Source organism: Mauremys reevesii, linkage group 17, assembly GCF_016161935.1.
Source record: "Mauremys reevesii isolate NIE-2019 linkage group 17, ASM1616193v1, whole genome shotgun sequence".
In the NCBI taxonomy this organism is placed as follows: Eukaryota; Metazoa; Chordata; order Testudines; family Geoemydidae; genus Mauremys; species Mauremys reevesii.
The window spans coordinates 9,959,324-10,098,182 of NC_052639.1; the positions used below are offsets into that span (position 1 = coordinate 9,959,324).

Sequence of the window (138,859 nt, forward strand, 5' to 3'; positions counted from 1 at the left end):
CTTCACCTGGTGCCCACAAGTCTGGCACTTGCCACTGTGCTTGAAGGAAGCAGGGCTGGGCAGGTGGGAGCCCAGCACCTCTCCTCCTCTGCGCACCTAGAGCAGAGGCGGCTGGTGCTGACAGCTCCAAGGGAAGGCTTAAAAGCCACAGAGGCCAGGGCAAGAGGAGGAGAGGACCATGCCTATGTGTGGCCAGCAGACAGCCACAGGGCCAGCCTGCTCCCTGCTGTGCTGAACCCCACTGAAGGCCACCCACAGACCAGCATGCAGGGCGGCTGCTGATGTTTCTCAGGTCATCTACTGAGGGGGCTGAGACACTCTGGGCACAAGAAGTTAAGTTCCCAGCGACAAGTGAGACTTAATTGTATGGAGCCAGGTGCAGGGCTTTGGCAGGGAGGCTCGGGCATTGGGGATTGAGGTGCAGCGGATGGACCAGCTGTCTAGGCACAGAGATTTAGTCTCCCTGAGGAGGAGGAGGAATCCTGCTGACAGGCAGTGGCTGTGCAGAAAAAGAGGAGGGGTTCCTGGGACTTTTTTTGCCTCTCTTTTGCCTGCCTGCTCACTCTTGCCTGCACACTGGGATAATCACTCTTGTGGTGAATGGTGAAGATGTTTCCTAACAAGCCTAGGTAGCTCAGTTGGTAGAGCATCAGGCTCTTAATCTGAGGGTCCAGGGTTCAAGCCCCTGTCTTGATACCCAGCTTTTAAGTTGCCTTGTGTGCCAGGAGCCAAACGCTGTTCACAGCCACACAGGGATTCCCAGAAGCTGGGGCCATTTCCTGGAAAGGTTCCTTTCCTTAGCAAGCAGGAGAGAGGCCACATCCACAGGAGCAGGCCTAGAACACAGTGTCTCTGGCTGCCAGGAAGTGCTGTGGGGCCAGGTGCTGAGAAAGCCCAGAGGGGGAGCAGCAGAGGTGGGGGGAAGTGAGAGAGAGAAGCAATGAAGACAGAGCACAAGTGTACAGGGGGCATCTGGTCTGGCTATTGTGGGGAACTTCCCTGGTTTATACATGACCCTGGTGGAATTGGCTGTAGAAAGGATCTGAGTCCCCACCCCCTTACCCAGAGGCTGCCTGACCTCGAGGACTGTTAGGATACAGAGATTCAGGCCTGTCTGCAGAGGCCTGTACTTTAAGAATTTAGGTGTATTTTTATCACTTAGCTAGTTATAAAGATATAAAAGAGAGAATAAAAAATCACTGTCTGTCTGTGTAATGGCCTTCTCTCACTGTGACAGTCTGAGGCCTGGTTCTTCGGCTAAGCAACAAAGGCAGCCATAAGCTGGGAAGTGTAGGGTCACATCCTCACATTCCCAACTAGTCACATTGAAATAAGGTGCGATTGGGCTGTTAGGAATACAATCCTGCCCTGATATTCCATCACCTCCAGAGAAAGGGAAACTTAGTTTGGTAGCATCCTGTCTGGCAAGAACTCACTTATCAATAGACACAGCTGGAAAACCCTTATGTCTGTATAGATGTAGTTGTGAAATCCTCCCTTCTGTATTGTTTTGTATGTTTATTTGCATGGTCTCTGTCTGGGTCTGTGATTGTTTCTGTCTGCTGTATAATTAATTTTGTTGGGTGTGACCAGTGAAGGAGGTGGAATATAACCATGTTACAGTATATCAGGACTGGTTAGTCTAGAGAAGGAGTGAGGGTACCAGGCAGTGTGGCGGTCGGGGCCGCGTGGTGAGTGTCCGGCTGAAGCGCTGGCCGCCCCCCGTCTCTCTCCCCCCACTCCCTCCCCTTCCCCCCCCACTAGACCGGGTGCACACTGTGCAGCTCAGGGAGTCCACTGGCTCCGGTCGCCCTGTAGGGTTTTTTTTTTGTTTTTTCCCTGCTTTGCCGGCCGCGCCATTGTTCTTCCCCCCTCATCCCCCTGCTTTGCTGCTCCAGCCCCACCATTTTTGTGTTGTCCCCCGCCACTTTGCCACTCCAGCCTCGTCGTGTCCCCCCCCGCTTTGCCACTTCAGCCGCACCGTATCCCCCCCACACACCCCCGCTTTGCCGCTCCACCCGTGCCGTTTTTCCCCCCCTGTTTTGTTGCTCCGGTGGCCCCACCCCATTTTTTTTTGCTTGGGGTGGCAAAAAAGGCAGAGCCGGCCCTGCCCACACCTGACTCCTGCCATCTTTACAGGGCCTGACAAGCTTTACTTGTGTTTGGATTCTGCAAAGCAGAGCAGCAGGTGAGGTTTTCCTTGCAAGTTGTGTGTGAGTGAATCTTTGGCTAGGTCTGCACTACAAAGTTGTTTCAGCAGAATTATATTGCTCAGGTGTGTGAAAAACACACAACGCTCTCTCGGTCGGTAGCTTGTGGCCGGTGCACACACTGCAATGCCACGTCTGGCGACAAAACTGCCCTGTTTTGCTGACAAAATAAAACGACTTTGAGGAGAGGTCTAGAGCTTTTTGCAGCAAACTTAAAGTGACAGAGTAGATGCTGCTGTTCATTATATCACCATAACTGGCCTCCTCCAGTATCCCACAATGCCCGCCGTGAACTCGCCTGCCCTGCATTCCTGCTACAGAGCCATGCCCCCCCCCCCTTTCATCGCTCTGGGAAGTTCTCACAGTTGAGCCTGCTGCTCTGCTCCGGCAGCCAGGAGCAAATCACTGCCATGGATGCTGCTCTCTCCCGCCCTGCGAACACAGAGCAGGGTGGCGGGAACTTCCTTACATTGTGGGGGGGGGCACCGGCATCCGAATTGTGACACCCCCAGGACACCCCTTCCCTCGAGGAGGCTCTTACCTTCTAAACAGGGACGTCTGTTTTCTAGTAAAATCACTAAAAGGGAAGGAGAAAACTCAAAAAAGGCTCCTTCTGGCGCTCACATTCGTGAACCCGAATACTCTCTCAGTCCTCAAAGAGAGACCTGGAGAAGGAGACTTGCTGAAGCAAAGCCACAGGGGTCTCTGAGGTTTCCCTGGCCCCTCACCCCTGTCCTGCCTGGCTGATGTCAGCATCTCTCTGTGAGGTCACCACCTCCCCACCACCTTTGACCAATAGTCTGAGGTCCTGCAAAAGGCCTTTGTGATGTCACTGCCACACCCCTCCCTTGCTGGGCTAATGTCCTGCCCCTGGCCAGGCACTTTGGAGGTTTGAGCTACTCCCTGTGGATCACCCCACTCAAGGAGCGTTCGTTCTAGGAAGCAAGCCAGCTAGACAGGAAAACATCAGATGCTGCTCCCAATGCTACACTCAGTTTTTCAGAAATTAGTTGACTTTATGGCCAGAAGAGACCATTAGAGCATCTAATCTGACCCCCTGCATATCACAGGCTTCCTGTATGACACAATAGCTCCTTTTGGGAGCAAACACATTCCAGAAAGGCAGCTAGTCTTCATTAAATGACATCAAGAGATGGAGAATCCACCACTTTCCTTGGTAGCTTGTTCCTGTGGTGAATCATCCTCGCTGTTGAATATTTGTGCCTTAGTTGTAATATGAATTTGTCTCTTTTCACCTTCCAGCCATTGGGTCTTGTTATGCCTTTCTCTGCGAGATTAAAGAGCCCTTTCATACCCAATCTTTTCTCTTCATTAAGGCACTTCAACACTTCAATGAAGTCACTTTTCATTCATGAAGGACCCCGCCGCCGAATTGCCGCCAAGACCCAGAGTGGAAGAATCTCCGGAGGCCCGGACCCCACGAGAGTTTTCCAGAGCTCCCGGAGTTAGTGAAGGACCCCGCTCCAGGAGCCCCAAAAAACTCTTGTGGGGGCCCCTGCGGGGACCAGGGCAAATTGCCCCACTTACTCCACCATCTGGGCGGCCCTGATGGGACCTGGAGCTACTGTTATTTCAGGACTCCTGTGAGACCCTCAGCTGGTTGGTTTGCACTCTGCTCTTGGGACTCTCTCTCCTCCTCCCTCTCTGCTGCTCTCCTCCCCTAGACATTGAACCCAGCCCTTGCTGCTGCCAACACCAACTGGCAGAAGGGCCTATAAGTCCCCTGCCTGAGGGGAGGCCAATGCATGTGGTCGGCCATAAGCAATATGATATTTTCTGTCTTATTCGCTATCCCTTTCTTAATGATTCCCAAGATTCTCTTTGCTTTTTTGCCCGTCGTTGCACACTGAGTGGATGTTTTCAGAGAACTATCCACAGTGACTCCAAAATCCCTCACTTGAGTGGCAACAACTATTTTTGGCCTCGTCATTTTATATGTAGAGCTGGGATTATGTTTTCCAATGTGCATCACTTTGCATTTATCAACAAATCTGTCATTTTGTTGCCCTTTCACCCAGTTTTGTGAGCTCTTTTGTAACTCTTCGCAGGCTGTTTTGGACTCAACTTTCCTGAGTAGTTTTGGATCATCTGCAAATTTAGCCACCTCGCTGTTTACCCTTTTTCCAGATCGTGTATGAATATGTTGAATAGTACTTGTCCCAGACCTCCTGGGGGACACCGCTATTGACCTCTCTCCATTTTGAAAACTCACAATTTATTCCTACCTTGTAACCAGTTATTTACCCATGAGAGGACCTTCCCTCTCATCCCATGAGAGTGGAATAGAGCAGAATAGGGCTTCCTTGGGAGGGGGGAGTGAACAGAGAATATATCAGGGGTTGTGCACATTTATTGTCCTGGTGAAAAGTGTGTCTGATACTCAGTCTTTGCTGTTCCTGCCAGCTGTGACTGCTGAGGACATTTTCCTTCTCTACTCCAGGGTCTCTCCTCTGCCAGATTCTCAGCAAGTCAGGCCCCCTGCAGACTATGGCAGAGCAGTTTGGTAATAGGCTGCAGGACTCACCACGTAAGAATGTAACTGCTGTAACCACTTGACTGTCCATGGGCCAAATCCTGCAGCCCTGGCAGCCCAGGATAACCTCCCACTGATGGTGATGGGAATTGAGCCTTTGTAACTAGCTGCTGGTACCTGTGGTCTCAGCTATGGATTAAACTGGTGGCAAACACAGCTTCAGCCAAAGAAGTGAAGGCTGTAAGTGAAAGAGCAAAGCTGGCCATCCGGGGAGCTGCTGCAGTCCCGTAACCACAGCTGGAAGGGAGAAGAGGAAAACTCCTAAAGTGCTGGGAGCAGCCCTGAGAAAAGGTAGTTTATCAGTGAGATCAGTAGCAAGATCTGTGTAATGAAGGAGTGCTTTCTCCTCTGTGCTGACATGGTTGAATTGTGTTGCTTTACTGTGAGGATAAGCTTTAAAATATCCTGCTCCAATTTCAGGATGGGTCTGTAACCATAATCAGTCTCTGTGGGAAGTGGCCTCTAGATAGTGATCTTTGGGCAGAGCTGGCTGAAGAGCCGTCCTACTCACCAGGAGATCCTGGCTTGGCCTGCCAGTTCTTCCTTGCGGAACCTGGCTTTTCTGTCAGGCTCCTTTCTTTTATTTCTTCTCATAAAAATAAAAGACCTCACTACACAATCCTTGTAAGTGCTTATTCAAGACACAGAGAACCTTCCTTGCAGCTAAGTCTTGGAAAGTGTTAAATGGTAAGTCTGGAGCTGATGGAAAGGTTACCATGACTCAGAGTTGAGCTGAAGTTGCTGTGAGTGGAACACAGAGCACTAATCAGTATCTGATCACAGCAGCTTGTGGGAGAAGCACATGTTAGAAGCCCTCTGTCAGCTCAGCTGTGGCTTTCTGTGCACTGAGCCAGCCTGCTCAAGGTCTGCAAGTCTTGATGGAAATGAGGAACATTTTTACTTTGGAATTTGAAGGTGTAGTCTTGGACCATCAAGTGTAGTGGTTGCAAATGCTCCCTTGGGGAAGGCACCATGGCTTAGCTGGCTAAAGCACCTGCCTAGTAAACAGGAGATCCTGGGTTCAACTTCCAGTGGTGCCTTGTTCTATAGCTGTTGTCTCCTCTGCTCACATTTTCCTGTGTCCTTCTAGGATACAGAAGAGACCTCCCTTGACGATCCAAGTAATTGCTTGTGAAGGGAAAAGGCTTCTTTCCAGCGGAGCGTTGGAGAGAATCAAATCCTCAGTCTGGAGTTGATCAAAAGGCTATTGGCATTGGCAAGGAGGTTGCTCCGGCTGCAATATGTTGTGACAGGAGAGGCTGTGTTGGGCACCCATGCGATTCGCTGGGGATATCTGTGCACAGAGCCCCTTCTAGAGGGTTCTCTGGAGGGCTTGCAGGAAATGGAGAATTACTGTCTTTTCACCTTTCATGTTATTGTTGATGAAAATGGAACAGTTAGGAGAAGTCCCAGAGCATGGCACCATGGCAGAGCTTGCCAAGAGAGCTGCTGGATAAAGAGCAGATTCAGGATCCAGCATCCAGTGCTGCCTTGCTGAACGTGCCTCCTCTTGTCCCCTTTTGGTCAATCTTTTTTGTTAACGGAGAAGCTCGACTCTGGCTAGCCATACAAATGCTTGCAAAAGAAACGGGTCTTTTTGCTGACAACTGTCAAAACATGGAAACAAAGTCAAGGTCACTGAAACTCATCTTGCATGTGCAGTTGTTGAAGCTACAAAGCAGAGCACTAAGCACAGTATTACCATGACTGGTCACAGCAGGATCTCTGTGTGGTGGGATCTGTGGGGTACAAGCCCAAACTGTGGAACTGCTCTGTCCTCTTCTCTCTCCAGTCTGGGCTGTGTCTTACAATGCTGCACTAGTGACAAGCAGCAAAACCCCCTCCGTGTGCTGTGATCACTCAGCCAACAACATGCAGCAATGCACCCAACTAAGTTGCATGAAAGCTCTGTAAATCACTCCTCAATTATACATAGAGAGACACCAGCATATCTCCCCAGCCCTCAGCCTTGCACCTCAGAAATGTACCGTCTTACACTGCTCAAAACCTCTTGAAAAGTGCAAGCTCATTAATTAATTCACCCCTTCCTCAAAAAGAAAGTGAACATGCACCAGCCTTTTTAATCTGAGCAGCTTTCCCAAGCACTTTAGACAATTTCACAAGTAAGTATAAAACATTAAAATAAGTTTATTAACTACAGAAAGATAGATTGTAAGTGATTATGAGTGTTAGGCAGAGAGGTCAAAGTTGGTTACATAAATGAAAATATCAGAGGGGTAGCCATGTTAGTCTGGATCTGTAAAAGCAGCAAAGAGTCCTGTGGCATCTTATAGACTAACAGACGTTTTGGAGCATGAGCTTTCGTGGGTGAATACTGTGGCAGAGCTCTGACCTTGCTCCCATGGGTCCTGTGCTTCTAGGTGGTTTATGCTGCCTCAGTGGCTCACTGCGACCCTCCATGTAGCCCTTCTCTGTCTAGGGCCAGAGTTACAGTCTACTGAGCCCTTTTCATCATAGGCTGCAAGGAGGTTGGGGAGAGAACTCCCACAGTCTCTGTTCAGCCTCCTGTCCTAACAGGGACCTGACTTCCCCTCCCAGGAGCTGTTCCTGTAGTGGTGGGTTGGGGGGAACCCGGGCCCACCCTCTACTCCGGGTTCTAGCCCAGGGACCCTAATGGTAGCAGTTGTTGGCAGCCAACCTTTCACTGCCAGAGTTGCTGCATTTCCCTGGGCCACTTCCCCACAGCTCTCCTGCTTCTCCCTTCTTCACCCTTACCTTAGGGCTCCTTTAACGATGGTTTGAGGGTGTCTTCAGTAACCAGCCCTTCAGCCACACTTCGTCTCCTCTGGCTCCCTGACTCTTCCCTGCCTGACTGGAGTGAGCCCTTTTTATAGTATCAGCAGGGCCTTAATTAGAGTCAGGTGGTCACATTAACTGAATGGCCTCACCTGACTCTTTACAGCTTAATTAGAGTCAGGTGTTCTCATTAGCCTGGAGCAACCCCTGCTCTGGTCAGTCAGGAAACAGAAAACTGTTAATCCAGTGGCCAGTATATCTGCCTTCTGCTATTCTGCTGTACCCACCTGGCCTGGATCTATCACAATGCCCACTTCGTCGGATGCAAGTCTTGCATCCGACGAAGTGGGTATTCACCCACGAAAGCTCATGCTCCAAAACGTCTGTTAGTCTATAAGGTGCCACAGGATTCTTTGCTGCTTTTATAAATGAAAATAGAATCTCAGTGTCACATTCTATACCTTTGGGGGAGCGGGCTGTAACCCCCATATTCCTCATTTTCATATAATCATGATCTTACATATAGAGCATGACTTGTAAGATATCAGGGGAAAGGATATGATCTGCTGAAAGTCATTTCTCTACCGATCTATGTATACCATTCATGCATATGAAGTTATGAGAATTGTGTAGTGTGGTTGTCACTATGCTGTAAGTTGGGGGAATCAGCCATCACCTGCATGAGGCCACACACGGGGAATTGCTCAGCCTTGCTTGGAGAGACGCAGTGATGCTCACCTGACTCTGAAGAGGGCCACAAAGCCAATGGGGAAGAAAGGACATGATAAAAGGAGAGACATTCGCTATGCTTTATCTCTCTCTTCCACCTACAGCCATCACCACACCAAGCGACTGAAGAGCTGATGAAAGGGGAGAGCCTGGCTGAAAAGCAACCAGCCAGCCTGTAGTGAGAAGCATCTAAGTTTGTAAGGGCATTGAAAGGGTTAAGATCAGCTTAGAATGCGTTTTGCTTTTATTTCACGAAAACAGTGAGGAGTCCGGTGACACCTTAAGGACTAACAGATTTATTTGGGCATAAGCATTCGTGGGTCAAAAACCCACTTCCCCAGATGCTTGGGGTGAAAATTGCAGATACAGACATAAATATATATTGGAACATGACATGAAGGGAGTTACCTTACAAGGGGAGAACCAGTGTTATAGGCCAATTCAGTAAGGGTGGATGTGGTTCACTCCCAATAATTGATGGGGAGGTGTCAATACCAAGAGAGGGAAAATTGCTTTTGTAGTGAGCCAACCACTCCCAGTCCCTATTCAAGCTCAAATTAATGGTGTTAAGTTTGCAAATAAATTGTAACTCTGCAGATTCGCTTTGACGTCTGTTTTTGAAGTTTTTTGAACGGCTACTTTTAAATGTTACTGAATGTGAATATAGAACAGAGAGCTTGTGGCACCTTAAAGACTAACACATTTATTTTAGCATGAGCTTTCGTGAGCTGCAGCTCACGAAAGCTCATGCTAAAATAAATGTGTTAGTCTCTAAGGTGCCACAAGTACTCCTGTTCTTTTTGCAGATACAGACTAACACGGCTGCTACTCTGAAACCTGAATGTGAATATGTGAATGGGTTAGTGAATGTGTAAATGCATTAGTGCCTATGCAAGTCACATATGGTCTAGTGGTCAGGATTCCTGTTTTTTCACCCAGGCGGCCTGGGTTCAATTCCCAGTGTGGGAACAGTCCAGAGCTTTTGCTCAGAAGGGAGGGAGGAAATGAAAGGAATGGGAAGGGATCCTGCCAGCAGGGGAGTTGGACAGTGTTCAGAGGGGATCCCAGAAGTGGGGGTGGGGGCAGTAGCATAGCTGGCGGGATTCAGCAGAAGCAGCCTCTTCCCATCAGGCTGGCAAGCAGAGAAGCAGCGTCTGCTGGCTGCATGGCCAGAGGAGCCGTAGGACGGCAGCGGCAGGCCGGTGTGGAAGCCGCGCCTGCCAGCTGGCGCTGCCCACCACACGGCTGGAGGAGTCGCAGGACAGCAGGCCGGCGTGGAAGCGGCGCCTGCCGGCCGGTGCACACACACCCAAGCCCTGGGACAGGAGCCGGGGACAGGCGGCAGCGCAGGAGGGAAGGTGAGCGGGTGGAGGGTCTGGTCTGGTCTGAGGGGGAGCCAAGGGGGCGTGGCCAGAGGGGGAGCCAAGGGGGGGCGCCTTTTTATGTTTTTTGCTCCCCCTATGCTGAAAACCTGGCTACGCCACTGGGTGGGGGGCAGAGCTCTGAGGGGAGATCAGGGAAGGATCCCGGCTGTGTGGGAAGTGGGCAGCATGGAGAGTCCAGGCCTGGCATGGGGAGTGGGAAGAGGGAATGTGTCCCTCTAAACTCACCACCGGCAGACTCGGCAGGACTGGAAGAATTACGTGTTTGTTGGTAAATGTCAATTTCTGTGTAAACACACGACCCAATGGCAAAATATTTCCATCGATAATAATCAAAATTGACAGATGGGCAAACTAAGAAACGTGCTGCTTGAGAACGTGTCCTGTTCTAATCCATTAGGGGACCCTTCTGCCTTAGGCACCACCATATGGGTGTTTCATTTCCTCCCCATTTTCACACAGAAACACAATTTCCTTTGTACAGATCCAAGAACAGCAAAAACTCCCTGTGTCTCTTGTCTGAGCCAGGGCATTCGATTCCATTGAAACCTTCTCTCCTGCAATGGCAATGGTCAGACAGAGGGGACGTGTCCACCTTCCCCCACCACCCCCGGCAGTGAGATATTCCCTCTCCTCTTCATGCTGCTGTTGTTCCATGAGTTATCAAGGATGGAATAAAAAGCTGAGTTTACTCCAGGGTGAGGAAAGAAAGGAGCCACCAACTCCCTGAAAAATCTCAGTGCCCAGAGAAAACCTGCCCTGCTATTGGACTCACAGAGGTGCTGGCGATATGATGGGAAAAGGGACTGTCTGATTTGCCAAGGCAGGGAATGAACAATCTACAGCAACATCTTTAACCACAAACACACTCTAACCATGCTCCAGCCAGTAGGGAAATGGGCAGGAATTCTTGCTGTTCAGCCATGGCCACACGTACAGAGCTGCACAGCAGTGAGTGTGCTGGGGAAGCTGGTCTGAGCAAACCATTGGAAATGACCCTTCAGTGAGAACAGAACCAGAGTATAGAAAGGCCCCTGTGTTAAGTGGTTGTGGCTGAGGGCTTAGGGAGCTGGGCTAGAAAACCATGGGTGTCTTTCAGTGGAGGCTTGATTCTTTCCAGCAAGGCAAGGCTGGTGTGTGGTATCTTCATGGTTGTACTTTCAGTGTCAGACCACACACAGACACAGTGCACCAATTATTATTATTATCACCCACAGTGCACCAAGTCTAGACGTATTCAGAGGCTAAGGACATGTCAACATTTCAAACATTGAGTCTATGTCACTGCAGCTCATTAATGGAGATGCTCTATGCCAGAGTTTCTCAAACTTCCTTTCACTACAACCCCCTTCTGCCAAAAACTTACTACATGGTCCCTGGGAAGGGAGGTGGAAGGATGTCGTATCTTATACTGACATGTGCCAACTTCTCATAAACTCAAGGCTGGATCTGTGGGAAGAACGTCTCCCTATAGAAGAGACTAACACAATAGGAACAGGGATTCTTTGTTCAATCTGTAGCTCTGAACAAGACACAATTCTTTAGTTCTTAGCTCCAAAACCTGGCAATTTGCTGACCAGGCCTATCTTAGCAAGCAAGGCTTTCTGTTTACCCAGCTTTCTCTTAGCTGATCACGATTTGCTAGGCCTCTGGTCCGTTGACCATACTCTGGACTTTGGGTCTGGAAAAGAGCTGGCACAATCCAAAGACCAGGTTGTTATACAAAATGCACATGGATTTTAACCCTTCACATCCAGTAATGGCAAAGTTCTTGGTTCAGGCTTGTAGCAGTGATGGAATAAACTGCAGGTTCAAATCAAGTCTCTGGAGTCCATCCACAGCTGGGATGGGTCATTCAGTCCTTTGTCTAGAGCTTCAGTTTGTAGCAAAGTCCCTCCAGAGGTATGAAGCAGGATTGAAGACAAGATGGAGATGAAGCATCAGCCTTGTATAGTCTCTTGCCATGTGGTCTTTGCTTTCTTTGTCTCAAGGACACTCTATGCAGCATGTGGCATAGAAAAACTTAAGAGTTCTGTCCACAGGCAGGTCCCTGCACACCTTGCTGAGGCACAAGGCGTATCTGCCTTCTCTCAATGGGTCGATTGTACAGCTGATGTTCCTTAATGACCCATCAAACAGGCTAGACAGAACTGACACCAACTTGTCTGGGGTGTTCCCTGGAAGCACAGCACAAGTTTGAAATATGGGCAGCATAGAGCCAATATTCATAACATCAACTACAAAAATGATACACATCTAGAGATAGCATCATTATAATCAGCCAATCAGAACCTCTCCATAGACCCCTTACACGACAACCTTTCTAACATATTGGCTGCAAATATAGAACAGTGGTCCCATGGTGATCTATGCAGTTACAGATTATGTCAATAACATCACAGGAGGTGACACGGCATCAGTGAGACTGATACTGGAATACTGCCTCCAGTTTTGGTGTCCTCATTTGAAAAAGATGTTGTGAAATTGGAGCTGGGGCAGCAAAGAGCCACCAAGGAAATTGGTGGATTCTCCATCTCCTGATGTCATTTAATGAAGACTAGCTGCCTTTCTGGAATGTGTTTGCCCCAAAAGTAGCTATTGTGTCATACAGGAGGCCTGTGATATGCAGGGGGTCAGATTAGATGCTCTAATGGTCTCTTCTGGCCATAAAGTTGACTAATTTCTGAAAAACTGAGTGTAGCATTGGGAGCAGCATCTGATGTTTTACTGTCTAGCCGGCTTGCTGCCTAGAACGAACGCTCCTTGAGTGGGGTGATCCACAGGGAGTAGCTCAAACCTCCAAAGTGCCTGGCCAGGGGCAGGACATTAGCATAGCAAGGGAGGGGTGTGGCAGTGACATCACAAAGGCCTTTTGCAGGACCTCAGACTATTGGTCAAAGGTGGTGGGGAGGTGGTGACCTCACAGAGAGATGCTGACATCAGCCAGGCAAGACAGGGGCGAGGGGCCAGGGAAACCTCAGAGACCCTGTGGCTTTGCTTCAGCAAGTCTCCGTCTCGAGGTCTCTCTTTGAGGACTGAGAGAGTATTCGGGTTCACGTACGTGAGTGCCAGGAGGAACCTCTTTCGACTTTTCTCCTTCCCTTTTAGTGATTTTACTAGAAAACAGACATCCCTTTTAGAAGGTAAGAGCCTCCTCAAGGGAAGGAGTGTCATGTGGGTGTCACATTCAGATGGCGGTGTCCCCCTCCCCGCTTTGTAAGGAAGTTCCCACCACCCTGCTCTGTGTTCACAGGGCGGGAGAGAGCAGCATCCACGGCAGTGATTTGCTCCTGGCTGCCGGAGCAGAGCAGCAAGCTCAGCTGTCAGAACTTCCCAGAGCGATGAAAGGGGAGGGGCCCATGGCTCTGTAGCAGGAATGCAGGGCAGGCGAGTTCACGGCGGGCATTGTGGGATACTGGGGAAGGCCAGTTATGGTGATATAATGAACAGCAGAGTCTACTCTGTTACTTTAAGTTTGCTGCAAAAAGCTCTAGGCCTCTCATCGAAGTCATTTTATTTTGTCAGCAAAACAGGGCAGTTTTGTCGCCAGATGTGGCATTGCACTGTGTACACCAGCCACAAGCTGCCGACCGAGGTAGCGTTGTGTGTTTTTCACACACCTGAGCAATATAATTCTGCTGAAACAACTTTGTAGTGCAGACATGGCCAAAGATTTACTCACACACAGCTTGCAAGGAAAATGTCACCTGCTCCTCTGCTTTGGAGAATCCAAAGACAAGCAAAGCTTCTCAGGCCCTGGTAGCGATGGCAGGGAGTCAGGTGTGGGCAGACAGTGTGTTTTAGTCACCCACAGGCACCATGGCTTAGCTGGCTAAAGCATCTGTTTTGTAAACAGGAGATCCTGGGTTCAACTCCCAGTGGTGCCTGGTTGTTGGGGCACCTGCTATTGGCTACTGTCAGAAGACAAGATTCAGAGCTAGATGGGCCTTTGGTCTGGCCCAGTGTGGTTTTCCTTATGGTTTAAATAACACTCACAGGCACTGATAATAGAGTTACTGAAGGTTTGGGAGTTAGGAGCGGGTAGGTCAGTGGTCCAGTCCCCACACAGATGACCCCTGTCTCCCTCTGGTACAGGGGCAGGTCTGAGCTGTCACCCAAATGCTCATTGTGGCTGCCAGAATCTGTGAGCAGCTTGTTTAGTTTACGGCAAAGGTTGAGTCCTGCTTTGTGCACCGTGTGTGAGAATGAAAATCCTAAACCGCCCTTTGAAATAACAAAAGCAGCAGGACGTGTTATTGTCCCTGCCCCAAAGCAGACAGACCAATGGAGAAATGCCGTCGAGTCCAAGGTAATACTCCCCTGCCATTTTACCTTTTTTTCTGGCTAAACTCCTTCTTATCTGCCCGGCCCAGGCTGTCCTCTGCCTCAGCTGCTGCTCCCGGCCTGCTCTAGAGTCAAACACGCAGGGCCCCCAGGGGAACAGAGGCTGGGACAGGGCAGCAGCCTAGGCTGGGCTGGGCTGGGAAGATGCTGGAAGTTCTCGTTCCTGAGAACTGGCCTGGCTCCCTTCTCAACAGCAAACAAATCAATTCCACGTCCCCTCCCCAGAAAAACCAGCCTGGAGCCAAGGGCAGCAGGGGACGATTCCCTCCAGTTCCCACCGAGGCAGGAGAGAAGCCAGGGTGTTTCTAGCAGAGCTTATGGAACTGACGTGGGGAAACCAGCCTTTAATAACAGGCAGTTCCTGTTTAAGCTCAGTGTTTTTAACAATTTCTACAACATTAAATAACCCTTCAATCGTAGTGTCACCATCCGTAACATTGGTTCAGCCTTATAGGTTCCTAAATGAAAACTAAACATCTCTTCAAATCCAAGGGAGTGGAGATCAGTCAGTGTTCAGAGTCATCCCACATAAAAGAACCAGGTTGTCATACATACTGGCCCCATCATGTGGCCATGGCCTTTCCCTCCTCTCTGTTAAAAGTTTTAGTATTTTGCACAGAAACTTTCTTCCCTCAGGAGAGACCTGGGAACCAGGGCTGCCAGCCAGACAAACACCTTTAAGAGGCGGCGTCATCTGTCAAAAAATGATCTCCCTCCTTCAGTTCAGTGACACCCTGAAATGTTACTTATCAGGGCAGAGCCAGAGGATTGAAAGCAGCTACATCAAACCCCTGTGTAGCTAACTGGAATGAACACAAACACTCCCTGGTATCTGAAGAGATGTTTAGTTTTATTCTTGGTAAACTACAAAACTAAAGGGAAAGGCAGTCGTGCCAGATATAAAGAGTGAAACACGAGACAATCATCATAGTTATGCCCATAGTGCAAATTATTTCTAAATTCTTCTTATTATCATCGGTGTATTATTTTCTCTGCTGTCTAGACATTGACTATATCTTGACCAAGAAATTTAGATCTTAATAAAATAATCGACTATCCCTGGTTAAGCCAATGGACTTGATACCCACTGGGGTGTCCCTACACAGGTTCAAGTACTAACAACAGTGGCTGCCTTTTAGCCATAGATTTTAATCAGGGCAATAAATTGATACAAACTCCTGTAAAATCATTTTCCAGCCCAACTCCTTCACCCACATTTGTTAGGGCATTGGGCCACCATGTGAACATTTCATTTCCCTCCTCAATTTCACACAGAGACACAATTTCCTTTGCACAGATCTATGAACAGCGAAACCTCCCTGTGTCTCTTGTCTGAGCCAGAGCATTCGATTCCATTGAAACCTTCTCTCCTGCAATGGCGATGGTCAGACAGAGGGGACGTGGCCACCTTCACCTCTGACAGTGAGATATTGGCTCAGCTCTTTCTGCTGCTGCTGTTAGTCCATGAAACATCAGGGATGGAATGCAAGGCTGAGTTCAACCCCCTGAAACATTTCAGTGCCCCAGAGAAATCCTGACCCCGGCTGTTGGAATGATATGGTGGAGATTCGAATAGGAAAGGGACTGTCTGAATTGTCAGTGTGGGGAATGAACAACAACCTATAGCAATGTCATTAACCACAAACACACTCTCATCCTGCTCCAGCTGGAAGGGAGATGGGCAGGAACTCTTGCTGTTCAGCCATGGACACACTTACACTAATGCACAGCCAGGAGTGTGCTGGGGGAGCTGGTCTGAGCAATTTGAAGTGACAATTCTGTGAGAACAGAATCATGGTGTAGTGAAGTAACTGTACATTAAGTACTTGTGGCTGAGTGGTTAAGGTGATAAACTAAAGATCCATTGATGTCTCCCCACACAGGTTTGAATCCTGCCAACTATGGAGGCATTAGTATGTTGCTAGTGCCTGAGTGTCCACAGAGCCAGATCTGGTCTCACTGTGAGGCTGGCTATACTTAAAATGCTGCTGTGACACTGCTCTAGCACTGTAGAGTAGACAGCTGCTACAGTAACTAGAGGGGTTTTCCATCCCTATAATAGCTACATTGACAGAACAATCTTTCCTTTCGTTTAGCACTATCTAACCACGGCTTAGGTCAGCTTAATTATACTGGTTTTGGGGTTTTTCACACCCTGAAAGACCATCATGCTCCACCAACTGAGCTAGCTAGATTTAAAGTCAGTCAGCTGCCCAGTCACAGTGTAGAAGGAGCCTGAGGGTGTTTATTTGTGAGCTGAGGTTCCCTGTCTGACATTTGCCTTTTTTCCTGGTTCGTTATGTCTCCAGCGAGCAAACCGGAGCTGTCATGAGGCTGGTTAGATGCTGCTTTCTAGCCCAGAGAGCTGGGATTGATTTAACATGCTGTCGCCATCAGCTGGTCAGAGTAACCAGGGTGGGAGGGTGGAATTTAGGATTCTCCCACCAAGGGGAGGTGCTGTTGGACTCATCTAGTGGGGGAGAGTCTGAGTCTGAGTTCCCCACACGCCCCACACACACTTTCACAGGGAATCAGGTCTCCTGGGGAAAAACTCAAAAGAAGCCCAGGCCCAGGAGTGTCAGAGAAGGGAATCGCTGTTTGCCTTAAGAGGTGGGTGAGGGAAACCTGCAGGTCCTTAAATCCCTCCAGCGCCTGATAGAACCATTTGTGGGGAAGGTCTGGGGAAGCCGAGGAGGACAAGGAGACGGGAAAAGGGCTTGCAGCTGTTGTGCAATCCCCATGCGCCCAGCAGAAGGGTCCGGGGGGCTCAGCACTCAGAACTCACAAGATGGCAAAGCTCAGAGCCCCGTTACACAGTCAGACTGTGATCAGCTCACAGCGAGAGGGAGCAACACCCCTCCCTTGGTCTCTGTGCCAGAGCTCCTATCAGCTCAGTCCTTCCCGCAAGAGCGGGCTGCTGAGAGGGTTGCGATGGGGAAGGCAGAGGAGGATTGTTCCTCATGGGTTTTTTTTGTGTGTCTCTGTGATCCTGCTGGAGGAAGCATCATTTGAGTTTGTTTCAGTGTCTTGGGTTGGGCTGAGGTTGTGACCCTGAGCACAGGGGTTCCTGCACTCTCTGCTCCTAGCCCCTCAGGGAGTGGAAAATGGAGCAATTTCAGAAAGTGGCTAGAAAGTAGCCTAAGAAAGTGTAGTATAAGTGAGAAGAAAAACAATATCCTCACCACCCTGGTGGTCTAGTGGTTAGGATTTAGCACTTTCACTGCTAAAGCCTGGATTCAATTCCCAATCAGGGAAAAGTGACCTTAAACCAAGAAAGCTTTGCTTTTTCTTCGCTTGCAATGTAAATAAATCCATGTTATTTTCCTGATTCCCCCATCTTCCCAGTGTCTCCATGGCAGGGCTGGCTCCAGGCAGCAGCGCAGCAAGCAGGTGCCTGAGGCAGTCAATGGAAAGGGGAGGCTTCAGCGGCAATTCGGCCCTCTCAATCCCTCTCAGATGGAAGGACTTGCCACCAAAAGCGGCAGAGGTAGAGCTGCCATTGATTGCAGCTTTTTTATTTTTTTTTCCGCTTGGGTTGCCAAAAACGCTGGATCTGGCCCTGCTCCATGAAAGATAATTTGTTAAATCCCAGATGAGTGCAGTTCTTTCAGTTCTCAGCCTGAGTCCTTAGGTCTTAATCCTGAGGATATTGTCCCACCATGGGGCCATTTCCCACCTCTCTTTCCTAGGGAAGCACAATTTTCCTTGCACAGACACAGGAACAGCAAGATCCTTCTCTGTCCCTTGTGCAAAGCAGGGGGCCAAATTCCATGGAAACAATGGACAAGCAGGGGGCCCTGGACACATCCAGCCCTGGCCGTGAGATGTTCCCTCCCCTCTTTCTTTATGCTCCTGTTGTTATTTCATGGATTGTCTGGGATGGGGGAAAAGCTGAGTTCACTCCAGGTGGAGGGGAAAAGAACCCTGAAAATCTCAGGACCCAACTCCTGCTACCAGGATCACTGAGGTGCTGGGAATCTGCATGGGAAAGGGACAGTGTGAATTGTCAAGGTGGGGAATAAATAACAATCTACAACTAGATCCACCTCATTAACCACTGACACAGGCTAATCCTGCTGCCGATAGAAGGGAAACTGGGAGTGATTCTTTGCTGCTCAGCCATGGAAACAGTGACCCAATTGCACCGCAGTGAATGTGCTGGGGAAAGCTGGACTTCAGAGGCAGGTGGCAATAGCAGATCCTAGAAACACCTGGAGCTCCCCACACCACTGCTGCCACCAGGGTCAGGTGTTGAGTGACTCACAGCGCCCCTCCCATTACCTTCCAGCAGGGGGTGGCAGCACCCCCCACCCAATGCTGGGGAGAGGGCTGAGTGTATCTCTGCACCCTGAGTCCAGGGCACCCACTCTCTCTGCCCCACACATCGAATCTGGCCCTGCTGCAAAGTGACCCCAAGAACCAGCAGCCTCCAGGACAGCAGGTTTGGCCCTCAGAGCAGGGAATGTGTCCCCCAGGCTGCTCTTAGGCCACTAGGTGCTCTGGGAATAGGACAGCTCTGAGTGTAACCCAGGGGTCAGAAACCTTTCAGAAGTGCTGTGCCGAGTCTTCATTTATTCACTCTAATTCAAGGTTCCGCATGCCAGTGATACATTTTAATGTTTTTAGAAGGTCTCTTTCTATAAGTCTATAATATATAACCAACTATTGTTGTATGTAAAGTAAATAAGGTTTTTTAAAATGTTTAAGAAGCTTCATTTAAAATTAAATTAAAATGCAGAGGCCCCAAGACTGGTGGCCAGGACCTGGGCAGTGTGAGTGCCACTGAAAATCAGCTCATGTGCCACCTTCCGCACATGTGCCATAGGTTGCCTACCCCTGGTGTAACCCATAGCAAGCAAAGACTATCTGGGGATGTAGCTCGGTGGTAGAGCACATGCTTTGCATGTATGAGGCCCTGGGTTCAATCTCCAGGTTCCTTTTTCACCCTGCTGCTTTGCTCATGCCCAGAGGGGATGTGGCCCAGCAGTCTCCCTGCAGGAGTTTCAACCCTGCTCAGTGAGGGGCAAGTGCCAATTGCATGGAAGGTCTGGGGCGGTTTCTGCTCCTAAGTCACCTCAGTACATGTAAGATTCCCACCCGCTGTGCTGCTTGGGACAAGGGTAGATGAGAAGGGCGAATCCTCCAGCACTGGAGGGAAAGGTCCCATCTGCACAGACTGAGAGGCCAGGAAACAGAGGGGCAGTCAGTGCTCAGGGAGGAGGGAGGTCAGTGATTCACACCCACCAGGGGACACTGTCTTTTTGAGGTGAGTGCAGCTGGCTTGGGATGGTGCTGACGATGGGTAGAAAAAAGGCTGGAGTCAATGACTGATGAGACCACAGAAGGGGAAGGGGAATGGCAGCCCCACAGAAGGTCCTGGGTGCTCAGATGCCCCAGTTATTGCACCCTGGCCTGTCGTAGAGAGAGAAAAGACCCAGCGGGACCCAGCCCCCTACAGTGATCCCATGGACAAGAACCTGGCTGGGAGTGGGGTGAAAGCTCCCTCTGGGCAAAGGGGAGCTGAAATCCCCCAGTGTCCTGGAATTTAAGCAATGGAAGCTTAAAACCCTGCAGGGGTGTGGGCTGAGGTGCATCAGCAGAAGGTTGGGCTGGACAGGGGCGGCAGGTTTGGATAATTTTTGGTGGTGCCCAGAATGGGACCAAGTCCTGCCCCACCCCACCCCACCCCCACACAGGGCCAGCTTTAGGCCAATTCTCCTGATTCCCCTGAATTGGGCCCCACCCCTAAGAGGGCCCCGTGCCCAAGCCCTGGTACTGCGTACTGGCAAGAGCTGGTGCGCTGTACCAGGGTGGCCCGGCTTCCTCAGGGGGCAATTTAAAGGGCCTGGGGCTCCCAGCAGGGGCTGGGATAGGGCTGGGGTAGGGCTGCAGGGCGCTGGGGGCTATTTAAAAAGTCCAGGGTTCCCATTGCTTCTACCGCCCCGGCCCTTTAAATAGCCCCCAGAGCCCCCCCGCTTCCCCAGGGCTCCCACAGCTATTTACAGGGCCGGGGCGGTAGAAGCAGGGGAGCCCCAGGCCATTTAAATAGCCCCCAAGCCCCGGGCTGCTGCTGCTACCCCGGTGCTGACAGAGGGAGGAGGGGGCACTTACCGTACAGGGTGGGCTGTACCCTCTGTACCTGCACCCCCTGCCCTGCCTCCAGCCCCTGCCTCCAGCCAGCCCCACACCCCCTGCCCTGCCTGCACCAGCCCCTGCCTCCAGCCAGCCCCACACACCCTGCCCACAGCCAGCCCGTCTCCAGCCAGCCCCACACCCGCTGTCCACAGTCAGCCCATCTCCAGCCAGCCCCGCACCCCCTGCCCTGCCTGCACCAGCCCGTGCCTCCAGCCAGCCCCACACCCCCTGCCCTGCCCACAGCCAGCCCCTGTCTCCAGCCAGCTCTGCACCTCCTGCTCACAGCCAGCCCCTGCTGCACACCCTGCCTGCACCAGCCCCGCACCCCCTGCAGCCAGCCCTGCACCCCGTGCCCTGTCTCCAGCCAACCCCTGTCATACCCCCTGCGGCTCTGCCTGAAGCCAGCCAGCTCCCCACACCCCCCTGCCTGCACCAGCCCTACACCACCGGCCCCGCACCCCCTGCCCTGTCTCCAGCCAACCCCTGCTGCACCACCCTGCCTGAAGCCAGCCAGTCCCGCACTCCTCTGTCTCCAGCCCTGCCAACCCCTGCCACACGCCCCTGCGGCCCTGCCTGAAGCCTGCCAGCCCCACACACCCCGTCTCCAGCCAGCCCTGCACCCCTTGCCCTGCCTGCAGCCAGACCCTACCTCCAGTCAGCCCCTGCCCTGCCTCCAGCCAGCCCCATGGCCACTGGTGCCTGCAGTTCCCAGGGCAGTAACCCTGCACACCTGCTTCAATGAGGGGGGCAGGGAGCAGCTGGGACCCACACATGTGCACACCCTAGGGTGACCAGACAGCAAGTGTGAAAAATCGGGCTGGGGGTGGGGGGTAATAGGATCCTATATAAGAAAAAGACCCAAAAATTGGGACTGTCCCTATAAAATCGTGACATCTGGTCACCCTAGCACACCCCCAGGGAGTGGCGGGGACCCACACATATGAAACGGAGCTCATTTCTGGTTCAGGCCCATCTTTTTAAAAAAGAACTTTAGGTAGGGTTAACATACACCCGTATTTTCCTGGACATGTCAGGCTTTTTGGTTCTTAAATCACTGTCTGGGAGGAATTTTTAAAATTAAAAAATTTAAAAATTCCTCCTGGGAAAATACAGATGCATGGTAATGCTATTGGTACAAAAAATACATACTGTGGCACATCCCTTAAATCAGAACTTTTTATAGGGAACCGGTTCCTAAGAAATGAAAGTCTTATAAATTTTTAGTTATCCCTGCCGGGGCCCGGCTGAAAATGACTGCCCAGAGTTCGAGAACTGTCCCTGTTCTCATTGGACAGATGGGGAGAAGCCTGAAGTACAAAGAAGGGAAGTGACCTTCCCAAGGGCCTACACAGCAAGGTGGTGACAGAGCCAGAAAGAGAAGCCAACAGTCCTGACTCCTGTTCTAATGGACAAAAAAAAACCCAGAGAAAAGGATAGAGCCCAGGAATCGAGATGGTGGGGAAATTTCATTGAAACCATTTCTGTCAGAAAATCCCCTTCAGACTAAACCAGTTTGTTTCTCGAAATCAAAACAAGTGGGATGAAAGTTCTTTGCAAAAATATTTTGTTGCAAAACAAAAGCATCTCCTGTTTGTCACAGTGTGTTAAATTGTCTCGTCGCACACAAAGAGGAGACACTTAGATCTCAAACATTAGATAAGATGCTTCAGTCTGAGCTAAGTAATTGCTGCTCTTAACAATTTCAAAATAAAAAAAATACAAATCAAATAGACTATTTCAGCTATTCTATTATGTCATAATCTGCTCTGAGTAAATGTGATAGGACACCGCATATTATGCACTACTCCTAGTGACACTCTCCAATGGATCCCCACCCACCGTGAGGTAGGTAGGAGAGGATCATTATTATCCCTACTTGAAAGAGGAAGAAGCTAAGGCTGAGAAAGGAGAATTGACTTGTCTTAGGTCACACAGCCAGTCAGTGGCAGAGTTGGGAATAGGACCCAAGAGCCCTGATTTTCAAACTAACCATCGGATCTTGAATTTCAGACACTGAATGACCTGAATAAAGTGCTCTCAGATGAGCTCCAGACCAACAACAGTGCACAGTAATTATTCAGCAAGTATTTGAGGAGAACTGCAATGTTAGAGAGAATCATGAACTGCTCAGAGACCATTAATGCAGCGAAGCAGCAAAATTCATCAAACATATGACTGGTTATGACGTATTTCCTTGGGCTTAAAAGAGAACAACAAGGACCTGAGTCTCCTCCCTGTCAATAACCCCCTGCTCAGCCAATCAGGGTAGAGACTGAGGACGGGAGGCTGAGGGTTCTCGCCCAAAGGATGGCCCAGGTCACTGGTGGGGATCACTGCCCAAGCACTATTTCAGCCCCACATTTTTGGGTGGACCTCCCAGAGTGGGAGCTGCAGAGCATTCCCCTGAGACACATACGCACACCCCTCCTGGTGCTGGGAGGGGAACAGGAGAAAGGACAAAAGAAGCAAGAGACAAAGAGAAAGGAGGGAGGGATGGATGGATGGAGGAAAAGGTGAAACAGAAAGGACAAACCCTAATGACCCCAGTGATTCTAAGGGACAAAATCCCAGGTGCAGAATAAAATTCTGCCTCCTTAAGTTCGTGTTTTCCATGCCTAGAATTCAACTGTCACCAGATGGATCAGACTGAACAGGTTTCAAACCTCGAGGAGGCTTCAACCTTCTAAACAGGGACATCTGTTTTCTAGTAAAATCAGGAAAAGGGAAGGAGAAAACTCGAAAAAGCTTCCTCCTGGCACTCACGTCCATGAACCCGAATACTCTCTCAGTCCTCAAAGAGAGACCTGGAGGAGGAGACTTGCTGAAGCAAAGCCACAGGGGTCTCTGAGGTTTCCCTGGCCCCTCACCCCTGTCCTGCCTGGCTGATGTCAGCATCTCTCTGTGAGGTCACCACCTCCCCACCACCTTTGACCAATAGCCTGAGGTCCTGCAAAAAGCCTTTGTGATGTCACTGCCACACCCCTCCCTTGCTGTGCTAATGTCCTGCCCCTGGCCAGGCACTTTGGAGGTTTGAGCTACTCCCTGTGGATCACCCCACTCAAGGAGCGTTTGTTCTAGGCAGCAAGCCGGCTAGACAGGAAAACATCGGAAACAGTTCCCAATGCTACACTCAGTTTTTCAGAAATTAGTCGACTATATGGCCAGAAGAGACCATTAGAGCATCTAATCTGACCCCCTGCATATCACAGGCCTCCTGTATGACACCAGAGCTACTTTTGGGGCAAACACATTCCAGAAAGGCATCTAGTCTTCATTAAATGACATCAGGAGATGGAGAATCCACTACTTTCCTTGGTAGCTTGTTCCTGTGGTGAATCATCCTTGCTGTTGAATATTTGTGTCTTATTTCTAATATGAATTTGTTTCTTTTCACCTTCCAGCCACAAGCTCTTGTTATGCCTTTCTCTCCTCAATTAAAAAGCCCTTTAATACCCAATCTTTTGTCTCCATTAAGGCCCTTCAACACTTCAATGAAGTCACCTTTCAATCTTCTTTTGATAAGCTAAACAGGTTGAGCTCGTTCAATAGCTCACTAGACGGCATTTTTCTCCAGCCCTGAGAACACTTTGTGGCTCTTTGGTCATCAGACTCCTGAACTGCAGCTGGATGTGGTTCTTCTTCTTCTGCACAGCACAGCTCCTGGAGAAGAGGGATCTGCAAATGTACATTCGTATGATCCCTTTGTTTAACTGATGAAAACATAAACTAGACACTTAGAGGATTGGATCTGATTTCAGCTGATGGACAGCTTTGCTAGGTTTTTGTGCATTTGGACAGCAAAATATTGAGTGTTTACATTGTTATCAAGCACTCCTGTATAGAGGAGCCCCTGAACAGAATGGAGAATGGAAATGAAAATGTTTAACTTTTTTTAAAAAAAGAAAGGAGGTTATAAGAGAACACGGGGGTTTGAACTGAGGACTATTTGAACTGCAGTTAAGCACTCTAACACTGAGCAATATCCCCAATGACAACAGGAGTATGGAATCGTGATGTCCAGGACTTTGAAGGACAAACCCTGATTCATCGAGCTCCTTTGCCATTCCCAGACCACAGGTGGTTTTCAAAATGGGGTTTGATTAAACTTCTTAAATGTGGTAAACACCACAGCTTGCGCACCCACCGATATAGCTTCTCCCACTGACATAGCTGCCACCTCTTGGGAAGTGGATTAACTACACCCCCAGGAAAACTCTCTCCCATCAGCCTAGAGCAGTGGTTCTCAAACTGTGGGGCAAGACCCCAAAGTGGGTCATAACCCTGTTTTAATGGGGTCGCCAGGGCTGGCATTAGACTTGTTGGTGCCTGGGGCTGAAACCAAAAGTCTGAGCCCCACCACCCAGGGCTGAATCCCTCAAGCTCTGGTTTTGCCCTCCCCCAACTGGGGCAGGGCTCAGGCTTTGTCTCCTCTGCCTGTGCTCAGTGTAGAGGGGCTTGGTGTGTCTTTCTAGGGTCATGTAGTAAGTTTTTTGGGGGGTTTTGGGGCAAAAAGGGGTTGTAGTGAAAGGAAGTTTGAGGAACCCTGGCATAGAGCCTCTGAGTATGTCTAGACTTGGCTCCCTGTTGCAGATCAGACACTGGAAGTACAGCCATGGAGACACCACACCCCAGCCTGGCCTAGCAGGCAAGAATCAAATCTCCACAGACAAGTACCTGTTGTTTTCTAACCCATCTCCCTAAGCCCTCAGCCACCACCACTTAACAAAGGGGCTTTTCTACACTATGGTTCTGGTCTCACTGAAGGGTCATTTCCAATTGTTTGCTCAGACCAGCATTAGGGAAAATGGTTCCCAGCATTAGGGAAAATGGTGCTTGTACTTTGGCACTTCCCCATTGCCCCTGGACGATCCCCACTCCCCCTTTACTGCTAGCTCCTGCACTCCCAACCCTTGCACCTCCTTCACCCCTAACTCCTGCCCCCTCCTGTGCCCCCTTTGCCCTTAATTCCCTGGGCCACCACCCATTGCTCCTCTCCTGCAGCCCCTTCACATGGCTCCAGTGCTGGGGGCCCCGCACTTGTTCTCCCTTTCCCTGGGCTTTGGCATCACTAGCCCTGCTTAGCGAGTAGGGTTCAGTGGTCCCCAAAATGTGGGGCATGACTCCTAGGGGGACACAGAGGAACATTCATGGAGTCAATGAAATCAATTGAGCTTCTTCAGTCTCTCGCTGGAGACATTTCCCTTGTTTTTAAAGGCAAAAATCCTGATCTTTCCAATGGGAGCTGCTGCTTCAATGTTCAGTTTGGGGAGGGATTTGGCTGCGCTCAGAGATCTGCCCGCGGGTTACAATCTGCGATCCGAAGGGCCGAACGCAAACAGCGTTTAGATGGGACCATTAGTGCTGCCCCCGTGTGGCCAAAGACTAGAACTGACCAGCAGAGTTTACAGCTGGAGCCTGGGACGCTCCTGAACAAACTGGGCACGAAGCCTCTCACGTGGGATCCTCGCTGTGCAGCAGGAGGCGGAGGGCAGCTGATTGTCAGGGCTCAGGGCAGCTCCCTGCCAGGCTGAGCCGGTGTCTGTGCTAAGCTCGGCATCAATCAGGTGATTCTGGGCAGTTCGGGGTCCCCGGGCTCCCAAAGGAGGGTGAAGCAGGTCACCCCTGGAGCAGGTTAAAGCTGCAGGTTGACAGTGGGGCTGCTGCCCCTGTGAACAGCTGCTGTAGCACCGCCTGGGCAGGACAGGGAGAGCCAGTTATACCCCCCCCCCAGCCTGTATCGGGGGATGGGAGCACTCACACCCTGGGGACCCACCCACCAGAGATCTACGGGGGGGGGAGAGTGGCACCCACACACCCAGGATGTTGTAGGGGGGGACAAGGGCATCCACACTCCGGGATCCTCTGCAGAGGGACGGACACCCACACAGCCAGGATTCTGTAGGGGGGGGCAGAGGTACCCGGACACCTGGGCGGGGAAAGGGGGCACCGAAACATCCGGGATCTTACCTAGCAGGACAGCGGCGCCTGCAGCTCGACATGAGACGGGGGCGGGGGGAGCAGGAGCATTTCCCAGTTCCAGGCTGTCCCCGTCTGGCCAAGGCACAGAGCTCAAAAGCAGAGTTTAAAGCTCCAGCTGCCAGGCTGAGAAACAAGCTGGGCCCTGTGGCTGGTACCTGTGATACCAGCGCCTGGGGAGGCTGAGGCTGGCGGATCGCTTGAGCTCAGGAGTTCTGGGCTGCAGGGGGCTGTGCTCATCGGGTGTCTGCACTAAGTTCAGCATCAATATGGTGATCCTGGGGGAGTTTGGGGTCTCCGGGTTGCCTAAGGAGAGGTGAACCGGCCCAGGTTGGAAACAAAGCAGGTCAAATCTCCTGTGCTGATCAGTAGTGGGATCACACCTGTGAATAGCCCCTGCAGTGTAGCCTGGGCAAGACAGTGAGACACAGTCTCTTTTTAGACACCCCCCCCCCCCCGCAGAGCCTGGAAGGGGGGATGGGAGCACCGACACGATGGGGAGTCTGACTTGGGGGGAGGGATGCCCCCCTGCAACACGGATCTTGAAAAGGGGAACAGAGACACCCACAGATCCCGGATGGGGGCAGGCAGGGGAAACCACACACGGGAGCTAGTTCATGGGGTGGGGGACCCCACCAGAGATCCTGGATGGGAGCACCCACATGATGGGGATCTTGAACTGGGAGGAGGGAAGCATCATGTACCAGGGGTTCTGAAGGGGGAACAGGGACACCCACACACCAGGTGTCTTGCAGCAAGAGCTGCGGTCTTCATTTACACAGAGCAGTGATGGGGAATTAACCACGTCCCTTGCGGAGCTTGTTCCACTAGATGATTAGCCTCATTGCCAGGGCGGCTTCAGGAAGTGCGGGGCCCAATTTGAACAGTTGCGATGGGGCCCCGGCAGGGATGACTAAAACAAAAAAACACTTAAAAAAAACCCTTTCGTTTCTTCCATGTATTATTTACTTTCCATGACTATATAAATAATAACAAAATTATCTATTACATACATTGCATCATATATTAATTAGCTGATTTGCACTTTCATATCAGGAAAATAATTTGTTTTGATAGTACAACTGATTTTCTTCACTAATGTTTATTTTATTAAAATTTATAAAACATTTCCTTATTAATATAAAATTGCCCCCTTCTTCCCCCCCCCAGCGCCGCCCGGCCCCGTGGAAACAAACCCTCCTTCCCCAGCTCCGCCCCATCGAAACAAGGTTCGGTGGGGGCAGGAAGAAACTGCACATGGGGTGACCAGATCACAGCAGTAAAATAGGACCTGCCCCCTCCCTGCTGGGCCCCACCATCACACCCCTCTTCACCCCCTAGCCCCCCGCTGGCTTGCTGCGTCCCTCCTAGTCAGTCCCCACCCACCACTCGCCTCCTTTCACCTTCTCCCTCGCCTGCCAGAAACCCCCATGCCCGCCCATAGGCGACAGGTTTGTATAATTTTTGGTGGGGCCCAAAATGGTGGTGCCCCCCCGCTCCCGCCCTGTAAGCCGATATAAAATGAAGCTACAACGCGTCAGTGCCACAAGATTACAAGGGTCAATTAAAAGTGGAAAGTCAGAAGCGGCACTTGCCTACTTCAATATATGGTATTATATTTTGTTGCACCTGTTGTGACAAAGTGGGAATGTTCTTAATGTTTTCTCTGAATACTGTGTGGGTGCCTCAGTTTCCCCTGCAAGATGCCAACTGAAGGTGTTGGGGACAAAGAGATCAGGTGGCCTCCTTGTCCAGAAGAGACACAGAGGCCAGAGGAGGGAGTGTCAGTTTGGAGCTGGCTGGGGAAATGGGGAGAGACACAGAACTTGGTTCTGGGCTCCCCACCCCACAAGATGGGCCTGACTGAGGGGTCCTGTTTTCTGTACCAACAAGCTCTGTTTAAACTGTGTTCCCGTCATCTAATAAACCTTCTGTTTTACTGTCTGGCTGAGAGTCACGTCTGACTGTGGAGTTGGGGGTGCAGGGACCTCTGGTTGCCCCAGGACCTGCCTAGGCAGACTGGCTGCGTAAGGCGCACAGTGTGGAAGGGCTGAATGCTTCGAGGTCAGACCCAGGAAGGTGTAAGCTTCCTGCACTGGAGACAGTCTGCTCCGATAGAGAAAGCTCCCCCAGAGTCCTGACTGGCTTTGTATGGAGTTGTTCCAAAGCATCCCAGCATCCCCTTCCACACCGTGCGCTTCCCGGAAGTCTGCACAGGCACTGACACTCCCTCCTCTGGCCTTTGTCTCTTTTCCAGGCATTAGGAGGCCACCCGATCTCTCTGTTCTCCAACACCTTCAGTTGGCACCTTGCAGGAGAGCGGCCCAGGCCATCAGTATCCAGGAGACAGGGTTTCAGCCATTCTCTGTGCAGACGGCATCACACTAGCACTCTAGGGCTCTACAACAATCACACCCCCTTATCCCACCATCTAGATCCTTGAGAAATGCACAGGGGAAACTGAGGCACCCACACTGTATTCAGAGAAAACATTAAGAACAGCCCCACTTTGTAACACCTGTATACAACTAGTTATACACTTTAAAGGGGTGTAAAAGAGTCAAGTATTGTGCTAAACAAAATGATACTCCAAACTGACCACCAAATTTAAGTTGCATGTTTTTCCCCTCAGGTGTGGGCTCTGGGGTTGGGCTGGGGATGAGGGGTTCACAGTGCAGGAGGGTGCTCAGGGCTGGGGGTGCAGGGACTGGGGTGGGGCAGGGCTGGGGATAAGGAACTTGGGATGCAGACAGGCTGCCCCAGGGCTAGGGCCAGAGAGGACCCCCCTCCCTGTTGCCGGCAGCCGCAAGCTCCAGAGGAGGGACCCATCGTCCCCACCTCCCGCAGCACACTCACTCTGCGCCACAGTCACTGCACATGCTCCTAGGGACTCTCTCAGGTCCAGAAAGCCCACTCGCCTCCCCTGTGGTGGGTACCGGGTGTCACGGAGTCCCTGGGCGCTGCTCTGGAACTGCTCCCCACCAAGCCAGGCAGGACTTTGGGGAGCCTCCTCTCCCTCGGAGCAGACTTTTTCTGGGCAAGAAGCTCACGGCTTCACCTTCCTGGGTCTCTCCTTGGAGCATTCAGCATCCTCTGCCCCTCTGTGCGCTTCCCACAGCGAGCCCGCCCAGGTGGGGTCCTGGGGAAGCCAGAGGGTCCCGCCCCCCCACTTTGCAGTCAGACGTGACTCTCAGCCAGCCAGTAACACAGAGATTTATTCGATGACAGGAACAGGGTGTAAAACAGAGCTTGTAGCTACAGTGAACCGGACCCCTAGGCCGGGTCCATTCTGGGGGCAGTGATCCAGACCCCCCTTGTCTGCACTTCACGCCTGGTCCCCAGCCAGCTCCAGACTCCCAAACCCCCTCCAGCCCCCACTCCTCTCTGCTCACCTGATCTCTTTGTCTCCAACACCTTCAGCTGGCACCTTTGCAGGGGAGGGGCTCAGGCCATCAGTTGCCTGGAGACAGGGTTTCGGCCATTCTCTGTGCAGACGGCATCACACTGGCCCTCTAGGGCTTTACAACAATCACACCCCCTTATCCCACCATCTAGAGCCTTAAGAAATGCATTGGGGAAACTGAGGCACACAGACAGTATTCAGAGAAAACATTAAGCACATTCCCACTTCGTAACACCTGTATATGACCAGTTACATACTTTGAAGGGGTGTAAAATAGTCAAGTATCGTGCTAAACAAAATGATACTCCAAACTGACCACCAAATTTAAGTTGCATGTTTTTCCCCTCAGGTGAGGGTTCTGGGGTGGGGCTGGGGATGAGAGGTTCACAGTGCAGGAGTGTGCTCGGTGCTGGGAGTGCAGGCTTTGGGGTGGGGCAGGGCTGAGGATGAGGAACTTGGGGTGCAGACAGGCTGCCCCAGGGCTAGGGCCAGAGAGGACTCCCCATCACCACCACTGGCAGCAGCAAGCTCCAGGGGAGGGACCCCTCCTCTGCCCCTCTGCCCCCACAGCACACTCACTCTGCACCACAGTCACTGCACATGCTCGTAGGGCCCCTCTCAGGTCCAGAAAGCTCACTCACCTCCTCTATGATGGGTACTGGATGGGGGGGTTGCCATCACAGGTGGCCTTCCATGTTGCTGCCCCTCACCATAACTTCACTGTGGATGGGGGATGGGGCTGCCCCTTCCCCAGCATGGGGCAGGGGCAGGGGCAGGGGCAGGGGCGGGGGCGGAATCATAGGGTCAAACACTCACAGAAGCCCCAGCAGCTGCTAAGGTGAGTGAAGTCCGTCTCCTGGCCGGAAGTCCCCTTCGTGTCTCCTCCAGGTAGCGGGAGAGGAGGGCTGCCAAAAATGGCAGGGTCCCCTCCCTCCTGAGGTGCTACAGCAGCTAGCACTGCTCTTATGCTCTAGCCCTTAGGCGGCGGCAGCAGCAGCAGCAAGGGAGAGAGACGCGCGCTGCGCACTCTTTACGTTCAGGCAGGGAAGCTCCGGGGTGGAGGGGGGGAAGATGCCATTTCTGGGGGATTGTTCCCAAGCTGCAATACTTTGTGTTCAAACATCTACCAGCTTCCTTGGTGAAAAATAACACCAGGTTTCTTTGCAATATACAAGAAAGAAGGAGTTCTTCTTCGAGTGATTGCTCATATGCATTCCAGTTAGGTGTGCGCACGCCGTGTGCACGTTCGTCGGAAGATTTTTACCCAAGCAACACTCGGTGGGTCGGATGGGTGCCCCCTGGAGTGGCGCCGCTATAGAGCCAGATATATACCACTGCTGACCCACCCGCCCCTCAGTTCCTTCTTACTGCCCGTGTCGGTCGTTGGAACAGTGGAGCGCGGCTTAGCTGACCTCCACTTCCCTAGCTACTCGTAGTTTCTCTCGTTAATTCTTGTATATATAGTTCAGATTTATATAGTTGTAGTTAACTTTATTCGTTTGTAGTATAGTTAGTGTATATAGTTCATACTATATATATGAATGGGTCACAACCTTAGCCCAACCGAAGGCACTGAAACAAACTCAAATGATGCTTCAGCTTCCTCCCTCAGCATCACAAGACCAACACAAAGAAAACTCCCGAGGAACGGGGCTCTGAGCATTGCCAGGTTGTGAGTTCCGTGCCCTCAGGAAGCAGCCAAAATGCTCGAACCCCCACCTGCTTCTCTTGGACCGCTGGCAACATGGTATTTGCACAGGAGCCGCAAGCCCGTCTTTCCTGTCTTTGTCTATCCCGGCCCCTTCCCCCCAAATGCTTTCATCGGACGCTGGAGGGACCTAAGGACCTGCAGGTTCCCGCACCCACCTCCTAAAGCAAACAGTCCTTCCCTTCTCTGACATTCCTGGAGCCGCACATCCTTGGAAGAGTTTTACCCCAGGGGGTTCTGATTCCCTGCGAAAAGATGTGTCTGGCGGCCGGCGGGGAACTGTCTTCTCTGCCCCCTCTTTGGGCGCTGAGAAGCTTTTTCTGAGAAACAGCACCTCCTCCTGCTGGGAGAATCCTAAATTCCACCCTCCCACCCAGGTTTCTCTGAGCAGCTGCTAGATGATTTTCCCACTTCTCTGGTCTAGACACCAGCATCTAACTAGCCTTGGAACGGGCCCTGTTTGCTAGCTGGAGAGCGAAGGAACCAGGAAAGAAGGCAAATGTCAGGAAACGAATCTCAGCACGCAAAGAAACTTCCTTCGCTCTTCTTTTGCACTGTCTGTGCCTTTGCTACCCCTTGAGGCCTAGGCCAACTAGCTCAGTCGGTAAAGCATGAGACTCTTAATCTCAGAGTCGTGGGTTCAAGCCCCACATTGGGCGTTTCATCTTGCACTCTTCGACATCACTCTCTCCCTTAGAGTCTCAGAGCATAACGGAATCCACTCTTTGTCCTCTCAACCAGCTGAGGCGGTCTCGGACCTTTAGTACATCATGAAGACAAGACACATTGACAATTCCATGGTCCTAAGAGAGTTGAGTCTCTTCTAGCCCAGGCAAGAGAGGGAAAAATAACCTTTCAGAAGCTGATTGCCCCCCTCCCCCTGAGCAGCCATCTAGAGCTTCTCTACTTATTTCTATATCTTCGCCAGCGCTCAGTAGTTGAGATAACTGCTTCTTTCTCAAATCCTCCACCAGCCCTCTTCATTGGGATGGAGATTGCTTAAGGCTGACGATTCCACCACATCTTATTCATCCCTCATACATTTCTGTAAGCCCATGGAGAGTAAAACAAGATAGCAACAAAACTGTTTTTTTTTAAAAAAAAGACATGGCCTCAATGTATAACAATACTGGAAATTGTCTTAATATGTTTTCTGTTTCTTTTTCATATCAGTGCTAAAAATAGGAAGGGAACCGTAAGGAAACGAAGAGCTCAGAGCTTGTGTTAACCTCCTTTGAAGACGAACGAATGGCCTCAGTTGGACAGAAAGTAGGCCTAGAAAGTTATGCCCAACCCTTCCAACTGTCATCTCCTGGGTGGTCTAGTGGTTAGGATTTGGCGCTTTCACCGCCACGGCCCGGGGTTCGATTCCCGGTCAGGGAGTTATCTTCTTCAACAAAAGTCTACCTTGCCTTCCTCGCTTGGAGTTCAACCAGAAGAATGCAACTTCCTGGCCTCCTTCAGAATGCTCGGAAACTCTTTAGAGGCCATGGGGAAAGCAAAGCTTCCAACTACTACAATATGGCTATCTGCCCCTTAAAGCCCAGCCTCTGCACCCTTTTACACAAATACACTTACTTGTGCAAACAATTTAGTTTTTCCTTCTTACCGAGCCTAACCTAAATTAGAACAACATTGCACTTTGACCCAAGATCTTTTTCTTTTCTTTTCACTTTTCTTGGTGAAACCAAACCAAACCAAACAATCATTTTGGGTCCACCAAAATATTTCACTAAATATAATATTCATCCAAAACCTTTCACCCAGCGCTATATACAAGTCTTTGGAAGTAACCACCCCGGAGAAAGATCATTAAGCTTTTCCATTCCTAAGATCTAGCCGCTGAAGGCTTCTGAGCATGGGCTATGGGCCTTTCACCTCTAGGCCAGTGGTTACCCTCTTGCTCAGGTGGCTACTGATGAAAGGCAACGTGGTTTAGTGGCAGATCCATTTCAGCCTCCCCCTTCCAATGTCTACAGGAGGGTGTTTGTTTCGCAGTGCATCTAAGAATCAAATCAATTCTCTTGAAACCTCAACCTGGAATCAAGGTGATTGTAGGTCAAGGAAGGAAGGTTTTGTTCATCCTGTTCTAGTAAATGCTCAAAGTTGCGATGCTTCTTGGAGCTTCCAGACACATTGGCCAGAATTTTCAGAAGGTCTCACACCCACCGCTAGGGCCAGATTTGCAGAAGAACTAGGCTCCCAGTTAGGCACTAAAATCTTTAGCCAGATTGTCAAAAAGGCTCAACCTATTTTTCCAAAAGATGAGTTATTTTGGAAAAAAGGCTTGTAAAGATTGTGGGTGCTGGTTACTTGTCTATGTGGCCCACACTGCTGGAGTTGGAGGTTCACCATTGTTTTCTCAGAATGCGGTGTCCGTAGTCTGCCTCAGTTCTGGTGTCCATCTTTTATTCTCCTAATAAATCAGCAGGGAGACTAAAACAACATCGGACTCACAGGGCTCCCGGAAACCTGCCAATTTGGCTCACGGTGAAGGTGTATACAAATCATCTGTGCTGTAGAAGGGCTCTGGGAGTTGAAAGAGTTGTGAATTTAACCCTCTAGGTTTCGGGCCTAATCTGAAACTGTTTCAAAACCAATTCCTTAAATAGACCATAGTTTGAAGCATCAGCAATAGGCATCTTACTGAATATATCCAGAGCTTTCCCAGCCAATTTGGCAACCAAAGTTGTCATCTTCCCTTTCCCGAATAAGCACTTTGTCTGTCCTCCGGGCAACACGCTTAAAAATCACTACCAGTGTCTCAAAGCAATCAGCTGTGCACATATCCTGCTCGACTACGCCACTGTGATGGGTTCGGTCACAGAGATCCCCTTGGGACTGAAATTACTTCGAGCCCGTTTTCCCTGCCAGCTTGGGACTCCAGAACCCTGCCTTGTTGAGCCAGACACCCTAGCCTGCTGCAACACAGACCCAGGCTCTGGGCCACACTCCCAAAGCTGCAGACTTTAACTCAAAACAGCTCAGCACCTGTCTCCAGCACCCAGCTCCCAGTGGGATCCAAAACCCCAAATAAATCCCTTGTACTCTCTATAAAGCTTATACAGGGTAAATTCCTAAATTCTTCACCCTCTAGATCACTGATAGAGAGAGATGCACAGCTGTTTGCTCCCCCAGGGATTAATCACTTCCTCTGGGTTTATTAATAAACAAAAGTCATTTTTATTAAGGTTAAAAAGTAGGAGTGAAGTGATTTCAAGTAATAACAGACAGAACAAAGGAAGTCACCAAGCAAACTAAAACAAAACACGCAAGCCTAAGCCTAATACATTAAGAAACTGATTCCAGGGAATAGCTCACCCTCAGAGGTGTTCCAATCAGCTTCTTTCACAGACTAGACTCCTGCCTAGTCTGGGCCCAATCCTTTCCCCTGCTTCGGTCTTTGTTACTTCCAGCAGACATCTTAGGTTTTCTCATGACTGGCAGGGTTTTCTCATGACTGGCAGCCCCTTTGTCCTGCTTCACCCCCTTTTATAGCTTTGGCATAAGGCGGGAATCTTTTGTCTCTCTGGGTCCTCACCCTTCCTTCTAAACGGAAAAATACCAGATTTAAGATGGATTCCACTATCGTGGTCTCTGTAAGACCCCCTAGTTTCCATTCTTCCTGGGTTGGCCCACACGTACACAGGAAGGTTTGCAGGTCAATAAACCATTTACAACCAATTGTCAATGGGAGCCGTCAAGGTTTTAAACCGCCATTAGTGGCCCACGCTTTGCACAATTACAATAGGACCTCAGAGTTAGACTTCATATTTCCAGCTTCAGAGACAAGAATGAGACATGCATACAAATGGAGGCATATATTCAGTAGGTTAGAACCTTTGTTATGATACCTTACAAGAGACCTTTTGCATCAAGCATATTCCACTTACATCATACTCACACTTATAAGCATCTTTTCATACAACGTATGGAGTGCAACGTCACCGGGTGCCCTACCTACCCTGCTTTCGCTGCTTCCTGATGGCACAGAATTGACAACAAAAGAGCCAGGCTAGGAGGCTTCTAAAACCGAGAGAGCTGTTCTATCGCGTCCACATCCTCTCAGGAGGTGTCAAACCCCCTCTCTCCGTTTCCATCCCCCAAATCCTATCAGCTCAATGAGTTTTGTCCCTGGAAGAGCCTCGAGGGAGGCAGAAGAAGCGGAGAGGATTGCGTTGGGGGTAACTAAAACAGAGACGAGTTGTTCCTCTTGGGATTTTGGTGTGTTTCCCTGGTGATCCTGACGGAGGAACGGGAAGCATAATTCCATTTTTTTTCAATGCCTCGGATTGGGTTCAGCTGGTGAACTCTCTGCTCTTGTTCTCACAGGGGAATGGAGACTGGACCGGTTTCCCAATTTGGACAGAAAGTGGCTTGCCAAAGCCGAGGAGAGCCTGCTTCCTGCCTGCACCGAGTTGACAAACTGGGAAGCCAAAGCTGAGAGACCCGTGACGAAGTCAGAGTGCTATCCGCTCACATGGAGGGGAGCACAAGCCCTCCTGGGTTTCTCTGCCCAAATTATAATCAGTTGAGTGATTTTCCTGGATGAGCCTCTAGGTAGGCAGAAGAAGAAGTGAAGAGGGTTGCGATGGGGTAAATGAAAACCGAGGACTCTTCCTCTTGAGATGTCTTTGTCTTGCTCTTGTGATTCTGATGGATGAACCTAAAGCGTCATTTGAGCGTGTTTCAGTGCTTTTCCTCGGGCTCAGGTTGTGATGCTGAGCACAGGGGTTCCTTCACTCGCTCTGCTTGGACCCTCTGTAATGGGGAACGGACCAGCTTTGAAAGAGCCTAGTGGAGCTGAACGAAAACAGCAGTAAACATCCAGGTTCACCCTAGATTAATCTTTTGTCCCCAATTTTCTTGGGAAACAAAACAAAAACAAGGTTTTCTTAAGAACTCAACACCCATTCAGGCTCCAAACTCTTTTGCAAGATTTCCAGAAGGGCTCAACACCCTGAGTGCTGAGCTAGTTTGGGAAAAAAACCCAAACAAGGCCGGTACCGATTGTGAGTGCTGGCTGCTTGACTCTGTGGCCCACCGTGCTGGAGTTTGAGGTTCTCATTAAGCTAAGTGTCTCTATTCTGCCTCTGTCCTAGTGTCCATCTAATAAGTGAGGGGGGGAGATTAGAACACCTCAGAAGGCACAGGGTTGTAGGAAACCTGAAACTTTAGATGAGGGTGATGGTGTCTAAAACCAGATGTGATGTAGGTGTTGAACGAGAGATGCTGTCTTGGCCTTCTTGAGCGGCTCATACAATATTGAAGAAAAGGAGGGTTGAGAGAGCTGCTTTTGTTCCAGCGTCAGGATGGCCGAGTGGTCTAAGGCGCCAGACTCAAGGCTCTGTCTTTCCCACAACTGGGGCTTCTGGTCTCCTGCAGGAGGCGTGGGTTCAAATCCCACTCCTGACACAGCCTCTTGATTCCACCTCAAGAGGTGGCCTGGTTTCAATTGCCCTTGTAACATATTGGAAGAGCCCTTGTTTAGGAGCTTTCTTAGAGTAGCGGCAAGAGAAGTTAGAGGGAATCGTAAATACCTTCGGAATCCATGCGCTCAAGGCACCTAGTTGGGTAAATTCCAGTTTATTCCCCACCAGAAAGTTGGCATTGCTTGATCTTGGGCAGGTATGGGTGTCAAACATATACAGGTGGAGGAAGAAGGGAGCAGTACAGTAGACACTGATAAAGGGAAGGTAAGACTCTTAGTCTCAGGGTTTGGGCTTGAGCCCTAAACTGGGTGCTCTACGTACTCTGGTTTGGCTGCTTCATGAGGGCACAGAATTCACAACATAGGGAGCAGAGACAGGAGGCAGCTACAACCAAGAGCCCTGTTAGATTGTGTCAACATCCTATCAGGAGGTCTCAAAGGTCCATTCCCCTCAGGGGTTAAGAGCTGGAACCCCTGTGCTCAGGGTCACAACCTTAGCCCAACCAAAGGCACTGAAACAAACTCAAATGATGCTTCAGCTTCCTCCTCAGCATCACGAGACCAACACAAAGAAAACTCCCGAGGAACGGGGCTCTGAGCATTGCCAGGTTGTGAGTTCCGTGCCCTCAGGAAGCAGCCAAAATGCTCGAACCCCCACCCGCTTCTCTTGGACTGCTGGCAACATGGTGTTTGCACAGGAGCCGCAAGCCCGTCTTTCCTGTCTTTGTCTATCCGGCCCCTTCCCCAAATGCTTTCATCGGACGCTGGAGGGACCTAAGGACCTGCAGGTTCCCGCACCCACCTCCTAAAGCAAACAGTCCTTCCCTTCTCTGACATTCCTGGAGCCGCACATCCTTGGAAGAGTTTTACCCCAGGGGGTTCTGATTCCCTGCGAAAAGATGTGTCTGGTGGCCGGCGGGTTACTGTCTTCTCTGCCCCCTCTTTGGGCGCTGAGAAACAGCACCTCCTCCTGCTGGGAGAATCCTAAATTCCACCCTCCCACCCAGGTTTCTCTGAGCAGCTGCTAGATGATTTTCCCACTTCTCTGGTCTAGACACCAGCATCTAACTAGCCTTGGAACAGGCCCTGTTTGCTAGCTGGTGAGCGAAGGAACCAGGAAAGAAGGCAAATGTCAGGAAACGAATCTCAGCACGCAAAGAAACTTCCTTCGCTCTTCTTTTGCACTGTCTGTGCCTTTGCTACCCCTTGAGGCCTAGCCCGACTAGCTCAGTCGGTAGAGCATGAGACTCTTAATCTCAGGGTCGTGGGTTCAAGCCCCACGTTGGGCGTTTCATCTTGCACTCTTCGACATCACTCTCTCCCTTAGAGTCTCAGAGCATAACGGAATCCACTCTTTGTCCTCTCAACCAGCTGAGGCGGTCTCGGACCTTTAGTACATCATGAAGACAAGACACATTGACAATTCCATGGTCCTAAGAGAGTTGAGTCTCTTCTAGCCCAGGCAAGAGAGGGAAAAAATAACCTTTCAGAAGCTGATTGCCCCCCTCCCCCTGAGCAGCCATCTAGAGCTTCTCTACTTATTTCTATATCTTCGCCAGCGCTCAGTAGTTGAGATAACTGCTTCTTTCTCAAATCCTCCACCAGCCCTCTTCATTGGGATGGAGATTGCTTAAGGCTGACGATTCCACCACATCTTATTCATCCCTCATACATTTCTGTAAGCCCATGGAGAGTAAAACAAGATAGCAACAAAACTGTTTTTTTTTAAAAAAAAGACATGGCCTCAATGTATAACAATACTGGAAATTGTCTTAATATGTTTTCTGTTTCTTTTTCATATCAGTGCTAAAAATAGGAAGGGAACCGTAAGGAAACGAAGAGCTCAGAGCTTGTGTTAACCTCCTTTGAAGACAGACGAATGGCCTCAGTTGGACAGAAAGTAGGCCTAGAAAGTTATGCCCAACCCCCAACTGTCATCTCCTGGTGGTCTAGTGGTTAGGATTTGGCGCTTTCACCGCCACGGCCCGGGTTCGATTCCCGGTCAGGGAGTTATTCTCTTCAACAAAAGTCTACCTTGCCTTCCTCGCTTGGAGTTCAACCAGAAGAATGCAACTTCCTGGCCTCCTTCAGAATGCTCAGAAACTCTTTAGAGGCCATGGGAAAGCAAAGCTTCCAACTACTACAATATGGCTATCTGCCCCTTAAAGCCCAGCCTCTGCACCCTTTTACACAAATACACTTACTTGTGCAAACAATTTAGTTTTCCTTCTTACCGAGCCTAACCTAAATTAGAACAACATTGCACTTTGACCCAAGATCTTTTCTTTTCTTTTCACTTTTCTTGGTGAAACCAAACCAAACCAAACAATCATTTTGGGTCCACCAAAATATTTCACTAAATATAATATTCATCCAAAACCTTTCACCCAGCGCTATATACAAGTCTTTGGAAGTAACACCCGGAGAAAGATCATTAAGCTTTTCCATTCCGAAGATCTAGCCGCTGAAGGCTTCTGAGCATGGGCTATGGGCCTTTCACCTCTAGGCCAGTGCTTACCCTCTTGCTCAGGTGGCTACTGATGAAAGGCAACGTGGTTTAGTGGCAGATCCATTTCAGCCTCCCCTTCCAATGTCTACAGGAGGGTGTTTGTTTCGCAGTGCATCTAAGAATCAAATCAATTCTCTTGAAACCTCAACCTGGAATCAAGGTGATTGTAGGTCAAGGAAGGAAGGTTTTGTTCATCCTGTTCTAGTAAATGCTCAAAGTTGCGATGCTTCTTGGAGCTTCCAGACACATTGGCCAGAATTTTCAGAAGGTCTCACACCCACCGCTAGGGCCAGATTTGCAGAAGAACTAGGCTCCCAGTTAGGCACTAAAATCTTTAGCCAGATTGTCAAAAGGCTCAACCTATTTTTCCAAAAGATGAGTTATTTTGGAAAAAGCTTGTAAAGATTGTGGGTGCTGGTTACTTGTCTATGTGGCCCACACTGCTGGAGTTGGAGGTTCACCATTGTTTTCTCAGAATGCGGTGTCCGTAGTCTGCCTCAGTTCTGGTGTCCATCTTTTATTCGCCTAATAAATCAGCAGGAGACTAAAACAACATCGGACTCACAGGGCTCCCGAAACCTGCCAATTTGGCTCACGGTGAAGGTGTATACAAATCATCTGTGCTGTAGAAGGGCTCTGGGAGTTGAAAGAGTTGTGAATTTAACCCTCTAGGTTTCGGGCCTAATCTGAAACTGTTTCAAAACCAATTCCTTAAATAGACCATAGTTTGAAGCATCAGCAATAGGCATCTTACTGAATATATCCAGAGCTTTCCCAGCCAATTTGGCAACCAAAGTTGTCATCTTCCCTTTCCCGAATAAGCACTTTGTCTGTCCTCCGGGCAACACGCTTAAAAATCACTACCAGTGTCTCAAAGCAATCAGCTGTGCACATATCCTGCTCGACTACGCCACTGTGATGGGTTCGGTCACAGAGATCCCCTTGGGACTGAAATTACTTCGAGCCCGTTTTCCCTGCCAGCTTGGGACTCCAGAACCCTGCCTTGTTGAGCCAGACACCTAGCCTGCTGCAACACAGACCCAAGCTCTGGGCCACACTCCCAAAGCTGCAGACTTTAACTCAAAACAGCTCAGCACCTGTCTCCAGCACCCAGCTCCCAGTGGGATCCAAAACCCCAAATAAATCCCTTGTACTCTCTATAAAGCTTATACAGGGTAAATTCCTAAATTCTTCACCCTCTAGATCACTGATAGAGAGAGATGCACAGCTGTTTGCTCCCCCAGGGATTAATCACTTCCTCTGGGTTTATTAATAAACAAAAGTCATTTTTATTAAGGTTAAAAAGTAGGAGTGAAGTGATTTCAAGTAATAACAGACAGAACAAAGGAAGTCACCAAGCAAACTAAAACAAAACACGCAAGCCTAAGCCTAATACATTAAGAAACTGATTCCAGGGAATAGCTCACCCTCAGAGGTGTTCCAATCAGCTTCTTTCACAGACTAGACTCCTGCCTAGTCTGGGCCCAATCCTTTCCCCTGCTTCGGTCTTTGTTACTTCCAGCAGACATCTTAGGTTTTCTCATGACTGGCAGGGGTTTTCTCATGACTGGCAGCCCCTTTGTCCTGCTTCACCCCCTTTTATAGCTTTGGCATAAGGCAGGAATCTTTTGTCTCTCTGGGTCCTCACCCTTCCTTCTAAACGGAAAAATACCAGATTTAAGATGGATTCCACTATCGTGGTCTCTGTAAGACCCCCTAGTTTCCATTCTTCCTGGGTTGGCCCACACGTACACAGGAAGGTTTGCAGGTCAATAAACCATTTACAACCAATTGTCAATGGGAGCCGTCAAGGTTTTAAACCGCCATTAGTGGCCCACGCTTTGCACAATTACAATAGGACCTCAGAGTTAGACTTCATATTTCCAGCTTCAGAGACAAGAATGAGACATGCATACAAATGGAGGCATATATTCAGTAGGTTAGAACCTTTGTTATGATACCTTACAAGAGACCTTTTGCATCAAGCATATTCCACTTACATCATACTCACACTTATAAGCATCTTTTCATACAACGTATGGAGTGCAACGTCACCGGGTGCCCTACCTACCCTGCTTTCGCTGCTTCCTGATGGCACAGAATTGACAACAAAAGAGCCAGGCTAGGAGGCTTCTAAAACCGAGAGAGCTGTTCTATCGCGTCCACATCCTCTCAGGAGGTGTCAAACCCCCTCTCTCCGTTTCCATCCCCCAAATCCTATCAGCTCAATGAGTTTTGTCCCTGGAAGAGCCTCGAGGGAGGCAGAAGAAGCGGAGAGGATTGCGTTGGGGGTAACTAAAACAGAGACGAGTTGTTCCTCTTGGGATTTTGGTGTGTTTCCCTGGTGATCCTGACGGAGGAACGGGAAGCATAATTCCATTTTTTTTCAATGCCTCGGATTGGGTTCAGCTGGTGAACTCTCTGCTCTTGTTCTCACAGGGGAATGGAGACTGGACCGGTTTCCCAATTTGGACAGAAAGTGGCTTGCCAAAGCCGAGGAGAGCCTGCTTCCTGCCTGCACCGAGTTGACAAACTGGGGAAGCCAAAGCTGATAGACCCGTGAGCGAAGTCAGAGTGCTATCCGCTCACATGGAGGGGGAGCACAAGCCCTCCCTGGGTTTCTCTGCCCAAATTATAATCAGTTGAGTGATTTTCCTGGATGAGCCTCTAGGTAGGCAGAAGAAGAAGTGAAGAGGGTTGCGATGGGGTAAATGAAAACCGAGGACTCTTCCTCTTGAGATGTCTTTGTCTTGCTCTTGTGATTCTGATGGATGAACCTAAAGCGTCATTTGAGCGTGTTTCAGTGCTTTTCCTCGGGCTCAGGTTGTGATGCTGAGCACAGGGGTTCCTTCACTCGCTCTGCTTGGACCCTCTGTAATGGGGAACGGACCAGCTTTCGAAAGAGCCTAGTGGAGCTGAACGAAAACAGCAGTAAACATCCAGGTTCACCCTAGATTAATCTTTTGTCCCCAATTTTCTTGGTGAAACAAAACAAAAACAAGGTTTTCTTAAGAACTCAACACCCATTCAGGCTCCAAACTCTTTTGCAAGATTTCCAGAAGGGCTCAACACCCTGAGTGCTGAGCTAGTTTGGGAAAAAAACCCAAACAAGGCCGGTACCAATTGTGAGTGCTGGCTGCTTGACTCTGTGGCCCACCGTGCTGGAGTTTGAGGTTCTCATTAAGCTAAGTGTCTCTATTCTGCCTCTGTCCTAGTGTCCATCTAATAAGTGAGGGGGGGAGATTAGAACACCTCAGAAGGCACAGGGTTGTAGGAAACCTGAAACTTTAGATGAGGGTGATGGTGTCTAAAAACCAGATGTGATGTAGGTGTTGAACGAGAGATGCTGTCTTGGCCTTCTTGAGCGGCTCATACAATATTGAAGAAAAGGAGGGTTGAGAGAGCTGCTTTTGTTCCAGCGTCAGGATGGCCGAGTGGTCTAAGGCGCCAGACTCAAGGCTCTGTCTTTCCCACAACTGGGGCTTCTGGTCTCCTGCAGGAGGCGTGGGTTCAAATCCCACTCCTGACACAGCCTCTTGATTCCACCTCAAGAGGTGGCCTGGTTTCAATTGCCCTTGTAACATATTGGAAGAGCCCTTGTTTAGGAGCTTTCTTAGAGTAGCGGCAAGAGAAGTTAGAGGGAATCGTAAATACCTTCGGAATCCATGCGCTCAAGGCACCTAGTTGGGTAAATTCCAGTTTATTCCCCACCAGAAAGTTGGCATTGCTTGATCTTGGGCAGGTATGGGTGTCAAACATATACAGGTGGAGGAAGAAGGGAGCAGTACAGTAGACACTGATAAAGGGAAGGTAAGACTCTTAGTCTCAGGGTTTGGGCTTGAGCCCTAAACTGGGTGCTCTACGTACTCTGGTTTGGCTGCTTCATGAGGGCACAGAATTCACAACATAGGGAGCAGAGACAGGAGGCAGCTACAACCAAGAGCCCTGTTAGATTGTGTCAACATCCTATCAGGAGGTCTCAAAGGTCCATTCCCCTCAGGGGTTAAGAGCTGGAACCCCTGTGCTCAGGGTCACAACCTTAGCCCAACCAAAGGCACTGAAACAAACTCAAATGATGCTTCAGCTTCCTCCCTCAGCATCACGAGACCAACACAAAGAAAACTCCCGAGGAACGGGGCTCTGAGCATTGCCAGGTTGTGAGTTCCGTGCCCTCAGGAAGCAGCCAAAATGCTCGAACCCCCACCCGCTTCTCTTGGACTGCTGGCAACATGGTGTTTGCACAGGAGCCGCAAGCCCGTCTTTTCTGTCTTTGTCTATCCCGGCCCCTTCCCCCCAAATGCTTTCATCGGACGCTGGAGGGACCTAAGGACCTGCAGGTTCCCGCACCCACCTCCTAAAGCAAACAGTCCTTCCCTTCTCTGACATTCCTGGAGCCGCACATCCTTGGAAGAGTTTTACCCCAGGGGGTTCTGATTCCCTGCGAAAAGATGTGTCTGGTGGCCGGCGGGTTACTGTCTTCTCTGCCCCCTCTTTGGGCGCTGAGAAACAGCACCTCCTCCTGCTGGGAGAATCCTAAATTCCACCCTCCCACCCAGGTTTCTCTGAGCAGCTGCTAGATGATTTTCCCACTTCTCTGGTCTAGACACCAGCATCTAACTAGCCTTGGAACGGGCCCTGTTTGCTAGCTGGAGAGCGAAGGAACCAGGAAAGAAGGCAAATGTCAGGAAACGAATCTCAGCACGCAAAGAAACTTCCTTCGCTCTTCTTTTGCACTGTCTGTGCCTTTGCTAGCCCTTGAGGCCTAGCCCGACTAGCTCAGTCGGTAGAGCATGAGACTCTTAATCTCAGGGTCGTGGGTTCAAGCCCCACGTTGGGCGTTTCATCTTGCACTCTTCGACATCACTCTCTCCCTTAGAGTCTCAGAGCATAACGGAATCCACTCTTTGTCCTCTCAACCAGCTGAGGCGGTCTCGGACCTTTAGTACATCATGAAGACAAGACACATTGACAATTCCATGGTCCTAAGAGAGTTGAGTCTCTTCTAGCCCAGGCAAGAGAGGGAAAAATAACCTTTCAGAAGCTGATTGCCCCCTCCCTGAGCAGCCATCTAGAGCTTCTCTACTTATTTCTATATCTTCGCCAGCGCTCAGTAGTTGAGATAACTGCTTCTTTCTCAAATCCTCCACCAGCCCTCTTCATTGGGATGGAGATTGCTTAAGGCTGACGATTCCACCACATCTTATTCATCCCTCATACATTTCTGTAAGCCCATGGAGAGTAATACAAGATAGCAACAAAACTGTTTTTTTTAAAAAATAAGTCATGGCCTCTATGTATAACAAGACTGGAACTTGTCTTAATATGTTTTCTGTTTCTTTTTCATATCAGTGCTAAAAATAGGAAGGGAACCGTAAGGAAACGAAGAGCTCAGAGCTTGTGTTAACCTCCTTTGAAGACAGACGAATGGCCTCAGTTGGACAGAAAGTAGGCCTAGAAAGTTATGCCCAACCCCCAACTGTCATCTCCCTGGTGGTCTAGTGGTTAGGATTTGGCGCTTTCACCGCCACGGCCCGGTTCGATTCCCGGTCAGGAGTTATCCTCTTCAACAAAAGTCTACCTTGTCTTCCTCGCTTGGAGTTCAACCAGAAGAATGCAACTTCCTGGCCTCCTTCAGAATGCTCAGAAACTCTTTAGAGGCCATGGGAAAGCAAAGCTTCCAACTACTACAATATGGCTATCTGCCCCTTAAAGCCCAGCCTCTGCACCCTTTTACACAAATACACTTACTTGTGCAAACAATTTAGTTTTTCCTTCTTACCGAGCCTAACCTAAATTAGAACAACATTGCACTTTGACCCACGATCTTTTCTTTTCTTTTCACTTTTCTTGGTGAAACCAAACCAAACCAAACAATCATTTTGGGTCCACCAAAATATTTCACTAAATATAATATTCATCCAAAACCTTTCACCCAGCGCTATATACAAGTCTTTGGAAGTAACACCCCGGAGAAAGATCATTAAGCTTTTCCATTCCTAAGATCTAGCCGCTGAAGGCTTCTGAGCATGGGCTATGGGCCTTTCACCTCTAGGCCAGTGCTTACCCTCTTGCTCAGGTGGCTACTGATGAAAGGCAACGTGGTTTAGTGGCAGATCCATTTCAGCCTCCCCCTTCCAATGTCTACAGGAGGGTGTTTGTTTCGCAGTGCATCTAAGAATCAAATCAATTCTCTTGAAACCTCAACCTGGAATCAAGGTGATTGTAGGTCAAGGAAGGAAGGTTTTGTTCATCCTGTTCTAGTAAATGCTCAAAGTTGCGATGCTTCTTGGAGCTTCCAGACACATTGGCCAGAATTTTCAGAAGGTCTCACACCCACCGCTAGGGCCAGATTTGCAGAAGAACTAGGCTCCCAGTTAGGCACTAAAATCTTTAGCCAGATTGTCAAAAAGGCTCAACCTATTTTTCCAAAAGATGAGTTATTTTGGAAAAAAGCTTGTAAAGATTGTGGGTGCTGGTTACTTGTCTATGTGGCCCACACTGCTGGAGTTGGAGGTTCACCATTGTTTTCTCAGAATGCGGTGTCCGTAGTCTGCCTCAGTTCTGGTGTCCATCTTTTATTCTCCTAATAAATCAGCAGGAGACTAAAACAACATCGGACTCACAGGGCTCCGGAAACCTGCCAATTTGGCTCACGGTGAAGGTGTATACAAATCATCTGTGCTGTAGAAGGGCTCTGGGAGTTGAAAGAGTTGTGAATTTAACCCTCTAGGTTTCGGGCCTAATCTGAAACTGTTTCAAAACCAATTCCTTAAATAGACCATAGTTTGAAGCATCAGCAATAGGCATCTTACTGAATATATCCAGAGCTTTCCCAGCCAATTTGGCAACCAAAGTTGTCATCTTCCCTTTCCCGAATAAGCACTTTGTCTGTCCTCCGGGCAACACGCTTAAAAATCACTACCAGTGTCTCAAAGCAATCAGCTGTGCACATATCCTGCTCGACTACGCCACTGTGATGGGTTCGGTCACAGAGATCCCCTTGGGACTGAAATTACTTCCGAGCCCGTTTTCCCTGCCAGCTTGGGACTCCAGAACCCTGCCTTGTTGAGCCAGACACCCTAGCCTGCTGCAACACAGACCCAAGCTCTGGGCCACACTCCCAAAGCTGCAGACTTTAACTCAAAACAGCTCAGCACCTGGCTCCAGCACCCAACTCCCGGTGGGATCCAAATAAACACCTTGTACTCTCTATAAAGCTTATACAGGGTAAATTCCTAAATTCTTCACCCTCTAGATCACTGATAGAGAGAGATGCACAGCTGTTTGCCCCCCCCCCAGGTATTAATCACTTACTCTGGGTTTATTAATAAACAAAAGTTATTTTTATTAAGTATAAAAAGTAGGAGTTAAGTGATTTCAAGTAATAACAGACAGAACAAAGGAAGTCACCAAGCAAACTAAAACAAAACACGCAAGCCTAAGCCTAATACATTAAGAAACTGATTCCAGGGAATAGCTCACCCTCAGAGGTGTTCCAATCAGCTTCTTTCACAGACTAGACTCCTGCCTAGTCTGGGCCCAATCCTTTCCCCTGCTTCGGTCTTTGTTACTTCCAGCAGACATCTTAGGTTTTCTCATGACTGGCAGGGGTTTTCTCATGACTGGCAGCCCCTTTGTCCTGCTTCACCCCCTTTTATAGCTTTGGCATAAGGCGGGAATCTTTTGTCTCTCTGGGTCCTCACCCTTCCTTCTAAACGGAAAAATACCAGATTTAAGATGGATTCCACTATCGTGGTCTCTGTAAGACCCCCTAGTTTCCATTCTTCCTGGGTTGGCCCACACGTACACAGGAAGGTTTGCAGGTCAATAAACCATTTACAACCAATTGTCAATGGGAGCCGTCAAGGTTTTAAACCGCCATTAGTGGCCCACGCTTTGCACAATTACAATAGGACCTCAGAGTTAGACTTCATATTTCCAGCTTCAGAGACAAGAATGAGACATGCATACAAATGGAGGCATATATTCAGTAGGTTAGAACCTTTGTTATGATACCTTACAAGAGACCTTTTGCATCAAGCATATTCCACTTACATCATACTCACACTTATAAGCATCTTTTCATACAACGTATGGAGTGCAACGTCACCGGGTGCCCTACCTACCCTGCTTTCGCTGCTTCCTGATGGCACAGAATTGACAACAAAGAGCCAGGCTAGGAGGCTTCTAAAACCGAGAGAGCTGTTCTATCGCGTCCACATCCTCTCAGGAGGTGTCAAACCCCCTCTCTCCGTTTCCATCCCCCAAATCCTATCAGCTCAATGAGTTTTGTCCCTGGAAGAGCCTCGAGGGAGGCAGAAGAAGCGGAGAGGATTGCGTTGGGGTAACTAAAACAGAGACGAGTTGTTCCTCTTGGGATTTTGGTGTGTTTCCTGGTGATCCTGACGGAGGAACGGGAAGCATAATTCCATTTTTTCAATGCCTCGGATTGGGTTCAGCTGGTGAACTCTCTGCTCTTGTTCTCACAGGGAATGGAGACTGGACCGGTTTCCCAATTTGGACAGAAAGTGGCTTGCCAAAGCCGAGGAGAGCCTGCTTCCTGCCTGCACCGAGTTGACAAACTGGGGAAGCCAAAGCTGATAGACCCGTGAAGCGAAGTCAGAGTGCTATCCGCTCACATGGAGGAGCACAAGCCCTCCTGGGTTTCTCTGCCCAAATTATAATCAGTTGAGTGATTTTCCTGGATGAGCCTCTAGGTAGGCAGAAGAAGAAGTGAAGAGGGTTGCGATGGGGTAAATGAAAACCGAGGACTCTTCCTCTTGAGATGTCTTTGTCTTGCTCTTGTGATTCTGATGGATGAACCTAAAGCGACATTGGAGCGGGTTTCAGTGCTTTTCCTCAGGCTCAGGTTGTGATGCTGAGCACAGGGTTCCTTCACTCGCTCTGCTTGGACCCTCTGTAATGGGGAACGGACCAGCTTTCGAAAGAGCCTAGTGGAGCTGAACGAAAACAGCAGTAAACATCCAGGTTCACCCTAGATTAATCTTTTGTCCCCAATTTTCTTGGGAAACAAAACAAAAACATGGTTTTCTTAAGAACTCAAGACCCATTCAGGCTCCAAACTCTTTTTCAAGATTTCCAGAAGGGCTCAACACCCTGAGTGCTGAGCTAGTTTGGGAAAAAAACCCAAACAAGGCCGGTACCGATTGTGAGTGCTGGCTGCTTGACTCTGTGGCCCACCGTGCTGGAGTTTGAGGTTCTCATTAAGCTAAGTGTCTCTATTCTGCCTCTGTCCTAGTGTCCATCTAATAAGTGAGGGGAGATTAGAACACCTCAGAAGGCACAGGGTTGTAGGAAACCTGAAACTTTAGATGAGGGTGATGGTGTCTAAAAACCAGATGTGATGTAGGTGTTGAACGAGAGATGCTGTCTTGGCCTTCTTGAGCGGCTCATACAATATTGAAGAAAAGGAGGGTTGAGAGCTGCGTTTGTTCCAGCGTCAGGATGGCCGAGTGGTCTAAGGCGCCAGACTCAAGGCTCTGTCTTTCCCACAACTGGGGCTTCTGGTCTCCTGCAGGAGGCGTGGGTTCAAATCCACTCCTGACACAGCCTCTTGATTCCACCTCAAGAGGTGGCCTGGTTTCAATTGCCCTTGTAACATATTGGAAGAGCCCTTGTTTAGGAGCTTTCTTAGAGTAGCGGCAAGAGAAGTTAGAGGGAATCGTAAATACCTTCGGAATCCATGCGCTCAAGGCACCTAGTTGGGTAAATTCCAGTTTATTCCCCACCAGAAAGTTGGCATTGCTTGATCTTGGGCAGGTATGGGTGTCAAACATATACAGGTGGAGGAAGAAGGGAGCAGTACAGTAGACACTGATAAAGGGAAGGTAAGACTCTTAGTCTCAGGGTTTGGGCTTGAGCCCTAAACTGGGTGCTCTACGTACTCTGGTTTGGCTGCTTCATGAGGGCACAGAATTCACAACATAGGGAGCAGAGACAGGAGGCAGCTACAACCAAGAGCCCTGTTAGATTGTGTCAACATCCTATCAGGAGGTCTCAAAGGTCCATTCCCCTCAGGGGTTAAGAGCTGGAACCCCTGTGCTCAGGGTCACAACCTTAGCCCAACCAAAGGCACTGAAACAAACTCAAATGATGCTTCAGCTTCCTCCCTCAGCATCACGAGACCAACACAAAGAAAACTCCCGAGGAACGGGGCTCTGAGCATTGCCAGGTTGTGAGTTCCGTGCCCTCAGGAAGCAGCCAAAATGCTCGAACCCCCACCCGCTTCTCTTGGACTGCTGGCAACATGGTGTTTGCACAGGAGCCGCAAGCCCGTCTTTCCTGTCTTTGTCTATCCCGGCCCCTTCCCCCCAAATGCTTTCATCGGACGCTGGAGGGACCTAAGGACCTGCAGGTTCCCGCACCCACCTCCTAAAGCAAACAGTCCTTCCCTTCTCTGACATTCCTGGAGCCGCACATCCTTGGAAGAGTTTTACCCCAGGGGGTTCTGATTCCCTGCGAAAAGATGTGTCTGGTGGCCGGCGGGTTACTGTCTTCTCTGCCCCCTCTTTGGGCGCTGAGAAACAGCACCTCCTCCTGCTGGGAGAATCCTAAATTCCACCCTCCCACCCAGGTTTCTCTGAGCAGCTGCTAGATGATTTTCCCACTTCTCTGGTCTAGACACCAGCATCTAACTAGCCTTGGAACGGGCCCTGTTTGCTAGCTGGAGAGCGAAGGAACCAGGAAAGAAGGCAAATGTCAGGAAACGAATCTCAGCACGCAAAGAAACTTCCTTCGCTCTTCTTTTGCACTGTCTGTGCCTTTGCTAGCCCTTGAGGCCTAGCCCGACTAGCTCAGTCGGTAGAGCATGAGACTCTTAATCTCAGGGTCGTGGGTTCAAGCCCCACGTTGGGCGTTTCATCTTGCACTCTTCGACATCACTCTCCCTTAGAGTCTCAGAGCATAACGGAATCCACTCTTTGTCCTCTCAACCAGCTGAGGCGGTCTCGGACCTTTAGTACATCATGAAGACAAGACACATTGACAATTCCATGGTCCTAAGAGAGTTGAGTCTCTTCTAGCCCAGGCAAGAGAGGGAAAAAATAACCTTTCAGAAGCTGATTGCCCCCCTCCCCCTGAGCAGCCATCTAGAGCTTCTCTACTTATTTCTATATCTTCGCCAGCGCTCAGTAGTTGAGATAACTGCTTCTTTCTCAAATCCTCCACCAGCCCTCCTCATTGGGATGGAGATTGCTTAAGGCTGACGATTCCACCACATCTTATTCATCCCTCATACATTTCTGTAAGCCCATGGAGAGTAAAACAAGATAGCAACAAAACTGTTTTTTTTTTAAAAAAAAGACATGGCCTCAATGTATAACAATACTGGAAATTGTCTTAATATGTTTTCTGTTTCTTTTTCATATCAGTGCTAAAAATAGGAAGGGAACCGTAAGGAAACGAAGAGCTCAGAGCTTGTGTTAACCTCCTTTGAAGACAGACAGAATGGCCTCAGTTGGACAGAAAGTAGGCCTAGAAAGTTATGCCCAACCCCCCCAACTGTCATCTCCCTGGTGGTCTAGTGGTTAGGATTTGGCGCTTTCGCCGCCATGGCCGGGGGTTTGATTCCCGGTCAGGGAGTTATCCTCTTCAACAAAAGTCTACCTTGCCTTCCTCGCTTGGAGTTCAACCAGAAGAATGCAACTTCCTGGCCTCCTTCAGAATGCTCAGAAACTCTTTAGAGGCCATGGGGAAAGCAAAGCTTCCAACTACTACAATATGGCTATCTGCCCCTTAAAGCCCAGCCTCTGCACCCTTTTACACAAATACACTTACTTGTGCAAACAATTTAGTTTTTCCTTCTTACCGAGCCTAACCTAAATTAGAACAACATTGCACTTTGACCCAAGATCTTTTTCTTTTCTTTTCACTTTTCTTGGTGAAACCAAACCAAACCAAACAATCATTTTGGGTCCACCAAAATATTTCACTAAATATAATATTCATCCAAAAACCTTTCACCCAGCGCTATATACAAGTCTTTGGAAGTAACACCCCGGAGAAAGATCATTAAGCTTTTCCATTCCTAAGATCTAGCCGCTGAAGGCTTCTGAGCATGGGCTATGGGCCTTTCACCTCTAGGCCAGTGCTTACCCTCTTGCTCAGGTGGCTACTGATGAAAGGCAACGTGGTTTAGTGGCAGATCCATTTCAGCCTCCCCCTTCCAATGTCTACAGGAGGGTGTTTGTTTCGCAGTGCATCTAAGAATCAAATCAATTCTCTTGAAACCTCAACCTGGAATCAAGGTGATTGTAGGTCAAGGAAGGAAGGTTTTGTTCATCCTGTTCTAGTAAATGCTCAAAGTTGCGATGCTTCTTGGAGCTTCCAGACACATTGGCCAGAATTTTCAGAAGGTCTCACACCCACCGCTAGGGCCAGATTTGCAGAAGAACTAGGCTCCCAGTTAGGCACTAAAATCTTTAGCCAGATTGTCAAAAAGGCTCAACCTATTTTTCCAAAAGATGAGTTATTTTGGAAAAAAGCTTGTAAAGATTGTGGGTGCTGGTTACTTGTCTATGTGGCCCACACTGCTGGAGTTGGAGGTTCACCATTGTTTTCTCAGAATGCGGTGTCCGTAGTCTGCCTCAGTTCTGGTGTCCATCTTTTATTCTCCTAATAAATCAGCAGGGAGACTAAAACAACATCGGACTCACAGGGCTCCCGGAAACCTGCCAATTTGGCTCACGGTGAAGGTGTATACAAATCATCTGTGCTGTAGAAGGGCTCTGGGAGTTGAAAGAGTTGTGAATTTAACCCTCTAGGTTTCGGGCCTAATCTGAAACTGTTTCAAAACCAATTCCTTAAATAGACCATAGTTTGAAGCATCAGCAATAGGCATCTTACTGAATATATCCAGAGCTTTCCCAGCCAATTTGGCAACCAAAGTTGTCATCTTCCCTTTCCCGAATAAGCACTTTGTCTGTCCTCCGGGCAACACGCTTAAAAATCACTACCAGTGTCTCAAAGCAATCAGCTGTGCACATATCCTGCTCGACTACGCCACTGTGATGGGTTCGGTCACAGAGATCCCCTTGGGACTGAAATTACTTCGAGCCCGTTTTCCCTGCCAGCTTGGGACTCCAGAACCCTGCCTTGTTGAGCCAGACACCTAGCCTGCTGCAACACAGACCCAAGCTCTGGGCCACACTCCCAAAGCTGCAGACTTTAACTCAAAACAGCTCAGCACCTGTCTCCAGCACCCAGCTCCCAGTGGGATCCAAAACCCCAAATAAATCCCTTGTACTCTCTATAAAGCTTATACAGGGTAAATTCCTAAATTCTTCACCCTCTAGATCACTGATAGAGAGAGATGCACAGCTGTTTGCTCCCCCAGGGATTAATCACTTCCTCTGGGTTTATTAATAAACAAAAGTCATTTTTATTAAGGTTAAAAAGTTGGAGTGAAGTGATTTCAAGTAATAACAGACAGAACAAAGGAAGTCACCAAGCAAACTAAAACAAAACGCAAGCCTAAGCCTAATACATTAAGAAACTGATTCCAGGGAATAGCTCACCCTCAGAGGTGTTCCAATCAGCTTCTTTCACAGACTAGACTCCTGCCTAGTCTGGGCCCAATCCTTTCCCCTGCTTCGGTCTTTGTTACTTCCAGCAGACATCTTAGGTTTTCTCATGACTGGCAGGGTTTTCTCATGACTGGCAGCCCCTTTGTCCTGCTTCACCCCCTTTTATAGCTTTGGCATAAGGCAGGAATCTTTTGTCTCTCTGGGTCCTCACCCTTCCTTCTAAACGGAAAAATACCAGATTTAAGATGGATTCCACTATCGTGGTCTCTGTAAGACCCCCTAGTTTCCATTCTTCCTGGGTTGGCCCACACGTACACAGGAAGGTTTGCAGGTCAATAAACCATTTACAACCAATTGTCAATGGGAGCCGTCAAGGTTTTAAACCGCCATTAGTGGCCCACGCTTTGCACAATTACAATAGGACCTCAGAGTTAGACTTCATATTTCCAGCTTCAGAGACAAGAATGAGACATGCATACAAATGGAGGCATATATTCAGTAGGTTAGAACCTTTGTTATGATACCTTACAAGAGACCTTTGCATCAAGCATATTCCACTTACATCATACTCACACTTATAAGCATCTTTTCATACAACGTATGGAGTGCAACGTCACCGGGTGCCCTACCTACCCTGCTTTCGCTGCTTCCTGATGGCACAGAATTGACAACAAAGAGCCAGGCTAGGAGGCTTCTAAAACCGAGAGAGCTGTTCTATCGCGTCCACATCCTCTCAGGAGGTGTCAAACCCCCTCTCTCCGTTTCCATCCCCCAAATCCTATCAGCTCAATGAGTTTTGTCCCTGGAAGAGCCTCGAGGGAGGCAGAAGAAGCGGAGAGGATTGCGTTGGGGGTAACTAAAACAGAGACGAGTTGTTCCTCTTGGGATTTTGGTGTGTTTCCCTGGTGATCCTGACGGAGGAACGGGAAGCATAATTCCATTTTTTTTCAATGCCTCGGATTGGGTTCAGCTGGTGAACTCTCTGCTCTTGTTCTCACAGGGGAATGGAGACTGGACCGGTTTCCCAATTTGGACAGAAAGTGGCTTGCCAAAGCCGAGGAGAGCCTGCTTCCTGCCTGCACCGAGTTGACAAACTGGGAAGCCAAAGCTGATAGACCCGTGACGAAGTCAGAGTGCTATCCGCTCACATGGAGGGGGAGCACAAGCCCTCCCTGGGTTTCTCTGCCCAAATTATAATCAGTTGAGTGATTTTCCTGGATGAGCCTCTAGGTAGGCAGAAGAAGAAGTGAAGAGGGTTGCGATGGGGTAAATGAAAACCGAGGACTCTTCCTCTTGAGATGTCTTTGTCTTGCTCTTGTGATTCTGATGGATGAACCTAAAGCGTCATTTGAGCGTGTTTCAGTGCTTTTCCTCAGGCTCAGGTTGTGATGCTGAGCACAGGGGTTCCTTCACTCGCTCTGCTTGGACCCTCTGTAATGGGGAACGGACCAGCTTTCGAAAGAGCCTAGTGGAGCTGAACGAAAACAGCAGTAAACATCCAGGTTCACCCTAGATTAATCTTTTGTCCCCAATTTTCTTGGGGAAACAAAACAAAAACAAGGTTTTCTTAAGAACTCAACACCCATTCAGGCTCCAAACTCTTTTGCAAGATTTCCAGAAGGGCTCAACACCCTGAGTGCTGAGCTAGTTTGGGAAAAAAACCCAAACAAGGCCGGTACCGATTGTGAGTGCTGGCTGCTTGACTCTGTGGCCCACCGTGCTGGAGTTTGAGGTTCTCATTAAGCTAAGTGTCTCTATTCTGCCTCTGTCCTAGTGTCCATCTAATAAGTGAGGGGGGGAGATTAGAACACCTCAGAAGGCACAGGGTTGTAGGAAACCTGAAACTTTAGATGAGGGTGATGGTGTCTAAAACCAGATGTGATGTAGGTGTTGAACGAGAGATGCTGTCTTGGCCTTCTTGAGCGGCTCATACAATATTGAAGAAAAGGAGGGTTGAGAGAGCTGCTTTGTTCCAGCGTCAGGATGGCCGAGTGGTCTAAGGCGCCAGACTCAAGGCTCTGTCTTTCCCACAACTGGGGCTTCTGGTCTCCTGCAGGAGGCGTGGGTTCAAATCCCACTCCTGACACAGCCTCTTGATTCCACCTCAAGAGGTGGCCTGGTTTCAATTGCCCTTGTAACATATTGGAAGAGCCCTTGTTTAGGAGCTTTCTTAGAGTAGCGGCAAGAGAAGTTAGAGGGAATCGTAAATACCTTCGGAATCCATGCGCTCAAGGCACCTAGTTGGGTAAATTCCAGTTTATTCCCACCAGAAAGTTGGCATTGCTTGATCTTGGGCAGGTATGGGTGTCAAACATATACAGGTGGAGGAAGAAGGGAGCAGTACAGTAGACACTGATAAAGGGAAGGTAAGACTCTTAGTCTCAGGGTTTGGGCTTGAGCCCTAAACTGGGTGCTCTACGTACTCTGGTTTGGCTGCTTCATGAGGGCACAGAATTCACAACATAGGAGCAGAGACAGGAGGCAGCTACAACCAAGAGCCCTGTTAGATTGTGTCAACATCCTATCAGGAGGTCTCAAAGGTCCATTCCCTCAGGGGTTAAGAGCTGGAACCCCTGTGCTCAGGGTCACAACCTTAGCCCAACCAAAGGCACTGAAACAAACTCAAATGATGCTTCAGCTTCCTCCTCAGCATCACGAGACCAACACAAAGAAAACTCCCGAGGAACGGGGCTCTGAGCATTGCCAGGTTGTGAGTTCCGTGCCCTCAGGAAGCAGCCAAAATGCTCGAACCCCACCCGCTTCTCTTGGACTGCTGGCAACATGGTGTTTGCACAGGAGCCGCAAGCCCGTCTTTCCTGTCTTTGTCTATCCCGGCCCTTCCCCAAATGCTTTCATCGGACGCTGGAGGGACCTAAGGACCTGCAGGTTCCCGCACCCACCTCCTAAAGCAAACAGTCCTTCCCTTCTCTGACATTCCTGGAGCCGCACATCCTTGGAAGAGTTTTACCCCAGGGGGTTCTGATTCCCTGCGAAAGATGTGTCTGGTGGCCGGCGGGTTACTGTCTTCTCTGCCCCTCTTTGGGCGCTGAGAAACAGCACCTCCTCCTGCTGGGAGAATCCTAAATTCCACCCTCCCACCCAGGTTTCTCTGAGCAGCTGCTAGATGATTTTCCCACTTCTCTGGTCTAGACACCATCATCTAACTAGCCTTGGAACGGGCCCTGTTTGCTAGCTGGAGAGCGAAGGAACCAGGAAAGAAGGCAAATGTCAGGAAACGAATCTCAGCACGCAAAGAAACTTCCTTCGCTCTTCTTTGCACTGTCTGTGCCTTTGCTAGCCCTTGAGGCCTAGCCCGTCTAGCTCAGTCGGTAGAGCGTTAGGCTCTTAACTTAATGGTCGTGGGTTCAAGCCCCACGGTGGGCGTTTCATCTTGCACTCTTCGACATCACTCTCCCTTAGAGTCTCAGAGCATAACGGAATCCACTCTTTGTCCTCTCAACCAGCTGAGGCGGTCTCGGACCTTTAGTACATCATGAAGACAAGACACATTGACAATTCCATGGTCCTAAGAGAGTTGAGTCTCTTCTAGCCCAGGCAAGAGAGGGAAAAATAACCTTTCAGAAGCTGATTGCCCCCCTCCCCCTGAGCAGCCATCTAGAGCTTCTCTACTTATTTCTATATCTTCGCCAGCGCTCAGTAGTTGAGATAACTGCTTCTTTCTCAAATCCTCCACCAGCCCTCCTCATTGGGATGGAGATTGCTTAAGGCTGACGATTCCACCACATCTTATTCATCCCTCATACATTTCTGTAAGCCCATGGAGAGTAAAACAAGATAGCAACAAAACTGTTTTTTTTTTAAAAAAAAGACATGGCCTCAATGTATAACAATACTGGAAATTGTCTTAATATGTTTTCTGTTTCTTTTTCATATCAGTGCTAAAAATAGGAAGGGAACCGTAAGGAAACGAAGAGCTCAGAGCTTGTGTTAACCTCCTTTGAAGACGAACGAATGGCCTCAGTTGGACAGAAAGTAGGCCTAGAAAGTTATGCCCAACCCCCCAACTGTCATCTCCCTGGTGGTCTAGTGGTTAGGATTTGGCGCTTTCACCGCCACGGCCCGGGTTCGATTCCCGGTCAGGGAGTTATTCTCTTCAACAAAAGTCTACCTTGCCTTCCTCGCTTGGAGTTCAACCAGAAGAATGCAACTTCCTGGCCTCCTTCAGAATGCTCAGAAACTCTTTAGAGGCCATGGGGAAAGCAAAGCTTCCAACTACTACAATATGGCTATCTGCCCCTTAAAGCCCAGCCTCTGCACCCTTTTACACAAATACACTTACTTGTGCAAACAATTTAGTTTTTCCTTCTTACCGAGCCTAACCTAAATTAGAACAACATTGCACTTTGACCCAAGATCTTTTTCTTTTCTTTTCACTTTTCTTGGTGAAACCAAACCAAACCAAACAATCATTTTGGGTCCACCAAAATATTTCACTAAATATAATATTCATCCAAAAACCTTTCACCCAGCGCTATATACAAGTCTTTGGAAGTAACACCCCGGAGAAAGATCATTAAGCTTTTCCATTCCTAAGATCTAGCCGCTGAAGGCTTCTGAGCATGGGCTATGGGCCTTTCACCTCTAGGCCAGTGCTTACCCTCTTGCTCAGGTGGCTACTGATGAAAGGCAACGTGGTTTAGTGGCAGATCCATTTCACCCTCCCTTCCAATGTCTACAGGAGGGTGTTTGTTTCTGCAGTGCATCTAAGAATCAAATCAATTCTCTTGAAACCTCAACCTGGAATCAAGGTGATTGTAGGTCAAGGAAGGAAGGTTTTGTTCATCCTGTTCTAGTAAATGCTCAAAGTTGCGATGCTTCTGGAGCTTCCAGACACATTGGCCAGAATTTTCAGAAGGTCTCACACCCACCGCTAGGGCCAGATTTGCAGAAGAACTAGGCTCCCAGTTAGGCACTAAAATCTTTAGCCAGATTGTCAAAAGGCTCAACCTATGTTTCCAAAAGATGAGTTATTTTGGAAAAAAGCTTGTAAAGATTGTGGGTGCTGGTTACTTGTCTATGTGGCCCACACTGCTGGAGTTGGAGGTTCACCATTGTTTTCTCAGAATGCGGTGTCCGTAGTCTGCCTCAGTTCTGGTGTCCATCTTTTATTCTCCTAATAAATCAGCAGGGAGACTAAAACAACATCGGACTCACAGGGCTCCGGAAACCTGCCAATTTGGCTCACGGTGAAGGTGTATACAAATCATCTGTGCTGTAGAAGGGCTCTGGGAGTTGAAAGAGTTGTGAATTTAACCCTCTAGGTTTCGGGCCTAATCTGAAACTGTTTCAAAACCAATTCCTTAAATAGACCATAGTTTGAAGCATCAGCAATAGGCATCTTACTGAATATATCCAGAGCTTTCCCAGCCAATTTGGCAACCAAAGTTGTCATCTTCCCTTTCCCGAATAAGCACTTTGTCTGTCCTCCGGGCAACACGCTTAAAAATCACTACCAGTGTCTCAAAGCAATCAGCTGTGCACATATCCTGCTCGACTACGCCACTGTGATGGGTTCGGTCACAGAGATCCCCTTGGGACTGAAATTACTCTGAGCCCGTTTTCCTGCCAGCTTGGGACTCCAGAACCCTGCCTTGTTGAGCCAGACACCCTAGCCTGCTGCAACACAGACCCAAGCTCTGGGCCACACTCCCAAAGCTGCAGACTTTAACTCAAAACAGCTCAGCACCTGTCTCCAGCACCCAGCTCCCAGTGGGATCCAAAACCCCAAATAAATCCCTTGTACTCTATAAAGCTTATAAAGGGTATATTACTAAATTCTTCTCCCTCTAGATCACTGATAGAGAGAGATGCACAGCTGTTTGCTCCCCAGGATTAATCACTTCCTCTGGGTTTATTAATAAACAAAAGTCATTTTTATTAAGGTTAAAAGTTGGAGTGAAGTGATTTCAAGTAATAACAGACAGAACAAAGGAAGTCACCAAGCAAACTAAAACAAAACACGCAAGCCTAAGCCTAATACATTAAGAAACTGATTCCAGGGAATAGCTCACCCTCAGAGGTGTTCCAATCAGCTTCTTTCACAGACTAGACTCCTGCCTAGTCTGGGCCCAACTTTCCCCTGCTTCGGTCTTTGTTACTTCCAGCAGACATCTTAGGTTTTCTCATGACTGGCAGGGGTTTTCTCATGACTGGCAGCCCCTTTGTCCTGCTTCACCCCCTTTATAGCTTTGGCATAAGGCGGGAATCTTTTGTCTCTCTGGGTCCTCACCCTTCCTTCTAAACGGAAAAATACCAGATTTAAGATGGATTCCACTATCGTGGTCTCTGTAAGACCCCCTAGTTTCCATTCTTCCTGGGTTGGCCCACACGTACACAGGAAGGTTTGCAGGTCAATAAACCATTTACAACCAATTGTCAATGGGAGCCGTCAAGGTTTTAAACCGCCATTAGTGGCCCACGCTTGCACAATTACAATAGGACCTCAGAGTTAGACTTCATATTTCCAGCTTCAGAGACAAGAATGAGACATGCATACAAATGGAGGCATATATTCAGTAGGTTAGAACCTTTGTTATGATACCTTACAAGAGACCTTTTGCATCAAGCATATTCCACTTACATCATACTCACACTTATAAGCATCTTTTCATACAACGTATGGAGTGCAACGTCACTGGTGCCCTACCTACCCTGCTTTCGCTGCTTCCTGATGGCACAGAATTGACAACAAAAGAGCCAGGCTAGGAGGCTTCTAAAACCGAGAGAGCTGTTCTATCGCGTCCACATCCTCTCAGGAGGTGTCAAACCCCTCTCTCCGTTTCCATCCCCCACATCCTATCAGCTCAATGAGTTTTGTCCCTGGAAGAGCCTCGAGGGAGGCAGAAGAAGCGGAGAGGATTGCGTTGGGGGTAACTAAAACAGAGACGAGTTGTTCCTCTTGGGATTTTGGTGTGTTTCTGGTGATCCTGACGGAGGAACGGGAAGCATAATTCCATTTTTTTTCAATGCCTCGGATTGGGTTCAGCTGGTGAACTCTCTGCTCTTGTTCTCACAGGGGAATGGAGACTGGACCGGTTTCCCAATTTGGACAGAAAGTGGCTTGCCAAAGCCGAGGAGAGCCTGCTTCCTGCCTGCACCGAGTTGACAAACTGGGGAAGCCAAAGCTGATAGACCCCGTAGACGAAGTCAGAGTGCTATCCGCTCACATGGAGGGGGAGCACAAGCCCTCCCTGGGTTTCTCTGCCCAAATTATAATCAGTTGAGTGATTTTCCTGGATGAGCCTCTAGGTAGGCAGAAGAAGAAGTGAAGAGGGTTGCGATGGGGTAAATGAAAACCGAGGACTCTTCCTCTTGAGATGTCTTTGTCTTGCTCTTGTGATTCTGATGGATGAACCTAAAGCGTCATTTGAGCGTGTTTCAGTGCTTTTCCTCGGGCTCAGGTTGTGATGCTGAGCACAGGGGTTCCTTCACTCGCTCTGCTTGGACCCTCTGTAATGGGGAACGGACCAGCTTTCGAAAGAGCCTAGTGGAGCTGAACGAAAACAGCAGTAAACATCCAGGTTCACCCTAGATTAATCTTTTGTCCCCAATTTTCTTGGGGAAACAAAACAAAAACAAGGTTTTCTTAAGAACTCAACACCCATTCAGGCTCCAAACTCTTTTGCAAGATTTCCAGAAGGGCTCAACACCCTGAGTGCTGAGCTAGTTTGGGAAAAAAACCCAAACAAGGCCGGTACCGATTGTGAGTGCTGGCTGCTTGACTCTGTGGCCCACCGTGCTGGAGTTTGAGGTTCTCATTAAGCTAAGTGTCTCTATTCTGCCTCTGTCCTAGTGTCCATCTAATAAGTGAGGGGGGGAGATTAGAACACCTCAGAAGGCACAGGGTTGTAGGAAACCTGAAACTTTAGATGAGGGTGATGGTGTCTAAAAACCAGATGTGATGTAGGTGTTGAACGAGAGATGCTGTCTTGGCCTTCTTGAGCGGCTCATACAATATTGAAGAAAAGGAGGGTTGAGAGAGCTGCGTTTGTTCCAGCGTCAGGATGGCCGAGTGGTCTAAGGCGCCAGACTCAAGGCTCTGTCTTTCCCACAACTGGGGCTTCTGGTCTCCTGCAGGAGGCGTGGGTTCAAATCCCACTCCTGACACAGCCTTCTGATTCCACCTCAAGAGGTGGCCTGGTTTCAATTGCCCTTGTAACATATTGGAAGAGCCCTTGTTTAGGAGCTTTCTTAGAGTAGCGGCAAGAGAAGTTAGAGGGAATCGTAAATACCTTCGAATCCATGCGCTCAAGGCACCTAGTTGGGTAAATTCCAGTTTATTCCCACCAGAAAGTTGGCATTGCTTGATCTTGGGCAGGTATGGGTGTCAAACATATACAGGTGGAGGAAGAAGGGAGCAGTACAGTAGACACTGATAAAGGGAAGGTAAGACTCTTAGTCTCAGGGTTTGGGCTTGAGCCCTAAACTGGGTGCTCTACGTACTCTGGTTTGGCTGCTTCATGAGGGCACAGAATTCACAACATAGGAGCAGAGACAGGAGGCAGCTACAACCAAGAGCCCTGTTAGATTGTGTCAACATCCTATCAGGAGGTCTCAAAGGTCCATTCCCCTCAGGGGTTAAGAGCTGGAACCCCTGTGCTCAGGGTCACAACCTTAGCCCAACCAAAGGCACTGAAACAAACTCAAATGATGCTTCAGCTTCCTCCCTCAGCATCACGAGACCAACACAAAGAAAACTCCCGAGGAACGGGGCTCTGAGCATTGCCAGGTTGTGAGTTCCGTGCCCTCAGGAAGCAGCCAAAATGCTCGAACCCCCACCCGCTTCTCTTGGACTGCTGGCAACATGGTGTTTGCACAGGAGCCGCAAGCCCGTCTTTCCTGTCTTTGTCTATCCCGGCCCCTTCCCCCCAAATGCTTTCATCGGACGCTGGAGGGACCTAAGGACCTGCAGGTTCCCGCACCCACCTCCTAAAGCAAACAGTCCTTCCCTTCTCTGACATTCCTGGAGCCGCACATCCTTGGAAGAGTTTTACCCCAGGGGGTTCTGATTCCCTGCGAAAAGATGTGTCTGGTGGCCGGCGGGTTACTGTCTTCTCTGCCCCCTCTTTGGGCGCTGAGAAACAGCACCTCCTCCTGCTGGGAGAATCCTAAATTCCACCCTCCCACCCAGGTTTCTCTGAGCAGCTGCTAGATGATTTTCCCACTTCTCTGGTCTAGACACCAGCATCTAACTAGCCTTGGAACGGGCCCTGTTTGCTAGCTGGAGAGCGAAGGAACCAGGAAAGAAGGCAAATGTCAGGAAACGAATCTCAGCACGCAAAGAAACTTCCTTCGCTCTTCTTTTGCACTGTCTGTGCCTTTGCTAGCCCTTGAGGCCTAGCCCGACTAGCTCAGTCGGTAGAGCATGAGACTCTTAATCTCAGGGTCGTGGGTTCAAGCCCCACGTTGGGCGTTTCATCTTGCACTCTTCGACATCACTCTCTCCCTTAGAGTCTCAGAGCATAACGGAATCCACTCTTTGTCCTCTCAACCAGCTGAGGCGGTCTCGGACCTTTAGTACATCATGAAGACAAGACACATTGACAATTCCATGGTCCTAAGAGAGTTGAGTCTCTTCTAGCCCAGGCAAGAGAGGGAAAAAATAACCTTTCAGAAGCTGATTGCCCCCCTCCCCCTGAGCAGCCATCTAGAGCTTCTCTACTTATTTCTATATCTTCGCCAGCGCTCAGTAGTTGAGATAACTGCTTCTTTCTCAAATCCTCCACCAGCCCTCCTCATTGGGATGGAGATTGCTTAAGGCTGACGATTCCACCACATCTTATTCATCCTCATACATTTCTGTAAGCCCATGGAGAGTAAAACAAGATAGCAACAAAACTATTTTTTTAAAAAAAAAGACATGGCCTCAATGTATAACAATACTGGAAATTGTCTTAATATGTTTTCTGTTTCTTTTTCATATCAGTGCTAAAAATAGGAAGGGAACCGTAAGGAAACGAAGAGCTCAGAGCTTGTGTTAACCTCCTTTGAAGACGAACGAATGGCCTCAGTTGGACAGAAAGTAGGCCTAGAAAGTTATGCCCAACCCCCCAACTGTCATCTCCTGGTGGTCTAGTGGTTAGGATTTGGCGCTTTCACCGCCACGGCCCGGGTTCGATTCCCGGTCAGGAGTTATCCTCTTCAACAAAAGTCTACCTTGCCTTCCTCGCTTGGAGTTCAACCAGAAGAATGCAACTTCCTGGCCTCCTTCAGAATGCTCAGAAACTCTTTAGAGGCCATGGGGAAAGCAAAGCTTCCAACTACTACAATATGGCTATCTGCCCCTTAAAGCCCAGCCTCTGCACCCTTTTACACAAATACACTTACTTGTGCAAACAATTTAGTTTTTCCTTCTTACTGAGCCTAACCTAAATTAGAACAACATTGCACTTTGACCCAAGATCTTTTCTTTTCTTTTCACTTTTCTTGGTGAAACCAAACTAAACTAAACAATCATTTTGGGTCCACCAAAATATTTCACTAAATATAATATTCATCCAAAACCTTTCACCCAGCGCTATATACAAGTCTTTGGAAGTAACACCCCGGAGAAAGATCATTAAGCTTTTCCATTCCTAAGATCTAGCCGCTGAAGGCTTCTGAGCATGGGCTATGGGCCTTTCACCTCTAGGCCAGTGCTTACCCTCTTGCTCAGGTGGCTACTGATGAAAGGCAACGTGGTTTAGTGGCAGATCCATTTCAGCCTCCCCCTTCCAATGTCTACAGGAGGGTGTTTGTTTTGCAGTGCATCTAAGAATCAAATCAATTCTCTTGAAACCTCAACCTGGAATCAAGGTGATTGTAGGTCAAGGAAGGAAGGTTTTGTTCATCCTGTTCTAGTAAATGCTCAAAGTTGCGATGCTTCTTGGAGCTTCCAGACACATTGGCCAGAATTTTCAGAAGGTCTCACACCCACCGCTAGGGCCAGATTTGCAGAAGAACTAGGCTCCCAGTTAGGCACTAAAATCTTTAGCCAGATTGTCAAAAAGGCTCAACCTATTTTTCCAAAAGATGAGTTATTTTGGAAAAAGCTTGTAAAGATTGTGGGTGCTGGTTACTTGTCTATGTGGCCCACACTGCTGGAGTTGGAGGTTCACCATTGTTTTCTCAGAATGCGGTGTCCGTAGTCTGCCTCAGTTCTGGTGTCCATCTTTTATTCTCCTAATAAATCAGCAGGGAGACTAAAACAACATCGGACTCACAGGGCTCCTGAAACCTGCCAATTTGGCTCACGGTGAAGGTGTATACAAATCATCTGTGCTGTAGAAGGGCTCTGGGAGTTGAAAGAGTTGTGAATTTAACCTCTAGGTTTCGGGCATAATCTGAAACTGTTTCAAAACCAATTCCTTAAATAGACCATAGTTTGAAGCATCAGCAATAGGCATCTTACTGAATATATCCAGAGCTTTCCCAGCCAATTTGGCAACCAAAGTTGTCATCTTCCCTTTCCCGAATAAGCACTTTGTCTGTCCTCCGCAACACGCTTAAAAATCACTACCAGTGTCTCAAAGCAATCAGCTGTGCACATATCCTGCTCGACTACGCCACTGTGATGGGTTCGGTCACAGAGATCCCCTTGGGACTGAAATTACTTCCGAGCCCGTTTTCCCTGCCAGCTTGGGACTCCAGAACCCTGCCTTGTTGAGCCAGACACCCTAGCCTGCTGCAACACAGACCCAGGCTCTGGGCCACACTCCCAAAGCTGCAGACTTTAACTCAAAACAGCTCAGCACCTGTCTCCAGCACCCAGCTCCCAGTGGGATCCAAAACCCCAAATAAATCCCTTGTACTCTCTATAAAGCTTATACAGGGTAAATTCCTAAATTCTTCACCCTCTAGATCACTGATAGAGAGAGATGCACAGCTGTTTGCTCCCCCAGGGATTAATCACTTACTCTGGGTTTATTAATAAACAAAAGTTATTTTTATTAAGTATAAAAAGTAGGAGTTAAGTGATTTCAAGTAATAACAGACAGAACAAAGGAAGTCACCAAGCAAACTAAAACAAAACACGCAAGCCTAAGCCTAATACATTAAGAAACTGATTCCAGGGAATAGCTCACCCTCAGAGGTGTTCCAATCAGCTTCTTTCACAGACTAGACTCCTTCCTAGTCTGGGCCCAATCCTTTCCCCTGCTTCGGTCTTTGTTACTTCCAGCAGACATCTTAGGTGGTTAGCAGGGGTTTTCTCATGACTGGCAGCCCCTTTGTCCTGCTTTACCCTCTTTTATAGCTTTGGCATAAGGCTGGAATCTTTTGTCTCTCAGGGTCCTCACCTTTCCTTCTAAATGGAAAAATACCAGATTTAAGATGGATTCCAGTAACGTGGTCTCTGTAAGACCCCCTAGTTTCCATTCTTCCTGGGTTGGCCCACACGTACACAGGAAGGTTTGCAGGTCAATAAACCATTTACAACCAATTGTCAATGGGAGCCGTCAAGGTTTTAAACCGCCATTAGTGGCCCACGCTTTGCACAATTACAATAGGACCTCAGAGTTAGACTTCATATTTCCAGCTTCAGAGACAAGAATGAGACATGCATACAAATGGAGGCATATATTCAGTAGGTTAGAACCTTTGTTATGATACCTTACAAGAGACCTTTTGCATCAAGCATATTCCACTTACATCATACTCACACTTATAAGCATCTTTTCATACAACGTATGGAGTGCAACGTCACTGGTGCCCTACCTACCCTGCTTTCGCTGCTTCCTGATGGCACAGAATTGACAACAAAAGAGCCAGGCTAGGAGGCTTCTAAAACCGAGAGAGCTGTTCTATCGCGTCCACATCCTCTCAGGAGGTGTCAAACCCCTCTCTCCGTTTCCATCCCCAAATCCTATCAGCTCAATGAGTTTTGTCCTGGAAGAGCCTCGAGGAGGCAGAAGAAGCGGAGAGGATTGCGTTGGGGGTAACTAAAACAGAGACGAGTTGTTCCTCTTGGGATTTTGGTGTGTTTCCCTGGTGATCCTGACGGAGGAACGGGAAGCATAATTCCATTTTTTTTCAATGCCTCGGATTGGGTTCAGCTGGTGAACTCTCTGCTCTTGTTCTCACAGGGGAATGGAGACTGGACCGGTTTCCCAATTTGGACAGAAAGTGGCTTGCCAAAGCCGAGGAGAGCCTGCTTCCTGCCTGCACCGAGTTGACAAACTGGGGAAGCCAAAGCTGATAGACCCCGTAGACGAAGTCAGAGTGCTATCCGCTCACATGGAGGGGGAGCACAAGCCCTCCCTGGGTTTCTCTGCCCAAATTATAATCAGTTGAGTGATTTTCCTGGATGAGCCTCTAGGTAGGCAGAAGAAGAAGTGAAGAGGGTTGCGATGGGGTAAATGAAAACCGAGGACTCTTCCTCTTGAGATGTCTTTGTCTTGCTCTTGTGATTCTGATGGATGAACCTAAAGCGTCATTTGAGCGTGTTTCAGTGCTTTTCCTCGGCTCAGGTTGTGATGCTGAGCACAGGGGTTCCTTCACTCGCTCTGCTTGGACCCTCTGTAATGGGGAACGGACCAGCTTTCGAAAGAGCCTAGTGGAGCTGAACGAAAACAGCAGTAAACATCCAGGTTCACCCTAGATTAATCTTTTGTCCCCAATTTTCTTGGGGAAACAAAACAAAAACAAGGTTTTCTTAAGAACTCAACACCCATTCAGGCTCCAAACTCTTTTGCAAGATTTCCAGAAGGGCTCAACACCCTGAGTGCTGAGCTAGTTTGGGAAAAACCCAAACAAGGCCGGTACCGATTGTGAGTGCTGGCTGCTTGACTCTGTGGCCCACCGTGCTGGAGTTTGAGGTTCTCATTAAGCTAAGTGTCTCTATTCTGCCTCTGTCCTAGTGTCCATCTAATAAGTGAGGGGGGGAGATTAGAACACCTCAGAAGGCACAGGGTTGTAGGAAACCTGAAACTTTAGATGAGGGTGATGGTGTCTAAAACCAGATGTGATGTAGGTGTTGAACGAGAGATGCTGTCTTGGCCTTCTTGAGCGGCTCATACAATATTGAAGAAAAGGAGGGTTGAGAGAGCTGCGTTTGTTCCAGCGTCAGGATGGCCGAGTGGTCTAAGGCGCCAGACTCAAGGCTCTGTCTTTCCCACAACTGGGGCTTCTGGTCTCCTGCAGGAGGCGTGGGTTCAAATCCCACTCCTGACACAGCCTCTTGATTCCACCTCAAGAGGTGGCCTGGTTTCAATTGCCCTTGTAACATATTGGAAGAGCCCTTGTTTAGGAGCTTTCTTAGAGTAGCGGCAAGAGAAGTTAGAGGGAATCGTAAATACCTTCGGAATCCATGCGCTCAAGGCACCTAGTTGGGTAAATTCAGTTTATTCCCACCAGAAAGTTGGCATTGCTTGATCTTGGGCAGGTATGGGTGTCAAACATATACAGGTGGAGGAAGAAGGGAGCAGTACAGTAGACACTGATAAAGGGAAGGTAAGACTCTTAGTCTCAGGGTTTGGGCTTGAGCCCTAAACTGGGTGCTCTACGTACTCTGGTTTGGCTGCTTCATGAGGGCACAGAATTCACAACATAGGGAGCAGAGACAGGAGGCAGCTACAACCAAGAGCCCTGTTAGATTGTGTCAACATCCTATCAGGAGGTCTCAAAGGTCCATTCCCCTCAGGGGTTAAGAGCTGGAACCCCTGTGCTCAGGGTCACAACCTTAGCCCAACCAAAGGCACTGAAACAAACTCAAATGATGCTCAGCTTCCCCCCTCAGCATCACAAGACAACACAAAAAAAACTCCCGAGGAACGGGCTCTGAGCATTGCCAGGTTGTGAGTTCCGTGCCCTCAGGAAGCAGCCAAAATGCTCGAAACCCCCACCCGCTTTCTCTTGGACTGCTGGCAACATGGTGTTTGGAGCACAAGCCGTCTTTTCTGTCTTTGTCTATCCCCCCCTTCCCCAAATGCTTTCATCGGACGCTGGGAGGACCTAAGGACCTGCAGGTTCCGCACCCACCTCCTAAAGCAAACAGTCCTTCCCTTCTCTGACATTCCTGGAGCCGCACATCCTTGGAAGAGTTTTACCCCAGGGGTTCTGATTCCCTGCGAAAGATGTGTCTGGTGGGCGGGTTACTGTCTTCTCTGCCCCCTCTTTGGGCGCTGAGAAACAGCACCTCCTCCTGCTGGGAGAATCCTAAATTCCACCCTCCCACCCAGGTTTCTCTGAGCAGCTGCTAGATGATTTTCCCACTTCTCTGGTCTAGACACCAGCTGATCGCAGCGGCCCAGGAGCCGGCCAACAGGGCGGCTAACAGGGGAGTTTTGAGTGGGAGTTCCCATTGGAGGAGCCAGGTATTTTGTGTTTGCGTCTGTCTTTGGGGTGCTTGTGTCTCTCTCTGTCGGGGCAGACTGCTGAGCCCTGATTAGGGGGCGGAGCTAGGCGGAGGAGGGGGCCTATAAAGCGGCCGCCCAGCCAGGCAGCGGCACAGCTGATCGCAGCGCCCAGGAGCCGGCCAACAGGGCGGCTAACAGGGAGTTTTGAGTGGGAGTTCCCATTGGAGGAGCCAGGTATTTTGTGTTTGCGTCTGTCTTTGGGGTGCTTGTGTCTCTCTCTGTCGGGGCAGACTGCTGAGCCCTGATTAGGGGGCGGAGCTAGGCGGAGGAGGGGGCCTATAAGGGCGGCCGCCCAGCCCGGCCGCGGCACCGCTGATCGCAGCGGCCCAGGAGCCGGCCAACAGGGCGGCTAACAGGGAGTTTTGAGTGGGAGTTCCCATTGGAGGAGCCAGGTATTTTGTGTTTGCGTCTGTCTTTGGGGTGCTTGTGTCTCTCTCTGTCGGGGCAGACTGCTGAGCCCTGATTAGGGGGCGGAGCTAGGCGGAGGAGGGGGCCTATAAAAGCGGCCGCCCAGCCAGGCAGCGGCACAGCTGATCGCAGCGGCCCAGGAGCCGGCCAACAGGGCGGCTAACAGGGGAGTTTTGAGTGGGAGTTCCCATTGGAGGAGCCAGGTATTTTGTGTTTGCGTCTGTCTTTGGGGTGCTTGTGTCTCTCTCTGTCGGGGCAGACTGCTGAGCCCTGATTAGGGGGCGGAGCTAGGCGGAGGAGGGGGCCTATAAAGCCAGGCAGCGGCACAGCTGATCGCAGCGGCCCAGGAGCCGGCCAACAGGGCGGCTAACGGGAGTTTTGAGTGGGAGTTCCCATTGGAGGAGCCAGGTATTTTGTGTTTGCGTCTGTCTTTGGGGTGCTTGTGTCTCTCTCTGTCGGGGCAGACTGCTGAGCCCTGATTAGGGGGCGGAGCTAGGCGGAGGAGGGGGCCTATAACAGCGGCCGCCCAGCCAGGCAGCGGCACAGCTGATCGCAGCGGCCCAGGAGCCGGCCAACAGGGCGGCTAACAGGGGAGTTTTGAGTGGGAGTTCCCATTGGAGGAGCCAGGTATTTTGTGTTTGCGTCTGTCTTTGGGGTGCTTGTGTCTCTCTCTGTCGGGGCAGACTGCTGAGCCCTGATTAGGGGGCGGAGCTAGGCGGAGGAGGGGGCCTATAAAGCGGCCGCCCAGCCAGGCAGCGGCACAGCTGATCGCAGCGCCCAGGAGCCGGCCAACAGGGCGGCTAACAGGGGAGTTTTGAGTGGGAGTTCCCATTGGAGGAGCCAGGTATTTTGTGTTTGCGTCTGTCTGTGTGGTGCTTGTGTCTCTCTGTCGGGGCAGACTGCTGAGCCCTGATTAGGGGGCGGAGCTAGGCGGAGGAGGGGGCCTATAAAAGCGGCCGCCCAGCCAGGCAGCGGCACAGCTGATCGCAGCGGCCCAGGAGCCGGCCAACAGGGCGGCTAACAGGGAGTTTTGAGTGGGAGTTCCCATTGGAGGAGCCAGGTATTTTGTGTTTGCGTCTGTCTTTGGGGTGCTTGTGTCTCTCTCTGTCGGGGCAGACTGCTGAGCCCTGATTAGGGGGCGGAGCTAGGCGGAGGAGGGGGCCTATAAGCGGCCGCCCAGCCAGGCAGCGGCACAGCTGATCGCAGGCCCAGGAGCCGGCCAACAGGGCGGCTAACAGGAGTTTTGAGTGGGAGTTCCCATTGGAGGAGCCAGGTATTTTGTGTTTGCGTCTGTCTTTGGGGTGCTTGTGTCTCTCTCTGTCGGGGCAGACTGCTGAGCCCTGATTAGGGGGCGGAGCTAGGCGGAGGAGGGGGCCTATAAAGCGGCCGCCCAGCCAGGCAGCGGCACAGCTGATCGCAGCGGCCCAGGAGCCGGCCAACAGGGCGGCTAACAGGGGAGTTTTGAGTGGGAGTTCCCATTGGAGGAGCCAGGTATTTTGTGTTTGCGTCTGTCTTTGGGGTGCTTGTGTCTCTCTCTGTCGGGGCAGACTGCTGAGCCCTGATTAGGGGGCGGAGCTAGGCGGAGGAGGGGGCCTATAAAGCGGCCGCCCAGCCAGGCAGCGGCACAGCTGATCGCAGCGGCCCAGGAGCCGGCCAACAGGGCGGCTAACAGGGAGTTTTGAGTGGGAGTTCCCATTGGAGGAGCCAGGTATTTTGTGTTTGCGTCTGTCTTTGGGGTGCTTGTGTCTCTCTCTGTCGGGGCAGACTGCTGAGCCCTGATTAGGGGGCGGAGCTAGGCGGAGGAGGGGGCCTATAAAGCGGCCGCCCAGCCAGGCAGCGGCACAGCTGATCGCAGCGCCCAGGAGCCGGCCAACAGGGCGGCTAACAGGGAGTTTTGAGTGGGAGTTCCCATTGGAGGAGCCAGGTATTTTGTGTTTGCGTCTGTCTTTGGGGTGCTTGTGTCTCTCTCTGTCGGGGCAGACTGCTGAGCCCTGATTAGGGGGCGGAGCTAGGCGGAGGAGGGGGCCTATAAAGCGGCCGCCCAGCCAGGCAGCGGCACAGCTGATCGCAGCGCCCAGGAGCCGGCCAACAGGGCGGCTAACAGGGAGTATTGAGTGGGAGTTCCCATTGGAGGAGCCAGGTATTTTGTGTTTGCGTCTGTCTTTGGGGTGCTTGTGTCTCTCTCTGTCGGGGCAGACTGCTGAGCCCTGATTAGGGGGCGGAGCTAGGCGGAGGAGGGGGCCTATAAGCGGCCGCCCAGCCAGGCAGCGGCACAGCTGATCGCAGCGGCCCAGGAGCCGGCCAACAGGGCGGCTAACAGGAGTTTTGAGTGGGAGTTCCCATTGGAGGAGCCAGGTATTTTGTGTTTGCGTCTGTCTTTGGGGTGCTTGTGTCTCTCTCTGTCGGGGCAGACTGCTGAGCCCTGATTAGGGGGCGGAGCTAGGCGGAGGAGGGCCTATAAAAGCGGCCGCCCAGCCAGGCAGCGGCACAGCTGATCGCAGCGCCCAGGAGCCGGCCAACAGGGCGGCTAACAGGGGAGTTTTGAGTGGGAGTTCCCATTGGAGGAGCCAGGTATTTTGTGTTTGCGTCTGTCTTTGGGGTGCTTGTGTCTCTCTCTGTCGGGGCAGACTGCTGAGCCCTGATTAGGGGGCGGAGCTAGGCGGAGGAGGGGGCCTATAAAGCGGCCGCCCAGCCAGGCAGCGGCACAGCTGATCGCAGCGGCCCAGGAGCCGGCCAACAGGGCGGCTAACAGGGGAGTTTTGAGTGGGAGTTCCCATTGGAGGAGCCAGGTATTTTGTGTTTGCGTCTGTCTTTGGGGTGCTTGTGTCTCTCTCTGTCGGGGCAGACTGCTGAGCCCTGATTAGGGGGCGGAGCTAGGCGGAGGAGGGCCTATAAAGCGGCCGCCCAGCCAGGCAGCGGCACAGCTGATCGCAGCGGCCCAGGAGCCGGCCAACAGGGCGGCTAACAGGGGAGTTTTGAGTGGGAGTTCCCATTGGAGGAGCCAGGTATTTTGTGTTTGCGTCTGTCTTTGGGGTGCTTGTGTCTCTCTCTGTCGGGGCAGACTGCTGAGCCCTGATTAGGGGGCGGAGCTAGGCGGAGGGGGCCTATAAAAGCGGCCGCCCAGCCAGGCAGCGGCACAGCTGATCGCAGCGGCCCAGGAGCCGGCCAACAGGGCGGCTAACAGGGGAGTTTTGAGTGGGAGTTCCCATTGGAGGAGCCAGGTATTTTGTGTTTGCGTCTGTCTTTGGGGTGCTTGTGTCTCTCTCTGTCGGGGCAGACTGCTGAGCCCTGATTAGGGGGCGGAGCTAGGCGGAGGAGGGGGCCTATAACAGCGGCCGCCCAGCCAGGCAGCGGCACAGCTGATCGCAGCGGCCCAGGAGCCGGCCAACAGGGCGGCTAACAGGGGAGTTTGAGTGGGAGTTCCCATTGGAGGAGCCAGGTATTTTGTGTTTGCGTCTGTCTTTGGGGTGCTTGTGTCTCTCTCTGTCGGGGCAGACTGCTGAGCCCTGATTAGGGGGCGGAGCTAGGCGGAGGAGGGGGCCTATAAAAGCGGCCGCCCAGCCAGGCAGCGGCACAGCTGATCGCAGCGGCCCAGGAGCCGGCCAACAGGGCGGCTAACAGGGAGTTTTGAGTGGGAGTTCCCATTGGAGGAGCCAGGTATTTTGTGTTTGCGTCTGTCTTTGGGGTGCTTGTGTCTCTCTCTGTCGGGGCAGACTGCTGAGCCCTGATTAGGGGGCGGAGCTAGGCGGAGGAGGGGGCCTATACAAGCGGCCGCCCAGCCAGGCAGCGGCACAGCTGATCGCAGCGGCCCAGGAGCCGGCCAACAGGGCGGCTAACAGGGGAGTTTTGAGTGGGAGTTCCCATTGGAGGAGCCAGGTATTTTGTGTTTGCGTCTGTCTTTGGGGTGCTTGTGTCTCTCTCTGTCGGGGCAGACTGCTGAGCCCTGATTAGGGGGCGGAGCTAGGCGGAGGAGGGGGCCTATAAAGCGGCCGCCCAGCCAGGCAGCGGCACAGCTGATCGCAGCGGCCCAGGAGCCGGCCAACAGGGCGGCTAACGGGTGTTTTGAGTGGGAGTTCCCATTGGAGGAGCCAGGTATTTTGTGTTTGCGTCTGTCTTTGGGGTGCTTGTGTCTCTCTCTGTCGGGGCAGACTGCTGAGCCCTGATTAGGGGGCGGAGCTAGGCGGAGGAGGGGGCCTATAAAAGCAGCCGCCCAGCCAGGCAGCGGCACAGCTGATCGCAGCGGCCCAGGAGCCGGCCAACAGGGCGGCTAACAGGGAGTTTTGAGTGGGAGTTCCCATTGGAGGAGCCAGGTATTTTGTGTTTGCGTCTGTCTTTGGGGTGCTTGTGTCTCTCTGTCGGGGCAGACTGCTGAGCCCTGATTAGGGGCGGAGCTAGGCGGAGGAGGGGGCCTATAAAGCGGCCGCCCAGCCAGGCAGCGGCACAGCTGATCGCAGCGGCCCAGGAGCCGGCCAACAGGGCGGCTAACAGGGGAGTTTTGAGTGGGAGTTCCCATTGGAGGAGCCAGGTATTTTGTGTTTGCGTCTGTCTTTGGGGTGCTTGTGTCTCTCTCTGTCGGGGCAGACTGCTGAGCCCTGATTAGGGGGCGGAGCTAGGCGGAGGAGGGGCCTATAAGCGGCCGCCCAGCCAGGCAGCGGCACAGCTGATCGCAGCGGCCCAGGAGCCGGCCAACAGGGCGGCTAACAGGGAGTTTTGAGTGGGAGTTCCCATTGGAGGAGCCAGGTATTTTGTGTTTGCGTCTGTCTTTGGGGTGCTTGTGTCTCTCTGTCGGGGCAGACTGCTGAGCCCTGATTAGGGGCGGAGCTAGGCGGAGGAGGGGGCCTATAAAGCGGCCGCCCAGCCAGGCAGCGGCACAGCTGATCGCAGCGGCCCAGGAGCCGGCCAACAGGGCGTCTAACAGGGTAGTTTTGAGAGGTAGTTCCCATTGGAGGAGCCAGGTATTTTGTGTTTGCGTCTGTCTTTGGGGTGCTTGTGTCTCTCTCTGTCGGGGCAGACTGCTGAGCCCTGATTAGGGGGCGGAGCTAGGCGGAGGAGGGGGACTATCAAAGAGGCCGCCCAGCCACGCCGCGGCACAGCTGATCGCAGAGGCCCAGGAGCCGGCCAACAGGGAGGCTAACAGGAGTTTTGAGTGGGAGTTCCCATTGGAGGAGCCAGGTATTTTGTGTTTGCGTCTGTCTTTGGGGTGCTTGTGTCTCTCTCTGTCGGGGCAGACTGCTGAGCCCTGATTAGGGGGCGGAGCTAGGCGGAGGAGGGGCCTATAAAGCGGCCGCCCAGCCAGGCAGCGGCACAGCTGATCGCAGCGGCCCAGGAGCCGGCCAACAGGGCGGCTAACAGGGGAGTTTTGAGTGGGAGTTCCCATTGGAGGAGCCAGGTATTTTGTGTTTGCGTCTGTCTTTGGGGTGCTTGTGTCTCTCTCTGTCGGGGCAGACTGCTGAGCCCTGATTAGGGGGCGGAGCTAGGCGGAGGAGGGCCTATAAAGCGGCCGCCCAGCCAGGCAGCGGCACAGCTGATCGCAGCGGCCCAGGAGCCGGCCAACAGGGCGGCTAACAGGAGTTTTGAGTGGGAGTTCCCATTGGAGGAGCCAGGTATTTTGTGTTTGCGTCTGTCTTTGGGGTGCTTGTGTCTCTCTCTGTCGGGGCAGACTGCTGAGCCCTGATTAGGGGGCGGAGCTAGGCGGAGGAGGGGGCCTATAAAGCGGCCGCCCAGCCAGGCAGCGGCACAGCTGATCGCAGCGGCCCAGGAGCCGGCCAACAGGGCGGCTAACAGGAGTTTTGAGTGGGAGTTCCCATTGGAGGAGCCAGGTATTTTGTGTTTGCGTCTGTCTTTGGGGTGCTTGTGTCTCTCTGTCGGGGCAGACTGCTGAGCCCTGATTAGGGGCGGAGCTAGGCGGAGGAGGGCCTATAAAAGCGGCCGCCCAGCCAGGCAGCGGCACAGCTGATCGCAGCGGCCCAGGAGCCGGCCAACAGGGCGGCTAACAGGGAGTTTTGAGTGGGAGTTCCCATTGGAGGAGCCAGGTATTTTGTGTTTGCGTCTGTCTTTGGGGTGCTTGTGTCTCTCTCTGTCGGGGCAGACTGCTGAGCCCTGATTAGGGGGCGGAGCTAGGCGGAGGAGGGCCTATAAAGCGGCCGCCCAGCCAGGCAGCGGCACAGCTGATCGCAGCGGCCCAGGAGCCGGCCAACAGGGCGGCTAACAGAGTTTTGAGTGGGAGTTACCATTGGAGGAGCCAGGTATTTTGTGTTTGCGTCTGTCTTTGGGGTGCTTGTGTCTCTATCTGTCGGGCAGACTGCTGAGCCCTGATTAGGGGCGGAGCTAGGCGGAGGAGGGCCTATAAAGCGGCCGCCCAGCCAGGCAGCGGCACAGCTGATCGCAGCGGCCCAGGAGCCGGCCAACAGGGCGGCTAACGGGAGTTTTGAGTGGGAGTTCCCATTGGAGGAGCCAGGTATTTTGTGTTTGCGTCTGTCTTTGGGGTGCTTGTGTCTCTCTCTGTCGGGGCAGACTGCTGAGCCCTGATTAGGGGGCGGAGCTAGGCGGAGGAGGGGGCCTATAAAAGCGGCCGCCCAGCCAGGCAGCGGCACAGCTGATCGCAGCGGCCCAGGAGCCGGCCAACAGGGCGGCTAACAGGGGAGTTTTGAGTGGGAGTTCCCATTGGAGGAGCCAGGTATTTTGTGTTTGCGTCTGTCTTTGGGGTGCTTGTGTCTCTCTCTGTCGGGGCAGACTGCTGAGCCCTGATTAGGGGGCGGAGCTAGGCGGAGGAGGGCCTATAAAAGCGGCCGCCCAGCCAGGCAGCGGCACAGCTGATCGCAGCGGCCCAGGAGCCGGCCAACAGGGCGGCTCACCCGGGGGTTTTGAGTGGGAGTTCCCATTGGAGGAGCCAGGTATTTTGTGTTTGCGTCTGTCTTTGGGGTGCTTGTGTCTCTCTCTGTCGGGGCAGACTGCTGAGCCCTGATTAGGGGGCGGAGCTAGGCGGAGGAGGGGGCCTATAAAAGCGGCCGCCCAGCCAGGCAGCGGCACAGCTGATCGCAGCGGCCCAGGAGCCGGCCAACAGGGCGGCTAACAGGGGAGTTTTGAGTGGGAGTTCCCATTGGAGGAGCCAGGTATTTTGTGTTTGCGTCTGTCTTTGGGGTGCTTGTGTCTCTCTCTGTCGGGGCAGACTGCTGAGCCCTGATTAGGGGGCGGAGCTAGGCGGAGGAGGGGGCCTATAAAAGCGGCCGCCCAGCCAGGCAGCGGCACAGCTGATCGCAGCGGCCCAGGAGCCGGCCAACAGGGCGGCTAACAGGGGAGTTTTGAGTGGGAGTTTGGAGGGGGAGGTGGAAGGGGGCAGCACCGTGTCCCCTGTGCTCCCCAGGTAAGAACACCAAGCGAGGCCGAGACAGCAGCAGCCAGCAGCCATGAGCCAAGCAGCAGAGGACACACCGAGGATGAGAGCATGCAGCAGCTGTGGTATGTACTTGGTCCTAGCGGGGGACACAGAACAGTACTATATATGCATGAAGTGTCGCCTAATAGAGCTGTTGGAGGAAAAGATCCAGGGCCTAGAGCTCCAGGTAGAAACCCTGATAGAGAATAGACGGGGGTTTGAGAGGCTGATGGAGCAATGGCAAGCAGTAACTGAAGGGGAACGCCCAGGGGCACAGGGGGGAGCAGGGGCTGAGGCCAAGGAAGGGGGACCACCAGAGGAGGAAGATGGGCGGTGGAAGCATGTGACCATGAGAAGCAGGCCAAGGAAAAGGAGAGCCAGTGAGGGGGAAATTGAGCTAAGGAACAGGTTTGAAGGTTTGGAGAATGAGGAAGGGGTACAGCAAGTGGTAGCTGACAGTGGGAGGCCTAAGAAAAAGAGGCGAGCGGCCAGTCCCATAGAAAAAGGGGAGGAGTCAATGGAAGTAGCACCAAGTTTGGGCCCAGGGAGGATACAGGATGGCTTAAGGGGAACCACAAGGGATAATAGGAATGGAAGGAGCTTGCAACCAGGGGGAACGGGGGATAGGTTAGAGGACCGTGCTGTCCCCAGGCGAAGGCAGGTCTACGTGATTGGGGATTCCATACTGCGAAGGTTGGACAGGCCTGTGACCAGGGCCGATCCGGAGAACAGAAGGGTGTGCTGTCTACCGGGTGCTAAAATACGGGATGTGGACCTGAGGTTGAAAAGGATCCTAAGAGGAGCGGGTAAGAACCCTTTGATCATCCTTCATGTAGGAACGAATGACACAGCTAGATTCTCGCTAGAGAGGATCAAGGGAGACTATGCCAGGTTGGGTAAGACGCTCAAGGAAATTGAGGCTCAGGTGATCTTCAGTGGGATTCTACCTGTCCCTAGGGAAGGGCGCCAAAGGGGTGAGAGGATCGTGACGATTAATAGTTGGCTGAGGGAGTGGTGTTACAAGGAGGGCTTTGGGATGTATGGGCACTGGGAGGCTTTTGGGGACAGACAACTGTTCTCAAGGGATGGGCTCCACCTAAGTAGGGAAGGAAGTAGACTTCTAGGAGGGAGGCTGGCTCATCTGATTAAAAGAGCTTTAAACTAGACACTGGGGGGAGACGGTCGGGAGAGGTCCTAGTGCTCTCCACGCCAAATTTTCACATTGGGAGTGAGGACAACAAGATAACAACAGATATAGCCAGAGGGGGGCGGTTACGTGTAAGGAAGAGGGGGGGGACAGATACTAGATCTACAAGTCATACTGGAAGTACTGTGTCCCTACCGAGTTGGGTGAAAAGAGTGAGAGGAGCCCAACAGGAAAAATTAGGATGTTTGTTCACCAATGCAAGAAGCTTAGGTAACAAAATGGAGGAACTGGAGCTCCTGGTCCGGGAATTGAAACCGGATATCGTAGGAATAACAGAAACATGGTGGAACGGTAGCCATGACTGGAGTACAGGTATGGAAGGGTATGTGCTGTTTAGGAAAGACCGATGCAAAGGTAAAGGTGGGGGAGTAGCACTGTATATCAATAATGAGGTGAAATGTAATGAGATAACTAGCACTGCAACGGACAATACAGAGTCTGTTTGGGCAATGGTCACATTGGGGAAGAAAACTACCAGAGCCTCACCCGGGATAGTGATTGGGGTGTGCTATAGACCGCCAGGATCTAGCTTAGAGATGGATAGAGAGCTCTTTAATGTTTTTAAGGAGGTAAACACTAATAGGAACTGCTTGATAATGGGGGACTTTAACTTCCCGGATATAGATTGGGAAACAAATGCTAGTAATAATAATAGGGCTCAGCTTTTCCTAGACGTGATAGCTAATGAATTCCTTCATCAAGTGGTTGCTGAACCGACGAGGGGGGATGCCATTTTAGATTTGATTTTGGTGAGTAACGAGGACCTTGTTGAGGACATTGTTGTAGGGGACAACCTTGGCTCGAGTGATCATGAGCTAATTCGTTTCCAAATAAATGGGAGGATAATCAATAGTGCATCTGAGACTAGGGTGTATGATTTCAAAAGGGCTAATTTTACTAAATCAAGGCGACTAGTTAGGGAAGTGGACTGGGATAACATATTTAGGGATCTAAGGGCAGATGACGCCTGGGGTTACTTCAGGTTGAAGTTGCAGGAGTTGTCAGAGGCATGTATCCCGAGAAGGGGGAAACGGCTCGTAGGTAGCAGTTTTAGACCGAGCTGGATGAGCAAGCGTCTTAGAGGGGTCATTAAGAAAAAACAGAAAGCGTACCAGGAGTGGAAAATGGGAGGGATCAGCAAAGAAACCTACCTTATTGAGGTCAGAGGGTGCAGGGAAGCTGTGAGAAAGGCAAAGCGACGAGTGGAGATGGACCTAGCGAAGGGGATTAAAACCAATAGCAAACGGTTTTTTAGCCATATAAATAGGAAGAAAACCAAGAAAGAAGAAGTGGGACCGCTTAAAACTTTAAACGGAGTGGAGATTAGGGATAATCTTGGAATGGCACAATATCTGAACGAATACTTTGCCTCGGTCTTTAATGAGGCTAATGAAGGGCTAAGGAATAGTGATAGAGGGACCGATGGGAATGAAGATGTGGGGGTAGACATTACGGTATCTGAGGTAGAAGCCAAACTTGAACAGCTTAACGGAAGTAAATCGGGGCCCAGATAATCTTCATCCTAGAATATTAAGGAATTGGCGAGGATATTGCTAGCCCGTTAGCGATAATCTTTAATAAATCCCTAAATTCGGGATTGTACCGACTGACTGGAGATTAGCTAATGTAGTTCCTATATTCAAGAAGGGGAAAAAAGTGACCCGGGAATTATAGGCCTGTTAGTCTAACATCTGTAGTATGCAAAGTCATGGAAAAATCTTAAAAGAGAGAGTGGTTCGGAGCATGAGGCCGATGGCAACTGGGATAGATTACAGCATGGATTTACGAAAGGTAGATCGTGCCAAACCAACCTGATCTCCTTCTTTGAGAAAGTAACAGATTTTTAGACAAGGGAAATGCGGTGGATCTAATATATCTGGATTTCAGTAAGGCGTTTGATACGGTACCGCATGAAGAATTACTGGTTAAATTGGAAAAGATGGGGATCGAAATGAAAATCCAGAGGTGGATAAGGAGCTGGTTAAAGGGGAGACTGCAGAGGGTAGTATTGAGGGGGAACTGTCCGGTTGGAGGGGGGTTACCAGTGGAGTTCCTCAAGGCTCGGTTTTGGGTCCGATTTTATTCAATCTATTTATTGCTGACCTGGGAACCAAGAGTAGGAGTGGGCTGATAAAGTTTGCGGATGACACTAAGTTGGGGGGTATTGCCAATTCGGAAGAGGATCGGGATATTCTCCAGGGAGATTTAGATGACCTTGTAAACTGGAGTATTAGTAACAGGATGAAATTCAATAGTGAGAAGTGTAAGGTTATGCATTTAGGGATGTCTAACAAGAACTTTAGTTATAAGCTGGGGACGCACCAGTTGGAAGTAACGGAGGAGGAGAAGGACCTAGGAGTCCTGGTTGATCGCAGGATGACTATGAGTAGGCAATGTGATGTGGCCATTAAAAAAGCTAATGCGGTCTTGGGTTGCATTAGGCGAGGTATTTCTAGTAGGGATAAGGAGGTGCTAGTCCCGTTATATAAGGCGTTGGTGAGACCTCATTTGGAGTATTGTGTGCAGTTTTGGTCTCCCATGTTTAAGAAGGATGAATTCAAACTCGAACGGGTACAAAGAAGGGCCACTAGAATGATCCGAGGAATGGAAGGCCTTTCGTATGAAAAGAGACTTGAGGAGCTCGGTTTGTTTTCATTAACCAAAAGAAGGATAAGAGGAGATATGATTACACTCTTTAAATATATCAGAGGGATAAATACCAGGGAAGGAGAAGAATTATTTCAGCTCAGTGCTAATGTGGACACGAGGACAAACGGATATAAACTGTCAGTCAGGAAATTCAGGCTTGAAATTAGACGAAGGTTTCTAACCATCAGGGGAGTGCAATACTGGAACAGCCTACCGAGGGAAACAGTGGGGGCGAAGGACCTCCATGACTTTAAGATTAAGCTAGATAAGTTTATGGAGGGGATGGTATGATAGGATAACGGGCTTAGTCAATAGGTCAATTAAGGGCCACTAGAATGATCCGAGGAATGGAAGGCCTTTCGTATGAAAGGAGACTTGAGGAGCTCGGTTTGTTTTCATTAACCAAAAGAAGGATAAGAGGAGATATGATTACACTCTTTAAATATATCAGAGGGATAAATACCAGGGAAGGAGAAGAATTATTTCAGCTCAGTGCTAATGTGGACACGAGGACAAACGGATATAAACTGTCAGTCAGGAAATTCAGGCTTGAAATTAGACGAAGGTTTCTAACCATCAGGGGAGTGCAATACTGGAACAGCCTACCGAGGGAAACAGTGGGGGCGAAGGACCTCCATGACTTTAAGATTAAGCTAGATAAGTTTATGGAGGGGATGGTATGATAGGATAACGGGCTTAGTCAATAGGTCAATTAAGTGCCACACTGGTAAATAGTACAATGGGTCAATGGTATGATATAACCTTTTCCAGAGGGTTTGGCTGGAGAGTCTTGCCCGCATGCTCGGGGTTCAGCTGACCGCCATATTTGGGGTCGGGAAGGAATTTTCCTCCAGGGAAGATTGGCAATGGCCCTGGAGGTTTTTCGCCTTCCTCCGAAGCATGGGGCAGGGGTCGCTTGCTAAGGAGTGGGTGGATCGGCTTATGTGGCCTGCATCTTGCAGGAGGTCAGACTAGATGATCATAATGGTCCCTTCTGATCTTGAATTCTATGATTCTATGATTCTATGATCTAACTAGCCTTGGAACGGGCCCTGTTTGCTAGCTGGAGAGCGAAGGAACCAGGAAAGAAGGCAAATGTCAGGAAACGAATCTCAGCACGCAAAGAAACTTCCTTCGCTCTTCTTTTGCACTGTCTGTGCCTTTGCTAGCCCTTGAGGCCTAGCCCGACTAGCTCAGTCGGTAGAGCATAAGACTCTTAATCTCAGGGTCGTGGGTTCAAGCCCCACGTTGGGCGTTTCATCTTGCACTCTTCGACATCACTCTCTCCCTTAGAGTCTCAGAGCATAACGGAATCCACTCTTTGTCCTCTCAACCAGCTGAGGCGGTCTCGGACCTTTAGTACATCATGAAGACAAGACACATTGACAATTCCATGGTCCTAAGAGAGTTGAGTCTCTTCTAGCCCAGGCAAGAGAGGGAAAAAATAACCTTTCAGAAGCTGATTGCCCCCCTCCCCCTGAGCAGCCATCTAGAGCTTCTCTACTTATTTCTATATCTTCGCCAGCGCTCAGTAGTTGAGATAACTGCTTCTTTCTCAAATCCTCCACCAGCCCTCTTCATTGGGATGGAGATTGCTTAAGGCTGACGATTCCACCACATCTTATTCATCCCTCATACATTTCTGTAAGCCCATGGAGAGTAAAACAAGATAGCAACAAAACTGTTTTTTTAAAAAAAAAAGACATGGCCTCAATGTATAACAATACTGGAAATTGTCTTAATATGTTTTCTGTTTCTTTTTCATATCAGTGCTAAAAATAGGAAGGGAACCGTAAGGAAACGAAGAGCTCAGAGCTTGTGTTAACCTCCTTTGAAGACGAACGAATGGCCTCAGTTGGACAGAAAGTAGGCCTAGAAAGTTATGCCCAACCCCCCAACTGTCATCTCCCTGGTGGTCTAGTGGTTAGGATTTGGCGCTTTCACCGCCACGGCCCGGGTTCGATTCCCGGTCAGGGAGTTATCCTCTTCAACAAAAGTCTACCTTGCCTTCCTCGCTTGGAGTTCAACCAGAAGAATGCAACTTCCTGGCCTCCTTCAGAATGCTCAGAAACTCTTTAGAGGCCATGGGGAAAGCAAAGCTTCCAACTACTACAATATGGCTATCTGCCCCTTAAAGCCCAGCCTCTGCACCCTTTTACACAAATACACTTACTTGTGCAAACAATTTAGTTTTTCCTTCTTACCGAGCCTAACCTAAATTAGAACAACATTGCACTTTGACCCAAGATCTTTTTCTTTTCTTTTCACTTTTCTTGGTGAAACCAAACCAAACCAAACAATCATTTTGGGTCCACCAAAATATTTCACTAAATATAATATTCATCCAAAAACCTTTCACCCAGCGCTATATACAAGTCTTTGGAAGTAACACCCCGGAGAAAGATCATTAAGCTTTTCCATTCCTAAGATCTAGCCGCTGAAGGCTTCTGAGCATGGGCTATGGGCCTTTCACCTCTAGGCCAGTGCTTACCCTCTTGCTCAGGTGGCTACTGATGAAAGGCAACGTGGTTTAGTGGCAGATCCATTTCAGCCTCCCCCTTCCAATGTCTACAGGAGGGTGTTTGTTTCGCAGTGCATCTAAGAATCAAATCAATTCTCTTGAAACCTCAACCTGGAATCAAGGTGATTGTAGGTCAAGGAAGGAAGGTTTTGTTCATCCTGTTCTAGTAAATGCTCAAAGTTGCGATGCTTCTTGGAGCTTCCAGACACATTGGCCAGAATTTTCAGAAGGTCTCACACCCACCGCTAGGGCCAGATTTGCAGAAGAACTAGGCTCCCAGTTAGGCACTAAAATCTTTAGCCAGATTGTCAAAAGGCTCAACCTATTTTTCCAAAAGATGAGTTATTTTGGAAAAAGCTTGTAAAGATTGTGGGTGCTGGTTACTTGTCTATGTGGCCCACACTGCTGGAGTTGGAGGTTCACCATTGTTTTCTCAGAATGCGGTGTCCGTAGTCTGCCTCAGTTCTGGTGTCCATCTTTTATTCTCCTAATAAATCAGCAGGAGACTAAAACAACATCGGACTCACAGGGCTCCCGGAAACCTGCCAATTTGGCTCACGGTGAAGGTGTATACAAATCATCTGTGCTGTAGAAGGGCTCTGGGAGTTGAAAGAGTTGTGAATTTAACCCTCTAGGTTTCGGGCCTAATCTGAAACTGTTTCAAAACCAATTCCTTAAATAGACCATAGTTTGAAGCATCAGCAATAGGCATCTTACTGAATATATCCAGAGCTTTCCCAGCCAATTTGGCAACCAAAGTTGTCATCTTCCCTTTCCCGAATAAGCACTTTGTCTGTCCTCCGGGCAACACGCTTAAAAATCACTACCAGTGTCTCAAAGCAATCAGCTGTGCACATATCCTGCTCGACTACGCCACTGTGATGGGTTCGGTCACAGAGATCCCCTTGGGACTGAAATTACTTCCGAGCCCGTTTTCCCTGCCAGCTTGGGACTCCAGAACCCTGCCTTGTTGAGCCAGACACCCTAGCCTGCTGCAACACAGACCCAAGCTCTGGGCCACACTCCCAAAGCTGCAGACTTTAACTCAAAACAGCTCAGCACCTGTCTCCAGCACCCAGCTCCCAGTGGGATCCAAAACCCCAAATAAATCCCTTGTACTCTATAAAGCTTATACAGGGTAAATTCCTAAATTCTTCACCCTCTAGATCACTGATAGAGAGAGATGCACAGCTGTTTGCTCCCCCAGGGATTAATCACTTCCTCTGGGTTTATTAATAAACAAAAGTCATTTTTATTAAGGTTAAAAAGTTGGAGTGAAGTGATTTCAAGTAATAACAGACAGAACAAAGGAAGTCACCAAGCAAACTAAAACAAAACACGCAAGCCTAAGCCTAATACATTAAGAAACTGATTCCAGGGAATAGCTCACCTCAGAGGTGTTCCAATCAGCTTCTTTCACAGACTAGACTCCTGCCTAGTCTGGGCCCAATCCTTTCCCCTGCTTCGGTCTTTGTTACTTCCAGCAGACATCTTAGGTTTTCTCATGACTGGCAGGGGTTTTCTCATGACTGGCAGCCCCTTTGTCCTGCTTCACCCCTTTATAGCTTTGGCATAAGGCGGAATCTTTTGTCTCTCTGGGTCCTCACCCTTCCTTCTAAACGGAAAAATACCAGATTTAAGATGGATTCCACTATCGTGGTCTCTGTAAGACCCCCTAGTTTCCATTCTTCCTGGGTTGGCCCACACGTACACAGGAAGGTTTGCAGGTCAATAAACCATTTACAACCAATTGTCAATGGGAGCCGTCAAGGTTTTAAACCGCCATTAGTGGCCCACGCTTTGCACAATTACAATAGGACCTCAGAGTTAGACTTCATATTTCCAGCTTCAGAGACAAGAATGAGACATGCATACAAATGGAGGCATATATTCAGTAGGTTAGAACCTTTGTTATGATACCTTACAAGAGACCTTTTGCATCAAGCATATTCCACTTACATCATACTCACACTTATAAGCATCTTTTCATACAACGTATGGAGTGCAACGTCACCGGGTGCCCTACCTACCCTGCTTTCGCTGCTTCCTGATGGCACAGAATTGACAACAAAAGAGCCAGGCTAGGAGGCTTCTAAAACCGAGAGAGCTGTTCTATCGCGTCCACATCCTCTCAGGAGGTGTCAAACCCCCTCTCTCCGTTTCCATCCCCCAAATCCTATCAGCTCAATGAGTTTTGTCCCTGGAAGAGCCTCGAGGGAGGCAGAAGAAGCGGAGAGGATTGCGTTGGGGGTAACTAAAACAGAGACGAGTTGTTCCTCTTGGGATTTTGGTGTGTTTCCCTGGTGATCCTGACGGAGGAACGGGAAGCATAATTCCATTTTTTTTCAATGCCTCGGATTGGGTTCAGCTGGTGAACTCTCTGCTCTTGTTCTCACAGGGGAATGGAGACTGGACCGGTTTCCCAATTTGGACAGAAAGTGGCTTGCCAAAGCCGAGGAGAGCCTGCTTCCTGCCTGCACCGAGTTGACAAACTGGGGAAGCCAAAGCTGATAGACCCCCGTAGACGAAGTCAGAGTGCTATCCGCTCACATGGAGGGGAGCACAAGCCCTCCCTGGGTTTCTCTGCCCAAATTATAATCAGTTGAGTGATTTTCCTAGATGAGCCTCTAGGTAGGCAGAAGAAGAAGTGAAGAGGGTTGCGATGGGGTAAATGAAAACCGAGGACTCTTCCTCTTGAGATGTCTTTGTCTTGCTCTTGTGATTCTGATGGATGAACCTAAAGCGTCATTTGAGCGTGTTTCAGTGCTTTTCCTCGGGCTCAGGTTGTGATGCTGAGCACAGGGTTCCTTCACTCGCTCTGCTTGGACCCTCTGTAATGGGGAACGGACCAGCTTTCGAAAGAGCCTAGTGGAGCTGAACGAAAACAGCAGTAAACATCCAGGTTCACCCTAGATTAATCTTTTGTCCCCAATTTTCTTGGGGAAACAAAACAAAAACAAGGTTTTCTTAAGAACTCAACACCCATTCAGGCTCCAAACTCTTTTGCAAGATTTCCAGAAGGGCTCAACACCCTGAGTGCTGAGCTAGTTTGGGAAAAAAACCCAAACAAGGCCGGTACCAATTGTGAGTGCTGGCTGCTTGACTCTGTGGCCCACCGTGCTGGAGTTTGAGGTTCTCATTAAGCTAAGTGTCTCTATTCTGCCTCTGTCCTAGTGTCCATCTAATAAGTGAGGGGGGGAGATTAGAACACCTCAGAAGGCACAGGGTTGTAGGAAACCTGAAACTTTAGATGAGGGTGATGGTGTCTAAAAACCAGATGTGATGTAGGTGTTGAACGAGAGATGCTGTCTTGGCCTTCTTGAGCGGCTCATACAATATTGAAGAAAAGGAGGGTTGAGAGAGCTGCGTTTGTTCCAGCGTCAGGATGGCCGAGTGGTCTAAGGCGCCAGACTCAAGGCTCTGTCTTTCCCACAACTGGGGCTTCTGGTCTCCTGCAGGAGGCGTGGGTTCAAATCCCACTCCTGACACAGCCTCTTGATTCCACCTCAAGAGGTGGCCTGGTTTCAATTGCCCTTGTAACATATTGGAAGAGCCCTTGTTTAGGAGCTTTCTTAGAGTAGCGGCAAGAGAAGTTAGAGGGAATCGTAAATACCTTCGGAATCCATGCGCTCAAGGCACCTAGTTGGGTAAATTCCAGTTTATTCCCCACCAGAAAGTTGGCATTGCTTGATCTTGGGCAGGTATGGGTGTCAAACATATACAGGTGGAGGAAGAAGGGAGCAGTACAGTAGACACTGATAAAGGGAAGGTAAGACTCTTAGTCTCAGGGTTTGGGCTTGAGCCCTAAACTGGGTGCTCTACGTACTCTGGTTTGGCTGCTTCATGAGGGCACAGAATTCACAACATAGGAGCAGAGACAGGAGGCAGCTACAACCAAGAGCCCTGTTAGATTGTGTCAACATCCTATCAGGAGGTCTCAAAGGTCCATTCCCCTCAGGGGTTAAGAGCTGGAACCCCTGTGCTCAGGGTCACAACCTTAGCCCAACCAAAGGCACTGAAACAAACTCAAATGATGCTTCAGCTTCCTCCCTCAGCATCACAAGACCAACACAAAGAAAACTCCCGAGGAACGGGGCTCTGAGCATTGCCAGGTTGTGAGTTCCGTGCCCTCAGGAAGCAGCCAAAATGCTCGAACCCCCACCCGCTTCTCTTGGACTGCTGGCAACATGGTGTTTGCACAGGAGCCGCAAGCCCGTCTTTCCTGTCTTTGTCTATCCCGGCCCCTTCCCCCCAAATGCTTTCATCGGACGCTGGAGGGACCTAAGGACCTGCAGGTTCCCGCACCCACCTCCTAAAGCAAACAGTCCTTCCCTTCTCTGACATTCCTGGAGCCGCACATCCTTGGAAGAGTTTTATCCCAGGGGGTTCTGATTCCCTGCGAAAAGATGTGTCTGGTGGCCGGCGGGTTACTGTCTTCTCTGCCCCCTCTTTGGGCGCTGAGAAACAGCACCTCCTCCTGCTGGGAGAATCCTAAATTCCACCCTCCCACCCAGGTTTCTCTGAGCAGCTGCTAGATGATTTTCCCACTTCTCTGGTCTAGACACCAGCATCTAACTAGCCTTGGAACGGGCCCTGTTTGCTAGCTGGAGAGCGAAGGAACCAGGAAAGAAGGCAAATGTCAGGAAACGAATCTCAGCACGCAAAGAAACTGCCTTCGCTCTTCTTTTGCACTGTCTGTGCCTTTGCTACCCCTTGAGGCCTAGCCCGACTAGCTCAGTTGATAGAGCATGAGACTCTTAATCTCAGGGTCGTGGGTTCAAGCCCCACGTTGGGCGTTTCATCTTGCACTCTTCGACATCACTCTCTCCCTTAGAGTCTCAGAGCATAACGGAATCCACTCTTTGTCCTCTCAACCAGCTGAGGCGGTCTCGGACCTTTAGTACATCATGAAGACAAGACACATTGACAATTCCATGGTCCTAAGAGAGTTGAGTCTCTTCTAGCCCAGGCAAGAGAGGGAAAAAATAACCTTTCAGAAGCTGATTGCCCCCCTCCCCCTGAGCAGCCATCTAGAGCTTCTCTGCTTATTTCTATATCTTCGCCAGCGCTCAGTAGTTGAGATAACTGCTTCTTTCTCAAATCCTCCACCAGCCCTCTTCATTGGGATGGAGATTGCTTAAGGCTGATGATTCCACCACATCTTATTCATCCCTCATACATTTCTGTAAGCCCATGGAGAGTAAAACAAGATAGCAACAAAACTGTTTTTTTTTTAAAAAAAAGACATGGCCTCAATGTATAACAATACTGGAAATTGTCTTAATATGTTTTCTGTTTCTTTTTCATATCAGTGCTAAAAATAGGAAGGGAACCGTAAGGAAACGAAGAGCTCAGAGCTTGTGTTAACCTCCTTTGAAGACGAACGAATGGCCTCAGTTGGACAGAAAGTAGGCCTAGAAAGTTATGCCCAACCACCCCAACTGTCATCTCCCTGGTGGTCTAGTGGTTAGGATTTGGCGCTTTCACCGCCACGGCCCGGGTTCGATTCCCGGTCAGGGAGTTATCCTCTTCAACAAAAGTCTACCTTGCCTTCCTCGCTTGGAGTTCAACCAGAAGAATGCAACTTCCTGGCCTCCTTCAGAATGCTCGGAAACTCTTTAGAGGCCATGGGGAAAGCAAAGCTTCCAACTACTACAATATGGCTATCTGCCCCTTAAAGCCCAGCCTCTGCACCCTTTTACACAAATACACTTACTTGTGCAAACAATTTAGTTTTTCCTTCTTACCGAGCCTAACCTAAATTAGAACAACATTGCACTTTGACCCAAGATCTTTTCTTTTCTTTTCACTTTTCTTGGTGAAACCAAACCAAACTAAACAATCATTTTGGGTCCACCAAAATATTTCACTAAATATAATATTCATCCAAAACCTTTCACCCAGCGCTATATACAAGTCTTTGGAAGTAACACCCCGGAGAAAGATCATTAAGCTTTTCCATTCCTAAGATCTAGCCGCTGAAGGCTTCTGAGCATGGGCTATGGGCCTTTCACCTCTAGGCCAGTGCTTACCCTCTTGCTCAGGTGGCTACTGATGAAAGGCAACGTGGTTTAGTGGCAGATCCATTTCAGCCTCCCCCTTCCAATGTCTACAGGAGGGTGTTTGTTTCGCAGTGCATCTAAGAATCAAATCAATTCTCTTGAAACCTCAACCTGGAATCAAGGTGATTGTAGGTCAAGGAAGGAAGGTTTTGTTCATCCTGTTCTAGTAAATGCTCAAAGTTGCGATGCTTCTTGGAGCTTCCAGACACATTGGCCAGAATTTTCAGAAGGTCTCACACCCACCGCTAGGGCCAGATTTGCAGAAGAACTAGGCTCCCAGTTAGGCACTAAAATCTTTAGCCAGATTGTCAAAAGGCTCAACCTATTTTTCCAAAAGATGAGTTATTTTGGAAAAAGCTTGTAAAGATTGTGGGTGCTGGTTACTTGTCTATGTGGCCCACACTGCTGGAGTTGGAGGTTCACCATTGTTTTCTCAGAATGCGGTGTCCGTAGTCTGCCTCAGTTCTGGTGTCCATCTTTTATTCTCCTAATAAATCAGCAGGAGACTAAAACAACATCGGACTCACAGGGCTCCCGGAAACCTGCCAATTTGGCTCACGGTGAAGGTGTATACAAATCATCTGTGCTGTAGAAGGGCTCTGGGAGTTGAAAGAGTTGTGAATTTAACCCTCTAGGTTTCGGGCCTAATCTGAAACTGTTTCAAAACCAATTCCTTAAATAGACCATAGTTTGAAGCATCAGCAATAGGCATCTTACTGAATATATCCAGAGCTTTCCCAGCCAATTTGGCAACCAAAGTTGTCATCTTCCCTTTCCCGAATAAGCACTTTGTCTGTCCTCCGGGCAACACGCTTAAAAATCACTACCAGTGTCTCAAAGCAATCAGCTGTGCACATATCCTGCTCGACTACGCCACTGTGATGGGTTCGGTCACAGAGATCCCCTTGGGACTGAAATTACTCGAGCCCGTTTTCCCTGCCAGCTTGGGACTCCAGAACCCTGCCTTGTTGAGCCAGACACCCTAGCCTGCTGCAACACAGACCCAAGCTCTGGGCCACACTCCCAAAGCTGCAGACTTTAACTCAAAACAGCTCAGCACCTGTCTCCAGCACCCAGCTCCCAGTGGGATCCAAAACCCCAAATAAATCCCTTGTACTCTCTATAAAGCTTATACAGGGTAAATTCCTAAATTCTTCACCCTCTAGATCACTGATAGAGAGAGATGCACAGCTGTTTGCTCCCCCAGGGATTAATCACTTCCTCTGGGTTTATTAATAAACAAAAGTCATTTTTATTAAGGTTAAAAAGTAGGAGTGAAGTGATTTCAAGTAATAACAGACAGAACAAAGGAAGTCACCAAGCAAACTAAAACAAAACACGCAAGCCTAAGCCTAATACATTAAGAAACTGATTCCAGGGAATAGCTCACCCTCAGAGGTGTTCCAATCAGCTTCTTTCACAGACTAGACTCCTGCCTAGTCTGGGCCCAATCCTTTCCCCTGCTTCGGTCTTTGTTACTTCCAGCAGACATCTTAGGTTTTCTCATGACTGGCAGGGGTTTTCTCATGACTGGCAGCCCCTTTGTCCTGCTTCACCCCTTTTATAGCTTTGGCATAAGGCGGAATCGTGTGTCTCTCTGGGTCCTCACCCTTCCTTCTAAACGGAAAAATACCAGATTTAAGATGGATTCCACTATCGTGGTCTCTGTAAGACCCCCTAGTTTCCATTCTTCCTGGGTTGGCCCACACGTACACAGGAAGGTTTGCAGGTCAATAAACCATTTACAACCAATTGTCAATGGGAGCCGTCAAGGTTTTAAACCGCCATTAGTGGCCCACGCTTTGCACAATTACAATAGGACCTCAGAGTTAGACTTCATATTTCCAGCTTCAGAGACAAGAATGAGACATGCATACAAATGGAGGCATATATTCAGTAGGTTAGAACCTTTGTTATGATATCTTACAAGAGACCTTTTGCATCAAGCATATTCCACTTACATCATACTCACACTTATAAGCATCTTTTCATACAACGTATGGAGTGCAACGTCACCGGGTGCCCTACCTACCCTGCTTTCGCTGCTTCCTGATGGCACAGAATTGACAACAAAAGAGCCAGGCTAGGAGGCTTCTAAAACCGAGAGAGCTGTTCTATCGCGTCCACATCCTCTCAGGAGATGTCAAACCCCCTCTCTCCGTTTCCATCCCCCAAATCCTATCAGCTCAATGAGTTTTGTCCCTGGAAGAGCCTCGAGGGAGGCAGAAGAAGCGGAGAGGATTGCATTGGGGGTAACTAAAACAGAGACGAGTTGTTCCTCTTGGGATTTTGGTGTGTTTCCCTGGTGATCCTGACGGAGGAACGGGAAGCATAATTCCATTTTTTTTCAATGCCTCGGATTGGGTTCAGCTGGTGAACTCTCTGCTCTTGTTCTCACAGGGGAATGGAGACTGGACCGGTTTCCCAATTTGGACAGAAAGTGGCTTGCCAAAGCCGAGGAGAGCCTGCTTCCTGCCTGCACTGAGTTGACAAACTGGGGAAGCCAAAGCTGATAGACCCCGTAGACGAAGTCAGAGTGCTATCCGCTCACATGGAGGGGGAGCACAAGCCCTCCCTGGGTTTCTCTGCCCAAATTATAATCAGTTGAGTGATTTTCCTGGATGAGCCTCTAGGTAGGCAGAAGAAGAAGTGAAGAGGGTTGCGATGGGGTAAATGAAAACCGAGGACTCTTCCTCTTGAGATGTCTTTGTCTTGCTCTTGTGATTCTGATGGATGAACCTAAAGCGTCATTTGAGCGTGTTTCAGTGCTTTTCCTCGGGCTCAGGTTGTGATGCTGAGCACAGGGGTTCCTTCACTCGCTCTGCTTGGACCCTCTGTAATGGGGAACGGACCAGCTTTCGAAAGAGCCTAGTGGAGCTGAACGAAAACAGCAGTAAACATCCAGGTTCACCCTAGATTAATCTTTTGTCCCCAATTTTCTGGGGAAACAAAACAAAAACAAGGTTTTCTTAAGAACTCAACACCCATTCAGGCTCCAAACTCTTTTGCAAGATTTCCAGAAGGGCTCAACACCCTGAGTGCTGAGCTAGTTTGGGAAAAAAACCCAAACAAGGCCGGTACCAATTGTGAGTGCTGGCTGCTTGACTCTGTGGCCCACCGTGCTGGAGTTTGAGGTTCTCATTAAGCTAAGTGTCTCTATTCTGCCTCTGTCCTAGTGTCCATCTAATAAGTGAGGGGGGGAGATTAGAACACCTCAGAAGGCACAGGGTTGTAGGAAACCTGAAACTTTAGATGAGGGTGATGGTGTCTAAAAACCAGATGTGATGTAGGTGTTGAACGAGAGATGCTGTCTTGGCCTTCTTGAGCGGCTCATACAATATTGAAGAAAAGGAGGGTTGAGAGAGCTGCGCTTGTTCCAGCGTCAGGATGGCCGAGTGGTCTAAGGCGCCAGACTCAAGGCTCTGTCTTTCCCACAACTGGGGCTTCTGGTCTCCTGCAGGAGGCGTGGGTTCAAATCCCACTCCTGACACAGCCTCTTGATTCCACCTCAAGAGGTGGCCTGGTTTCAATTGCCCTTGTAACATATTGGAAGAGCCCTTGTTTAGGAGCTTTCTTAGAGTAGCGGCAAGAGAAGTTAGAGGGAATCGTAAATACCTTCGGAATCCATGCGCTCAAGGCACCTAGTTGGGTAAATTCCAGTTTATTCCCCACCAGAAAGTTGGCATTGCTTGATCTTGGGCAGGTATGGGTGTCAAACATATACAGGTGGAGGAAGAAGGGAGCAGTACAGTAGACACTGATAAAGGGAAGGTAAGACTCTTAGTCTCAGGGTTTGGGCTTGAGCCCTAAACTGGGTGCTCTACGTACTCTGGTTTGGCTGCTTCATGAGGGCACAGAATTCACAACATAGGGAGCAGAGACAGGAGGCAGCTACAACCAAGAGCCCTGTTAGATTGTGTCAACATCCTATCAGGAGGTCTCAAAGGTCCATTCCCCTCAGGGGTTAAGAGCTGGAACCCCTGTGCTCAGGGTCACAACCTTAGCCCAACCAAAGGCACTGAAACAAACTCAAATGATGCTTCAGCTTCCTCCCTCAGCATCACAAGACCAACACAAAGAAAACTCCCGAGGAACAGGGCTCTGAGCATTGCCAGGTTGTGAGTTCCGTGCCCTCAGGAAGCAGCCAAAATGCTCGAACCCCCACCCGCTTCTCTTGGACTGCTGGCAACATGGTGTTTGCACAGGAGCCGCAAGCCCGTCTTTCCTGTCTTTGTCTATCCCGGCCCTTCCCCACATGCTTTCATCGGACGCTGGAGGGACCTAAGGACCTGCAGGTTCCCGCACCCACCTCCTAAAGCAAACAGTCCTTCCCTTCTCTGACATTCCTGGAGCCGCACATCCTTGGAAGAGTTTTACCCCAGGGGGTTCTGATTCCCTGCGAAAAGATGTGTCTGGTGGCCGGCGGGTTACTGTCTTCTCTGCCCCCTCTTTGGGCGCTGAGAAACAGCACCTCCTCCTGCTGGGAGAATCCTAAATTCCACCCTCCCACCCAGGTTTCTCTGAGCAGCTGCTAGATGATTTTCCCACTTCTCTGGTCTAGACACCAGCATCTAACTAGCCTTGGAACGGGCCCTGTTTGCTAGCTGGAGAGCGAAGGAACCAGGAAAGAAGGCAAATGTCAGGAAACGAATCTCAGCACGCAAAGAAACTGCCTTCGCTCTTCTTTTGCACTGTCTGTGCCTTTGCTACCCCTTGAGGCCTAGCCCGACTAGCTCAGTTGATAGAGCATGAGACTCTTAATCTCAGGGTCGTGGGTTCAAGCCCCACGTTGGGCGTTTCATCTTGCACTCTTCGACATCACTCTCTCCCTTAGAGTCTCAGAGCATAACGGAATCCACTCTTTGTCCTCTCAACCAGCTGAGGCGGTCTCGGACCTTTAGTACATCATGAAGACAAGACACATTGACAATTCCATGGTCCTAAGAGAGTTGAGTCTCTTCTAGCCCAGGCAAGAGAGGGAAAAAATAACCTTTCAGAAGCTGATTGCCCCCCTTCCCCCTGAGCAGCCATCTAGAGCTTCTCTGCTTATTTCTATATCTTCGCCAGCGCTCAGTAGTTGAGATAACTGCTTCTTTCTCAAATCCTCCACCAGCCCTCTTCATTGGGATGGAGATTGCTTAAGGCTGATGATTCCACCACATCTTATTCATCCCTCATACATTTCTGTAAGCCCATGGAGAGTAAAACAAGATAGCAACAAAACTGTTTTTTTTTTAAAAAAAAGACATGGCCTCAATGTATAACAATACTGGAAATTGTCTTAATATGTTTTCTGTTTCTTTTTCATATCAGTGCTAAAAATAGGAAGGGAACCGTAAGGAAACGAAGAGCTCAGAGCTTGTGTTAACCTCCTTTGAAGACGAACGAATGGCCTCAGTTGGACAGAAAGTAGGCCTAGAAAGTTATGCCCAACCCCCCCAACTGTCATCTCCCTGGTGGTCTAGTGGTTAGGATTTGGCGCTTTCACCGCCACGGCCCGGGTTCGATTCCCGGTCAGGGAGTTATCCTCTTCAACAAAAGTCTACCTTGCCTTCCTCGCTTGGAGTTCAACCAGAAGAATGCAACTTCCTGGCCTCCTTCAGAATGCTCGGAAACTCTTTAGAGGCCATGGGGAAAGCAAAGCTTCCAACTACTACAATATGGCTATCTGCCCCTTAAAGCCCAGCCTCTGCACCCTTTTACACAAATACACTTACTTGTGCAAACAATTTAGTTTTTCCTTCTTACCGAGCCTAACCTAAATTAGAACAACATTGCACTTTGACCCAAGATCTTTTTCTTTTCTTTTCACTTTTCTTGGTGAAACCAAACCAAACCAAACAATCATTTTGGGTCCACCAAAATATTTCACTAAATATAATATTCATCCAAAAACCTTTCACCCAGCGCTATATACAAGTCTTTGGAAGTAACACCCCGGAGAAAGATCATTAAGCTTTTCCATTCCTAAGATCTAGCCGCTGAAGGCTTCTGAGCATGGGCTATGGGCCTTTCACCTCTAGGCCAGTGCTTACCCTCTTGCTCAGGTGGCTACTGATGAAAGGCAACGTGGTTTAGTGGCAGATCCATTTCAGCCTCCCCCTTCCAATGTCTACAGGAGGGTGTTTGTTTCGCAGTGCATCTAAGAATCAAATCAATTCTCTTGAAACCTCAACCTGGAATCAAGGTGATTGTAGGTCAAGGAAGGAAGGTTTTGTTCATCCTGTTCTAGTAAATGCTCAAAGTTGCGATGCTTCTTGGAGCTTCCAGACACATTGGCCAGAATTTTCAGAAGGTCTCACACCCACCGCTAGGGCCAGATTTGCAGAAGAACTAGGCTCCCAGTTAGGCACTAAAATCTTTAGCCAGATTGTCAAAAAGGCTCAACCTATTTTTCCAAAAGATGAGTTATTTTGGAAAAAAGCTTGTAAAGATTGTGGGTGCTGGTTACTTGTCTATGTGGCCCACACTGCTGGAGTTGGAGGTTCACCATTGTTTTCTCAGAATGCGGTGTCCGTAGTCTGCCTCAGTTCTGGTGTCCATCTTTTATTCTCCTAATAAATCAGCAGGGAGACTAAAACAACATCGGACTCACAGGGCTCCCGGAAACCTGCCAATTTGGCTCACGGTGAAGGTGTATACAAATCATCTGTGCTGTAGAAGGGCTCTGGGAGTTGAAAGAGTTGTGAATTTAACCCTCTAGGTTTCGGGCCTAATCTGAAACTGTTTCAAAACCAATTCCTTAAATAGACCATAGTTTGAAGCATCAGCAATAGGCATCTTACTGAATATATCCAGAGCTTTCCCAGCCAATTTGGCAACCAAAGTTGTCATCTTCCCTTTCCCGAATAAGCACTTTGTCTGTCCTCCGGGCAACACGCTTAAAAATCACTACCAGTGTCTCAAAGCAATCAGCTGTGCACATATCCTGCTCGACTACGCCACTGTGATGGGTTCGGTCACAGAGATCCCCTTGGGACTGAAATTACTTCCGAGCCCGTTTTCCCTGCCAGCTTGGGACTCCAGAACCCTGCCTTGTTGAGCCAGACACCCTAGCCTGCTGCAACACAGACCCAAGCTCTGGGCCACACTCCCAAAGCTGCAGACTTTAACTCAAAACAGCTCAGCACCTGTCTCCAGCACCCAGCTCCCAGTGGGATCCAAAACCCCAAATAAATCCCTTGTACTCTCTATAAAGCTTATACAGGGTAAATTCCTAAATTCTTCACCCTCTAGATCACTGATAGAGAGATGCACAGCTGTTTGCTCCCAGGGATTAATCACTTCCTCTGGGTTTATTAATAAACAAAAGTCATTTTTATTAAGGTTAAAAAGTAGGAGTGAAGTGATTTCAAGTAATAACAGACAGAACAAAGGAAGTCACCAAGCAAACTAAAACAAAACACGCAAGCCTAAGCCTAATACATTAAGAAACTGATTCCAGGAATAGCTCACCCTCAGAGGTGTTCCAATCAGCTTCTTTCACAGACTAGACTCCTGCCTAGTCTGGGCCCAATCCTTTCCCCTGCTTCGGTCTTTGTTACTTCCAGCAGACATCTTAGGTTTTCTCATGACTGGCAGGGGTTTTCTCATGACTGGCAGCCCCTTTGTCCTGCTTCACCCTTTTATAGCTTTGGCATAAGGCGGGAATCTTTTGTCTCTCTGGGTCCTCACCCTTCCTTCTAAACGGAAAAATACCAGATTTAAGATGGATTCCACTATCGTGGTCTCTGTAAGACCCCCTAGTTTCCATTCTTCCTGGGTTGGCCCACACGTACACAGGAAGGTTTGCAGGTCAATAAACCATTTACAACCAATTGTCAATGGGAGCCGTCAAGGTTTTAAACCGCCATTAGTGGCCCACGCTTTGCACAATTACAATAGGACCTCAGAGTTAGACTTCATATTTCCAGCTTCAGAGACAAGAATGAGACATGCATACAAATGGAGGCATATATTCAGTAGGTTAGAACCTTTGTTATGATACCTTACAAGAGACCTTTTGCATCAAGCATATTCCACTTACATCATACTCACACTTATAAGCATCTTTTCATACAACGTATGGAGTGCAACGTCACGGGTGCCCTACCTACCCTGCTTTCGCTGCTTCCTGATGGCACAGAATTGACAACAAAAGAGCCAGGCTAGGAGGCTTCTAAAACCGAGAGAGCTGTTCTATCGCGTCCACATCCTCTCAGGAGGTGTCAAACCCCCTCTCTCCGTTTCCATCCCCCAAATCCTATCAGCTCAATGAGTTTTGTCCCTGGAAGAGCCTCGAGGGAGGCAGAAGAAGCGGAGAGGATTGCGTTGGGGGTAACTAAAACAGAGACGAGTTGTTCCTCTTGGGATTTTGGTGTGTTTCCCTGGTGATCCTGATGGAGGAACGGGAAGCATAATTCCATTTTTTTCAATGCCTCGGATTGGGTTCAGCTGGTGAACTCTCTGCTCTTGTTCTCACAGGGGAATGGAGACTGGACCGGTTTCCCAATTTGGACAGAAAGTGGCTTGCCAAAGCCGAGGAGAGCCTGCTTCCTGCCTGCACTGAGTTGACAAACTGGGAAGCCAAAGCTGATAGACCCGTGACGAAGTCAGAGTGCTATCCGCTCACATGGAGGGGAGCACAAGCCCTCCCTGGGTTTCTCTGCCCAAATTATAATCAGTTGAGTGATTTTCCTGGATGAGCCTCTAGGTAGGCAGAAGAAGAAGTGAAGAGGGTTGCGATGGGGTAAATGAAAACCGAGGACTCTTCCTCTTGAGATGTCTTTGTCTTGCTCTTGTGATTCTGATGGATGAACCTAAAGCGTCATTTGAGCGTGTTTCAGTGCTTTTCCTCGGGCTCAGGTTGTGATGCTGAGCACAGGGTTCCTTCACTCGCTCTGCTTGGACCCTCTGTAATGGGGAACGGACCAGCTTTCGAAAGAGCCTAGTGGAGCTGAACGAAAACAGCAGTAAACATCCAGGTTCACCCTAGATTAATCTTTTGTCCCCAATTTTCTTGGGGAAACAAAACAAAAACAAGGTTTTCTTAAGAACTCAACACCCATTCAGGCTCCAAACTCTTTTGCAAGATTTCCAGAAGGGCTCAACACCCTGAGTGCTGAGCTAGTTTGGGAAAAAAACCCAAACAAGGCCGGTACCAATTGTGAGTGCTGGCTGCTTGACTCTGTGGCCCACCGTGCTGGAGTTTGAGGTTCTCATTAAGCTAAGTGTCTCTATTCTGCCTCTGTCCTAGTGTCCATCTAATAAGTGAGGGGGGGAGATTAGAACACCTCAGAAGGCACAGGGTTGTAGGAAACCTGAAACTTTAGATGAGGGTGATGGTGTCTAAAACCAGATGTGATGTAGGTGTTGAACGAGAGATGCTGTCTTGGCCTTCTTGAGCGGCTCATACAATATTGAAGAAAAGGAGGGTTGAGAGAGCTGCGCTTGTTCCAGCGTCAGGATGGCCGAGTGGTCTAAGGCGCCAGACTCAAGGCTCTGTCTTTCCCACAACTGGGGCTTCTGGTCTCCTGCAGGAGGCGTGGGTTCAAATCCACTCCTGACACAGCCTCTTGATTCCACCTCAAGAGGTGGCCTGGTTTCAATTGCCCTTGTAACATATTGGAAGAGCCCTTGTTTAGGAGCTTTCTTAGAGTAGCGGCAAGAGAAGTTAGAGGGAATCGTAAATACCTTCGGAATCCATGCGCTCAAGGCACCTAGTTGGGTAAATTCCAGTTTATTCCCCACCAGAAAGTTGGCATTGCTTGATCTTGGGCAGGTATGGGTGTCAAACATATACAGGTGGAGGAAGAAGGGAGCAGTACAGTAGACACTGATAAAGGGAAGGTAAGACTCTTAGTCTCAGGGTTTGGGCTTGAGCCCTAAACTGGGTGCTCTACGTACTCTGGTTTGGCTGCTTCATGAGGGCACAGAATTCACAACATAGGGAGCAGAGACAGGAGGCAGCTACAACCAAGAGCCCTGTTAGATTGTGTCAACATCCTATCAGGAGGTCTCAAAGGTCCATTCCCCTCAGGGGTTAAGAGCTGGAACCCTGTGCTCAGGGTCACAACCTTAGCCCAACCAAAGGCACTGAAACAAACTCAAATGATGCTTCAGCTTCCTCCTCAGCATCACAAGACCAACACAAAGAAAACTCCCGAGGAACGGGGCTCTGAGCATTGCCAGGTTGTGAGTTCCGTGCCCTCAGGAAGCAGCCAAAATGCTCGAACCCCCACCCGCTTCTCTTGGACTGCTGGCAACATGGTGTTTGCACAGGAGCCGCAAGCCCGTCTTTCCTGTCTTTGTCTATCCCGGCCCCTTCCCCAAATGCTTTCATCGGACGCTGGAGGGACCTAAGGACCTGCAGGTTCCCGCACCCACCTCCTAAAGCAAACAGTCCTTCCCTTCTCTGACATTCCTGGAGCCGCACATCCTTGGAAGAGTTTTACCCCAGGGGGTTCTGATTCCCTGCGAAAAGATGTGTCTGGTGGCCGGCGGGTTACTGTCTTCTCTGCCCCCTCTTTGGGCGCTGAGAAACAGCACCTCCTCCTGCTGGGAGAATCCTAAATTCCACCCTCCCACCCAGGTTTCTCTGAGCAGCTGCTAGATGATTTTCCCACTTCTCTGGTCTAGACACCAGCATCTAACTAGCCTTGGAACGGGCCCTGTTTGCTAGCTGGAGAGCGAAGGAACCAGGAAAGAAGGCAAATGTCAGGAAACGAATCTCAGCACGCAAAGAAACTTCCTTCGCTCTTCTTTTGCACTGTCTGTGCCTTTGCTAGCCCTTGAGGCCTAGCCCGACTAGCTCAGTTGGTAGAGCATGAGACTGTTAATCTCAGGGTCGTGGGTTCAAGCCCCACGTTGGGCTTTTCATCTTGCACTCTTCGACATCACTCTCTCCCTTAGAGTCTCAGAGCATAACGGAATCCACTCTTTGTCCTCTCAACCAGCTGAGGTGGTCTCGGACCTTTAGTACATCATGAAGACAAGACACATTGACAATTCCATGGTCCTAAGAGAGTTGAGTCTCTTCTAGCCCAGGCAAGAGAGGGAAAAAATAACCTTTCAGAAGCTGATTGCCCCCCTCCCCCTGAGCAGCCATCTAGAGCTTCTCTGCTTATTTCTATATCTTCGCCAGCGCTCAGTAGTTGAGATAACTGCTTCTTTCTCAAATCCTCCACCAGCCCTCTTCATTGGGATGGAGATTGCTTAAGGCTGACGATTCCACCACATCTTATTCATCCCTCATACATTTCTGTAAGCCCATGGAGAGTAAAACAAGATAGCAACAAAACTGTTTTTTTTTAAAAAAAAGACATGGCCTCAATGTATAACAATACTGGAAATTGTCTTAATATGTTTTCTGTTTCTTTTTCATATCAGTGCTAAAAATAGGAAGGGAACCGTAAGGAAACGAAGAGCTCAGAGCTTGTGTTAACCTCCTTTGAAGACGAACGAATGGCCTCAGTTGGACAGAAAGTAGGCCTAGAAAGTTATGCCCAACCACCCCAACTGTCATCTCCCTGGTGGTCTAGTGGTTAGGATTTGGCGCTTTCACCGCCACGGCCCGGGTTCGATTCCCGGTCAGGGAGTTATCCTCTTCAACAAAAGTCTACCTTGCCTTCCTCGCTTGGAGTTCAACCAGAAGAATGCAACTTCCTGGCCTCCTTCAGAATGCTCGGAAACTCTTTAGAGGCCATGGGAAAGCAAAGCTTCCAACTACTACAATATGGCTATCTGCCCTTAAAGCCCAGCCTCTGCACCCTTTTACACAAATACACTTACTTGTGCAAACAATTTAGTTTTCCTTCTTACCGAGCCTAACCTAAATTAGAACAACATTGCACTTTGACCCAAGATCTTTTTCTTTTCTTTTCACTTTTCTTGGTGAAACCAAACCAAACCAAACAATCATTTTGGGTCCACCAAAATATTTCACTAAATATAATATTCATCCAAAAACCTTTCACCCAGCGCTATATACAAGTCTTTGGAAGTAACACCCCGGAGAAAGATCATTAAGCTTTTCCATTCCTAAGATCTAGCCGCTGAAGGCTTCTGAGCATGGGCTATGGGCCTTTCACCTCTAGGCCAGTGCTTACCCTCTTGCTCAGGTGGCTACTGATGAAAGGCAACGTGGTTTAGTGGCAGATCCATTTCAGCCTCCCCCTTCCAATGTCTACAGGAGGGTGTTTGTTTCGCAGTGCATCTAAGAATCAAATCAATTCTCTTGAAACCTCAACCTGGAATCAAGGTGATTGTAGGTCAAGGAAGGAAGGTTTTGTTCATCCTGTTCTAGTAAATGCTCAAAGTTGCGATGCTTCTTGGAGCTTCCAGACACATTGGCCAGAATTTTCAGAAGGTCTCACACCCACCGCTAGGGCCAGATTTGCAGAAGAACTAGGCTCCCAGTTAGGCACTAAAATCTTTAGCCAGATTGTCAAAAAGGCTCAACCTATTTTTCCAAAAGATGAGTTATTTTGGAAAAAAGCATAAGATTGTGGGTGCTGGTTACTTGTCTATGTGGCCCACACTGCTGGAGTTGGAGGTTCACCATTGTTTTCTCAGAATGCGGTGTCCGTAGTCTGCCTCAGTTCTGGTGTCCATCTTTTATTCTCCTAATAAATCAGCAGGGAGACTAAAACAACATCGGACTCACAGGGCTCCCGGAAACCTGCCAATTTGGCTCACGGTGAAGGTGTATACAAATCATCTGTGCTGTAGAAGGGCTCTGGGAGTTGAAAGAGTTGTGAATTTAACCCTCTAGGTTTCGGGCCTAATCTGAAACTGTTTCAAAACCAATTCCTTAAATAGACCATAGTTTGAAGCATCAGCAATAGGCATCTTACTGAATATATCCAGAGCTTTCCCAGCCAATTTGGCAACCAAAGTTGTCATCTTCCCTTTCCCGAATAAGCACTTTGTCTGTCCTCCGGGCAACACGCTTAAAAATCACTACCAGTGTCTCAAAGCAATCAGCTGTGCACATATCCTGCTCGACTACGCCACTGTGATGGGTTCGGTCACAGAGATCCCTTGGGACTGAAATTACTTCCGAGCCCGTTTTCCCTGCCAGCTTGGGACTCCAGAACCCTGCCTTGTTGAGCCAGACACCCTAGCCTGCTGCAACACAGACCCAAGCTCTGGGCCACACTCCCAAAGCTGCAGACTTTAACTCAAAACAGCTCAGCACCTGTCTCCAGCACCCAGCTCCCAGTGGGATCAAAACCCCAAATAAATCCCTTGTACTCTCTATAAAGCTTATACAGGGTAAATTCCTAAATTCTTCACCCTCTAGATCACTGATAGAGAGATGCACAGCTGTTTGCTCCCCAGGGATTAATCACTTCCTCTGGGTTTATTAATAAACAAAAGTCATTTTTATTAAGGTTAAAAGTAGGAGTGAAGTGATTTCAAGTAATAACAGACAGAACAAAGGAAGTCACCAAGCAAACTAAAACAAAACACGCAAGCCTAAGCCTAATACATTAAGAAACTGATTCCAGGAATAGCTCACCCTCAGAGGTGTTCCAAGCAGCGTCTTTCACAGACTAGACTCCTGCCTCGTCTGGGCCCAATCCTGTCCCCTGCTTCGGTCTTTGTTACTTCCCGCCGACAGCTTAGGTATTCTCATGACTGGCAGGGGTGTTCTCATGACTGGCAGCCCTTTGTCCTGCTTCACCCCCTTTTATAGCTTTGGCATAAGGCGGGAATCTTTTGTCTCTCTGGGTCCTCACCCTTCCTTCTAAACGGAAAAATACCAGATTTAAGATGGATTCCACTATCGTGGTCTCTGTAAGACCCCCTAGTTTCCATTCTTCCTGGGTTGGCCCACACGTACACAGGAAGGTTTGCAGGTCAATAAACCATTTACAACCAATTGTCAATGGGAGCCGTCAAGGTTTTAAACCGCCATTAGTGGCCCACTTTGCACAATTACAATAGGACCTCAGAGTTAGACTTCATATTTCCAGCTTCAGAGACAAGAATGAGACATGCATACAAATGGAGGCATATATTCAGTAGGTTAGAACCTTTGTTATGATACCTTACAAGAGACCTTTTGCATCAAGCATATTCCACTTACATCATACTCACACTTATAAGCATCTTTTCATACAACGTATGGAGTGCAACGTCACCGGGTGCCCTACCTACCCTGCTTTCGCTGCTTCCTGATGGCACAGAATTGACAACAAAAGAGCCAGGCTAGGAGGCTTCTAAAACCGAGAGAGCTGTTCTATCGCGTCCACATCCTCTCAGGAGGTGTCAAACCCCCTCTCTCCGTTTCCATCCCCCAAATCCTATCAGCTCAATGAGTTTTGTCCTGGAAGAGCCTCGAGGAGGCAGAAGAAGCGGAGAGGATTGCGTTGGGGGTAACTAAAACAGAGACGAGTTGTTCCTCTTGGGATTTTGGTGTGTTTCCTGGTGATCCTGACGGAGGAACGGGAAGCATAATTCCATTTTTTTTCAATGCCTCGGATTGGGTTCAGCTGGTGAACTCTCTGCTCTTGTTCTCACAGGGGAATGGAGACTGGACCGGTTTCCCAATTTGGACAGAAAGTGGCTTGCCAAAGCCGAGGAGAGCCTGCTTCCTGCCTGCACCGAGTTGACAAACTGGGAAGCCAAAGCTGATAGACCCGTGAGCGAAGTCAGAGTGCTATCCGCTCACATGGAGGGGAGCACAAGCCCTCCTGGGTTTCTCTGCCCAAATTATAATCAGTTGAGTGATTTTCCTGGATGAGCCTCTAGGTAGGCAGAAGAAGAAGTGAAGAGGGTTGCGATGGGGTAAATGAAAACCGAGGACTCTTCCTCTTGAGATGTCTTTGTCTTGCTCTTGTGATTCTGATGGATGAACCTAAAGCGTCATTTGAGCGTGTTTCAGTGCTTTTCCTTGGGCTCAGGTTGTGATGCTGAGCACAGGGTTCCTTCACTCGCTCTGCTTGGACCCTCTGTAATGGGGAACGGACCAGCTTTCGAAAGAGCCTAGTGGAGCTGAACGAAAACAGCAGTAAACATCCAGGTTCACCCTAGATTAATCTTTTGTCCCCAATTTTCTGGGGGAAACAAAACAAAAACAAGGTTTTCTTAAGAACTCAACACCCATTCAGGCTCCAAACTCTTTTGCAAGATTTCCAGAAGGGCTCAACACCCTGAGTGCTGAGCTAGTTTGGGAAAAAAACCCAAACAAGGCCGGTACCGATTGTGAGTGCTGGCTGCTTGACTCTGTGGCCCACCGTGCTGGAGTTTGAGGTTCTCATTAAGCTAAGTGTCTCTATTCTGCCTCTGTCCTAGTGTCCATCTAATAAGTGAGGGGGGGAGATTAGAACACCTCAGAAGGCACAGGGTTGTAGGAAACCTGAAACTTTAGATGAGGGTGATGGTGTCTAAAAACCAGATGTGATGTAGGTGTTGAACGAGAGATGCTGTCTTGGCCTTCTTGAGCGGCTCATACAATATTGAAGAAAAGGAGGGTTGAGAGAGCTGCGCTTGTTCCAGCGTCAGGATGGCCGAGTGGTCTAAGGCGCCAGACTCAAGGCTCTGTCTTTCCCACAACTGGGGCTTCTGGTCTCCTGCAGGAGGCGTGGGTTCAAATCCCACTCCTGACACAGCCTCTTGATTCCACCTCAAGAGGTGGCCTGGTTTCAATTGCCCTTGTAACATATTGGAAGAGCCCTTGTTTAGGAGCTTTCTTAGAGTAGCGGCAAGAGAAGTTAGAGGGAATCGTAAATACCTTCGGAATCCATGCGCTCAAGGCACCTAGTTGGGTAAATTCCAGTTTATTCCCCACCAGAAAGTTGGCATTGCTTGATCTTGGGCAGGTATGGGTGTCAAACATATACAGGTGGAGGAAGAAGGGAGCAGTACAGTAGACACTGATAAAGGGAAGGTAAGACTCTTAGTCTCAGGGTTTGGGCTTGAGCCCTAAACTGGGTGCTCTACGTACTCTGGTTTGGCTGCTTCATGAGGGCACAGAATTCACAACATAGGGAGCAGAGACAGGAGGCAGCTACAACCAAGAGCCCTGTTAGATTGTGTCAACATCCTATCAGGAGGTCTCAAAGGTCCATTCCCCTCAGGGGTTAAGAGCTGGAACCCCTGTGCTCAGGGTCACAACCTTAGCCCAACCAAAGGCACTGAAACAAACTCAAATGATGCTTCAGCTTCCTCCCTCAGCATCACAAGACCAACACAAAGAAAACTCCCGAGGAACAGGGCTCTGAGCATTGCCAGGTTGTGAGTTCCATGCCCTCAGGAAGCAGCCAAAATGCTCGAACCCCCACCCGCTTCTCTTGGACTGCTGGCAACATGGTGTTTGCACAGGAGCCGCAAGCCCGTCTTTCCTGTCTTTGTCTATCCCGGCCCCTTCCCCCCAAATGCTTTCATCGGACGCTGGAGGGACCTAAGGACCTGCAGGTTCCCGCACCCACCTCCTAAAGCAAACAGTCCTTCCCTTCTCTGACATTCCTGGAGCCGCACATCCTTGGAAGAGTTTTACCCCAGGGGGTTCTGATTCCCTGCGAAAGATGTGTCTGGTGGCGGCGGGTTACTGTCTTCTCTGCCCCTCTTTGGGCGCTGAGAAACAGCACCTCCTCCTGCTGGGAGAATCCTAAATTCCACCCTCCCACCCAGGTTTCTCTGAGCAGCTGCTAGATGATTTTCCCACTTCTCTGGTCTAGACACCAGCATCTAACTAGCCTTGGAACGGGCCCTGTTTGCTAGCTGGAGAGCGAAGGAACCAGGAAAGAAGGCAAATGTCAGGAAACGAATCTCAGCACGCAAAGAAACTTCCTTCGCTCTTCTTTTGCACTGTCTGTGCCTTTGCTAGCCCTTGAGGCCTAGCCCGACTAGCTCAGTCGGTAGAGCATGAGACTCTTAATCTCAGGGTCGTGGGTTCAAGCCCCACGTTGGGCGTTTCATCTTGCACTCTTCGACATCACTCTCCCTTAGAGTCTCAGAGCATAACGGAATCCACTCTTTGTCCTCTCAACCAGCTGAGGCGGTCTCGGACCTTTAGTACATCATGAAGACAAGACACATTGACAATTCCATGGTCCTAAGAGAGTTGAGTCTCTTCTAGCCCAGGCAAGAGAGGGAAAAAATAACCTTTCAGAAGCTGATTGCCCCCCTCCCCCTGAGCAGCCATCTAGAGCTTCTCTGCTTATTTCTATATCTTCGCCAGCGCTCAGTAGTTGAGATAACTGCTTCTTTCTCAAATCCTCCACCAGCCCTCTTCATTGGGATGGAGATTGCTTAAGGCTGACGATTCCACCACATCTTATTCATCCCTCATACATTTCTGTAAGCCCATGGAGAGTAAAACAAGATAGCAACAAAACTGTTTTTTTTTTTAAAAAAGACATGGCCTCAATGTATAACAATACTGGAAATTGTCTTAATATGTTTTCTGTTTCTTTTTCATATCAGTGCTAAAAATAGGAAGGGAACCGTAAGGAAACGAAGAGCTCAGAGCTTGTGTTAACCTCCTTTGAAGACGAACGAATGGCCTCAGTTGGACAGAAAGTAGGCCTAGAAAGTTATGCCCAACCCCCCCAACTGTCATCTCCCTGGTGGTCTAGTGGTTAGGATTTGGCGCTTTCGCCGCCATGGCCGGGTTCGATTCCCGGTCAGGGAGTTATCCTCTTCAACAAAAGTCTACCTTGCCTTCCTCGCTTGGAGTTCAACCAGAAGAATGCAACTTCCTGGCCTCCTTCAGAATGCTCGGAAACTCTTTAGAGGCCATGGGGAAAGCAAAGCTTCCAACTACTACAATATGGCTATCTGCCCCTTAAAGCCCAGCCTCTGCACCCTTTTACACAAATACACTTACTTGTGCAAACAATTTAGTTTTTCCTTCTTACCGAGCCTAACCTAAATTAGAACAACATTGCACTTTGACCCAAGATCTTTTTCTTTTCTTTTCACTTTTCTTGGTGAAACCAAACCAAACCAAACAATCATTTTGGGTCCACCAAAATATTTCACTAAATATAATATTCATCCAAAATCCTTTCACCCAGCGCTATATACAAGTCTTTGGAAGTAACACCCCGGAGAAAGATCATTAAGCTTTTCCATTCCTAAGATCTAGCCGCTGAAGGCTTCTGAGCATGGGCTATGGGCCTTTCACCTCTAGGCCAGTGCTTACCCTCTTGCTCAGGTGGCTACTGATGAAAGGCAACGTGGTTTAGTGGCAGATCCATTTCAGCCTCCCCCTTCCAATGTCTACAGGAGGGTGTTTGTTTCGCAGTGCATCTAAGAATCAAATCAATTCTCTTGAAACCTCAACCTGGAATCAAGGTGATTGTAGGTCAAGGAAGGAAGGTTTTGTTCATCCTGTTCTAGTAAATGCTCAAAGTTGCGATGCTTCTTGGAGCTTCCAGACACATTGGCCAGAATTTTCAGAAGGTCTCACACCCACCGCTAGGGCCAGATTTGCAGAAGAACTAGGCTCCCAGTTAGGCACTAAAATCTTTAGCCAGATTGTCAAAAAGGCTCAACCTATTTTTCCAAAAGATGAGTTATTTTGGAAAAAAGCTTGTAAAGATTGTGGGTGCTGGTTACTTGTCTATGTGGCCCACACTGCTGGAGTTGGAGGTTCACCATTGTTTTCTCAGAATGCGGTGTCCGTAGTCTGCCTCAGTTCTGGTGTCCATCTTTTATTCTCCTAATAAATCAGCAGGGAGACTAAAACAACATCGGACTCACAGGGCTCCCGGAAACCTGCCAATTTGGCTCACGGTGAAGGTGTATACAAATCATCTGTGCTGTAGAAGGGCTCTGGGAGTTGAAAGAGTTGTGAATTTAACCCTCTAGGTTTCGGGCCTAATCTGAAACTGTTTCAAAACCAATTCCTTAAATAGACCATAGTTTGAAGCATCAGCAATAGGCATCTTACTGAATATATCCAGAGCTTTCCCAGCCAATTTGGCAACCAAAGTTGTCATCTTCCCTTTCCCGAATAAGCACTTTGTCTGTCCTCCGGGCAACACGCTTAAAAATCACTACCAGTGTCTCAAAGCAATCAGCTGTGCACATATCCTGCTCGACTACGCCACTGTGATGGGTTCGGTCACAGAGATCCCCTTGGGACTGAAATTACTTCCGAGCCCGTTTTCCCTGCCAGCTTGGGACTCCAGAACCCTGCCTTGTTGAGCCAGACACCCTAGCCTGCTGCAACACAGACCCAAGCTCTGGGCCACACTCCCAAAGCTGCAGACTTTAACTCAAAACAGCTCAGCACCTGTCTCCAGCACCCAGCTCCCAGTGGGATCCAAAACCCCAAATAAATCCCTTGTACTCTCTATAAAGCTTATACAGGGTAAATTCCTAAATTCTTCACCCTCTAGATCACTGATAGAGAGAGATGCACAGCTGTTTGCTCCCCCAGGGATTAATCACTTCCTCTGGGTTTATTAATAAACAAAAGTCATTTTTATTAAGGTTAAAAAGTAGGAGTGAAGTGATTTCAAGTAATAACAGACAGAACAAAGGAAGTCACCAAGCAAACTAAAACAAAACACGCAAGCCTAAGCCTAATACATTAAGAAACTGATTCCAGGACTAGCTCACCCTCAGAGGTGTTCCAATCAGCTTCTTTCACAGACTAGACTCCTGCCTAGTCTGGGCCCAATCCTTTCCCCTGCTTCGGTCTTTGTTACTTCCAGCAGACATCTTAGGTTTTCTCATGACTGGCAGGGGTTTTCTCATGACTGGCAGCCCCTTTGTCCTGCTTCACCCCCTTTTATAGCTTTGGCATAAGGCGGGAATCTTTTGTCTCTCTGGGTCCTCACCCTTCCTTCTAAACGGAAAAATACCAGATTTAAGATGGATTCCACTATCGTGGTCTCTGTAAGACCCCCTAGTTTCCATTCTTCCTGGGTTGGCCCACACGTACACAGGAAGGTTTGCAGGTCAATAAACCATTTACAACCAATTGTCAATGGGAGCCGTCAAGGTTTTAAACCGCCATTAGTGGCCCACGCTTTGCACAATTACAATAGGACCTCAGAGTTAGACTTCATATTTCCAGCTTCAGAGACAAGAATGAGACATGCATACAAATGGAGGCATATATTCAGTAGGTTAGAACCTTTGTTATGATACCTTACAAGAGACCTTTTGCATCAAGCATATTCCACTTACATCATACTCACACTTATAAGCATCTTTTCATACAACGTATGGAGTGCACGACGTTGCGAGGCTTTTCCTGTCTACCTGGCCACTGCATCCGAGTTCAGATTGCGGTCCAGAGCGGGCAGTGGTGCACTGTGGGATACCGCCCGGAGGCCAAAACCGTCGATCTGCGGCCACACTAACCCCAATCCGATATGTTAATACCGGTATTAGCACTACTCCTCTCGTTAGGGAGGAGTACAGAAACCGGTTTAAGGAGCCCTTTATACCGATATAAAGGGTCTCTTAGTGTGGACGGGTGTGGCGTTAAATCGGTTTTACGCTCCTAAAACCGGTTTAAACGCGTAGTGTAGACCAGGCTAAAGAGCAGTGCTTTCTCAGCTACGTCGTAGGGCACTTCAGTGCTTAGAAATTCAAACCAATGTCTCAAATTCTACCCTAGAAATTCCAACGCAGTCAATGCAGATCCCAGAGCCCTGATGCAATGTGTTGAAATCAGAATTTCCAGCATATCAAAGAGGTTGCTGAAGTCTGCCTCCGTTTCAAGTTCTGGGGAGATTTACTATATAAACCCCATGGAGCGTGCTTTCCAATAACCCAATAGCAAGGTCTAGACTGGCAACATGGACATCCAAAAGAGTGGATCATAACCACTTATCCTGGTGTAGTAGGAAAAAGAGATGCAGAGAGCTGGTTTGAGAAGACCAGGTAGCCGCAAGACTATTGCTAGTCTTGGAAGGATTAGATATTTATTGGTAAATGTCAATTTCACAATACACACACAACCCAATGAAAAAATATGTCCATCGATAATAATATAAATGAACAGATAGCAGAGTAAGAAAAATACTGCTTGAGAACTTATTAGAGTCAAGATCCAATGATTAGGTTTTTTATTTAGGCTTGGTACAACAAATGGAGTAACGAATAGCAAAAACAGGGGAGATTTGTTGATTTGAGGATATTTAGTTTGTATATTTAGAATGTAGCATGTTTGCATTTGCATTTTAATGGTTTATAAAACTTTAACTTCCTGACTCTCCACATCTGCTGCCATTAGATAATTGTCTCTCTCCCCATAGTGAAAATTGAAATTGCAGTGAAAATTTAAATTGATAAAAACCTTTAAAAAGGCTTGGATAAAACATCTATATTGAGATTATAAAAATAAAATTCAGCCAATCCTAGCTATTGTTAATAACAACAACACCTAGCATTTTTCCTGAGAAGAGCTCAAAGCACATTACAAAGGAAGTCACTCTCATTATCACTGTTGTACAGCATGAGAAGTACAGGACCATGAAGTGAGAAGCTTAGTGCTTGAGCTGCTTTCAGAACCCAGGGCTCTTGAGTCCCATGTTAGTGTGCTATCCGTTAGACCACACTGCCTCCCCAGCTCACTGTCTTAGGGAGAAAAATGTCAAAGGTATTTAGGTACCTAAGGCTGCAGATCGGCACCTAGTGACATTTTCAAATATGTCTTAGCAGGTTATGTGCCCAAACCACATTATATTCTATAGCAGTTAGGCTTTACCTATGCACTTTTGAAAATCCCATTAGGTACCTATCTGCATCTTTAGGTGCCTAAATCCTTTCAAAAATCTTCTCCTAGGTCCTTAGAGTTAAAATAAGAACATAAGAACTGCCCTAATGGGTTAGACCAATGGTGCATCTAGTCCACTAATCTGTCTCTAACAGTGGGCAGTACCAGAGTTTCAGGAGGAATGTAAAAAACAGGGCAATTTTGGAGAGATCCAACCCTGATTTCTCTTCCTGGCTTCTGGCAGACAGAAATTTATGACTGCCCCAAGCTCGGGGTTACATCCCTGACCATCTTAGCTAATAGCCATTTGACCTATCCTCCATGAACTTATCTAGTTCTTTTTTTAGCCCATTGTACTTTTGGCCATCACATCATTGCAATGAGTTCCACAGGTTAACTGTGAATTGTACGCAAAAATATTTTATTTTCTTTGTATTAAACCTGGTGCTTACTGATTTCATTGGGTGAACCCTGTTTTTTTGAATTGTGGGAAAGGTTAAATAGAGCCACAATGGCCAGACATACACACACAGAGTCAAAGAGACCTGAAGAATCTCGGCTGTACTTTTGGAGTGGCTTCTCCCAGCCAGACAACATTGTATCAATCTTAGCCAAGCCGAGGGCCAAATTTTCACAGGTATACATTGGAGTAGCTCTGAGGGCTTGAGTGGAGTTGTTCCAAATTACATCAGCTGAATATCTGACTGTAGCAGGTTGGTTACCTGCTCCTGCCCTGAAGGGTGTAAAACAGCCCAGGAGAGGGCTGTGGCTGAGGCAAGAAGCCTGTGCTGATTGGGGAAAGTAGGGTCAGCTGTGGCCATGCCCCAGTTAGGCCCAGCTGGCCCCTATAAGAGGCTGTGAGCCAGGAGCCCACAAAGTCTCCCTCTGCCTGTAGAGGGAGAAGGGCCTGGCTGCAGGGAGCTGGACACAGGGTACCTGAGTGGAGCAGGGCTGGGGAAAGGCAGAGGAGCTGGGGAGCTCCAGCCTGGAAAGCCCCAGGCTGCAGCCTAGCACAAGGCCAATAGGTACTGGGGGATTGCAGGGGGCAGCCCAGGGTAGGCAAAGGCAGCAGGTCCAAACCCTCCTTGCCAGTGATGAATAGGCTGATACTGCAGCCTGCCCCAGGGTGTGGGGCTAGACGATGACTGGCCTTATACTGAGCCGAGGTGGGAATAGAGAGGGTGGGAGTTCCCTGGGGAGGGGAGACCCTAAGACTGAGGGGTTACTGCCAGACGGCAGCACCCCATGTAAAAGGGCACTGGGTCCAGGGAGGGACATGAGGGGGCCAGAGGACTGGCAGATCACCAGCCTGCAGAGGGTGCTCCGGAGCTAAATCAAGCTAATTCCTGGAAGACACCAGCAGGAGGTGCCACAGGGGTGAGTCTGCTCATCTACACTGGCTCTGCATTTCCATTAGTTCATGTCCATGTCCTAATCCAGTGGTTTTCAAACCTTTTTTCTGGGGACCCAAATGAAGAAAATTGTTGATGCCCATGACCCAGTGGAGCTGGGGCTGAGGGGTTTGGGATGTGGGAGGAGCTCAGGGCTGGGACAGAGGGTTGGGTTGCGGCAGTGAAGGCTGTGGGGTGGGGCTGGGAATGAGGGGTTCAGGGTGTGGGAGGGAGCTCAGAGCTCGGACAAGGGGTTAGAGTGTGGGAGGGGGTCAGGGGTCAGGGGTGTGGACTCTGGGGTGGGGCTGGGGATGAGGGGCTTGGGGTGCAGGAAGTGGTTCTGGGCTGGGGTGGGGGGTTGGGGTGCCGGAAGGGGTCAGGGCTCTGGGCTGGGAGTTCAGGCTCTGGGGTGGGGTCAGGAATGAGGGGCTTGGGGTGGCTCAGTGCTGGGGCAGAGGATTGAAGTGTGGGGTTGGGGCACGGACTTCCCTTGAGCGGCTCCCAGTCAGCAGCACAGCAGGGGTGCAGACACAGGCTTCCTGCCTGCCCTGGCACCACGGACTGCGCTGTGGCCCAGAAGCGGCCAGCAGTGGGTCCTGCTCTAGGTGGAGATGCACAAGCAGCTTCTCATAACTCTCGCCCTCAGGCACCACCCCCCAGCTCCCATTGACTGGGAACCAGCCAGTGGGAGTGTGGAGGCAGTGCTTGGGGTGGGGGCAGTGTGTGGAGCCCTGTGCCCCCCGCCTAGGAGCTGGACCTGCTGCTGGCCACTTCCAGGGCACAGTGCGGTGTCGGAACAGTTAGGGACTAGCCTGCCTTAGCCAGGCAGCGTCGCCAACAGGACTTTTAATGACCCAGTCAGCGCTGCTGACCAGAGCGACCCAGTGCCTTAAATGCCGTGATCCAGTACTGGGGCCCAATCCACAGTTTGAAAACCTCTGTCCTAATCTTCCCCAAAGACTGAAATAATTGAGTGCTCTGGCCAGGTCAGATGGGATGGAGAGCTGGGTGTCCCACTCCTCCCTCTCTCTCCCCATCACAGGAAGGAAACAGCTGAACAACACGGTTATCTACCATTCACAGTGACATATCCAGATGGACAAGGGTGAGAGATCTGAGGCTACAAGAGACTCAGACCATTCCCTCAGCATGCCTTCAATCATTTAAATCAAGTAATAGAGATTAGATACAGAGGAATTAATATGAGAGTATATGGGTAGATACTACATATAGATGTATTTTATTGGTTAAGGCTGAGATTTCCAAAGGTGTCAGAACTGTGGCCCTGCAGCTGGGTCTGGGATTAGCTAGCGAACTGCACCCAAAGTCCCAAATTGGCCAGATCATTTTATTGGCTGTGTGGTGTTGCCAGCAGTAGTGCTTAGCCAGTGGCTGCTCAATACTCAGGCCTGCAGCTGTGATTGCTCCATACCTTGTTTCCAGCTTTGCTCCAGCCTTGTTCCTGACCTGCTCCTGCCCTTCTTTGTGTCTGATTCCTAGTTCCTGTCTCCAGCTCTGACCATTAGGCTTGACCCCCCCAGTCCAGAAAAAGAGGCCTAAAAAGCACATATTTTCAGAGCTATTTATGCCTTTCCCTGCTTAGTGTTGCAAGGCCTCTGGGCCAGATTTAGGCGGCTAAAGAAGCACTTAGAAATTTAGTGGCATTTTCAAAAGTACCTAAGCAGATCAGATGCCTGGCTCCCATTGAAATCAATTGAACATATGTGCCTAACTCACCTGGGCATGTTTGAAAATACCACACGCTATCTGCACTTTTGGGCACCTCGGTGCCTTTGACAACCTGCCATATGATTTAGATGGCTAAGTTCCAGTTTCAAAAGTGACTTAGGGCCAGATTTTTAAAGTAAGGGGCCTAACTCCCATTGATTTCAATGGGAGTAAAAAGGCCTCATATTTTAGTGAATCCTTTCCTTAGGACCCTAAGTCTCACTGCCTTGCTACCCTGAGCAGAGCAGTGCTAAAAAACCCTTTAGACATCTGAGCCTAAGTTTTTTACAGTGGGATTTTTCCAAAGGGCTGAAGTGATTTAGGAGCACCAATCCCATTGACTTTCAGAAAGGCTTTGATAAGGTCCCTCACCAAAGACTTTTAGCAAAGTAAGCAGTCATGGGATAATAGAGAATGCCCTCTGATGGATGAGTAACTGGTTACAAGACAAGAAACAAAGGGTAGGAATAAATGGTCATTTTTCACAATGGAGACAAGTAAATAGCAGGGTTCCCCATGGAGCTGTACCGGGACCAGTACTGTTCAACATATTCATAAATGATCTAGAAAAAGGGATGAAAATGAGGCAGCAAAGGTTGCAGATGATACAACATTACTACTCAGGATAGCTAAGTTCAAAGCAGACTGCAAAGACTTACAAAGGGCTCTCACTAAACTGAATGACTGGGCAACACAATGACAAATGAAATTAAGTGTTGATGCATGCAAAGTAATGCACATTGTAAAACATAATCCCAACTCTTTATATACAAAATGATTGTGTCTCAGTGGCGGCAGATGACAGAACAAGGAGCAATGGTCTCAAGTTGCAGTGAGGAAGGTCTAGGTTGGATATTAGGAAACACTATTTCACTAGGAGGGTGGTGAAGCATTGGAATGGGTTACCTAGGGAGGTGGTGGAATCTCCTTCCTTAGAGGTTTTTAAGGTCAGGCTTGACAAAGCCCTGGCTGGGATGATTTAGTTGGTGTTGGTCCTGCTTTGAGCAGGGGGTTGGACTAGATGATCTCCTGAGGTCTCTTCCAACCTTGATATTCTATACAGGGGCGGCTCTAGAAATCGGGCTGCCCCAAGCAGCGCGGAGCGCTGCGCCGCCCTTCCCCGGTCCCGCGGCGGGTCCCCTCTTCCCGCGGCTCCGGTTGAGCTCCTGCCGGCATGCCTGCGGCAGGTCCACCGGAGCCCGGGACGAGCGGAGCTGCCGCAGTCGCCTGCGGAGCTCAACCGAGCCGCGGGAAGACGGGACCCGCGCAGTCATGCCTGCGGCAGGTCCGCTCGTCCGGGCTCCGGTGGACCTGCCGCAGGCATGCCGGCGGTGCTCCACCGAGCCAAATGCCGCCCCGGGAAACGGCCGCCCCAAGCGCCTGCTTGGCGTGCTGGTGTCTAGAGCCGCCCCTGATTCTATAGTTCTGTGTCTAAATTAGCTGTTACCATTCAAAAAAGAGGTCTTGGAGTCATCATGGATAGTTCTCTGAACACAGCTGTTCAATGTGCAGTGGCAGTCAAAAAAGCTAACAGAATGTAAGGAAACATCACAAAAGGGATAGATAATATGACTGTAAATATCAGAATACCACAGTATAAATCCATAGTACACCCATACCTTGAATAATGTATTCAGCTTTGGTCATATCATCTCAGAAATATTATAGTAGAGTTGGGAAAAGTACAGACACGGACAACAAAAAATAAGGGGTATGGAACAACGTCAATATGAGGAGAGATTGGATTGTACAGCTTGGAAAAAAGATGACTAGGGGGAGCTACGACAGTGGTCTATAAAATCATGAATGTTGTGGAGAAAGTGAATAAGGAAGTGTTATTTATCCATTCACATAGCAGAACAACCAGGGGTCACACAATAAAATTAATAGGGAGCAATTAAAAAAATACAAGGAAATTCTTCTTCACACAACACATAGTCAACCTGTGGAACTCATTGCCAAGGGATGTTGTGAAGACCAAAAGTGTAATTGGGTTCAAAAAAGAATTAGGTCTGTTCATGATGGTCAGGGATTCAACCCAATGCTCTGATGTCCTTAAACATCTGACTGCAAAAGCTGGGCCTGGACGACAGGGGATGGATCATTTCATAGAATCATAGAATCATAGAATCTCAGGGTTGGAAGGGACCTCAGGAGGTATCTAGTCCAGCCTCCTGCTCAAAGCAGGACCAAACCCAACTAAATCATCCCAGCCAGGGCTTTGTCAAGCCTGACCTTAAAAACCTCTAAGGAAGGAGATTCCACTACCTCCCTAGGTAACCTATTCCAGTCACCACCCTACTAGTGAAAAAGTTTTTCCTAATATCCAGCCTAAACCTCCCCCTCTGCAACTTGAGACCATTACTCCTTGTTCTGTCATCTTCTACCACTGAGAACAGTCTAGATCCATCCTCTTTAGAACCCCCTTTCAGGTAGTTGAAAGCAGCTATCAAATCCCCCCTCATTCTTCTCTTCTGCAGACTAAACAATCCCAGTTCCCTCAGCCTCTCCTCATAAGTCATGTGCTCCAGCCCCCTAATCATTTTTGTTGCCCTCCGCTGGACTCTCTCCAATTTATCCACATCCTTCTTGTAGTGTGGGGCCCAAAACTGGACACAGTACTCCAAATGAGGCCTCACCAGTGCTGAGTAGAGGGGAATGATCACATCCCTCGATTTGCTGGAAATGCCCCTACTTATACAACCCAAAATGCCATTAGCCTTCTTGGCAACAAGGGCACACTGTTGACTCATATTCAGCTTTTCGTCCACCGTAACCCCTAGGTCCTTTTCTGCAGAACTGCTGCCCAGCCATTCGGTCCCTAGTCTGTAGCAGTGCATGGGATTCTTCCGTCCTAAGTGCAGGACTCTGCACTTGTCCTTGTTGAACCTCATCATATTTCTTTTGGCCCAATCCTCTAATTTGTCTAGGTCCCTCTGTATCCTAGCCCTACCCTCCAGCGTATCAACCACTCCTTCCAGTTTAGTGTCATCTGCAAACTTGGTAAGGGTGCAATCCACACCATCCTCCAGATCGTTAATGAAGATATTGAACAAAACTTGCCCCAGCACCGACCCTTGGGGCACTTCACTCGATACCGGCTGCCAACTAGACATGGAGCCATTGATCGCTATCCGTTGAGCCCGACCATCTAGCCAGTTTTCTATCCACCTTACCGTCCATTCATCCAGCCCAGACTTCTTTAACTTGCTGGCAAGAATACTGTGGGAGACTGTATCAAAAGCTTTGCTAAAGTCCAGAAATAGCACATCCACTGCTTTCCCCTCATCCACAGAGCCGGTTATCTCGTCATAGAAGGCAATTAGGTTAGTCAGGCATGACTTGCCCTTGGTGAATCCATGCTGACTGTTCCTGATCACTTTCCCCTCCTTTAAGTGGTTCAGGATTGATTCCTTGAGGACCTGTTCCATGATTTTTCCATGATTGCCTTGTTCTGTTCATTCCCTCAGAAGCACCTGGCATTGGCCACTGTCAGAAGATAGGATACTGGGCTAGACGGACCATTGATCTGACCCAGTCTGGCCCTTCATATATTCTCATGTAAGGCACTCGACCAAAATCCCATCGAAAGTCCATGGGGATGTATCTCCTAACTCCTTAATATCATCTGGTTAATTAAAACTATGTAGATTGAAATTTTCAATTACCCGTAGTATATTCTTGATGGTAGCTGGCAATTCTGGTTGCTTTGGTTAAAGTACATATTCCAGTATTCCAATTTGATACATTTTACTAACCAAAATTAGCAGAATTCAATTTTTATTGTTTTGTAAATTTGACAGCTAATATCAATGTTTACTTTTAAACATTTTTTTCTATTTTTATCAATTTACATTTTCACAGTTGTGGGAATTTGAGGGAGGGATCAGACAATAATTATTTAATGAGAGTAGGCACTGAAATTCAAAACATTAAAAATTCAAGCTTTATAACCATTAAAACACAAATAGTAAACATCACGTCAAAATATATAAAGTAAATATCATTAAATCAAACTGTAAGAAGTTCTCAAGCAGAATTTGTCTTGCTTTGCCTCTCTGTAAATTTCTATCATCATCAATGGATTTTTTGTCAATGTGTGTGTCCTGTGAAATCAACATTTACTTATAAAAACCTAATTTTTGCGAGCCTAATAATAGTTAAGATATAAGGAATTCTACAGAAGAAATAGAGAAGGTAAATAAGAGTGCTCATCAGTTTCAAGGCCATATTTTTAAAGGTGTCTAAGCCTGGAGTGGGATTTTCAAAAGCATCTAGGCACCTAACTCCCACTCATCTCAAAAGCCCACTAGGTACTTAAATATTTTTCTTTAGATCTGGCTTGGAGTGACTTTTCTAAAATTTAAGAGAACACAAGGCCATGTAGAACTTATCTGTAACTAATAAAATATATAAAGTGTGTGGCAGGTAAGTATCTAGCAGTCTTGGGCTTCTTTGAGTAAACAAAGACTAATCCTACTTTCTGAGAAAGTAAATTTAATTACTAACTTTTTATTAAAGATCAACAGAATTGTTGACAGTGCAATGTTATTTTTGTTTGTTTTTTTACAAACATAGTAAAAAGGACGTCAACTGTGGTAGGTATGGCAAGGCAACCAAGGTGAACGAGTTCTTTCTAAAAGATCTCACTGAATATTTTCCATCAGTTCATCCCACTTGATCATTCTTTCCTTGCATAGGCCCTGATCCAGCCAAGCACATGCTTAACTTTAAGCCCATGAGTCAGAATCCAGCTGCTAGTTGGACACAGACAGTGAGTCATTCCATTGCCCCTTCTTCTTTCATTCTGACCTACCACATTTCCCCCGATGGGACTGGAGCTGGCCAGAGAGGTGATTCTGTTTCACAGGGTGGGTGTGATATTTTGAAATTTGGTTTCATTCTGATTCAGAACCAAATCCCAACAGTTGAAATTTCTCTGTGAAAAAGACCCTGGAGCTGTGGGTTCCCCCGATCCCAGGCAGTCCATGTGATGGGGCTGCCCCTCAGCTGCTTGGAAACCCTGGGGTCCTCGACTCCAAGGCCACCTGCTGATAAGCCAGGCAGGCCAGCAGGCAGGAATCAGACTGGTTTCTGGTGGTACTATCAGGATCGAACCACCTCCACGGAATGTTCCCATCTCAACAAATAGGCAAATTCATGGGAAAAAAATTTGTTGGAATGCTTCCCATCATTTCTATGTGGGACATGTCTGGGCAGCTTTTGTCTCGTGCCTGCTGCAAAGGGTAGGGCTCCTTATTGCTGCCCTAGGAGCAGGATTTTAACTCAGTGAGCAAAACTATAGTCCCTCTCCTCTCAACAGCGGGCAGAAGTACTGGACACTTGCTCTCTGTCTAGCACTGTCTCAGCACAGCTAACCTTCCAGTCACTCTCCACCCCTGCCCATTCACTTCCTACCCACCTTGCTCCACATACAAGTGCTGCTCTCGACTCTCCTCACACCCCATCCCCATTCCATGACCTGTCGTACCAAAGCTGCTCCTCAGTTATGCCTGTGTAAATGAAAAGAAACATCCATTGTCAGTGGGGGCTGCACCCACTCCTAATGACCTAGCATATAGGAGTCCCTGCATCATGATATTCTGGCAGTACACTGTCTGTCAGTCAGCCAGAAAACCAGACAGGCCCGCCCTGTTCTTCTGAGTCCAGCAGCCCAGAGGAAGAATCACCTCTGTGTTTATTGCAATTACTCTACAACGGGTACTACACTATCTGAATGCATTTGGATTAACAAATACCCGTCTTGAACCCCACTCACACCTACTGGCAACCAAGAGGGAAAAAGGAAGAACATGTCTACAGATTTCCTCTAGCGATTTTTTTTAACTTATTTTCTGATTCAATTTTTATTCTGATTTTTCTTGCCTAATAGGAAATATGTGGAGTGTATGTAAATTGTTATGGAAATTCCGGAGCTGTTGCCGAGACGGGATCTGGGGGACAACCAATAACTTTCTGTACACATGTAAGCAAAATGCACTGGGGCAGCAGAGGGTGAGGGGTGGGAAGGATTGCTATACTATAGCCTGGTTTGTTTTCAAACTCGGGGTTGCGACCCAGTACTGGGTCACGGCATGTCAGGCACCGGGTCGCTCTGGTCAGCAGCGCTGACTGGGTCACTAAAAGTCTCGTCAGCAGTGGTGCCTGGCTAAGGCAGGCTAGTTCCTACCAGTTCTGACACCGCGCTGTGCCCTAGAAGTGGCCAGCAGTGGGTCCAGCTTCCAGGCAGGGGGGCTACGGGGCTCCACGTGCTGCCCCCACCCCAAGCACCAGCTCCGCAATCTCACTGGCTGGGGGCAGTACCTACAGGTGAGAGTCCCGCAAAACCACTTGTATACCTCTGCCTAGAGCGGGACCCGCTCCTGGCTGCTTCCAGGGCACAGTGCAGTCCATGGTGCCAGGACAGGCAGGAAGTCTGCCTTAGCACCCCTTCTGCACCACTCACCGGGAGCCACTGGAGGTAAATCCATGCCCCAATCCCGTGCCCCAGCCCTGAGCCACCCCAACCCGGAGCCCCTTCCTGGACCCCAAACCCCTCATCCCTGCCCCCCAGAGCCTGAACCCCCAGCCCAGAGCCTTGACACCCTCCTGCACCCCAACACCCTACCCCAGCCCAAAACCCCCTCACACACCCTGAACCCCTCATTCCCGGCCCCACCCTTCAGCCCTCACTGCCGCACTCCAACCCTGTGCCCCAGCCCTGAGCCCCTCCCACACCCCAAACCCCTCAGCCCCAGCTCTGTTGGGTCACGGGCATCGACAATTTTCTTCAACTGGGTGTTGAGGACTCTGACAATTATCACAGCCTTATGAACATTCTGTTTGAGAGCTGGTGTGCAAACATACTTTATAAGGCTGTATTAGAAGGGTATTGCAAGGAGTCCATAATTTTCTTTAAGGCAAAAGGTTCTCTCTAGAGCTGGTCAATATTTCTCAAATGACATTTTATTGTGAGTGGAAAATGGCCATTTTCTAAAATCAACTTTTTCATGGAAAAATGTGTCAAAATATTCTGGGAAATTATTGGATTGAAATCCCTGTCATTTTTCATGAAAAAGAGAAATGAATCAGCTTCCACCCCTGTGGAATGAAAACAACTTTGAAATTTCAACGCTTTTTTGTGGGGCTGGGGGCAGGTGGGATATTTTTCATATTTTTAGCAGATCCAATTGCCTTTTTGAGTGTTCATGGGAAGGAAATAAAAGGGATTTCACATACAACTGAAGGGAATGTGGGGCTTTTGTTTGGACACATGGCTGTCAATACATTGTTGCTGTGTTTGGTTGAAGCCAGAGTCAGAGGCCAGGATCAGAGCTCTTACCTGGAGCAAGGCAAGGCAGGTGCAAGGCTGGTGACGGAGCAGGAGCTCTCGCAGCCATGGGTGAATTCTTTGAGCAGCCAGAGCCCTCCTGCTGTTCATAAGAACAGGTCTGCAGGTCCCTGCTGCCCGTCAGGCAGTTGGGCTAATCAGGGGGCTCAGATGAGGGCCAGCTGTGCTCATTAGACTCCCAGGGAGTTAAACTAGCACATAAGCATGCTCGCTGTGGGTCCTTACTCCTGACAGTGCCCAACCTGCTTAGATGCCTTAGGAATCCCACTAGGAGTTTATCGGCCAGTTTAGGAGCCTTTGAAAATGCACACAGAAGTTGGGGGATTTGGGCACCTCACTCATTGTGACCCCTTGGATAAATCACAGCCTAAAACAATACATGGATGGATTTTCGCAGGTGACCCCAAATCCAAATCTCCTGTCTTCACTAAGGACAAAATCATCAGCTTGATCGATTCCTGGACTGCCATAAATTCTGCCTACCCCCTTGTTCTGCGTGGAGAGAGGAAAGTGAAACTAATCCTCTCCTTTGACTTCAGCGATGGGGATCCTTTCGAGGTAACTTCTGTTATTTATTGTGACATTTCCCAAACCCCCAATCAGGATCAAGCACTGCACAAATATCCAAGGCTTGGCCTGTGACCCAATGAGGTTGCACCGATGTTAGCAGCAGTAATTTGGATTCCCTGAAGGTTCTTTGTGGATCAAAATTTGAGGCACATGGTGGTATAAGATCCATTGTGAATATTTACTTTATTCTCTGCCAGTTCGTTTGAGTTTGGGGTAAGGGAGTGTGACCAACTACAAGCCTAGTCAATGTGACCTCTCTTTCCCTTTTGATATCATGGAAGAAGATGAAATTCCTTAAAGTTCAGTTTTACTATGTGTAAAATTCCGACCTTTTACTCCACAGGCGTGCCCCTGTGTCTATCACAGTCCTATCTGATTACCTAAATGATAGTCATTAGATTTACCAATTTTTTATTACTGGTAGTACCTACAGAACCAAGAACACTCTAGCATGAGGAGACAGAGCCAGCAGAAATGTGAACTAAATTCCAATAAGCCAGTTACAACTCTGCAAGCTCATTAACCTCAGCCTCACAGATCACCAATGCTCCATAGGTGATATTGTCTCCCTCTAGTGGCCTCAGCTACAATAACGTTTTGTCTTCATTGAAATCAAGGTTTCCTACAGGTGAATTTGGGAAAACAAACAAAAACACCAAACACTAGTGCTTTTGGAGATGAATGTCTGCATTTGACTCCTGCTTATTACCTTGGGTTCAAGTTTTCAAGTCCACCTAAGGGATTAATTTTAATAGGTATCCACATCCCTTTGAAGGTTTTGAAAACCTCAGTCAGAGTATATTCATTGTTTTACAAAGATTCTGGCTACAGAGATATGGCAACAGAGTTGTTTCTGGTTTCCATTGGAGGCCCTCTATTAGTCAGTTCCTTGGAATGTTTGTATTTCTTAGCTTAGGGGTATTTTTAACTCCCCAACCTGGTCATTTTAGTGGCATCACATTTTAGTAATGGAGATGGTAATTATTTTAATGTATTTATTTTTAAATCATGTTTCCCTCCTTCCCAGACCATCAAGAAAACTGCCAAGTATTGTGAGACAAATAACATCCCATTTCCCAAGATAGATCCAGAAAAGCTGGACCCATGTCACCCCTCTGATTGCTACATCTTCAAAGGAAAGGACGTTCCCATCGTCATGCACTTTCCACTCTTCAACATCAAAAATTGCCCAGGTAACTTAATTATACACCTCTTTTCTAAAACTCTACGGGCTAGATTCACAAAGGGACTTAGGTGCTTCATTGGTGGTTTAGCCACCTAAATGTCAGGATCAGGTCTCACTGGGAATAAAAAACCCTGCTCAGCTGTGAACAGACTCTGTAGGAGCCTAAACTTGCTCAGTGCCAAAGCTTTTGCAGGAAAGTTCTCTCAGGGCCTGTGTTTGTCTCTCTGGGCACAGCACTGTTGCCCCATCCCAGGCTTCCCTACGCCTCTGGCTGCCTGCTGGACTGGGCCCCGAACATGTGCTCAGAGAAATGCGGGGGAGTGAGGCCCTTTCTCATAACTATTAGCCCAGGGGCTACAGAGTCACCGAGGATGTGGAGAGCCCCGGTTCAGGTCCCTCCTCTTCCTGAGCGGGAGAAAGGGTTTGATCTGCTACTTGTTATGTCAGTGCGCTAACCACTGAGCTGTGGGATATTCTGATGTCAGGCTGCCTCAGCCTCCCCTATTGAAGCTGTTCCATTTTGGAATCATAACTGGAGAGTCAGCGGAGCAGGAGGACTAGATGCTGGGCCCCCACAGCCCGCGTAAGTGCTGTAACCACCAGGCTATAGAGTCTTTGTCACCACAGCCGAGAACCCCAAGCAGAGACAGGTGCCTCCCTCCACCCTGGACTTGGGTGCTCAATTCCCACAGTGCTTAGCACACACCCCTCTCCTGGGCATCTCCCATGGGTTAGCTTAGGCAAGGGAAGTGATTATTCCCCTCTATTTGGCACTGGTGAGGTCAAATCTGGAATATTGCATCCAATTTTGGGGCCCCACACTACAGAAGGGATGTGGACAAATTGGAGAGAGTCCAGCAGAAGGCAACAAAAATGATTAGGGGGCTGGGGCACCTGACTTATGAGGAGAGGCTGAGGGAACTGGGCTTGTTTAGTCTGCGGAAGAGAAGAATGAGGGGGGATTTGATAGCTGCTTTCAACTACCTGAAGGGGGGTTCCAAAGAGGATGGATCTAGACTGTTCTCAGTGGTGGCAGATGACAGAACAAGGAGCAGTGGTCTCAAGTTGCAGAGGGGGAGGTCTAGGTTGGATATTAGGAAACACTATTTCACTAGTAGGGTGGTGAAGCACTGGAATGGGTTCCCTAGGGAGGTGGTGGAATCTCCTTCCTTAGAGGTTTTTAAGGTCAGGCTTGACAAAGCCCTGGCTGGGATGATTTAGTTGGGTTTGGTCCTGCTTTGAGCAGGGGGTGGGACTAGATACCTCCTGAGGTCCCTTCCAACCCTGAGATTCTAAGATTCTATGATTTATTCTTTGTAAATCAGGCTGGCTGCTAGTGATCACCCCTTCATCATCCAGCTATTTGAAAATTGACTGTTTTATACATTGCTCTAGTAGCTTCCCAAGTATCGAAGTCAGGCTGACTGGTCTGTAATTCCCTGGCTCTTCCTTTCCCCCCCTTTTTAAAGATGAGCATTACATTCTTCTGTCTTCCGGGAGCTCTCCTTTCATGCGTGAGTTCATAAATATTTTTTCCAGTGACTCCAAGATTTCTTCAGCTAATTCCTTCAGTACCTTTGATTTGTTCTTTACTTAACTAGATCTGCACTCCTTCCCCTTTATTGTCTGATACTTCGCTAGATGTCTGGTCATATGTTATTTTTGTGTGGAAAAGCAAGGAAAATCTTCCTAACTCTAAGGGTAGTTACACTCTGGAATAGGCTTCCAAGGGATGTAGATTTTAGGAACAGCTTGAACAAATGCTCTAGATTCACTTGGTCCTGCCTCAGTACAGGAAGTTGGAGTTAGTGACCTCTCAAGGTCCCTTTCAGCCCAACATTTCTGTGATTCTATGAAAGCCTCAGGAATTGCCCATGTTGTTCTCCTGCCTCTTTAGGTTCCTGGATTCTATGCTTCTGGGAGCCGTAAATGTGTAAAAGCAGTACCACTGTTTTCCTCTCTTTGGCACTTACCCTCTTGTTTTATTCCTAGGTGAAATAGAGCACTTCAGAAAGAAGTTTTCCTTCTCTCATTTAGTCTACACAAAGAATGATATTGATGAACTCCTCGAAAAAGCAAAGATGAATGTATCCAACAACAAGGAGAGGATTCGGGAGGCGATCCAGCGGATTGTGTCCTCCTCCACCAAGGAGTTTTAAAACCACGTCTTTGTTCAAGAAGGGCAGAAAATATGTGCCTGGCTCTGGCCAGCACATTTCCTGTGATGTTGTATACTGTGACCTCTTAGAACCTAAGTGCAGCACAGAGTAGTTAGTTTCCCTGGGTTAGATTCACTAAAGGATTTAGGCACTCTGAGAATCACAAAACTCTTGCTCAGCTGCTGTAGAACCCTGTAGTGTCCAAACTCTCTCAGCACCAAAGTTGTTGCAGTGAAATTTCCCTAGGTGCTTATGTTTCTACCTTGGGGCATGTGCACTGCAGCCACCATCTCAGTGTCCAGGTGCCGAAGCCCCAGAGTAATTCCCGCCCCAGGAAAGGCACGTGTTCCTCCCTACTTCACCTGTGGGGCCTGAGCCCTGGTGCAAGAAGTAGGAAGATGGCCTCCCTCAGAGCTGTTAGCCCAGTAGTTAGTGTGCTCACCAGGGATGGAGAAGACCCCCAGGTCAAGTCCCCTGCTTGCCTCAGTGGAAGGAGGGATTTGAAGAGGGATCTGCTACCTCTGAGGTGAGTGCCCTCATCACCAGGCAGTGGGATAGTCTCCTGGCGGGAGCGGGGGGCTTCATTTCCCCCCCCCCCCCATTGAAACTGTTCAACTGCGGATTAAAGAATTAAAGGGAAATTTGGCCAGAAAGAGAGCGAGAGCAAGGGTGAGATTCTGAAGGCTGCAGCACTCCCCACTGAATTCAGAGACACCAGGCTCCAGTCCCCTGGCTTACAGCCTACAGCAGTGGGCCCCACAGGCAAGCTATGCGGAGGAACACCTGTCTTTCCCCAGTTTGTGCATTGCTGTGGGGCTTAGGCATCTGTATGCCTAGAGCAGGGCAGCCGTGCGCACACCCAGAGGCACCGCGGGAACTCTTACTGCCAAAACTTAGGTGTCGACTGTGATAAGGCATCTACAGGGTTCAGTGACAGCTGAGTGGGGGTTTGGTGAATCTTAGTGGGGCCAAGTCCTTTGTGAATGTAGCTCTGGTGATGGGTTGATGAATTTGGTAAAATGTTCTTAGCTGGATAGATTGATTCATATAAATCAGTTATGGTGATACATTCGTATACAATAGGTTTGATGATAGATTCATATACAATAGGTTTGATTGATAGAATTTGTAAGACACATACCTACATACTGGTTTGTCAGTGATCACATGGCACCACTCTAACACAGACATTTACACTGTGCAGAAGCATAGTGTTACAGCTGCCTGGCAAACAAATGTGTCTGCAAGATTCCTCTGTGGATTTCCTAGTTTAGAAAGGGAAAGGAAGTAAGAAAGGAAAGTTGTGCCCAGCTGTGAGCAATCATACAATCTTATTTACAACACGGTAAATATGAATAACTTTACTGAAGCTGCTGATGCTACTCCACATTTATACTGAGGTTAGAATCTGGCCTGATATATAATGGTGAATTTTTATTGCTTGTTAAGTTCCAAATAAGTTTTCTTGTGCTGTGTATGATAACACTTAACAGCCCTCTCTTCTTTTGTGTGATGAATGTTAAATAAATAAACCATAATGCCTCATCAGTTTTCACATTGTGTGCCTGAGTACTAGAAATAGCCCAACTTTATTCCACCACTGTCTGATTGTCCATATTAACTGAGAGCACAAAGGACTAAATTCACAAAGGGACATAGGTCATGTATATGCTTAAAATGCTACAACAGCACAGCTCTAGCTCTTCAATGTTGACACCCACTGGACGGCGGGAGGGGTTCTGTAGGTCATCTATCTCCCCTACAGGCAGTAACTTGGTCAATGGAATGGCGCTGTCTTTGCCAGGGGTTTGGTTGGCATAGCTACATCTCTCAGGGATGTGGACTCACACTCCTGAGAGTTGTAGTACTGCTGATGTAAGTTTTAAGTGTAGACAAGCCCTTTAGGCACTGGGTGTCACCACACCTAACTTTTACGTGCCTGGAAAATCACTGGACTCCACAAAGCCTGAATTAGGTGTGTGTCCAGGACTCTCTGGAATGAATGGGGAGGGTTAGATGCCTAAGAATGGGATTCATAAAAGCCAGTGGGAAGAGGACCAAGCTAGCCCATAGCAGATGACAAGAAGAGAGCTGTGTGCAAAGCCCTGCCCCTCTTACAGAGTTCAGTGCCCACTTTTGCTTGGGGTGCTCAGCTGTGAACATTCTCTTAGAATTTGGAATCTAACATGTTCTTGGGGGAAAGAGAAATACACTCCTGACCTTTACTCCAAAGCTTAGAGCCCTCCCCTGGGATGTAGAACACTCTTTCTTCAAGTCCCCCCTCTGCCGGAGGGGAAGACAGGATTTGAGCAGGGATCTGTCTTGAGTGAGTGCCCAAACAAAGGAGCTATGGATATTCAGACATGAGCTGCCTCCATCACTCCTACTGAAGCTATTCCACTGTGGCTTGTACTGGAATTTAGTCACAGGGATTTAGGCTCCTAAGTGTTTTGTTCTCAAAATGTGACTTTAACTCCTAAATAGAGCTGAGCAAATAACTGATTGGCTTTATGGGGGGGCTGGGCTGAAAAATCCAAAATAATAATTTGTTTTAGGTTGACCCAGAAGTATTTTCCTTTTTTAAATTTAGTTTTGTCATATTGTTTAGCTGAGTTGCATTTTTGCATGGTTGTTTACACTTTAAAAAAACAGCTTAGCCAAATTTTGAAATAAAATGTCACTTGAAAAGAAAAGGTGAAACATTCTGACCTTGTTTTAGTCTATTTTTTTTTATATGGCTGAAACTATTCACCAACTTTGACCCACATTTGTGAATAATTTCGGTTGCTCTGAAACTGCATTCTTTTGGCAAATAAACTATTCAACCAATAACAAATTAACCTCAGCGTACTCCTGTCACTTAAGCACTTATTAATTATTATAATATAATAAAAGAGGAGGAAAAGGAGGAGAAATGCTTCTCTTTAGTTCTGTGCCCACATATTTTCCCACCTTTTACCTTGTTTGTCTAAAGCATCTACTTAAGGAATTATTTTGGGAGACGTTCGCTGGCCCGTGTTTTATGGGAGGTCAGACTAGATGATCACAATGGTCCCTTCTGGCCTTGGAATCTATTAATCTACACAAAGAACAACTCAGCTAGAACGAATTAAGTTAACAACAAAGGGAGGATCCTGGAAAAGACCAGATAGATTTGTAGAGGATCCTCCAGCCAGCACAAACCTCACTTCCTCTCTTCTGCCCCACCCCTACTCCATACACATTAGGGTTCTGTCAATGTCATGGAGCCAATTTGTCCCACTTCATATCTAGCCCCCTGCTCAGCACTATGGCTAGATTCTCAATGGGTGTAAATCAGCATTGCAATAAGTAGGCCTACCTGAACTGCTTTACACCATTTGGGGATCTGGTTCATTAACTCCAATGGAGCTATGGCAATTACACCAGCTGGGGATCTGGCCCCATTGACCCCAATGGAACTACAGCTGATTCACAGTAGCTGGGGATCTGGCCCATGGACTCCAATGAAGCTAACGCCGGTTACACCAACAGGGGATCTGGTCCCACTGATTTCAACGCAGTTACATTAATTTACTTCAGAATAGCAAGTGGCGAGAATGGAAATTCATCTCCTTAAGCGTAAAGACCAGATTTTTTCGCAATAAATGTGGAGACAATTAGAACATGATACATGGGAGGTTGAGCTCATTGCAGTTTTAGACTTGAGCTATGCATTTTCTTTTTTCTATTCAGCTCATCCATTGGCATCCAATGGAGTGACACAGATTTACACCAGATGGGGATCTGGCCAATTGTCTCCAAAGAAGCCAATGATTTAATCCAGCTGGGGAGCTGGTGCTTTGTCTTCCCATTGAGCTCACAACCTGGCCTATTATTTTTAACAAGGTCCTCTTCTTTTGCTAGTTAATTTCTGTATCACTGGTCCTGGGATGTTTGTAATAACATGGCACAACCTTTTTTGTGTGTGATGTCCATTGAACAAATAAATAAAACCTACAATGGATCAGAAATCTTCTGGGTATGTCTCATGACTTCCTATTGTTCACAGTAAATTGGAACAAAAGGGGATGCATTTTCAAAGGTGCCTAAATTAGAACTGATTGAAAAAGTCCTGATAAAAGGATTTTAAGAGAAATAGGATTTTGTGAAGAACACAATTTCTCCATCTTAGAGCAATTGTTTCAGGCTCTCTGCAGACTCAGGTAAATGTTGCTGCATTGGTCAGATTCAGGGACACTTCCCCTCTCAAAGAGATTAGCTTAGACTCTCTGCAGACTCATACAGATACTATTCTGTTAGTTAATGTTGGTTCAACCTTTCCAGATTTCTGCACAGCCATGATACTCATGAATGTAGTCACAATCACTGTGCTGATTTCTAAATAATCATACAAAAGACATAACACGGTTCCCAAGAAGTCAAAGCAGTCTGAATGCTGGGTATTTAATTTGTTTACATATTTATGAAGATATTAAAACAAATCTGATCAGTTCTAACTTCTTAATTCTGTGCTCAGGTTTTAAGCCTGTAAGTGACTGGAGTGAAGCTTGTTATTGTTCACAGAACATTGGAAGAAGAAGAAGTAGAAAATATCTGGATGTTTCAATGAAAACCTCCTGGGACCTGTGGTGCCTGAGGTAGCCCTCACTGAAAATGCCAAGATCAGTACAGGCTGCAGAAAGAAGAGCAGGGGTCTCTGAGGTTTCCCTGGCCCCTCGCCCCTGTCCTGCCTGGCTGATGTCAGCATCTCTCTGTGAGGTCACCACCTCCCCACCACCTCTGACCAATAGTCTGAGGTCCTGCAAAAGGCCTTTGTGATGTCACTGCCACACCCCTCCCTTGCTGTGCTAATGTCCTGCCCCTGGCCAGGCACTTTGGAGGTTTGAACTACTCCCTGTGGATCACCCCACTCAAGGAGCGTTCGTTCTAGGAAGCAAGCCGGCTAGACAGGAAAACATCAGACGCTGCTCCCAATGCTACACTCAGTTTTTCAGAAATTAGTCGAACTTATGGCCAGAAGAGACCATTAGAGCATCTAATCTGACCCCCTGCATATCACAGGCCTCCTGTATGACACAATAGCTACTTTTGGGGCAAACACATTCCAGAAAGGCATCTAGTCTTCATTAAATGACATCAAGAGATGGTGAATCCACCACTTTCCTTGGTAGCTTGTTCCGGTGGTGAAACATCTTCGCTGTTGAATTTTTGTGCCTTATTTGTAATATGAATTTGTCTCTTTTCACCTTCCAGCCATTGGGTCTTGTTATGCCTTTCTCTGCTGGATTAAAGAGCTCTTTAATAGCCAATCTTTTCTCTCCATTAAGGCCCTTCAACACTTCAGTGAAGTCACCTTTCAATCTTGTTTTGATAAGCTAAACAGGTTGAACTCTTTCAGTAGCTCACTAGAAGGCATTTTTCTCCATCCCTCAGAACATTTGGTGGCTCTTTGCTGCCCCAGCTCCAATTTCACAACATCTTTTTCAAATGAGGACACCAAAACTGGAGGCAGTATTCCTGTATCAGTCTCACTGATGCCGTGCCACTTCCTGTGACGTTACTGACATAATCTGTAACTGTATAGTTCACCGTTGTGACCACTGTTATATATTTGCAGCCAATATTATAGAAAGGTTGTCATGTAAGGGGTCTGTGGAGAGGTTATGATTGGCTGATTATAATGATGCTATCTCTATAGGTGTATCATTTTTTGTAGCTGACGTTATAAATATTGGCTCTATGCTGCCCATATTTCAAACTTGTGCTATGCTTCCGGGGAACACCCCAGCCAGACAAATTGGTGTCAGCTCTGCCTAGCCTGCTTGATGGCCCATTAAGGACCATCAGTTATACAATCGACCCATTGAGAGAAGGCAGATACGCCTTGTGACTCAGCAAGGTAGCAGGGACCAGCCTATGGACAGAACTCTAAGGTTTTTCTATGTCACATGCTGGGCCCGGGGGCGGAAGGCCAGGGAGAGGCTTTGGCTAGGGCCAGCGTGTCCTTGCGAGGTAATTGTCTCTCTGGAGGTGAAAGTCATCAGTGCGGGGTGCGAAGGGAAGTGGCCGTCGAAGGACAATGGAAGGCATGTGGTGGGCAGGCCAGGGATTTCTTTGTCCCCCCTTCAAAAGGGGTCACCCTCCCCATCGGGGAATCGAACCCCGGTCTCCCGCGTGACAGGCGGGGATACTCACCACTATACTAACGAGGAAAGGGGCACAGCGAGTGGCCCCAGCTCCCACAGACCAGCTATGGTCAGCGTACACCTACACCGTCGCATGGGCCCCAGCAGGCAACAACACCCCTGGCCCTCTTCTGCTTCCCAAAGGCTTTGGCCGCAGCAACAGCCCTGGCCCTCCTCACCTGCCCTTGCCCAGCACGACGCCTTTCCGGGCCTACACAGCTCCTCACACAACACCCGCCTGGGACCTTGCCCTCCCCTACCAGCTCAGCAGCACCTTTTTTCGGTCTCGGTCCCTCCGCCCGGCAGCGGGACCCGCCCCGCGCGGCCTCGCGCCGCTTCCCGCGGGCGGCGCTGAGCTCTGAGCGCACAAGGCCCTGGCGGCTCCGCCCCGCATCGCTGTCAGACAACGTCACCAATGGGAGATGAGCCTGTCAGAAACGTCAGGTGGGGAGGGCCCAATGGGAGACCAGCTTTCAGAGACCCGCCCCGCACGAGGGCCAATGGGAGATCAGCTGTCAGAAAACACTATCAGGCCAGCACCAGCCAACCAGGAACCGCCCCTCATCTCAAGCCCCCAGACAGCCCCGCCCCCCCACCTGTCCTACCCCACCCAGCAGCAGCCAGCACACGGGGGGCTCATGTCAGTCCCACCAGCAAGCGCCAAAGCACAAGTCTCAAATCCCCTCCCCCCCACTGCTCTCTTGCCTCCGCCCTTGGTGCTCTGTTAATCACTGCCTCACTTGAAGGCCCAGAGGGAAAAGAAACAAGCGCACGCGTAGCAGAGGATGGTTTTGATCCCTCAACCGCTGGGTTATGGGCCCAGCATGCTCCCACTGCGCCACTCTGCTGCTTCTTCACACCCTCCCCCTGCCACCTAGCCGCCACTATCCGGATTAGTGCCTTACACGCTCTCGTGCTGGCAGGCAGATGCGCAGGCTGCTAGGCAGCTGCCCTGGTCACAGGATTTTACAGCTTCTACAGGGTAAAAAGGATCTATTTGGGGTTTGGACCCCATTGGCAGCTGGGTAGCTGAGTGCCGGAGATGGGAGCACTTCTTAAACAGTTTTCGGTTACGCTTGTGGGGGACGGGGGTCAGCCTTGGATCCGTGTCTGCAGCAGGCAAGCGCGTCTGGCTCAATTCCCCCCCCACCCCCCCCGGCTGTATTAGCAGACTGAAATCCGGAGCAAACGCACACGCCTTGCAAAGGAACAGGAGCCGGGATCTCGAACAAAAGTCAACATTTTATTAAGATGACGTTCAAAGAAAAAAAAAGTGTACAGTACAGAGTTTCGGCGTAGAAGTTTCTGGTGCTCAGGGAACAACGTACAGCTTACCCAAGGGATGCAAAATTCAGTTTAAGATCGGGTGGCATAAGGAATACATAATCTGCAATAGCCCTGACTGGGGGGTAAAAGGTTAACGTACAGACACTGAGTTAGGAGGGTATGTTGTCCATATGAGGGCTACGTTCGGGTGTGGAGTATAACGAGCGGTTACAACGATGAGGATGGATTGACCCACGTTTGGTGATTTTTAACGTTCACTGTTTTTTAATCTTTGCCACAATCTAGTTGAAGCAGGGTCAGAATGACGTCTCCCCTGCCATCTGTTGGTGATCTGTCGTCAAGGCCTGTCACTGGCTGGTGCCTCAGTTTCCTCTAGGCAGCAGTGCTGCAGGCTCCTTTGGTCAGTGCCCATGCAGCTGTGTCGGGGGAAGGGGGAGTAGAGGCTCATGCTCACCAGCCCCACGCCCGTCCCCCAGCAGCTGGGGAATCCAGGCCAAATTTAACCCTGGTAGCTGGGCTGGGAGTAGCCTGGGCCGGGGTAGGGCTGGGGAGGAATTGTGGGGGAGACAGATGCACCTGCTGTGAGGGGAGATCCTCCCATTCCCTGCCAACCCCCCTCACTCCTTGCAGCACGGTGCCCCCTAGCACTTCTTACTCTGTCGTGGAGGTGTCTGCTGCCTGCTTCTCCCTTAGCATCGTCTCTCCCCACCCTGGGGCACTGGCGTCGCCCGTCCTGTGCAAACAGGCAGGCCCTGGTGTGCCCCATGGCAGTGCCCTGGAATTGGGGGGCAGCTGTTGGATGGAATATGGGGGTGGGCAAGGCTGGGGACCAGGACTCCTGGGTTCTCCCCCCCGCTCGGGGAGGGGAAGTTAGGAGGTAGAGTGGGGGAGGGGCAGGGCTGGAATCTAGGGCTCCTGCTTTTTCTGGTTTTCTCCTCCTCCTGAAGCTGCCTCGGTCCTTTCAGTGCATTTCCTGTTCCAAATTCATTTGCTGACTTGTGCAACCCACCCCAGAGGTGGCTGCATCTCAGTGTGGGGTGAGGCTCCCTTGGCTGCATCACCTCCTAACCGCGTCTCTCTCCCCCTGTAGTTGACCCTGCAGCACTCGGCAAACATCTGCAAGATCGTGGGGGGCGCTTTGAGCATTGGGCAGGCAGGGGTCAGGCACCCAGCCCCCCACACCAGAGAATGGGACCCAGCCCCCCCTACTTTTTACAGGGATTAAAAAGGGGCAAATCAGAGGAGGGGGGTGGCCAGGGTCTGAGCAGGGGGTGGAAATTGACTGGTCGGGGGGTCAAGCAGCTGGAGGCAGAGTTAGGAGAGGGGCTGAAGGGCAAAGTCAGGGAGGGGGGAAGGAGCCGGAGTTAAGCCCAGGGGGAGGCGCTGCCAGAGGGTTAAACCCCGGCACAGGCAGGGGCAGAGAAGTAACAGTTACCCCGGGGGGCTGAGACTCCAGTGTTTGCAAAAACTGGGTGGGGGGAGCAGAGGGGCTTTTCTATTTCCCCTCCCACAGGCAGCACCTCTCAGCATGGGCTTCCCAGGGCTGGGCTCTTAAAGGCACAGGCATCCCACTGCCTAGACACTGCAGCTCCTCTCTGATGTAACCTACTGAGGTGCTGCAGTAGGAGACTCAATTCAGTGAAACCGGGTATTCCCTATACGCCCCCCAGCCAGGGGGCTGTGCACCCCCTCCCCCGAATTTCCCCCACCCCCCCAGTGGTCAGGTAGTTACATGCAGCGCTGCCAATGTTGTCACTGGTTGCAAATTTGAATGGAAATTGAAATGTTAACACACAGTTTAAAAGCAGCTCCAACGTATGAAAAATACTTGTACCTGAGAAAGTAAAATAGGTTTGAAAAGTCTGGACAAAGCCGGGTTTCCTCACCCTGCTGTTGTGTTTGCTGACAATGTCGGTGCATTGGCTTCGGCAATGTTGGCCAACCTCAGAATTTCAAATGATGATTTGGAAGCAAGGTGTGGATGACTCTCCCCTGACAGCTAGTGATGAGCCAGGGTTGGGGGAGGCTCTGGGACCAGACTGTATTTACATGAACTCACCTACTCTGCCGAGGTGTCCAGCAGATAGAGCTGGGCTGCCTGTGCTCTAGGTGCCCAGAGGAGGAGAGAAGGTGTGTGGGGCTCCAGCCTGGGACTCTTCCTCCCTCCTGCCAAGCCCTGACTATCAATCCCCGCCCTTATCCTCCTTTCCTCAAGCGCCATGTGGGCCAGAGGAAAGTGTGGCAGGAAGCACAAAGGCCAAACATGTGGGCATCAGATGAAGCAGCAAGAATCCCAACTATCATTGGACTGCATGCAGGCATTAGTACCACTTCCCAATGAAATCCCAATCCATTATGGCTATCACCACCAGAAATCTGGCCCCAGTGGGTGAGTCACCCAGCAGAAGGGGAAAGATTCACTCTTATACAACTGGAGACAGGGAGGTTGAGCACTGTGGGCTCCAGGGTTTTACCACAAGCCAACACAAGGCCCCACTGAGATTTGAACTCAGATTACAGGAGTCAGTGTCCTGAGTGCTGCCCATTACACCATGGGAGCAGCTCATATTGCCTTCTCTGCACATCAATGACCCTCATGGGGCTGGCATGTGTAAGGGGCTCTTGGCCCTTTACTAAAACTTAGTGTTTGTGTGTGTGTGTGGGGGGGGGGGGGGTTGGTTGGCTAGTTCCCAGCACCAATAGAAGGCGGAAGGGCCAATGGGAAATCAGGACCCTGAGACTGACAGTCCCCAGGGGCAATGGGGAGAGGCCAAAGCTCCAAGTTAGCCGCACTGACAGGCCAGGCAGTGTAATGAGGGAGTCACAAGGCCAGGGGGTCCCATCCTCCGTGGGAGCTGGAACTGCCTGGGCCAGAGTGGGGCAGAGCTAAGGAGAGAGCAGGAGCCCGAGAAGAGCCGGGGAGCAGAGCTGCGCAGGTGTAGTGCCAGAAACTGCTCCCTGTAGGACTTTGCTACCTGTAGCAGTTACTGAGACCTGAGGTTGTTCTTATTTGCTGACTTGTCCTAATTGGCTAAAACTTGACAGTGGTGGGGGATGGAAGCATAAAGGCTTCGTCCTCCAAGCGACCCTGCCTGGTGTCCATTTGTATCTATTACCTCTTAACACAGGATTGTAAAAAATAGAGTGAGGTCATTTAACCATCATTTATTTTGCAGCTTCATTTACTGTGCTAACAATGTAGCATCCTGACACCGATACTTCTGCCCATGTGACCTGTGGGTTGGATTCATTTTAGTGGGACACGGGACATGTGGAGGATAATTTAAACTCTTAATTTCCTTAGAGTTTCCCTGCAATATACTTCTCTGCTGGTGCAATTTCTGACCATTGCACGTCTATTGTATTTATTATAATAGCACAAGTAAGTCACACAAGTGACATAGTCTAGGGGCTTGGCTACACTTGCAAGTTAGAGCCCATTAAAGCATCCCCAGGGGTCCTAACTACTGAGGTGTCCACACTGGCAAGGCACATGGAGCACCTGGGCTCTGCAGCTGGAGCGCTCTGGGTAATCCACCTCCATGAGAAGTATAAAGCTCGCTGTGCCCTGCTGAAATGCCCTGGCATCAGTATGGATGACGTGTTGCATAACTGCACTGTGTTTGGCCTCAGGAAATGTCCCATAATCCCCTGAAGTCAAGTGCCCACTCTGGTCATTGTTTTGAAATCGGCTGCAGGCATGCGGATATCCCCTTTCAAAGCTCCGTTTCTGACAGCTGGCTGCTTACCTGCTCCGGGACAAAGCAACCATTAGTGTGGAATGCTGCTGTTGTGAGTGTGTGTGAGTGGGGGGGGGGTTGCTGCTGTCCGAACACACAAGACAGCATGCTGACACACTCTCAGCCCCCCAAACACACTGTCGCTCCCGCCACGTACACACAACACACTCCCTGTCACACTCCACCCCAGTCCCCCATTTGAAAAGCACGTTGCAGCCACTTGCACACTGGGATAGCTACCACAGTGCACTGCTCTCTGTGGCATTGCCAGAGCTGCTAATGTGGCCACTCCAGTGCGCTTGCAGCTGTCAGTGTGAACACTCGGCAGCGGTTTCCCTGCTGTGGTTTAACTCCCAGCGCTCTACCTCTGCAAGTGTAGCCAAGCCCTAAATTTGCCAGACCAACCAAACTCAGTAACTGCCCTCCACCACCATGTGCAGTGAGTAGGGGCACAGTGACACACACACTACACTTGCTGGCTCAACCTTGTGCATGGTAGGGGGGCCACCTCCCCATTGATGAGACCTGGTCCCACCATCTCCGTGGAGCTCCAGGCTGCCCTGCTGCCATCCCTGTCTGTGTTGTCTTCTCTAGCAGTTGACTGGAAGGTGAGCATTGGCCACATGCCATGTAGCCGTGTTGTCTCGAAGGGCGAAAGCAGGAGGAATGATGCCTTCAGAGCCCACCCAATATTCCATAACATAGTTAAGGAAAATATTTCTCAATGAACTCTCAGTAAAACACCAGAAGCAGCCAGTGTCCGCATCAGTCTACGAGCATTGGTATTTTCTTGACATTTGCCAGACCAACCTATCTAACACCTAACACCCATTTGAAGTTCTTCTTTTCACACTTTGCTCAGTCTCATGGGCTGCTTTGTCTCCAGGCAGATCCAGTCTCTTTCAGAACAGCCTTGCTCTTTCTGTCTGTGTCACTCACTGAGGTGTTGGAGTAAACACTCCCCTTCCTTCTATTCTCAGACAAACACTAGTATTAAGTGTTTGTTACTGATGGGTCTAGAAAGCATTTGTGGAGTGGAAGATGCCATTTCTGGGGGATTGTTCCCAAGATCCAGTACTTTGTGTTCGAACATCTCCCAGCTTCCTTGGGGAAAATAACACCAGGTTTCTTTGCAATATACAAGAAGAAAGGAGTTTTTTACCCCAGATAAGGCTTGAACCCACAATCTCTGATCCATTAGGCCACTGGGGCCCTAAAGAGCAGTGAAAAGAAGGATGGAAATTCCCTCTCAGGATTGCACATTCCTCACATTCACTCAGAAGCCAAATACCCCATTTAATGGCCTTACAGAAACGTCTGCATCCCCTGGCAGCGAGGCAGCTGGGCAGGTGGCTGACAGAGCTGAGCACCACCTTTCTGCCAGCCATCGTTAGAGAAGAACCCAACCCTAGCGTCACCCCTCCCTCCTTCAGCACCTCCACGGCTGTGGCTCTGAGTGGCAGTAGGATGATTAGGGGGCGAATCCGGGGCTGGAAGGGGGGTAAGGTCGGCCTGTAAGGAGTAACCAGGTGGGGCAGACCCAGGGGGAGGCTGTGGGCTGCTGGTTGGGATCCAAGCTCTAGATCAAAGCTGCACAGTGACCTGACCCCAGGGTTATAGGGCCAACATAGTGACCCCCTTACTGGCCTCGGTGACCCCCAAACCCTTGTTACTAAGGGCACTGAGGAGTCTCTGTCCCTTAATAACTTCTGGGAGCTCCCCAGCAGGCTGCGGGCGTCAGCCGCCTCCTGCCTCACAGGTTAGACTCTTGGCGCTGTGCCAGCCGCCCCCTCGCTTGCAGGCCCAGTGTGAGAAGCAGGAGGCCTGGTGCTGGCAGAAGAGGGTTTTGATTAATCGACCTCTGTGTGATGGGCACAGGACACTTCCACTCAGTAGCATGGCTGGGGGGGGAGCAGGGGAAGCAGCTAAGGGAGTCAGGTGCCTCCGGTGGGGGTGTGGAGCAGCCGTTCGTTTTCCTGTCCGCACTCCTCTGCGGTGTGAAAATCGGGGAGGGGAGGCAGAAGCCCCACTTCCCTCCCGACATGACACCCAGTGGGGGAAGCCAGGACAACAGGGTGGGGCGGCAAGTGGTGGCCAGACTCTCACCGCCAGGGTCTAGTCTAGCTCAGGGTCCAGCTCAACTTCCTCCCCGCGCCACTGGCCCCCAGTCCCCTTCCCCCACCAGGTCAACCCGGGCACTAGGGCAGGAACCGGGTGAGGCAGCAAGTCAAGCTGAGCAAGGCAGGCAAAAGTGAGTCTTGTCTTCATGGGCCGCTCACAATGACGTCCTTTTTGTGTGCAACTGCGGCAAAAACATCCCGAACAGAGAAGCAACAGGCCAAAATACTGACATACAGCTGCCAAAGTAGCTCAGTTAGGAAAGCATTAGACTGAAGATCTAAAGGTCCCTGGTTCAACCTCTGGCTTTGGCAGGTCTCTTCATCTCTTTTTTTCCCCAGGGTGGCTTGTTTTCTGGGAGGGCAGCAGCACCTTTACCTGAGGCAAGTACCTGATTTTGAGCTCCCCAGCAGGACAACAGAGAGCAGGGGCTTCTCCCCCTAGTTGGCCCCCCTGACCTATAAGGATGAGAGATGGGAGCTGTCTTTCCCACGTGACTTACTTGTTGACCCAAAATGGCAAGAACAGAGTGAGGCAGGGCGGCCCTCGGAGATGGTGCCAGAGGGGGCAGGGACTTGGGAGGAAAGCTCCTCTGCAAAGCTGAGTGACGACAGTACTGGGGAAGGGGCATCTGGCACGTGGAATGTGGCAGGGATTCAGGGGCCCAAGAGGAGGCACTTGATGTTAAGGTGTGAAAGGAAAGATCCATGGTAGGAACTGGCTCCCTTCCTCTGGACCACAGTTTGGTATTGGGGTGGATTTTAATTGTGTCAGCCGGCCTGAGAACCGCTGGTCCCATTTTCTCAACCTTCAGAGGAAACGTTTTTACAATGAGCACTACCTGGGGCAGGTCTGTAGCGAGGTCGGCTTAGAGGACGTGTTTCTCTGTAGCAGAACCAGTGGAGGGTGGGCGGTAGCCTCCTATTCCTCTGACCCGAGCTCACACCAGCTGTAGAGGGGATACACCTTTCCGCAAGGACAGGCCAGGAGTCGCACTGACTGGATTTACGTGAAGGAGAGCACGTCGACATGGCTAATCTATGGGGCACCAGGTGAGTGGCAGAGGCTTCAGGTGCTGAGAGTTTGCCTGACCCCTCAGGGACACAGTGTGAGGGGGTGTCCCAGGGATCTCTATGAAAGGAGCAGAACAGGATTTCCTTGGGGTGGGGAGAGAATTGAGAGTGTCTCAGGGGGTTGTACAGAGGTATTGCCCGGGTGAGAGACTGGCTAAAACACAG

The 138,859-nt window shown here is 49.3% G+C and overlaps 1 protein-coding gene and 33 non-coding genes across 34 annotated transcripts; 33 read left to right on the forward strand and 1 right to left on the reverse strand.

Annotated features, from left to right (window-relative positions):
• The first annotated feature begins 623 nt into the window (after positions 1-623).
• TRNAK-CUU lies at positions 624-696 on the forward strand. The gene has a single exon. It is a non-coding gene; the product is annotated as a tRNA-Lys (tRNA).
• A 5,034-nt stretch (positions 697-5,730) lies between these two features.
• Positions 5,731-5,804, forward strand: TRNAT-AGU. Its single transcript has one exon. It is a non-coding gene; the product is annotated as a tRNA-Thr (tRNA).
• Positions 5,805-13,445: 7,641 nt separating this feature from the next.
• TRNAT-UGU lies at positions 13,446-13,519 on the forward strand. The gene has a single exon. It is a non-coding gene; the product is annotated as a tRNA-Thr (tRNA).
• Positions 13,520-32,508: 18,989 nt separating this feature from the next.
• On the forward strand, positions 32,509-32,581 carry TRNAE-UUC. Its single transcript has one exon. It is a non-coding gene; the product is annotated as a tRNA-Glu (tRNA).
• Positions 32,582-36,504: 3,923 nt separating this feature from the next.
• On the forward strand, positions 36,505-36,613 carry TRNAL-CAA. The gene is made up of 2 exons: positions 36,505-36,542; positions 36,568-36,613. It is a non-coding gene; the product is annotated as a tRNA-Leu (tRNA).
• Positions 36,614-37,845: 1,232 nt separating this feature from the next.
• Positions 37,846-37,918, forward strand: TRNAK-CUU. Its single transcript has one exon. It is a non-coding gene; the product is annotated as a tRNA-Lys (tRNA).
• Positions 37,919-38,566: 648 nt separating this feature from the next.
• Positions 38,567-38,639, forward strand: TRNAE-UUC. Its single transcript has one exon. It is a non-coding gene; the product is annotated as a tRNA-Glu (tRNA).
• Positions 38,640-42,558: 3,919 nt separating this feature from the next.
• Positions 42,559-42,667, forward strand: TRNAL-CAA. Its single transcript has 2 exons — positions 42,559-42,596; positions 42,622-42,667. It is a non-coding gene; the product is annotated as a tRNA-Leu (tRNA).
• Positions 42,668-43,903: 1,236 nt separating this feature from the next.
• TRNAK-CUU lies at positions 43,904-43,976 on the forward strand. The gene has a single exon. It is a non-coding gene; the product is annotated as a tRNA-Lys (tRNA).
• Positions 43,977-48,597: 4,621 nt separating this feature from the next.
• On the forward strand, positions 48,598-48,705 carry TRNAL-CAA. Its single transcript has 2 exons — positions 48,598-48,635; positions 48,661-48,705. It is a non-coding gene; the product is annotated as a tRNA-Leu (tRNA).
• A 1,236-nt stretch (positions 48,706-49,941) lies between these two features.
• On the forward strand, positions 49,942-50,014 carry TRNAK-CUU. The gene has a single exon. It is a non-coding gene; the product is annotated as a tRNA-Lys (tRNA).
• A 4,645-nt stretch (positions 50,015-54,659) lies between these two features.
• TRNAL-CAA lies at positions 54,660-54,768 on the forward strand. Its single transcript has 2 exons — positions 54,660-54,697; positions 54,723-54,768. It is a non-coding gene; the product is annotated as a tRNA-Leu (tRNA).
• Positions 54,769-55,993: 1,225 nt separating this feature from the next.
• TRNAK-CUU lies at positions 55,994-56,066 on the forward strand. The gene has a single exon. It is a non-coding gene; the product is annotated as a tRNA-Lys (tRNA).
• Positions 56,067-56,715: 649 nt separating this feature from the next.
• Positions 56,716-56,787, forward strand: TRNAE-UUC. Its single transcript has one exon. It is a non-coding gene; the product is annotated as a tRNA-Glu (tRNA).
• A 3,913-nt stretch (positions 56,788-60,700) lies between these two features.
• On the forward strand, positions 60,701-60,809 carry TRNAL-CAA. Its single transcript has 2 exons — positions 60,701-60,738; positions 60,764-60,809. It is a non-coding gene; the product is annotated as a tRNA-Leu (tRNA).
• A 1,233-nt stretch (positions 60,810-62,042) lies between these two features.
• TRNAK-CUU lies at positions 62,043-62,115 on the forward strand. Its single transcript has one exon. It is a non-coding gene; the product is annotated as a tRNA-Lys (tRNA).
• Positions 62,116-62,763: 648 nt separating this feature from the next.
• TRNAE-UUC lies at positions 62,764-62,835 on the forward strand. Its single transcript has one exon. It is a non-coding gene; the product is annotated as a tRNA-Glu (tRNA).
• A 3,907-nt stretch (positions 62,836-66,742) lies between these two features.
• On the forward strand, positions 66,743-66,851 carry TRNAL-CAA. Its single transcript has 2 exons — positions 66,743-66,780; positions 66,806-66,851. It is a non-coding gene; the product is annotated as a tRNA-Leu (tRNA).
• A 14,005-nt stretch (positions 66,852-80,856) lies between these two features.
• Positions 80,857-80,929, forward strand: TRNAK-CUU. The gene has a single exon. It is a non-coding gene; the product is annotated as a tRNA-Lys (tRNA).
• Positions 80,930-81,580: 651 nt separating this feature from the next.
• Positions 81,581-81,652, forward strand: TRNAE-UUC. The gene has a single exon. It is a non-coding gene; the product is annotated as a tRNA-Glu (tRNA).
• A 3,922-nt stretch (positions 81,653-85,574) lies between these two features.
• TRNAL-CAA lies at positions 85,575-85,683 on the forward strand. Its single transcript has 2 exons — positions 85,575-85,612; positions 85,638-85,683. It is a non-coding gene; the product is annotated as a tRNA-Leu (tRNA).
• Positions 85,684-86,918: 1,235 nt separating this feature from the next.
• On the forward strand, positions 86,919-86,991 carry TRNAK-CUU. The gene has a single exon. It is a non-coding gene; the product is annotated as a tRNA-Lys (tRNA).
• A 653-nt stretch (positions 86,992-87,644) lies between these two features.
• Positions 87,645-87,716, forward strand: TRNAE-UUC. The gene has a single exon. It is a non-coding gene; the product is annotated as a tRNA-Glu (tRNA).
• A 3,922-nt stretch (positions 87,717-91,638) lies between these two features.
• On the forward strand, positions 91,639-91,747 carry TRNAL-CAA. The gene is made up of 2 exons: positions 91,639-91,676; positions 91,702-91,747. It is a non-coding gene; the product is annotated as a tRNA-Leu (tRNA).
• Positions 91,748-92,980: 1,233 nt separating this feature from the next.
• TRNAK-CUU lies at positions 92,981-93,053 on the forward strand. The gene has a single exon. It is a non-coding gene; the product is annotated as a tRNA-Lys (tRNA).
• A 654-nt stretch (positions 93,054-93,707) lies between these two features.
• Positions 93,708-93,779, forward strand: TRNAE-UUC. The gene has a single exon. It is a non-coding gene; the product is annotated as a tRNA-Glu (tRNA).
• Positions 93,780-97,696: 3,917 nt separating this feature from the next.
• TRNAL-CAA lies at positions 97,697-97,804 on the forward strand. Its single transcript has 2 exons — positions 97,697-97,734; positions 97,760-97,804. It is a non-coding gene; the product is annotated as a tRNA-Leu (tRNA).
• A 1,232-nt stretch (positions 97,805-99,036) lies between these two features.
• On the forward strand, positions 99,037-99,109 carry TRNAN-GUU. Its single transcript has one exon. It is a non-coding gene; the product is annotated as a tRNA-Asn (tRNA).
• A 652-nt stretch (positions 99,110-99,761) lies between these two features.
• On the forward strand, positions 99,762-99,833 carry TRNAE-UUC. Its single transcript has one exon. It is a non-coding gene; the product is annotated as a tRNA-Glu (tRNA).
• Positions 99,834-103,741: 3,908 nt separating this feature from the next.
• TRNAL-CAA lies at positions 103,742-103,850 on the forward strand. Its single transcript has 2 exons — positions 103,742-103,779; positions 103,805-103,850. It is a non-coding gene; the product is annotated as a tRNA-Leu (tRNA).
• A 1,233-nt stretch (positions 103,851-105,083) lies between these two features.
• Positions 105,084-105,156, forward strand: TRNAK-CUU. Its single transcript has one exon. It is a non-coding gene; the product is annotated as a tRNA-Lys (tRNA).
• Positions 105,157-105,806: 650 nt separating this feature from the next.
• On the forward strand, positions 105,807-105,877 carry TRNAE-UUC. Its single transcript has one exon. It is a non-coding gene; the product is annotated as a tRNA-Glu (tRNA).
• Positions 105,878-118,941: 13,064 nt separating this feature from the next.
• On the forward strand, positions 118,942-124,309 carry LOC120384958 (cytosolic phospholipase A2 gamma-like). The gene is made up of 4 exons (XM_039504056.1): positions 118,942-119,029; positions 120,792-120,952; positions 121,992-122,157; positions 124,143-124,309. Exons 1-4 carry the CDS (start codon positions 118,942-118,944, stop codon positions 124,307-124,309), a joined length of 582 nt encoding a protein of 193 aa, XP_039359990.1.
• A 6,122-nt stretch (positions 124,310-130,431) lies between these two features.
• Positions 130,432-130,503, reverse strand: TRNAD-GUC. The gene has a single exon. It is a non-coding gene; the product is annotated as a tRNA-Asp (tRNA).
• Between the last annotated feature and the right edge of the window lie 8,356 nt (positions 130,504-138,859).

Coding starts and splice junctions, on each gene's coding strand:
- LOC120384958 (XM_039504056.1), top strand. CDS start 118,942: ATGTGGAGTGTATGTAAATTGTTATGGAAATTCCGGAGCTGTTGCCGA. Junction 119,030..120,791: donor CAATAACTTTCTGTACACAT/GTAAGCAAAATG, acceptor GGATTTTCGCAG/GTGACCCCAAATCCAAATCT. Junction 122,158..124,142: donor CAACATCAAAAATTGCCCAG/GTAACTTAATTA, acceptor TTTTATTCCTAG/GTGAAATAGAGCACTTCAGA.